Below are 144,179 nucleotides of genomic sequence, written 5' to 3'. Positions count from 1 at the left end.
CTGCGCCGACGAATTCCCTGGTCACTTCTTATGAAGGGTTTCTACATGCAAAGGGAAAAGCATTTTACCTTATGCCACCCAAGGATATCAAAGAGCTCTTTGGGCCCGACTGCACCATACTTTTCAGATCGCTAGGGACCTATACTAAATATCTAAACACTTGTTAGTTCATTTCTACTGCGCCGACAAATTCCCTGGGCACTTCTTATGAAGGATTTTTACATGCAAAGGGAAAAGCATTTTACCTTATGCCACCCAAGGGTATCAAAGAGTTCTTTGGGCCCGACTAAACCATATTTTTCAGATCCCTAGGGACCTATACTAAATATCGAAATACTTGGTAGTTCATTTCTACTGCGTCGACAGATTCCCTGGTCACTTTTTATGAACGATTTCTACATGTAAAGGGAAAAGCATTTTACCTTATGCCACCCAAGGGTATCAAAGAGCTCTTTGGGCCCGACTAAACTATACTTTTCAGATCCCTAGGGACCTATACTAACTATCAAAACACTTGGTAGCTCATTTCTACTGCGCTGACAGATTCCCTGGTCACTTCTTATGAACGATTTCTACATTCAATTGGAAAAGCATTTTACCTTACGCCACCCAAGGGTATCAAATATCCCTTTGGGCCCGACTACACCATACTTTTCAGATCCCTAGGGACCTATACTAAATATCTAAACACTTGGTATTTCATTTCTACTGCGCCGACAAATTCCCTGGTCACTTCTTATGAACGATTTCTACATGCAAAGGGAAAAGCATTTTACCTTATGCCACCCAAGGGTATCAAAGAGCTCTCTGGGCCCGACTAAACTATACTTTTAAGATCCCTAGGGACCTATACTAAATATCGAAACACTTGGTAGTTCATTTCTACTGCGCTGACAGATTCCCTGGTCACTTCTTATGAAGGATTTCTACATGCAAAGGGAAAAGCATTTTACCTTATGCCACCCAAGGGTATCAAAGAGCTCTTTGGGCCCGACTACAGTATACTTTTCAGATCCCTAGGAACCTATGCTAAATATCTAAACACTTGTGATTTCATTTCTACTGCGCCGACAAATTCTTTAGTCACTTTTTATGAACGATTTGTACATGTAAAGGGAAAAGCATTTTACCTTATGCCACCCAAGGGTATCAAAGAGCTCTTTGGGCCCGACTACACCATACTTTTCAGATCCCTAGGGACCTATACTAAATATCGAAACACTTGGTATTTCATTTCTACTGCGCCGACAAATTCCCTGGTCACTTCTTAGGAAGGGTTTCTACATGCACAAGGGAAAAGCATTTTGCCACCCAAGGATATCAAAGAGCTCTTTGGGCCCGACTACACCATACTTTTCAGATCCCTAGGGACCTATACTAAATATCTAAACACTTGTTAGTTCATTTCTACTGCGCCGACAAATTCCCTGGTCACTTCTTATGAACGATTTCTACATGTAAAGGGAAAAGCATTTTACCTTATGCCACCCAAGGGTATCAAAGAGCTCTTTGGGCCCGACTACACCATACTTTTCAGATCCCTAGGGACCTATGCTAAATATCTAAACACTTAGTAGTTCATTTCTACTGCACTGACAAATTCCCTGGTCACTTCTTATGAAGGATTTCTACATACAAAGGAAAAAGCATTTTACCTTATGCCACCCAAGGGTATCAAAGAGCTCTTTAGGCCCGACTACACCATACTTTTCAGATCCCTAGGGACCTATACTAAATATCTAAACACTTGGTATTTCATTTCTACTGCGCCGGCAAATTCCCTGGTCACTTCTTATGAACGATTTCTACATGCAAAGGGAAAAGCATTTTACCTTATGCCACCCAAGGGTATCAAAGAGCTCTTTGGGCCCGACTAAACTATACTTTTCAGATCCCTAGGGACCTATACTAAATATCTAAACACTTGATATTTCATTTCTACTGCGCCGACAAATTCCCTGGTCACTTCTTATGAAGGGTTTCTACATGCAAAGGGAAAAGCATTTTACCTTATGCCACCCAAGGATATCAAAGAGCTCTTTGGGCCCGACTACACCATACTTTTCAGATCCCTAGGAACCTATGCTCAATATCTAAGCACTTCTGATTTCATTTCTACTGCGCCGACAAATTCCCTGGTCACTTCTTATGAACGATTTCTACATGCAAAGGGAAAAGCATTTTACCTTATGCCACCCAAGGGTATCAAAGAGCTCTTTGGGCCCGACTACAGTATACTTTTCAGATACCTAGGAACCTATACTAAATATCTAAACACTTGGTAGTTCATTTCTACTGCGCCGACAAATTCCCTGGTCACTTCTTATGAACGATTTCTACATTAAATTGGAAAAGCATTTTACCTTATGCCACCCAAGGGTATCAAAGAGCTCTTTGGGCCCGACTACACCATACTTTTCAGATCCCTAGGGACCTATACTAAATATCTAAACACTTGTTAGTTCATTTCTACTGCGCCGACAAATTCCCTGGTCACTTCTTATGAACGATTTCTACATGTAAAGGGAAAAGCATTTTACCTTATGCCACCCAAGGGTATCAAAGAGCTCTTTGGGCCCGACTACACCATACTTTTCAGATCCCTAGGGACCTATGCTAAATATCTAAACACTTAGTAGTTCATTTCTACTGCGCCGACAGATTCCTTGGTCACTTCTTATGAAGGATTTCTACATACAAAGGAAAAAGCATTTTACCTTATGCCACCCAAGGATATCAAAGAGCTCTTTAGGCCCGACTACACCATACTTTTCAGATCTCTAGGGACCTATACTAAATATCTAAACACTTGGTATTTCATTTCTACTGCGCCGGCAAATTCCCTGGTCACTTCTTATGAACGATTTCTACATGCAAAGGGAAAAGCATTTTACCTTATGCCACCCAAGGGTATCAAAGAGCTCTTTGGGCCCGACTAAACTATACTTTTCAGATCCCTAGGGACCTATACTAAATATCTAAACACTTGATATTTCATTTCTACTGCGCCGACAAATTCCCTGGTCACTTCTTATGAAGGGTTTCTACATGCAAAGGGAAAAGCATTTTACCTTATGCCACCCAAGGATATCAAAGAGCTCTTTGGGCCCGACTACACCATACTTTTCAGATCCCTAGGAACCTATGCTAAATATCTAAACACTTCTGATTTCATTTCTACTGCGCCGACAAATTCCCTGGTCACTTCTTATGAACGATTTCTACATGCAAAGGGAAAAGCATTTTACCTTATGCCACCCAAGGGTATCAAAGAGCTCTTTGGGCCCGACTACAGTATACTTTTCAGATCCCTAGGAACCTATGCTAAATATCTAAACACTTGTGATTTCATTTCTACTGCGCCGACAAATTCCCTGGTCACTTTTTATGAACGATTTGTACATGTAAAGGGAAAAGCATTTTACCTTATGCCACCCAAGGGTATCAAAGAGCTCTTTGGGCCCGACTACACCATACTTTTCAGATCCCTAGGGACCTATACTAAATATCGAAACACTTGGTAGTTCATTTCTACTGCGCCGACAAATTCCCTGGTCACTTCTTATGAACGATTTCTACATGCAAAGGGAAAAGCATTTTACCTTATGCCACCCAAGGGTATCAAAGAGCTCTTTGGGCCCGACTACACCATACTTTTCAGATCCCTAGGGACCTATGCTAAATATCTAAATACTTTTGATTTCATTTCTACTGCGCCGACAAATTCCCTGGGCACTTCTTATGAAGGATTTCTACATGTAAAGGGAAAAGCATTTTACCTTATGCCACCCAAGGGTATCAAAGAGCTCTTTGGGCCCGACTACACCATACTTTTCAGATCCCTAGGGACCTATACTAAATATCGAAACACTTGGTAGTTCATTTCTACTGCGCCGACAAATTCCCTGGTCACTTCTTATGAACGATTTCTACATGCAAAGGGAAAAGCATTTTACCTTATGCCACCCAAGGGTATCAAAGAGCTCTTTGGGCCCGACTACACCATACTTTTCAGATCCCTAGGGACCTATGCTAAATATCTAAATACTTTTGATTTCATTTCTACTGCGCCGACAAATTCCCTGGGCACTTCTTATGAAGGATTTCTACATGCAAAGGGAAAAGCATTTTACCTTATGCCACCCACGGGTATCAAAGAGCTCTTTGGGCCCGACTACACCATACTTTTCAGATCCCTAGGGACCTATACTAAATATCGAAACACTTGGTAGTTCATTTCTACTGCGCCGACAAATTCCCTGGTCACTTCTTATGAACGATTTCTACATGCAAAGGGAAAAGCATTTTACCTTATGCCACCCAAGGGTATCAAAGAGCTCTTTGGGCCCGACTACACCATACTTTTCAGATCCCTAGGGACCTATACTAAATATCTAAACACTTGGTAGTTCATTTCTACTGCGCATACAGATTCCCTGGTCACTTCTTATGAACGATTTCTACATGCAAAGGGAAAAGCATTTTACCTTATGCCACCCAAGGATATCAAAGAGCTCTTTAGGCCCGACTACACCATACTTTTCAGATCCCTAGGGACCTATACTAAATATCTAAACACTTGGTATTTCATTTCTACTGCGCCGACAAATTCCCTGGTCACTTCTTATGAACGATTTCTACATGCAAAGGGAAAAGCATTTTACCTTATGCCACCCAAGGGTATCAAAGAGCTCTTTGGGCCCGACTACACTATACTTTTCAGATCCCTAGGGACCTATACTAAATATCTAAACACTTGGTATTTCATTTCTACTGCGCCGACAAATTCCCTGGTCACTTCTTATGAAGGATTTCTAGATGCAAAGGGAAAAGCATTTTACCTTATGCCACCCAAGGATATCAAAGAGCTCTTTGGGCCCGACTACACCATACTTTTCAGATCCCTAGGGACCTATACTAAATATCTAAACACTTGGTAGTTCATTTCTACTGCGCCGACAAATTCCCTGTACACTTCTTATGAACGATTTCTACATTCAATTGGAAAAGCATTTTACCTTATGCCACCCAAGGGTATCAAAGAGCTCTTTGGGCCCGACTACACCATACTTTTCAGATCCCTAGAGACCTATACTAAATATCTAAACACTTGGTATTTCATTTCTACTGCGCCGACAAATTCCCTGGTCACTTCTTATGAACGATTTCTACATGCAAAGGGAAAAGCATTTTACCTTATGCCACCCAAGGATATCAAAGAGCTCTTTGGGCCCGACTACACCATACTTTTCAGATGCCTAGGGACCTATACTAAATATCTAAACACTTGTTAGTTCATTTCTACTGCGCCGACAAATTCCCTGGTCACTTCCTATGAACGATTTCTACATGCAAAGGGAAAAGCATTTTACCTTATGCCACCCAAGGGTATCAAAGAGCTCTTTGGGCCCGACTAAACTATACTTTTCAGATCCCTAGTGACCTATACTAAATATCTAAATACTTGGTAGTTCATTTCTACTGCGCCGACAGATTCCCTGGTCACTTCTTATGAACGATTTCTACATGTAAAGGGAAAAGCATTTTACCTTATGCCACCCAAGGGTATCAAAGAGCTCTTTGGGCCCGACTATAACATACTTTTCAGATCCCTAGGGACCTATACTAAATATCTAAACACTTGTTAGTTCATTTCTACTGCGCCGACAAATTCCCTGTACACTTCTTATGAACGATTTCTACATTCAATTGGAAAAGCATTTTACCTTATGCCACCCAAGGGTATCAAAGAGCTCTTTGGGCCCGACTACACCATACTTTTCAGATCCCTAGGGACCTATACTAAATATCTAAACACTTGGTATTTCATTTCTACTGCGCCGACAAATTCCCTGGTCACTTCTTATGAACGATTTCTACATGCAAAGGGAAAAGCATTTTACCTTATGCCACCCAAGGGTATCAAAGAGCTCTTTGGGCCCGACTACACTATACTTTTCAGATCCCTAGGGACCTATACTAAATATCGAAACACTTCGTAGTTCATTTCTACTGCGCTGACAGATTCCCTGGTCACTTCTTATGAACGATTTCTACATGCAAAGGGAAAAGCATTTTACCTTATGCCACCCAAGGGTATCAAAGAGCTCTTTGGGCCCGACTACACTATACTTTTCAGATCCCTAGGAACCTATGCTAAATATCTAAACACTTCTGATTTCATTTCTACTGCGCCGACAAATTCCCTGGGCACTTCTTATGAAGGATTTCTACAAGCAAAGGGAAAAGCATTTTACCTTATGCCACCCAAGGGTATCAAAGAGTTCTTTGGGCCCGACTAAACCATATTTTTCAGATCCCTAGGGACCTATACTAAATATCGAAATACTTGGTAGTTCATTTCTACTGCGCCGACAGATTCCCTGGTCACTTTTTATGAACGATTTCTACATGTAAAGGGAAAAGCATTTTACCTTGTGCCACCCAAGGGTATCAAAGAGCTCTTTGGGCCCGACTACACCATACTTTTCAGATCCCTAGGGACCTATGCTAAATATCTAAACACTTGGTAGTTCATTTCTACTGCGCCGACAGATTCCCTGGTCACTTCTTATGAAGGATTTCTACATGCAAAGGGAAAAGCATTTTACCTTATGCCACCCAAGGATATCAAAGAGCTCTTTGAGCCCGACTACACCATACTTTTCAGATCCCTAGGGACCTATACTAAATATCTAAACACTTGGTATTTAATTTCTACTGCGCCGACAAATTCCCTGGTCACTTCTTATGAACGATTTCTACATGCAAAGGGAAAAGCATTTTACCTTATGCCACCCAAGGATATCAAAGAGCTCTTTGGGCCCGACTACACTATACTTTTCAGATCCCTAGGGACCTATACTAAATATCTAAACACTTGGTATTTCATTTCTACTGCGCCGACGAATTCCCTGGTCACTTCTTATGAAGGGTTTCTACATGCAAAGGGAAAAGCATTTTACCTTATGCCACCCAAGGATATCAAAGAGCTCTTTGGGCCCGACTACACCATACTTTTCAGATCCCTAGGGACCTATACTAAATATCTAAACACTTGTTAGTTCATTTCTACTGCGCCGACAAATTCCCTGGTCACTTCTTATGAACGATTTCTACATGCAAAGGGAAAAGCATTTTACCTTATGCCACCCAAGGGTATTAAAGAGCTCTTTGGGCCCGACTACACTATACTTTTCAGATCCCTAGAGACCTATACTAAATATCTAAACACTTGGTATTTCATTTCTACTGCGCCGACAAATTCCCTGGTCACTTCTTATGAACGATTTCTACATGCAAAGGGAAAAGCATTTTACCTTATGCCACCCAAGGGTATCAAAGAGCTCTTTGGGCCCGACTAAACTATACTTTTCAGATCCCTAGGAACCTATGCTAAATATCTAAACACTTGTGATTTCATTTCTACTGCGCCGACAAATTCTATAGTCACTTTTTATGAACGATTTCTACATGTAAAGGGAAAAACATTTTACCTCATGCCACCCAAGGGTATCAAAGAGCTCTTTGGGCCCGACTACACCATACTTTTCAGATCCCTAGAGACCTATACTAAATATCTAAACACTTGGTATTTCATTTCTACTGCGCCGACAAATTCCCTGGTCACTTCTTATGAACGATTTCTACATGCAAAGGGAAAAGCATTTTACCTTATGCCACCCAAGGGTATCAAAGAGCTCTTTGGGCCCGACTAAACTATACTTTTCAGATCCCTAGGGACCTATACTAAATATCTAAACACTTGGTAGTTCATTTCTACTGCGCCGACAAATTCCCTGGTCACTTCTTATGAACGATTTCTACATGCAAAGGGAAATGCATTTTACCTTATGCCACCCAAGGGTATCAAAGAGCTCTTTGGGCCCGACTACACTATACTTTTCAGATCCCTGGGGACCTGTACTAAATATCTAAATACTTGGTAGTTCATTTCTACTGCGCCGACAGATTCTCTGGTCACTTCTTATGAAGGATTTCTACATGCAAAGGGAAAAGCATTTTACCTTATGCCACCCAAGGGTATCAAAGAGCTCTTTGGGCCCGACTACACCATACTTTTCAGATCCCTAGGGACCTATGCTAAATATCTAAATACTTGGTAGTTCATTTCTACTGCGCTGACAAATTCCCTGGTCACTTCTTATGAATGATTTCTACATGCAAAGGGAAAAGCATTTTACCTTATGCCACCCAAGGGTATCAAAGAGCTCTTTGGGCCCGACTACACCATACTTTTCAGATCCCTAGAGACCTATACTAAATATCTAAACACTTGTGATTTCATTTCTACTGCGCCGACAAATTCCCTGGTCACTTCTTATGAACGATTTCTACATGTAAAGGGAAAAACATTTTACCTCATGCCACCCAAGGGTATCAAAGAGCTCTTTGGGCCCGACTACACCGTACTTTTCAGATCCCTAGGGACCTATACTAAATATCGAAACACTTGGTATTTCATTTCTACTGCGCCGACAAATTCCCTGGTCACTTCTTATGAACGATTTCTACATGCAAAGGGAAAAGCATTTTACCTTATGCCACCCAAGGGTATCAAAGAGCTCTTTGGGCCCGACTAAACTATACTTTTCAGATCCCTAGGGACCTATACTAAATATCTAAACACTTGGTATTTCATTTCTACTGCGCCGACAAATTCCCTGGTCACTTCTTATGAAGGGTTTCTACATGCAAAGGGAAAAGCATTTTACCTTATGCCACCCAAGGATATCAAAGAGCTCTTTGGGCCCGACTACACCATACTTTTCAGATCCCTAGGGACCTATACTAAATATCTAAACACTTGTTAGTTCATTTCTACTGCGCCGACAAATTCTCTGGTCACTTCTTATGAACGATTTCTACATGCAAAGGGAAAAGCATTTTACCTTATGCCACCCAAGGGTATCAAAGAGCTCTTTGGGCCCGACTACACCATACTTTTCAGATCCCTAGGGACCTATTCTAAATATATAAACACTTGGTATTTCATTTCTACTGCGCCGACAAATTCCCTGGTCACTTCTTATGAACGATTTCTACATGCAAAGGGAAAAGCATTTTACCTTATGCCACCCAAGGGTATCAAAGAGCTCTTTGGGCCCGACTACACTATACTTTTCAGATCCCTGGGGACCTGTACTAAATATCTAAACACTTGGTAGTTCATTTCTACTGCGCCGACAGATTCTCTGGTCACTTCTTATGAACGATTTCTACATGCAAAGGGAAAAGCATTTTACCTTATGCCACCCAAGGATATCAAAGAGCTCTTTAGGCCCGACTACACCATACTTTTCAGATCCCTAGGGACCTATACTAAATATCTAAACACTTGGTATTTCATTTCTACTGCGCCGACAAATTCCCTGGTCACTTCTTATGAACGATTTCTACATGCAAAGGGAAAAGCATTTTACCTTATGCCACCCAAGGGTATCAAAGAGCTCTTTGGGCCCGACTAAACTATACTTTTCAGATCCCTAGGGACCTATACTAAATATCTAAACACTTGGTATTTCATTTCTACTACGCCGACAAATTCCCTGGTCACTTCTTATGAAGGGTTTCTACATGCAAAGGGAAAAGCATTTTACCTTATGTCACCCAAGGATATCAAAGAGCTCTTTGGGCCCGACTACACCATACTTTTCAGATCCCTAGGGACCTATACTAAATATCTAAACACTTGTTAGTTCATTTCTACTGCGCCGACAAATTCCCTGGTCACTTCTTATGAACGATTTCTACATGCAAAGGGAAAAGCATTTTACCTTATGCCACCCAAGGGTATCAAAGAGCTCTTTGGGCCCGACTAAACTATACTTTTCAGATCCCTAGTGACCTATACTAAATATCTAAACACTTGGTATTTCATTTCTACTGCGCCGACAAATTCCCTGGTCACTTCTTATGAACGATTTCTACATGCAAAGGGAAAAGCATTTTACCTTATGCCACCCAAGGATATCAAAGAGCTCTTTGGGCCCGACTACACCATACTTTTCAGATCCCTAGGGACCTATACTAAATATCTAAACACTTGGTATTTCATTTCTACTGCGCCGACACATTCCCTGGTCACTTCTTATGAACGATTTCTACATGCAAAGGGAAAAGCATTTTACCTTATGCCACCCAAGGGTATCAAAGAGCTCTTTGGGCCCGACTAAACTATACTTTTCAGATCCCTAGGGACCTATACTAAATATATAAACACTTGGTATTTCATTTCTACTGCGCCGACAAATTCCCTGGTCACTTCTTATGAAGGGTTTCTACATGCAAAGGGAAAAGCATTTTACCTTATGCCACCCAAGGATATCAAAGAGCTCTTTGGGCCCGACTACACCATACTTTTCAGATCCCTAGGGACCTATACTAAATATCTAAACACTTGTTAGTTCATTTCTACTGCGCCGACAAATTCCCTGGTCACTTCTTATGAACGATTTCTACATGCAAAGGGAAAAGCATTTTACCTTATGCCACCCAAGGGTATCAAACTGTTCTTTGGGCCCGACTACACCATACTTTTCAGATCCCTAGGGACCTATACTAAATATCGAAACACTTGGTATTTCATTTCTACTGCGCCGACAAATTCCCTGGTCACTTCTTATGAACGATTTCTACATGCAAAGGGAAAAGCATTTTACCTTATGCCACCCAAGGGTATCAAAGAGCTCTTTGGGCCCGACTAAACTATACTTTTCAGATCCCTAGGGACCTATACTAACTATCGAAATACTTGGTAGTTCATTTCTACTGCGCTGACAGATTCCCTGGTCACTTTTTATGAACGATTTCTACATTCAATTGGAAAAGCATTTTACCTTATGCCACCCAAGGGTATCAAATAGCTCTTTGGGCCCGACTACACCATACTTTTCAGATCCCTAGGGACCTATACTAAATATCTAAACACTTGGTATTTCATTTCTACTGCGCCGACAAATTCCCTGGTCACTTCTTATGAACGATTTCTACATGCAAAGGGAAAAGCATTTTACTTTATGCCACCCAAGGGTATCAAAGAGCTCTCTGGGCCCGACTAAACTATACTTTTAAGATCCCTAGGGACCTATACTAAATATCGAAACACTTGGTAGTTCATTTCTACTGCGCCGACAAATTCCCTGGTCACTTCTTATGAACGATTTCTACATGCAAAGGGAAAAGCATTTTACCTTATGCCACCCAAGGGTATCAAAGAGCTCTTTGGGCCCGACTAAACTATACTTTTCAGATCCCTAGGGACCTATACTAACTATCGAAACACTTGGTAGTTCATTTCTACTGCGCTGACAGATTCCCTGGTCACTTTTTATGAACGATTTCTACATTCAATTGGAAAAGCATTTTACCTTATGCCACCCAAGGGTATCAAAGAGCTCTTTGGGCCCGACTACACCATACTTTTCAGATCCCTAGGAACCTATGCTAAATATCTAAACACTTCTGATTTCATTTCTACTGCGCCGGTAAATTCCCTGGTCACTTCTTATGAACGATTTCTACATGCAAAGGGAAAAGCATTTTACCTTATGCCACCCAAGGGTATCAAAGAGCTCTTTGGGCCCGACTAAACTATACTTTTCAGATCCCTAGGGACCTATACTAAATATCTAAACACTTGGTATTTCATTTCTACTGCGCCGACAAATTCCCTGGTCACTTCTTATGAACGATTTCTACATGTAAAGTGAAAAGCATTTTACCTTATGCCACCCAAGGGTATCAAAGAGCTCTTTGGGCCCGACTACACCATACTTTTCAGATCCCTAGGAACCTATGCTAAATATCTAAACACTTCTGATTTCATTTCTACTGCGCTGACAAATTCCCTGGTCACTTCTTATGAACGATTTCTACATGCAAAGGGAAAAGCATTTTACCTTATGCCACCCAAGGGTATCAAAGAGCTCTTTGGGCCCGACTAAACTATACTTTTCAGATACCTAGGAACTTTTACTAAATATCTAATCACTTGGTATTTCATTTCTACTGCGCCGACAAATTCCCTGGTCACTTCTAATGAACGATTTCTACATGCAAAGGGAAAAGCATTTTACCTTATGCCACCCAAGGGTATCATAGAGCTCTTTGGGCCCGACTACACCATACTTTTCAGATCCCTAGGGACCTATACTAAATATCTAAACACTTGTTAGTTCATTTCTACTGCGCCGACAAATTCCCTGGTCACTTCTTATGAACGATTTCTACATTCAATTGGAAAAGCATTTTACCTTATGCCACCCAAGGGTATCAAACTGTTCTTTGGGCCCGACTACACCATACTTTTCAGATCCCTAGGGACCTATACTAAATATCGAAACACTTGGTATTTCATTTCTACTGCGCCGACAAATTCCCTGGTCACTTCTTATGAACGATTTCTACATGCAAAGGGAAAAGCATTTTACCTTATGCCACCCAAGGGTATCAAAGAGCTCTTTGGGCCCGACTAAACTATACTTTTCAGATCACTAGGGACCTATACTAAATATCGAAACACTTGGTAGTTCATTTCTACTGCGCTGACAGATTCCCTGGTCACTTCTTATGAACGATTTCTACATGCAAAGGGAAAAGCATTTTACCTTATGCCACCCAAGGGTATCAAAGAGCTCTTTGGGCCCGACTACAGTATACTTTTCAGATCCCTAGGAACCTATGCTAAATATCTAAACACTTGTGATTTCATTTCTACTGCGCCGACAAATTCTTTAGTCACTTTTTATGAACGATTTGTACATGTAAAGGGAAAAGCATTTTACCTTATGCCACCCAAGGGTATCAAAGAGCTCTTTGGGCCCGACTACACCATACTTTTCAGATCCCTAGGGACCTATACTAAATATCGAAACACTTGGTAGTTCATTTCTACTGCGCCGACAAATTCCCTGGTCACTTCTTATGAACGATTTCTACATGCAAAGGGAAAAGCATTTTACCTTATGCCACCCAAGGGTATCAAAGAGCTCTTTGGGCCCGACTACACTATACTTTTCAGATCCCTGGGGACCTATACTAAATATCCAAACACTTGGTAGTTCATTTCTACTGCGCCGACAGATTCTCTGGTCACTTCTTATGAAGGATTTCTACATGCAAAGGGAAAAGCATTTTACCTTATACCACCCAAGGGTATCAAAGAGCTCTTTGGGCCCGACTAAACCATACTTTTCAGATCCCTAGGAACCTATGCTAAATATCTAAACACTTCTGACTTCATTTCTACTGCGCCGACAAATTCCCTGGGCACTTCTTATGAACGTTTTCTACATGCAAAGGGAAAAGCAGTTTACCTTATGTCACCCAAGGGTATCAAAGAGTTCTTTGGGCCCGACTACACCATACTTTTCAGATCCCTAGGGACCTATACTAAATATCGAAACACTTGGTAGTTCATTTCTACTGCGCCGACACATTCCCTGGTCACTTTTTATGAACGATGTCTACATGTAAAGGAAAAAGCATTTTACCTTATGCCACCCAAGGATATCAAAGAGCTCTTTGGGCCCGACTACACCATACTTTTCAGATCCCTAGGGACCTATACTAAATATCTAAACACTTGGTAGTTCATTTCTACTGCGCCGACAGATTCCCTGGTCACTTCTTATGAAGGATTTCTACATGCAAAGGGAAAAGCATTTTACCTTATGCCACCCAAGGGTATCAAAGAGCTCTTTGGGCCCGACTAAATTATACTTTTCAGATCCCTAGGGACCTATACTAAACATCTAAACGCTTGTTGTTTCATTTCTACTGCGCCGACAAATTCCTTGGTCACTTCTTATGAACGATTTCTACATGCAAAGAGAAAGCATTGTACCTTATGCAAACCAGCTACACCATATTTTTCAGATCCCCGGGGGCTTATGCTATGCTCTTACGGCCCGTCTTCTAGACATCTCAGTACATGTATTTTCATTTCTACTGTTCTGTTTACATATCTATGGTTTTATATATTTTGTAGGCCGCTGACAATAAAATTGTAATTTTGTGATATTTAAACTAGTTTCTCATTGGATTTAATAAAAAAAAAGTTGCCATTGCTTTATTAGTTTTATTAAAATTGAATTTTAAAAAAATTGGTGGTTAGATTTTTGTGGTTTAATTCACAAGCTTACATATCTGAAATACAGGTGGCGCTGTTTTAGTTTAGCTATTTACCGCTAGATGTCGCTACTAGTACCTCTAAAACATTTTGGCGGATGGATTTTTTGGTGGTTAGTTTCACCCAAGTCATAATTTTGACGTTCGGTTGTTTGGGAAAACAAATCAACAGAAGCGTGAAAACTTTTTTCCGATGCAAATAGTGGAGGGTTTCTGTTTGTAGCTAAAAATTTTCAGTAAAAATCCAAAATTTTCAGTGAAAAAATCGAAAAATGTTCAAAAACACTTTCCAGTCTGGTTTCCTGTCGATTCTTTACAGTATCGGCAGTAAACCACTACAGATTTGGGACAAAAAAGTACGCAACGGACACATCAAGCGCATCACCGATCAGGACATTCAGTCGCTGGTGTTGGAAATCATTGGAACCAATGTCAGCACAACATACATTACTTGCCCGGCAGACCCGAAAAAGACACTCGGAATCAAACTCCCGTTTCTAGTGATGATAATAAAGAACCTGAAAAAATATTTCACCTTCGAAGTACAGGTAAGTTATTGCTTGATGTTAGGTTGTTTTAGAAAACATTGCCCAGAAGAGCGTTAGAATGAGTCAGCTTGACACATATAAGCAGCGGAAAGTTTAAAATCGATTTTTAAACAGGAGGGCAATGTACCCCAACAGCGCGTACCATGTAGTACCCACCATAAGCGATTCCTAAACCAGTGGCATGTGCTATCCGGGGTTGTCATAACAAATCACGTATGTGGCATCATAATGCAAATTCAATTCCGTTAGACAGTGGGAAAAAATTCTAAAAGATGGACATAACGTGAAGACCTGACATTTAAGTATGTTACAGAAAATATTGTACCCTTCTTCATCAATTGGATAACGGTATTTTGTAATTTATTAGCAAAACGTAAACTTATCTATAACAGAAACTGTGGAAACATAATCGAAAGATTATTTTTTCAAACAAACTTAACAATACGGAGTAGTGTAACATTCGGCTCGAGAGGACATCTACAAGTTTTCTAATGTCCACACACTAATTATATAGTGCCTCATTAATCATTACTCAATATTTAAATAGACGAAACCTATTCACCATAAACAATTTGTATTGCGATTAAACATGAAGTTTGAAATGTTCCTAAAAATGGTTGAAAATTATATTGAAGCTGCTTTAATCTAAATGGTCATTTGCCACCCCTTGAATGGGTTCCCTACAGACTACAAACATTTTGAAGTATAAATTATTACCTTTTAAGTGTTATACAATCGACCATAGTGCATAGTTTCCTATAGGTCAAGTCAGTATTGACTTATTTTTGCGTTGCTGGGATAACGCCCTCCCTATCTGCTGGCGGTTTGAACTGAACGCAACATTACCCCTTTATCTCTCGACGTCTCCATGAACCATATACTACGCCCGTCATTTTTTGCAGCATTCTTTACATTGTTACTTTTATCTGTTCTATATTATCACAGGTTTTAGACGATAAAAACGTGAGACGGCGTTTCAGGGCCAGCAACTATCAATCGACTACGCGAGTCAAGCCATTCATCTGCACCATGCCCATGCGACTGGATGAAGGCTGGAATCAGATTCAGTTCAATCTGTCCGATTTTACCCGCCGAGCCTACGGAACCAACTACGTTGAGACGCTACGAGTTCAAATTCACGCCAACTGTAGGATACGACGCGTGTACTTTTCCGATCGACTCTACTCCGAGGATGAGCTGCCAGCGGAATTCAAACTGTTCCTACCCATTCAGAAGCCTCAGTCAAAGGCGATTGCACAGCAAGCATGTTAACCCTTGTGTTGTCGAAATCGGATGAGACGAGAAGATAAGACTTCTATCAAATTTCACGGAAAAAATTTCTAAATTTTAACTGCACCTTTACAATATCTACTCTTTTACTTACACCTGTGACTCTCATATAGATATCAACAAGCAGAATAAACAAGTGTCCTTAATAAAATGGAGCACACCGTGGCATTAACCCGGCGACAAGTCAAGCAATTGCAACCGAAGGGTATCGTTCACAAAAATGTACCATTTTTATCCACTCATCGACAAATCCACGCGCATTTGCATCTGACGTCGATATTTAATTGCTTCGGATCATACATCTTTTCAATAATAATAATTGTGGTAGAAAACGATTGAATGGGAAGATCGTTATCGTCCACTAATCAATATGATCGTTATTGGTAACTACCGTGATCACCCATATAACCATTAATAGGGTATATATGAGGAAATGAAATAAAAAGTGTGTAAATATCCAATTTCAATGTTTTTCTATATCTACCTATGCATTTCTTTTACCCTCTGGGTCTGATGGTTCTGTTCTAAGATCTGTTTTCAGACTAGGCATAAATCGGTACCCGAATTCTGGCTCCAAGACTCCTTACGAGTTATCTTGTTTTAGTATTAAATGTTTCCATAATAACCATTTAACCCTCCGGCATTCGTGCCGAATTTTGTACTGCCACGTTGTATTTTGTACAACAGAGATATTTTCATCACTTCTCTTCTAAATACCTCATGATTTCGATCATATAGAACAAAAGAGATTATATCTACTAGAGGGAAGAAAGCGCTACTGTCTCTATGTAGACAAAGACAGAAAAATGGGGTCTCGCTCTAGCATATTGTATCCCACTACTTTGCCATGTGCTTACCCGGGGCAATATGTGTCAAATCAATGGGCCTAGCATATGTAAGAGCGAGATAATAAACCATCAGTGTTAACAGCGGCATGCGGCCTCTAGTAGTTATAGTCTCTTTTTATAGAATTGAAACCTACGAAGCGGTTCATCGAATAGTTCGGGATCCTGTCACTATGCGGCGCTAGTGAGCATACCAATTGTTCAACCTACTCTAAATAAAGTTTCGGATATTTTAGTAGGTAGTTGTGTTCGATAAAGTTGCTTAGTAGATTAAAACCTACGAAGTGGTACGCCAAATACTACAGGATTCTGCCACCAGGCAGTGCAAGTAGGCAGCACATTTGTGATTTAACCCTTTATTGCACAACTTACATTTCACGCGCATCACAAATTGAATTTTCCGAAAAAATGGTGGGGTCATTCCAGTAAAATTATTTTTGTACTCAAAGTAGCTGATATAATAAGGAACAACCAGTGAAAATTTCAGATTGATCGATTAATTGGTTACTGAGATATCGTGATCGCCGCGAATGAACTTTTCAGCAAAATACAAGTCCAAGATGGCTGGGGGTCTGTAAAGAAAAATATATTTTCCGAGCGCAGATTGAAATTTCCTGTTTACTAACAAACTGAAAATAATATATTAATAGCATACAAAATCGATGTCTATCCGTGGGGGTCCGCGGTAACTCAAGGCGATTTCTAAGGGGTCCGTGGTACGAAAAAGGTTGGCCGCTGGTCTAGCGTATCGAACACTATGCACCGCCTACGGGTGTTCATTGGGTAGCGGTCTATGAATAGCTGAACTCAAGTTGTAGTATTATGTTCTAAATGCAATTTTGAGAAAAATTTCCTCAACGTACACACTCAAGTGTATTTTCCTAGCTCGGTAAATAATTTTGAGATTTTTCATTGAGATATGTCGGTAATACTAAAAATAGCTGACATTTCAGTATTTTCTGAACATTCCCGAAAATCGTTAATTGACTTTACCGATCGATCGTCATCTAAAGTGTTTTAAGGTTGGACAGAGAATGGGCAAAAATCGAAAACGAAAAAAGCAGTTTTTGTCCACACCGTGTGTTAGATCTTCATAAAAATCAATCAGCTTATGAAGGATGTGTTACAGTACTGCTGATTGATTTTTATGAATTTCTAACATACGGTATGGAAAAAAATGCTTTTTTCGTTTTCGATTTTTTCCCATTCTCTGTTTAACCTTAACAAAAATTCGGAAACTAAAATACCGAGAGCAACAGCAATTTTGTAAAGAACCGAGATCAGCATACACGGAAAAATAAAACAACCCACAGAATAAGTTCTTTTAACTTAAATTTAGGTAGTTTTGAGTTTTGCGTCGCTTTCGCACATATTAGTGTTGTCAAAAACAAAGAGAGAGATTCGACTCAGTCCGGGTCTTTCATGGAATAAGGGACTTTTGAGTTGTTTGAAGTTTACTCAAAATTATTGTAGATTCAGCTTAAATTTAAGTATATTTAACTGAAGGTTGAGTATAAAAAAACTTTCAATGAGTTGTGATTTTTGCCGTGGTTAAAGTACAGACTAACAGACATAGCACTCGAAAACGATGCTTCGCCCGCTTTAACGGTCATTTTAAATATGTTTGTAGTTGAGACTGTGGCCACATTTGAAATTATGGCGCTACTGACATATGAACAAGCATATGGGGGATAGACAACTAGTGAAAAATTGTTCCCAAACCTGAGGGGTAACCCATCAGCAAATGAGTGTTTGGGACTGTGAATAAAAGGTGGAGCTGGGAAAATTGCCGGATCGATGTTTTTTGTGGGAATTCCCTCATAGTGTTATGTCTGTTAGTCGGTGGTTAAAGGGAAACTAACTTCAATACGATTTACCTAATTTTACCTTATTCCACGATACCCCGAGATTGAGTCAAAAGAGCTCAACTTTTGGTAGTTTTTCGTATCCGTGTATCTCATTGCCGTAACACGGCATACTGGTTGTCATTCTGAACAACAACATGATTGGGATCCTCCATATTCATTTTTCGTTTCATGCGCGACGGAAGTGTTCTTGAAATTTTCTTAAAAATTAACAGTTCAAAGATGGACGGTGTTTTTACAGCACTTAGAAATCGAGGAGGAGTTAGTAAAGAGTCGTACACTCCAGTTATTGAGTAAGTTAACTCATCAGTACTTTCCTAATTTTTAGACATCCAGGGAATCTGACGGTTGCAAAGGTAGCGTAACCCCGTCGTTAAAGGAGGAGAGAGACTCGAAAACGGCGGAAAGTTCTTCATATCATAAGCCTTTCTATTCCCGTTAAAAAATTGGTGGCGAATTATTTCGCGAGGAAAACAAAATATTTTGCACTACACAACCCGGTTGAGGTTAGGTATTTCCTGTGGAAAACAAACCAAAATCTTTTAACGATACATTGCAACTGTGGTTGTAAATCAGCTGTCAGAAATCTTAATGGTCTTAGCTCAACGTCGATGTTGGTCATGATTTTATTGAGAACTTTTTCAAATATTAAGATTTCTGACAGCTCATTTTCGAAAAATAAAATATTTTTTAATAAAAAATAACTAACAGTGGATATTAAAACTGGTCGATGTTATTGCACAGACTAACAGACATAACACTAGAAAACGATGCTTCGTCCGCTTTAACGGTCATTTTAAATATGTTTGTAGTTGGGACTGTGGCCACATTTGAAATTATGGCGCCACTGACATATGAACAAGCATATGGGGGACAGACAACTAGTAAAAAATTGTTCCCAAACCTGAGGGGTAACCCATCAGCAAATGAGTGTTTGGGACTGTGAATAAAAGGTGGAGCTAGTGTTCTGGGAAAATTACTGGATCGATGTTTTTTGTGGGAATTCCCTCACAGTGTTATGTCTGTTAGTCTGTGGTTATTGTTTAAATTTCGAAACTCGGTATTAGTTTTAAAAGAAATACGATCAATAGACGAATGTTCGGCAAACATTTTCTTTTTAGATTTACCGTAAATATCAGTTGAAATTAAACTGAGCGTTCGGCAAAGTTTGATAGACAAAAGTTAATCCCGTAAGATATTAAGCCTATTCTAATGACCCTGCAATTTCCACACACTTAATTTAAAAAATTACTGGGTGCAGTAAACTTTTGAACAGCAAACCGTTCGGTAATCAAGTCAGTAAAACAATTTGGTACCGAACTCTCCGCAATCCGTTCTATCCAAACGTCAAAAACACTGGTCAGTCAGCAGTTTCCTCTGAAAATGGCGACTTGACAGATGATTTGCTGTACCCGCTTTGTAAGTTTTTGACGAGGTTCGGTAACGTTGGTACAATTTTGCCGAACAACCAGTCAGTATTTTACTGGATAATGTTTATGTACCGAAAAAAACAGAAGAGCTGATAAATTCAGTCAAAAATATTGCGGGTTTCAGTAAATTATTCGAAAAATTACTGAAAATCGCTAAAAAATGAAAACTATTCCGCAAATTTTTAAACAATTTGCTGACAGCTCCTTAAAAATATCACTTTACTGAGCAAGTCGTCAAAAGAAATTACTGAACAAGTTTGGGCAAGTTTTTCACTGAATTTATCAGCTCTTCTGTTTTTTTCGGTACATAAACATTATCCAGTAAAATACTGACTGGTTGTTCGGCAAAATTGTACCAACGTTACCGAATCTCGTCAAAAACTTACAAAACGGGTACAGCAAATCATCTGTCAAGTCGCCATTTTCAGAGGAAACTGCTGACTGACCAGTGTTTTTTGACGTTTGGATAGAACGGATTGCGGAGAGTTCGGTACCAAATTGTTTTACTGACTTGATTACCGAACGGTTTGCTGTTCAAAACCCCAGCAAAATTTTACTGTACCCAGTAATTTAAATTACGTGTGTACAACAACAATATTGCCATAAACGGAACTTTTTTGTTGCTAAAAACGGAGCATGCCAAAAATAGAATCTTATACTACGTTCACACTACAGAGCTAAACACGTTACAATAATTAGCAACAAGAAAAATGTCATCAAGATAACGTTAAAACACGTTTTAACTCGTAGTGTGAGCGTTGTATTCTTGTATTTTCAGTTTAAATAAAATATTCGAAAGAACACCTATGATCCACGCAACTATGACGAATCAAGAGATGACAATGGGTGGCAACTTGAAGTTGAACGACATGGTCTAAAAGATATCCCGGATAGAATTTTACAATATCATTTACCCTACAAACAATCATAAAACAATAAATATTATAGTTATTACTGTTTCAACATTGTTCGATGCAGAGTTCTCACAGTAGATTTACAATAAAATTTCATGTAACAATAAATTTCACTGTTCAGCAAAAAACTGATACAGTGCATTTACATTAAATTTGCTGTTTTTGAGAAAAAAATGTATGGAGAAAAATTGATTTTTTTTAATGTTAAGATACATAACCACCCCCCTTTTTCACTGTAAATGTCTATTTTACATTGAAATTTACTGTAAAAACGCTAAAGTTTATTGTTTTTGTATTGTAGCATAACACTAAAACTTGCTGTAAATTATTGTAAAATTACTGTACAGTCACAGTGAAAATCATGGTTTTGTTACTGTACATTTCTATTCGGGATGACATCCAAGTTTTTTAAACTTTTAGTTATAGCATTTTGTGACAATTTGTCACAAGCGGGGGAGGGAGAATCAAATTTGGACAATTTTTACGTTACGTAATTTATGAAAGGCCCCCTTAATAGGTTTTTTGTACTCAACCTTGGGTTAGGTATACTTATGTTTACCTAATTTTGAGTTTAACTCAAACAACTCAAAAGTACCTTATTCAACTGAAGAGCTGAACTGAGTCGAATCTCTCGTTTTGTTTTTGACAACACTAATAAGAGCGAAAGAGACGAAAACTTCAAAAGCACCTAAATTTACGGTAAAAGGACCTATTCATTGGGTTGTTATTTTATTTTTCAGTGTGACCGGATGTTTTCAAAGCGAATGCGGGACTTATTAACCCTTTCATGCCCAACTTTTTTCTAGTGCATGTATGGATTCAAAACTATTTTTCCTTGAGAACGGTTGGGTCAAGGAACGCGAAAAGTCTATTTTCATATAGATAGGTGCTTTCATGGCAGTGCTAGAAGCTGGTCAATTTTTACCTTCTAATACTCTATAAAATTCTCCTAGAATAATTACAATAGTCTAATTACGTGGAAAACCTAGCCAACGACAGTCTTAATTGATAAGTTTTATCAGTTTTCAATAATATTGCACCATAACGAAGATATATGAAAAAAATCATTTTCCATCGTCAACGTAAACTGTCCCTGGCAGCACTGCTTCATCGGAATCCAATCAGACTAATGGCAATAACTTCAGTTCTAGAGCTGATCTTTGTCACTGTTAATACTCAAATTAAAGGCAATAATCACATTAATGAGCCTTACTTGTTTTTGTGTGCAAATCTTGCCTCAATCAAAAGTTAAAGCTGTTTAAAAACGTTGTTGTCCACAAACAACATGGGCATGAATGGGTTAACGATGTACGTTTCCAGAATATTTGCCCAACTTGAGCAAGTCTAAGAAATTTTTTGTCAGAATTCAGGACTTGGCTCAAATTAGAAGTGGGAAAGGGTGTCGTTAAAATCAGAACAATTTGGCTGAATTTCCACATTCCCAACGTATAGTTCATATGAATGTACAATATGGGACCCATATTATGGGTATTTTGGAATAAACATGAGCCTTTCGGTGTATGGACACTTTTTGAGATATTGTACCATATGGGGCAAGATCTTGAAATCCAGGACTGTCCCACATAATCCGGGACGTCTGATCCCTTTATAATAACGAATTATAGCAAGAGAAAATATTAATTTATTGTTTCGATAAAAATATTGTTTTCATTCTTATGTGAGTATTGAAATTATTGAACTTTTAAAATTCAGGAGTGATTGGCTGTACGAAGCAACCCACCGCGTGATTTGTATGATCTGGGCGGAAGAGGAAATGCTATTGGACTGGTTGCATGGGCTCATATGCCCCAACTACAACAAGAGCAACTAATTCGAGTGTAATAACTATCGAGGCATAACGATCCCCTGTGCCGCCGCACTCTTCCGTGCTCTGTTCAGCAGACCACGCTCATTGGCTGAATCCTTTGTCAGCGAACGAATGCCTAAGCAGGTTTCCAGAAAAACTACGAATGGCGGACAAATCCTGGGGAAATTAAACTAATTTGTATTACACTGATGTGTGGCGAGAATTATTAGTTCACCAGCGTATTGTACTCATTGCCCTCAAAGCAGCATAATTTAATTGCAGAGCAACCGCAACTGACAAATTATCGGAAAACTTATATTAGTACTTTGGGTGCTTACTTTCGACCAACACACGTCGTGGATCGTTTCACTCCAGCAATTATAATAATCACACTCGCATGATGCCGAAACGTACCGGTGGAAGCTATTTTTCGTTTTGGAACTGTGGGATAGCCGACAGGTCCAATACTGGTAAATTCTAACCAGTTATTCTTACAATGAAATTAGGTCACCACCAACGGACGGTAGGCCGCCAAACCAGAAGAAGAAAACGGAAATGGAAATATGAGGAAAAACTGGAAATGTAAAATTCAGTCTTGATTTGTTGTGATCGTTTTCTTCGCACGCATCCATTATTGATCATAGCATGTGTGCTTTGAGTATTCCGGTTCAGATCCCTCAAGTGCCGTGTTGATGATCAATTGATCATCATCGTAGGAAAGTTACACGTTCGACGCGAAAATAGAGAGAGTGTTTACGAGTAATCAAGCGACAATAGTTCACTTTTTCCTTCTCCGCTGTTGTAGTCTGTCTGTCGGCCCTGATAAGGTAGTCTTGTTCACCTACATTTAATGGGGACTGGAAAATAGTATCGATATTTCCTTTCAGGGATAATTGGTAGGGTGATGAGCCTATTTTGGCACCATTAGGGAGAGGGTCGCACTTTTTTTTGAACAACTTTAAAAGAAGCCATATTATCTATAACCTTTCTCAGAATAAAGTATCAGTGTACTGTTTCTTAAACATATATATAATGCTTATTTAGCAGAATTGCCTCAATTTTCAGCATAAATAAAAATAAATGTTCCACTCTGTGCATCTATTCCCACCTCAACGATCCAAATATCACCTCATGGGTGTGCCAATTTCCACCTCATCGAAAAACAATCTAGTTGAAACGCAATGCCTCATATTCCATTTGCGTCGATTCTAACTAGGTATCCAGATCATGGACGCCAACGTGTGATTTGTAAAACGAATCATTCTGCTTTTTTCAGCCGATCAAAACAAACGTAAACATCACGCATACGAAAGAAACTCATCAGCTGTTAGTAGAAGAGCGCCCAGAATTGCGCACGCAGAAAAAAACCATTCGAAGGTTAGCAACTGGAATGACAAGTTTCATATCACACATTGCTTTTCCCGATCCGAATTTTATGTGCAGATGAAAATAAAATATCTGCAATCAACAATTAGTTGAATAACTTGAAATAATTGATTACTTATACCTGAAATTGCATTACATTATATTTACAAGTTCATGTTTTGGTTTGGCCGCACTGGTGATTCTTTTCTGTATGATGGATGCAAAAAGTTGATTTTGATTGTGGTAGTGTATCAGCAAAACATGCCAATAATAGGAACCCCCGTATTTAGTTTTATCCTATTATAACACTAGGCCTATTCTAGTGTTTGACGAGTGATTTTAAAGTGAAATTATCGTAAAAAGGTTCTCCAGCTAAAATAAAGGTATGTATCAGTGCAATGATTAGTATATTTGTGCTGGAATAACGAGATATGAGGCGGTAAATGCTGGCTCGTATATGTTTATTTTGCTAAGCGCCGATGCATCCAGTTTCGGTTCACTACGTGAGTGAGGCGGATTAGTAGATATTTCAATAAGGTGATTTTGTTTTAATTAAAAGTTGGATTTAGAGGATAGTTTTAGATACATATGTGCACAACAAATAAAGAATATAACTTGAGCTTATTTTTTCTCACCTGTTTTAGCCAAATCGATAGTGTCATTATCTCATATGCTTGGCTCGAAACCAAGGCGTACGAAATAGGGTCACAATAGGCTCTACTGCCATAATAGGCCCATCACCCTATATTGTCAATAAATACGACGGGATGTGATTGAAAATCTGGAAAGCAATAAAGGAAAAAAAAACACGGTACATTATAGGTACAGTCGTGATTCGCTTGTTTGGCCAATGCCTTGTCCAACTAACGAATTTGATTCGCTAATTGAACCGACTGACAAATGTAAAAACTCTCCAAGCGAGATGTTGGCAGTGTAAATGCATCTGTTCACATCTCTAAACATTGTCAGATTGATTGTCAAAGTAAATTTGACACGGGATTTTGACGTTCAGATGCTTTTTAGTTGGACGATGTATTTCAAATGGGAGATGAATTTTAATTTTCCGCGACGAAAAAAGTCTACACCAAGAAATCAAAATGCCTGAAGTGTGAACCTAATTCTGGAAAAAATGTCACGGATTTTTTATATTCTTCACAACAAAAATCCGTCCGAAAACAATTCACCATGAATTTACGGCCGGATTTTTACTGTGGAGAATTTAAAAAACTCGTGACATTTTCCAGAATTGGGTGCACACTTCGGAAATGTTGATTTTTCCGTGTAGACTTTCATTCCGTCACGGAAAACCGAAAATCCATCTCCCATTTGAAATGGCTGGGGAACAAAATCCCGTGATCAAATTCCCGAGGTGCACAGTAGCTTTTAAACGCATTGGCTCATATGACAAAGCAAAAAGTGGAGCACTCGATTTAACCCTGAAATAGGCAAGGGGTCTCAGAGGCCCGGCTAATTACAGTTCTCTAGTTTAAATGGACTTAATTTGAAATACAAATGATCGAGCGTTATCGGGGCTTCGATTCTCTCACTGATAAAACAACATAAAAGAGGTTTTTGATTTCATTGGGTCTTATGAGCGATGCTTTCTGAAGTGACAATTTTAGCTTACCTTTTTGAGGGTTAAGTTTTGCTTCTAATAAACGCTTCTTCCATTCCAGCATATTTTTCGGCAAATAGAACCGTTGTTAGTGAATTAAGTTTATTCCACTTAATATTTTGATTTGTGATTGTTGAAAATGAATGTAGTCGAGTTGATAACATTGCCAATATTTTAAACTTTTTTTATTTTCCTCAAAAAAGGGAGTGAGGAGGGGCTCCTGAATTTTTTTACTACGTAACAGGCCGACGTGGGTACCCGGGTACCCACAAAACTAAAATGCCCATACCTAAGGTAATATCCAACCGATTTCGATACTTTTGGCCGTTTTGGATTCAGGAACTCATCCACTTTTGGACTTGGTAAAAATGAATCGGGTTACTTCTTTCGGTTCCCGGGAATCCGGGTTTCCAGTGCTGGGGTACTATTTGCGAACTTCAATGGAATACTAGCAATATGGGTATCAAAATTCTTGGAATTACATCAGTAGGCTGTATCTCGTGGTTTTGGAAACATTTGGTGATTTGACCCCAGAACGGACATTCCGGAGCAGGTTCCTGTGGGGCCGTGAGTGGCCACTCCATTCCAATTCCATTTTTCAAATTGCCATAGGGTCCTGTAACAATAAAAAAACAGACTTCCGAGACAATTTGAAGAGTTTTGATACTCATATTGCTAGGACATTATTAAAATTTACAAATCATATCCTAGTACTGGAACATTACTCCGGAAAATCCGGATTGCCAAAAACCAGATCCATTATTCTGGTTCTATTGTACAGAATCAAAAAGTGAACGAGTTTCTGAATCCAAAACATCTAAAAATGTCCAAATCGGTTAAAGGAAGCCATAGTTATGAGCATTTCAATTTGTGGGTACCCGGGTACCCTCGTTGGCCTGTTAAAGGTGTTTTTTTGTTGGACACATAACTGTTATATAACAGCCGTTCATACTACGAAACCGTTATATATGTGCAATTCCAACTATCTACAAGAATAGTATCTGACACAAGATACACAAGACACACCTCTTGTATAAGATTCCGCATTTTATTCAAACGATCGCCGGGTAAAATCAGTACCGATACTATAGAAACCACTGAAAAATCGTCGCGTGATAGAAAAGTGAACGTTGCCGATTTATTAAAATATAAGCAATGCTTTTCATAGTCGGCTATCCGGAGATCAAGTTGCTTATTTGGCCAATCGTATTAATAGGACAAGTGATAGATTTCCCAAATTCTCGGTAGAAGGCTGCCCAGAGCAATTATTATCTGATAACACTATTGACACACTGCTAGCAACTCTTCCCTTCCCGTGATACATGTGGAGATGCAGAAGATTCCTTGGTATCTAGCAGTGACATGTATCGGACTAACATTTCTTCCTTTACCAGAAGATTGGCATTCGGACGTGGTCGGCGTCGGTATTGATCAGCATGCAGAGATCAATATAGATTGTACGATGTGGCTCATCGCGTTATTCCCAAGCATGTTGTTCCAATGAACATTTTGCAACATATTTTGTAGTAAAAGAATATTAACAACTAATAATGAAACCAAATCACGTGTAATAATCTAGCCGGGGTGAACATGATCTCAACTGTTTCATCACCAAAAAACCCAAGAAGGAGTCTATTTGTAACATGTCATGGAAACGTACGCTGTACTGCAAATCAATTTTGCACCTAGTTTCAAATCGAGTTCAATTATGTTTGGAAAATTTTCGGTGTTGGAATAATGCGATGTTATTTTGGAATATTTGAAAGCAAATATTTGGCTCTTCTATACTTAAATTTCACCGGCGCTTCTAGATTTACTGTGAATTTTTCAATTTTACACGGAAACGAAAAACTACCTAAAATTGAGTTCCTTTGACTCAATCTCGTGGTATCGTGGGGGAAGTTAAAATTAGGTAAACCGTGTTGAAGGTAGTTTCCATTTAACCACGGCAAAAATTAAAACTCATTGATAGGTTTTTTATACTCAAATTTAAGTTGAATTTACCTAATTTTGAGTATACCCCAAACAACTCAAAAGTACCTTCCTCCACGGAAGACCTCGTCTGAGTCGAATCTCTCGTTTTGTTTTTGACAACACTAATAAGTGCGAAAGCGACGCACAACTCAAAAGTAAGTTAAAAGAACTTATTCTGCAGGTTGTTTTATTTAACCGTGTACGTTTATATTTTCAATGCGCCTTCAAATAAAATCAGGAATGGATGAAAATATAACAATAAGATATAGCGCTCCAGGCAAATGACGCAGTTTGCGATTGAGCCCAACAATATGCAATTCGAATATGGTGCAAAAATTTTTAAAAGTATCATGGCCGCCTTCTCGTTGTGGCACATTCGAGTATTTCACAAGTTTGCAAGTATTTTGTTCTTTTTATGATACTTATTGCAAACAAACACTGATAGCTGCTATCCACTATACTGCCCATAAACGCATAAGAGTCCCATGTGGATTTTTGTCGAAATTGAGTTATCCGTTGGATTGTATTCTGTATCACCACTGAATCACACTGCACAAATAAGATTACCGGGTTTGTTCAGAAAATATAAAAAAAATACCAAAACATGGTTGTCCCATCCATTTGGCTCAATGGATGGGACAATCTTGAACAGCGTTTTTCTCGGCTTGCTGTTTTTCAACATGGGACTCTTATGCTGTTATAGGCAGTATAGCATTCAGTTGCTTTTAACTAACAGTTATCAAACATTATAGGCTCCACCTACTGAATATCGTTTAGAATCGGAGCGGTAAAATGGAAAATAATTCTTTTAGTCAACAAATCCACTGTTTACGGTTTGATTTGTAGCAACAAACTATTTTGTGGTCTATTAACAACAAACCACTATCTAAAAAAATGCTTTTATACTTTATTACAACTGATATTCAACCAAATAGGCTAAATTTTTTCGTAGACTTGTTACATATGTTGCTTGGGTAAGAATGTAGAAACTATATCCTAAAGGGGTTACACTACTAAAAAGTACGAAAAATGCCTCATATTTCAAAATTTAAAGTAAAAAGTTGAATCGAGATTCTGTAGAAAAGAATTTATAGTACTAATGGTGATATACATAAATAATATTTTTAACTTTATATATGTTTTTTTTAATGCTGAAGCCAGTAGGATTGGACTGGCCATCAACGTTTCGAATACAAAATATATGATAGCAAGAGGTTCTAGAGACGACAATGTATACCTCCCATCCCGAGTTCGGATTGACGGTGACGAAATCGAGATGGTCGACGATTTCGTGTATTTGGGCTCACTGGTAACCGCCGACAATGATACCAGCAGAGAAATTCAGAGACGGATCTTGGCGGGAAATCGTGACTACTTATCTACAAGACGCTGATTAGATCGATGGTCCACTTGGAAATTTTGAACGAAAGGTGTTGCGTACCATCTATGGTGGCGTGCAGATGGAAGACGGAACGTGGCGCAGGCGAATGATCCCACGAGTTGCATCAGCTGCTTGAAGAACCATTAAGTGCGCATACCGCAAAAATAGGACGTTTGCGGTGGGCTGGACACGTCGTAAGAATGCCGGATGACAACCCAGTGAAGATGGTTCTTGAGGGCGACCCTACAGAAACAGGAAGACGGGGCGCACAGCGTTGCACGGTTGATCGACCAGATAGAGGACGACCTGCGGACCCTTCGAAGACTGCGAGACTGGCGACAAGCAGCAATGGACCGAGTGGAGTGGAGACCGCTTCTGCATACAGTAAGAGACAACAAGGCTGTAGCCTGAACAGTAAGGTAAATACGTGGTCGGTAGGCACCTAGGTACGTGAAGCTGACCCATGACACTTCGTGCGTTATTCCTGCCAGCTATTCAGTCCTCGGCACGGAGAAATACTTTGGACTCCTGTTTTCAGACCCTTTTTACAACATGAGTATAGGAACATAGTGAATCGATTCGTAACTGAAACACTGCAACCCGGTGGATGCCTTAAGGTCACCTAATTTGAAATGAGACTTTTTCGTCCGGAAGGAACGTTGGATGCTCTGTTCGAAAGGTTCAGAACTTTTTGAACAGAGCTCGGTGACCATTATCTTGATCAGCGAAAAAATAGGATCAGTAGAGGAACCTATTTAGATGGTATTGAGAAATCTGTTGCAAGCCCAAGATCGTTCATAGGTTGTGTTCGAATCGAATGGATGCTATTTTTTCATATACAATATCAACAAATGAGTTGAAGCCTTGCTAATTCAGAAACATTTATGACAGTATTGTTTGTCTCACAAACACAATATTTTTTTTAAGAATTCCCATTATGTATCCGAAATGCCGATACTAATCAAACGTCTTGATTTCCCTTAAGGGGATCTTATAGTTCAAAATGTAGGAAAAATGATTTTTTATTTAATTTGAGTATAGAGGTTTTAACCTTTTATAGAGGTTTTTGAACCCAGGTAAGCTGCGTACAAGGAAATCGATTTACCAAATACGCTATGCTCGCCCCTATGAATATTTTTGTTTTTGCATATTTTGCATCCCTATGATAAGAAAAAAATGTCCAAGAAAGGATTTACTCGAATTGGACGTGGTTCGTTTGCTAAAGCCCATACAAAGTTTGATAAAAAATTACATAATTTAATGCAAATTTATTAATCACGTAATATTTTCTGTAAGGGAAGGACTTTTCATTCCAAACTTTTAAAATTTCCTTAAGGGATCGAAACAAGTATAAAAATATTTTTGAAAAAATTTTAGGCATCGAATAGAAGACACCATAGCCAAAAATAGAATTTTGTGCTTGGTCAAGTCTCCACATGTTCCCCTACCATGAACAATAATACGTTTGGTAAGCAGAATTTCGCACATATGAAACGAGTAGTAAGAAAAAGTTTATAGTATGATAATAGCAGAATTATTGAGGAAGGTCTAATGTTCAGGAGAGGCATTTCTGGAATGTGATTAATTGATCTCCAATCTGAAATAGATGTATTTCCCAATTTATCTCCAAGTTGTTTGGAAAGAATTAAATTACATTAAATTTCACCTTCATAATCCGGAAGGTTGCACAAAACGCAATAAAACTGGTTCATCCACTGACCTGGAAATTCAGAATCCCAATTTTAACTGTAGCTAATGGCCCAAGTGTGTGAAAACAACAACACCCATAAAGAACTACATTTAATTTGAAGCTGATCGCAGCCTACATAGAAGCTGGACGGCACAGCATAGCTTATACGTATCCACCTGTGCCAACCGATAACGGCTACCGATCTGAGGCGCATATACGAATTTTGGAGCATTCTTTGAGGAGCAGAATGATAGCTGATAATGACGGTAGCCTTCATTTGAATGCAATTTGCCAATCTACAGTTGTAATGCGCTGCTCATTGAATGCTAACCAATACCGTAACGCCCCGAAAAAAAAACTGTACCATCATTTCTTCTTCCCAGTTCCGCATATGTAGGTACGATCGTTGATTTCCCGCACTCGTGCTCAATCTACCGTATACGGATAGATGTTTGACTAATAGTTCGTACCAAACAGTAGCTAAACAGTTGAATGATGTACAACTATCGCTCTTACTAAGGGTGCTTGTTTGATGTGGTCAGAATTTGGAAATTCACATTACAGTTAAATTAATTTTCCAATCAAAATACTCCGACGGACTTTCCCTCCGCATTCCGGCAAAGGAGCGAAAAGCAAGTATTTTTGGAAATTGAGCGGTCACGGATACCAGCGTGTGTGTGTCGAAGCCATTCTCATCAAGTATGCATTCATGCATTCTTTTGCTCATCAACGATATCGACAATTAAACGCATTTCGGAAGTTTAATTTGTATCCCACTCTCCTTCACCCCGCTACATCCACCGTTTGGATGTATCGCCTTAGAAACGAGAGTAATAGTTTGTGTGTGTTTGTGTATGTGTGTAAACCAGTTAGAAATAGCTCACCTATTTTAAAGCATGGTGGGGCAAGCGGTAGGATAATTAAATTTGTTAGAGGTTTCAACCGTGAAACAGAAATGTACTATCCGGTATGTATGGCCAAATTAATAATCCTAGGCGTGAAAATTGGCGAGAAATACTTTCATGCTTTCGTGTTCTGCACATAGCCTAATCGATATGGATGTAATTAAGTTGTAAACGGGTTGCAGGTAATTTGACAGGGTCTCGTTATATTTAATGGATCATGTGCAGATCGATCTGCCATACCGTCATAGATTATAGACATGCTAGTCGAGTGATTAGTGGTGAGGAAATTACGAGCGATAAGCTTTAAGGGCAGTAGTTGTGCTTGTGATCTCAAACTCAATTCCTTTTTCGTTACAATCTACCCAAAAATTTAATATTATAAGTTTGGATTCTTCACCTCCCGTCGACACTATCTACCTTCACTACCCGGTCTTTGATAGATTGCTGCTATCAATATGTGAATTATGCCCACTTCTGAATATCTTGTCAAGCATAAACCACCGTTACAAAAGCAAACATGATTGTATATTCCTAGTTATCCCTTGGTTAGAAGCTGAACCACTAGTCTTAAAAAGTAGGGTATTGAGCCTATTTTGGCAGTATAAGGAGGATGGCCGCACTATTTTTGAACAACTTTCAAATGAATCCATGTTATCTACACCCTTTCGCGGAATAAAGTGCCAAAGTTCTGTTTCTTAAATATCTATATAATGCTGATTTAGCAGAAAGGTCTCTATTTTCAGCATAAATTAAAATAAAAGTTCTAGTTTGTGCATCTATTCTCCCTTCAACGATTTAATCATCGCCTCTGAATTGTGTTGAAACGCAATGCCCTGTAGTCCCTTTGCGTTGATTCTATCTAGGTATGGATTACGGACGCATGATTTGTAAAACGAATCCTTTCTTTTCAGCCGATCAAAGCAAACATAAACTTCACGCGTGTGCAAGAACCTCATCGGTGCCCAGTATTGTACTCGCTGGAAAGAATCATGCGAAGGCTAACAACTTATTATTTATGTCCAGAAGAAAATAAAATCCCTGCAATTAGCAATCGGTTGAATAACTTGAAATAATTGATTTTGCATATCAGAAATTACATTACAATATATCTTCAAGTTTATGTTTTACCGCACTGCTGCTTCTTTCATGTGTGCTGCATGCAAAAAGTTGAAAAAACTTGGCAATAATGTATACCACCGTATTTTTGAATAACCTATTATAACACTAGGCCTCTCCTTGCGTTTACCGAGTGTTTTTAAAGTGATTTAATCATAAATTGATTCTAAAGCTAAAATAATAGTAGGTTTCAGTGCAATGTTTAATATAGTTGAGAGGAATAACGAGATATGAGTCAGCACTTGTCGGTTCATGAATGAAGCGAATCAGTAGATATTTCAAGAGTTCATTTTTTGTATTAGATTTAAGGTATATTTAAACTTTTTATGTTGCAACGCCATTCTATTAGCAAGAGACTGCATGACATAAATTATTTTGTACAATATTAAGAGCCATAGTACTTAAGGAAGTATAGCGATCCTGACTCCTGCGGTAGAAGACAAAGGGTTAATTAGTCGGGAAAATGTAAGCTTGATCATATGGCCCTATTCAACGCTTTTCTAAACTGATGCTGGGTCATTGGCCGAATAACCAATAGGTTCAATAAGGCCCGTGCGCAGAAAATCCTCAAGGGAAGGGTTTTGATTTTTTAGTTCCTTTTAAAAGAAAGGTATATAAACCCTCAACATTTGATGATTTCCTTATAAGCCTGGAGAGTCGAGTCTTGTGTACCAATCAAGTTTTTGTTATCGAGAAGGAATCATTAACATACATTGCCGCCTGCTGACTCGTGGTAGCTTTGGATTGGTTTGTAGTAGTTAAGCCTACCGACTAAACCTAAACCTTTTGTATGTCGTAGCCCTCATCCATCCGGGGTAACCGTTAAGTACTACTTCAGTAGCGTTTGTGCTCTTGCTCCTTTTGTTTTATGTTAATAGTTCATATGATTATCCACAGCTGCTTTTCCTTACTTGCTGTCCAACCTTCGCGGTATATCCGACATGCTCAAGTGCTGCATGTCATCTCATGAGACACAAACCGATCCCCGGAGGTGTCAACCATAAAGATTAGATGTCTATTTACAACCTCCTTCGCAGGTTTTCTTATCATTCTTGGCGCTACTCGTTCTTATTGATCTGCTAGCTGGTGCTAAGAGTTCCTCGGCGGTGGTATTTCATCCGATACCGATGCCCATTTTCGCGATCCATTTTGCTGTCAGCCATTCCGACGGAGTGATCATCGGCAGTTAAATTTCTCCAGACAATTTTATCCCGATTTTCTCCAACTTCGCATTTTTCCTCTTCGCTCCCGTTGCTATCCCGTCGACTGACATCTGCTATGTAACTGTGCAACTTGTCGAAACGTGAACCGATCCATCAGAGAAGCCGACCAACTTGACATATACCCCTTTCCAGTCACCCTTGCAAGATTTCTTCCTTGGTTTCTTCATCGACTTGTTTCTAGAGTGACTGAACTCAAATGATATTTTATGTGTCAAAGCGGTTTGCAGTATATTTTTTTTCCTGAACAGGAAGTTAATATTTTTTTAAAAGTAACTTAAAAAACTAATGGAAGGGGTTTAAACCCACAAAACCCTTCCATTCCACACGGGCCTAGGCTCAGAGAGATTCAAATGGAATAGTTGAAAATGAACATAAGATTTAAAACAATGAGTAGCTATACATAATGGATGAATTCTAACGATTTTTTAATTTAAAAACTAGATGTTTAGCATACTGTACTAATTTATAACCCCTATGTTTGAGTAATCCGGGCAAACGCCTGGATCACACATATATTCAATAAATTGGTTTTCAAAACTTCGGTGCATTCCGAAACAATAATGCTGGTACTTATGTAATAGGATCAACTGAAATGTTCTAAATTATATATAATTCGAAAGAACAGCTCATGATAAAAAGAAGGATATAAGCAAATAATTGAGAAGCAAGCAAGTAACCGAGAATCCCCGAAAGTTCGGCAGGCTAAGTTTCGACTTCTTTTCCTCCTCGCTGTTCAACAATCGTCTTCTTGGCATTCGGCATTTGGAATAATGTGCATTCGAACTACTGTCTATTTGACAAAATGTCCATTCGGTGTGATGTTCATTCGGCCGAATGACCTTCGGCTTAGTGACCTTCGACCTTATGGCCGGACACGTTCTAAACTTTCTTCCTTCACCGTCTCGCTCGCATAATATAAAAAGAAAAAAATGACTCATCGACAAATGACTAGCCATTATTAAAATGGAAAAAAGATTTCAGCGAAGGTCTACCGGGTGTCATTAGCTTTTGGGCCAGTATTTGGAAGGCCTCCGTATAACTCGCGAAGGGCAGCCGTGGCCAAGACGCGAGAAAAAATTGGCAGGCGAAGAAATTGCCGAGATGTCAGTTGTCTCCGTCGAAACCATTATATCATTGGACTACACGGCAGTTTATAAATTGGGCGGCAACTGGACCAGATGGCGTTCGAAACTTTTGATACAATCAGCTGAGAGAAAATTGAGGAAGGCGTTTAGATAAGCAGGAATAGTCACGGGACAAGGAATAGTCGACATTCAGGCAATATGCGCAGGTGCGATAATGCTTTGTGAAAAATGCCAACCGACATGAAGTATATCAAACAGCTTGTGCTGCGGACCGCAACAATAGCGCACTTCACCAAGCGCAAGCGAACTACAACCTTATCTGCAATTCATAAGTTTACTCGTACTAGTAGTCGACATAGGAACCGTGAGAATCAGATTAAATTGACTCAATCTACACGTTGCCCACATTGTTCGGAGATTAAGTAGCAAATCTCTAAACTTTTATGAGTGTTTTGTTCAATATAGTTGGACAATATGATTATTTTGGATAAAAACCATCATATTGGAAACCGCGGGAAATTTTACGGGACGTGTGCCCTGGAAATCCGGGACTGTCCTGCCTAATCCGAAACGTCTGGTTACTTTATTTTTTGAGTAGTATCGAAACGCGTACATGGACCTGCAGCCCGCACTTCTGTATGGAATTGTAATCCAGTAGATATTCCGGAACAATTTAATTAAAATGGTTCTACCAGATTGCACCGAAATACGGAGACTCAATCTTTATTGAAAATATCACTATGATCATGTTTCTCTGAATTTTTCCGGATGCAAGATTAAAACAATTGCTATTAATATGTACAAAATACCCTTTTAATGTGCTTGCCTAAAATCACCCGCCACTATTGACATAGTTCCAAATGCCTGATCTCGTAACCCTGACCACACTTTGATTCATCCAGCATTCCGAACCGGATCGCATCGGACGCCGCGATTGTGCATGTTGGCACGTAAAGCAAAGTAGGTTTTCAAATAAATTTGAATACATCCAACTGTTATCACTGAAGCATAACAACCGAACAACCAGGAATGGGGAGTAGCGAAACCGGGCCGTAACAATTGCCGAGGTATCAATTCCCACTCAAAGCTGTGCTGCAGGCACAGTGAAATGGGTCCGCGGCCAATGCAATGCCTTTGAAATGGGAGTAACACGGAAACCGGCCACCAACAGAATCATCACTTTCGTCAATATGTTCAGAATGCATGAAAAGTAACTGCAATTGTTAATATTGGTAAACTAAACTGTTTGGCGGATGAAACCGTTAATTTTTTATATTAGGAAGTTTAATTGGAATTTTGCTTATACTTGTGGCTTCGGTTTTCCCCATGAGGATAGTCTTCTGCTGTAAAAAGGAGCACCGTGAAAGCAGAAGTAATGAACGTTGCCAAACATAGGATTTTTCGCGTGTTATTTTCTCCATCCTATGGTTTAGACCGCGTTTACTGATATGGGAAGCGATGGCATAGGTATCGGAATGAGTGAAGCGATTTGCTAATGAAAGCATATGAGCAGTACGAGTGTAGTTTCTGGATGTGGAAAATTAGGGAAAACCTTTTTTAATTAACCAGCTGAATGAACCTGTTACCTGACCGTAGTTGATTTGAGTTTACATATTTGGATTTTGGATTTGTATTTAAAATATGTGACACAAACGAATTGTTCGTATTTACAATTAAATTTGAATGATCGTACTGTATTATTCGTGAGTGGAAGCAGGGATGGGAATTATCATTCATTCGCATGATTCTTGGCGAATCCGTTCATTGCTTTGACAGCAGCCAGTCGTTCATTCACGATCCGATTAAAACTATCCAAAAGAACACAACTGAACGTAGGTAGAGATGAACTTCCGAAGATGTGAGACAAGTAAAAGAATGACACGTACTATGTTGAATGAAGAAGATCGTGTTCTTCATTCGCGGATTGAATCGGAAGATTGTACTGTAAACATTCACAAGTGAATCAACTTTTAGTTCACAAATGAATGTGACATTGTATTCTCTGGTTGGGTTAGGTCAACTTTATAGTGCAAATGTACACTATAATCAATGTTGAGAAGTAGATTGCACTACAATCCACTTGAAATTGACATTGTGATATGCACGGAATCGTTTTAAGAAGTTATTTTTTTTCACCAGCACATTGCAAACTACTCACTCAACAATAAGAGATCACCAAGTGAAAATTTCATAGGTCTATAAACAAGAACGACAAGTTTTTTTATTAGAACGATCCGGTGAATGTTTTGAAACGAATCTTTGTGAATGAAAGAATGCATTCATTTGCGATCCTTTCTGCTTTCATTCAAAACACTACGTATGCGATGGAGAATGAATCATAGCCAGGCGCTGTCACTTTTTTTTCAGTTTTGTGTTTTGCTTCTCGCTTTCGCATGAACGCGTAACTCTGCACAAGAAGGGTTGCCGAGATCGAGTTTCACAGTAAGAGCATGTTGGTGGATGATTTCAAATTGATCGTTTCGTGAAATGATTTTTCCCATGCCTGAGTGGAAGAGCAAAGAAAAATCTCAAAATTGGTTCTATCCGACCTCGTACTGGACCGGTAGCAGTTGAAAAAGTACACACTAACTTTTTTTCGCCGAAAGTCATCAAAATTTTGCTGAATTTTCATCTGCTAAAAGTGTTGGACCTTCTTGACAAAATGTATCTGATTCACAATTTGGAAAATGTTTTTTCAAAGTTTGGAAACATGTTCGCTGGCACGCGAGAAGAGTGGCGAAGAATTTGGCAAATCAACCACAGAAATTAGAAGTCACAAAGGACTACTTGTGTCTGTTTTATTCATCAATGTAATTGATTTAATACGCTACAATGTGTTAACAACTTAACAATTCATAATGTTTTACAAAAACATGTAATCACAACAGGGTTGTATATACACGTTTCTGCAAAAAATCTCTACAAAGTAACGTCTTCAGAATTTTGACCTTCTGCTTAGTTACTGAGATATAGCGAGAAATGTGCTGAGAAATTTTCATTTTTTTTTGCTTCAAATGACTGTGTCTGAGGAATGGCTCAAGTAATCTTGATGTATAAGATGTTTTTATGTGTAAAACTATCTGAGGAACATAATGGCATAATCATTTTCCAAACAAAAATACACTAATTGTGAGAAAAATGCAGTTTAAGTTATAAACTGGAAATATAGCATATTTGGCAATACTGTAACCAAATATGACTATTTTTCTAGATTCCCTGACTCATTTCCTTCAAAATGTCTGAAACGATTAGACCAAATGAAGCCAAAGATATAAATAAAAGTTAACAATTGATGATTTTTCCTATGGAAAATTTTCCATGCACGATTATGACAAGTCATACAAATTTTGTCATCAATACACACCTATGAAACGTGTGAATGCGACTTTATATTTATAATGAAAACTTGAAACATAGTCAACTGATCTTTATAATATTTGGGAGATTAATACAGAATAGATAAAAGCATCAATTGTCTTCTTTGAATTTTGTATACCATTTATAAGTTTCAAGGTATTCAATATCAAATTTTAAAAATCTATTTTCTCGAAATGTGCTAAATGGCGTTTGTCAGAAGATAGCACAACAGTGACGATTTGTGTTCGGTTTATGAATCTCCATGATTTGATCTGCCAATTGCAACATTTTGATACAAGAACAATTTGGAAAAAGGCGTAGACGTTTCTACGTGCATTAATTAAAAAAAAATTGTCTTCGATTACCGTAATTTATATAGCAACACTCACTGTGAACCAGTTACAAAGAATGAATAATTCTGTATAAACAATATGCACTGAAAAAAATGTTGTGTCATTTCTCAGTGTATATTTTTTCGAATAGAAGTATCGATTTCCTGTAACTAGTTCTCAGAGAGTTTTGCTATATAAAGTACACTAATCGAACATTATTTGTTCGAAAATGCTACACGTAGAAACTTTTACGCCTTCCTAAAAAAATGCTCTTGGGTCAAAATAAACTTCTTGACTGTGGAAAATGTTAAGTCTTTCATGTCGGTGTAACGTGTACATTTTCATCGGTATCTAAGAAGGTCGGTCACGATGTCAAAGATTTTCGGACGGATCTTCGTAGAATTCCTCAATACTTAAAAAACGTCAGCCAGGTAGCGAAGAATAGCCTAAACATCAAGAAAAATTAACGAAGAACAAAAATACTCATTCCTGGAATCGCCAAAACCAAACAAAAAATTAGATCTACACTTAGAAAAAAAAATGAAAATTACATTCGGCGAAAAACAGCACTGTCCATACTCGCATAACAGTCCCAGGTGCATTTGCATCATTTTTAGTTAGCTTCATGAACAACGTTTATTTTGGCAATACTTCAAGAAATCTGCATGAAAATCGCGAGCTTGTTCGGTGAAATATGAAAAAAAAAACTACCCAGTCATGTTTGTCCCATATGAAAAGTACCCGCATATAAGTCCTATATGTGATTTACAAAGCAAGAGCAAACTAGAACGGTTTTTCGGTCGGCCGTCAGAAACGAAATGATCGAGGCGATTCTTAACCGATATCTACTAAATAAATCATTTCGCGAATATAATAAATCTGTACTGTTTGTATAGATCCTAAGAAGTAAACCAGTAAGAGACGTCATATGCACATTTGCAGTTAACTTTAGCTGAGCTCGAGTAATAAACCTGCAATCGACAGTGACACAGATTGCGTTCACGCTTTCATTTCAGAAGAAGTGGTGTACTCCAGGTAGACGAGACAGGTTTCTTCTTGACAGGAACGTTTGGGTTTTAACCAATGAATGCAGGAACTCAAAGTCCAAATTGCCGTAGACACAGTTCCAATCAAGTTTAGACAAATTACCGATAAACTCTGCGAAGTTAATTTTCCGATAAATAAATAGCCTCTTATTCCCCATTGGTAGGGGCCTAGAGAAATCATCTTTGAATATCGCTTCAATATATTGATTGACAGGATGATGAGGGTTCCCCAACAACATAAAACCCAGCATGTTCGTCATCAGAAAAGAATACAGATTCGAAAGTGCAGCTTAAATTATTTTATCACATCTTCTGGAAATCCATTTCATCGATCAACGAAGCTCACGCCGAAGTCAAAGAACACTGTTTTGCTATAAGAATACATTGCCGACCAAGCAAGGCGAGGTTAACCTAAATATCCTCACGCTAGCACAATGCCACCCTGGAAAGCATTGTTGCAGGTTTCATAGATACTGATAATGATATATGTATTGCATGTATAGAGTAAAACAGCCGCAAAGTTTAAAAAATATTTAGTTGACATAGTTTTTTACAAATATGTATATATTTCAATTTGTCATATAATAAATATTTCATAATTGTAATAATGATACACTCTAAACATTTCCCTAATGCAAATAATGCATTATACTGGTTTGTCCTTATTTTGAATTACCATTGATACCTGTCTTGCATTACAGACCAAGTTTGATTACTGCATGATACCAATACAACTTAATCCACGACGACTCAAATCATAAAGTAAATATTATCATCATACTATGTTGCGTTTCGGCTTCGCCTCATCAGAAACCGACACTAACACATTGTCGGAATAGATTAGCGCCGGTTTGATGCAAATCCCTTAAAACTAAAACACACTATGTGTTTCAATCAAACGACTGATCAAACGTGATGTCCCGTTCGAGCAGAAGTTCTGTTTATGCCGATGAGACACAAGTGAAGCCGAAACTTGTCTTGGCTTAGCAGGCCTATGCATAGCATAGTGAAATATTATCATGCCGCAGACTCAGGTGATTCGCATTTCTAATGCCAGAAGACTCCTGCGGTAGTGAACAAAGGGTTAAGTCACCGGTAAACTTTAAGTTTGCCAATATGACCTTTTTCCACGCTTTTCTAAACCTTCTTCCTTCAACTCCTTGCTCTCCCTTGAGTACTATGGCTCTTAATATTGAAAAATTTGCATGCTTTACTTTCCAGTATCTTTCTAATTTTATGTCGTTGAAAACATAAAAAAGTATTAGTTGTGTTTACGGTCTGAGATGTATCTCATTGGAATTTGTACAAACACGGCATACGCTAAAATATAAGAAAATCGTCTGCACAAACACCTGTCACCTTAGGCAATGTATATGTATCATCTAGTGGTGTATAGTTTGGAAGCCACTCTACCCTTATAGGGTCTTCAAGACATATCCCCTTTATGGTCTATCCATGCAGCTGGTGTTAAAGATACGTAGTCGAACTGTCTTTTTACTTTTCTATACGTAAAATGACAAACAACTTTATATTTAATCATCTAGACCCCTATCATTTGGCTGGGTTACTTGTCAAAGATGCTAGTGTTTATGGATAAGTATTGTCAAGTAAGACCGATAGTGTCAAACAAGAAAGTGTTTCCATTTTCGTCGAACATTAATGAAAAATTGGTCTGACGTATTAAGAGTTACATTTAAAACGTCGAACTCTATCGATTTATGTAATAAAAGAAGATTTGCTCATTTAATAACCCAAATGATTTAAAAAATCATTTACACTCAGGTTTTTTTTACGCGGGGGATAGGAGCCGCGTAAATGAAAACCGCGTAAATGAAAACCGCGTAAATTTCAAAATCCGCGTAAATGAAAACCGCGTAAATTTCAAAATCCGCGTAAATGAAAACCGCGTAAATTTCAAAATCCGCGTAAAAAAAACTGCGTAAATTTCAAATACCGCGCAAAAAAAAAACCACGTAAAAAAAACTTGAGTGTATTTGAAATGAAGCAGAAATTTTGTTGCTTCAGAGAAGTTACTTCATATGATGTTTCTATTGATATTGCTATTGCAAGCTCCAAAACTATACCGTATTAAAAATAATTCTTAATTATTTTAACCCCGACATTCATATTCACGTTATTTGCAAAAAAATAGTAGCCCCTAATACATGTTTACAGTATTTAGAACAGTATGCGGACCAGATACATATTTTCTGCTTAGAATGAGCATCAAGCAATGCTGTACTCAATACTAACAAACGATGCGGCAAAATCTTATTCATCAAAAGAATACGGTGGCCGCTAAACAATTTTCCAGCTGACTGACCAGTCTATTTTGAATCGAAACTATAACACGCACCGAAAACCGGTATAATTTCTGAATCAACCAAAACTAGGCAGCAGCAGTCAAACCTAACACACATCCCCCCGCCCGACGGCCTGCGGTAAGAGTGGCTCCCACTGCACATAGTTAATGAACTGCTATGTTGCGATTTTCTTTTCCTCGTAGAAATCCTTCTAGCCAACCATTTCCACGGTTCGAACCAACCTGCGACGAATCTGGTCAACGGACTGTGAAATGTAATATGGACCAGAAACAAATAAATGCTTTTGGGCCTCGCTCCAGTTCGTGTTAAAGTTAGAATAAACAATATCGGCATCACGGAGTAATTCATGCTTGTCATGCGGTTTTTCTACTATTTGTGCTGTAATCTATGACGATGCGCAAGTAGCCTCTATACATTAATTTTCACATTTTAGTATTCTTTTTATCGTAGCTGGTATATGCTTGTTCTGGCTAGCATGTTGAATTAGATCAAACTACATTTTCAATATCAATTTATTAGACCAGTAACACTGCTGCAACCGCTAAAGCTTTAGTAAGATTCGTTGCAAATAAAAGGAGAAAATTTATGCAATCGAATACTTTAGCGCCATCCCATTTTGAACAATATCGGAGCGGAGGTGATATTCGATACATTATGATACGTGAAGCATGGAGCGCATTGCCATCAACATACGACTAAACAAAGTATTGCTGGTAGAAAGATCCAACAGGGAGAGTAAACATCTAACAATAAAATAGAGGATAATAACTATCTTCGGTTACTTATGTGCGGCCTTTGCAACAGCTGTGTCATGGTGGTTTGGCCGCTTAGTAGTAGCATGGCTTTAATACACTATAAAAATTTATTTTGTGAAAACAAATCGCATATAAGGAAAAAGGCCCACAGGAGGAGACGTATAAGCTAAAAAAGAAATATTTTGCTAGAAGTCTATGGTTTACATGTAGCACATTTCATATGAAACATCGTCGCTGTTGTGCTATCTTATGACAAGCGCCATTTAGCACATTTCGAGAAAAACGATTTTTAAAGTTTGAAATTGAATATCTTCAAACTTATAAATGATAGAAACACTTCATAGAAAACAATTGATGATTCTATCTACTCTGTATTAATCTTTCAAATATTACGAAGTGTGGCTTGATGAAAATCGTAGGTTTTTCGAACATGCTAAAATTTAATATAAGTTTGATAAATCAGTGGAAGTTCAGACACAAAATTAATCTAACAGATATCTTTTATAATTTCTTTTATAATATCGTCGCTGTTGTGCTATCTTATGACAAACGCCATTTTGGGGTAAACTGAGTTAGATTACTTGCCTGAAAAATCTCTACAAAGTGGCATTTACAGAATTTTGACAATCTGCTTGGTTACTGACATATAGCGAGAAACGTGCTGAGAAATTTTTAATTTTTTACTTCAAATGACTGTGTCTAGGGATTGGCTCAAATTATCTTAATGTAAAAGATGTTTTTATATGTAAAACTATCTGAGAAACACAATGGCATAATCATTTTCAAAACAAAAATGCACGAATTGTGAGAAAAATGCAATTTAAGTTTTAAACTGAAAATGTAGCATATTTGGCAACACTGTAACCAAAAATAATTATTTTTTCTAGATTCCCTGAATCATTTCCTTCAAAATGCATCTCCTCGATTGTTTACAGACCAAATGAAGCCAAAGATATGAATAAAAGTTAAAAATTGATGATATTTTTCTATGGAAAATTTTCCATGCACCATTATGACACGCCATACAAATTTTGTCATCAATACACACCTATGACACGTGTGAGTACGACTTTTGTTTACATTTATAGTGAAAACTCGCAACATAGTCAACCGATCTTCATGATATTTGAGAGATTAATGCAGAATAGATAGAAGCATCAATTGCCTTCTTTGAATTGTTTGTACAATTTCTAAGTTTCAAGATATTCAATCTCAAACTTTAAAAATCGTTTTTCTCGAAATGTGCTAAATGGCGCATGTCATAAGATAGCACAACAGCGACGATATGTCAATGAAGTCAAAGAATGCACTTTTTAAGTGGAATAAATGTTCAAAAACTTTTCTAACAATGAAGATCATATAATTTCGAAACTATCAACTTTAAAGGTTGAACAACCTCGAAAAAGCGTGGTTTAAAATGCGAAATCGACAAGATTTGGGAAGTCTTGTTTCACTATTATAACAAGGAAGAGCTGGTTTTTCATATGAGATATTTAATTCAACCGGAAAATCAACTTTTTCAATTTTAAGTGAACTTGAAAATTCTCATTCTTATATTTAATTCGTGTGTGCCTATGATGCTTGGTAAATATTAAATTAATTCAGCAGTTAGGTCCGAAACTGAGTTAGTTTCTGCCTCAAGCGAAAACGAAATACTCTACACATCCCCATTCTGTCCATAATCAGTACTTTGATAGTCAAGTCTTAAAAAATTCCACGATCTTATACTTCTAGCGGGCACATTTACATTAATCTGAGAAAGTATATTTGGGGCATCTATTTCACCAGTTAGAACTTTCCCTACAAACACGGCTCTCGATATATTTCGCCTTTTTGAAAAAGGGTCCATGTCGAGCAGACGACAGCGTTCAATGTAAGGTGGCAACTCTATCGGGTTGCACCATGGCAGGGTTTTAAGGGCATATCGGAGAAACCTAGCTTGTATAGATTCAATTCTGGTAATCCAGACATTTGTGTACGGGCACTAAATGATAGCTGAAGCTTCCAGGATGGAGCGTACAAGAGAGAAGTACAGTGCTCTCAGACAGTATGGGTCAGTAAACTCTTTGGCTATTCTAATGATAAAACCAAGGTTCCGGTTGGCTTTCGCAATGATGTGGGAATAGTGATCTCTGAACGTCAATTTAGAATCCAGCTGTACACCAAGGTCCCTGACAACTGACACTCTATCCAGTAGTTTACCTGAGATAGTATAACACCACAAAATTGGATTTTTTCTGCGCGTGAAAGAAATTACTGAGCATTTGGATACACTGATAGTCAACCGATTTCGAGTGCACCAGTTACAAAATTCATCTAGTTGTCGCTGTAGTTCAATGCAGTCCAATTCAGATCGTACAATAAGAAACAGTTTAAGGTCATCTGCATAGATAAGTTTGCATCCTGGTGGAAGGACATTACAAACGTCATTGAAGAACAAGGAGAACAGCAAGGGTCCAAGATTACTACCCTGGGGCACACCTGATAAATTTATAAAGTTATGTGACTCAACATTTCCTAGTTTGACAGATAAGGTACGATCTAGAAGGTATGATTTAAGCCACTTGGTGAAGTTGAGTGTGGCACCCAATCTTTCTATCTTCGCCAGTAGGAGCGAGTGATCAACACGATCGAACGCTGCTTTGAGATCTGTATAGATAGTATCCACTTGTGCTCCGCATTCAAAACTTTTAATACAATGTGAAGTGAATTGTGCTAAATTCGTGGATGTTGATCTACCTGGGAAGAACCCGTGTTGATCTGTTGATATATATGTTTTGGCTTCCCGGAACAATACATTGCTTACTAGAATCAAATAACTTGGACCCCGCACAGAGAGAGGTTATGCCCCGATAATTTGCTATGTTCTGTTTATCACCTTTTTTAAAAACCGATTTTTTCCAACAAAGAGGAAACGTCCCTTGCGACAAAGATAGATTAAAAATCAGCTTTAGGGGAGCGTAAAGGGCACTCGCACATCTTTTTAAAATAATGGCAGGAATCCCATCAGGACCAGCCGAAGTCGAAGACTTCAATTTATCAGTAGCAGCAACAATGTCTTCCTCCGTAAAATGGATGTTACCTAGGTCCATCACACCCCTGGGAACATCTCGTAGTCCGATTTCGACCTGTTCTGGAGTAGTCGGAACTGTTTCAAATGCACTCGAAAAATGTTTTGCAAACAGGTTACAGATACCGCAAGTCGTGCTAGAAGTTTCCTTTGCCAGAGTCATACTAGAAGGAAGTCCACTCTCTTTACGCTTTTCATTTACAAAAGACCAGAAACGTTTGGGATTTCGCTCAAGGTCAGATTGCGTTTGTAATACACATGCCGAGAGTATAGGAAGCGGTTATAAGCTTTGTAATTGTTGCTAGCATATATGAATTCCCGCTTTGTATTGGGATTTCGTCGGTTGGTGTAGTGCCGAAGCGCGGCTGCCCTCAGTCGTTTAAGTTCTCGGAGACGTTGATTGGACCAAAGTGGTTTTGGTTTAGGACGCGGGGCTGGGACATATATTTCAAACAGTTGGGTCAGGATCGATGAGAACTTTTCTACTGCGTCATTTACATCGGTTGCGTTATTGAGCAAAGTCACCCAGTCAATCGTTTGCAGTGAGTTGTTGAGTTTTTGATCAGGTATTGAATTAATTTAATCCTCTGTGGGTTGTTAAGCAAAAACGTTAGAAGAATTCTTCAGGTTGCGTCCCGAATATTTGACGACTGGTTGTAGTGCCAGATGCCCTACAAACATTTATCCCCAGTCGAGGCTAAGTATAAAAGAACTAAGGCTTGACCAAAAACAGACGCGACGCGTTAACGCGACTTCTTTTTTTATACCTGAATGCTCAAACGGCATTAGTGTCTGTCGACCACCAGAACACGGTATTTTACTGTACTAATGAATCTAGACGGACCAGGACTCTAATTTTAGAAAATGCCTCACCATTACGGTATCTCTTAATCTGCCCCCTAAACAATGAAAAATTTCCAGAAAAACGGAAATCGTCCTATTTAGCGTCAACTTCCAAATCTGGCTATAAATCGGACATACGAAATTATCGTTGAATTACCATTATCTATTGCATTCACAAACTATTCGAAAAAATTCTGAATGTAAAAAATCTCCAACAAGTAAAACACCAAATAATTAACGAGCAGCATGGCTTTTTAACGGCCGCTAAACAACTAATTTACTAGCTACACCCCTGTTGCAGTGACGGATCCTGGGGAAGGGTCCTGGAAGTCCGGACTCCACACGAAAATTTTCAACTTGTTGAGAAATTTAAAATTAGTGTGAAATTTATATTAGTTTCAAACTCAAAATCTTTTCAAACCAAATTTGACCATCAATACTGAGGTTTTTACATATTATCTATTGTACAATGTTCATTTTAAAATCGAAATTTCGAACCCTTTCCGTATTTTTTTTTCTGAATATGCCCCTGACCTGCTGGAAATTCAGCGAACCTATCGTTCAAAAAAAATTCTTTTCAAATTTCATCAAATCTCGACGTATCACGCAGTGTAAATAATTCGCCACTAAAATACAAACTCTGTTTCTGATTTTTGTTTACTCTTCCCTTAGAACATTTTTCTGTTTCTGCTAATATAGGAGTTTCTTATGTGGCTGCATTTCCAGAGCAATAAGTCCGATCCGTAGAAAATGCATTAGGAGTCAGTTGCAATACTATAGCGTCCATTTGAGACTTTGGTAGTGAAAAGCTATTTAATCATCAATGAAAATCGGTGTGGCCTATTCTGTAATATGTCCGGATCATGGGCCTTTCGAAGTTGTCGAATCTTTGATTGGTCCTCAGTGCACTAGACCTGCAAATTGAAGTCAAAATGGCAAGTCGATTTTAATAGATTTTTATACTTTGAAATATTACGATTGGACCGGTTTATATGTGTAATTCCAATGCGACCGCGGTAATCAACCTGTAACTCCGGAACCCAAATTCCAATCTCACTGAAACTTAAATTTAAACTTAAGTATTGTCTCGCTCAATTGAAACTATATTTGTAAAAATCGCTGAAAAATGTTAGTGACATTAACTTAGGATATTGGCATGTTCCCCGGTGGTATCAAGAATCATCAGATGTGGCCAATATGGTCAAAGCTAGTTTGATTGGTCATTAGTGATCTAGACCAGAAATTCGAAATAATGTTACACCCATTTTAATATGTATTGCATCAATTATAAGGGGATTTGCAGTGTGACCTGCTTCTTCAATCAACCCGTAACTCCGGAGCCAGAACTCCGATCTAAATGACCCAGTCAACCCATACAGATATTAACCGATCTAGACGTGACTATTCCGGTTATCTATTTTGAGTGCCCCTGTTTGCTATATATGCTACATATAGGTTCTATTGGCCGCTTCGCTATTCGGCCCCTAAATCCGCCTTTTTGTGATATTTTCAACGAAAAAGTTAATTTGATCTTCTTAAGGTTAATTAAAATGTAGTTAAATTACTTAAATATACTTTCAAGTTGCTTTCTTAAAAAAAAATAAGTTAACAAGAAGAGAGTGTGAAAAACAGATAGACAGTAATCTAAGACCTTTGAGCAGAAAGATGACGGAAATTGCCTGTAAAGGATTACCACTTAGTGGCAGACATTTGAATTGGTCATCTTAGTTGTGCATCCTGAGCTATAATGTAGCCTAGGGTAATACGGAGGTGCCGGAGTCGGGTTCTTAATGCCGACCCTTTTTGACGAGTCCCAGCACTACGGTAGCGAAGCTCTCAGTACCGGTAGAAACCGGTACTCAACTGACGATTATACTGATTAACGGATTTTACGCTTTCATGTTTTACAGTGATGCCATCGACGTTTGAACGTGTTGAAACTTCAAAAAACTACATAAAATATTACTAAAGGTAGGAGAATAGGAGTTCTATTGAAAGATGTTGCAAAGAAACAACTAAAACAAACGGATGATTCTATTTCTTAGCCTAAGTATAATAATATGGACAGGGCCTGTACATGAAATTTACACGAATTGTTTTCAATCATTCCAACTTATAAGTTATTCGACAATTTTCATGACGCTACTCGCGCTATAGTTTTGTAAGGCAAAACTGGTGTCAAAGGGTGACAATCAAGAATATTAGAATAGAACGTTCGCCTGGGAGATGGAATTTTTTTTTCACTTCAGATGCTACAGAATACGCAACAGCATCCTCGGAATCCTTAGAACTACTCCAAACCTCGATCAATCCGCTAGTGAGTGAATAGGATCTTAAAACAGCTCTTGAAACACATCGAAATCGGAATGTTTTCATAAAAGAACTGAATCATGTCATGTTATTCCAACCGGAACTACTGGCACCACAAGTTACATGCAAATATTGCCATTGGCACCCAAAAAATAATCAGCTCCAACAAAAAAAAATCAACTTTGCATTATCACTGTTGGTAATTTATAAAATAAATTAGTGTAAACCAAGAAATTACTCGATCAATACCCAAATAAAAAGAGTTGAATAATTTCTGCGTAAGAAAAACTACTATGCATATTTTGGTTATACAATTAGGTCACCATAGTGGACTTCAGCCTTTCTTACGGAAGTTTACTTTATTTTCTTCGTGGTTTTCTTTATCTACATTTAGATTAATTTAATTAATTAATTTTATGATTTTTTTACTAAAGCAAGTTAAAAAGTATCAAAAAGGGTTACATAAAATAGATTTTTTTCTAGAAATTACTATTTTTTGGGTGTACTAAGGATCCATTATTGAAGAAGTTTGACCTCCAATATGAACATTTATAAAGCATATCAATGGGTATCGATGTGATATTTATGGATGAAATGTTTTATCGAAATAAAATCCTGGTTGGAATTTTAATGATAGAAACAGATTGACTTTTTTGTTTTATCTCATATTTCGGCTAATTGTAGAATTTTCTCAACACCAGTCCATTGAGGATAGGGTATTACTAAGCTGACCAACTCTGACGAAAAAATCCGTACACCATTCGGCAACGAAGCACGATCATTCACCACAGTCACGCACACAGTCCGCATGGTGTACGGATTTTTTCGGCAGAGTTGGTCAGCTTAGGTATTACCAAGTTTTTAGGGGATCTTGTGTCAGATATAAAGAAGAATTCATCTACTGGGAAATTTTTAATTTTATGGCAAAGGCAACTTAACAATAGAAACTGATAACTCTACCAAAAATTAGAAGACAGTAACAGAAAATCCTCTTAATGGCAAATATACCTTCGGAAGATAGAGGTGATGTAAATTCTATCGCTTTTATTTTGTATGAGGCCTGATTAGGGATATCAGTCTGCTTGAAATGTGGACTATTCCGAATACTCATGAAATAACATCTGTGTCTCCAACACTCCTATTCTGTATTGTTACACAAATAATGCAGTATTATATGTAACACAAAACAATGCATCCAGCTTCGAAAATTTTACTTACAATTTTCCACCGTCCATATTTACAGTGCCAATCAGTTCTACTCATAAAAATAGAAGACAGCGCACGAGCAGCCAAAGCCACAATTGCCTACAGTGAGCGGGTAGGTAGCTTATCTCCCTCTGCTAGCGCTGCTACTGCGGCTGCTTCTCTGACGGGCCTGGTGCATAGTGGTAAATGGCTTATTTCTTTGCGCGCCTCGATTCCCCACAGTTATTCGCGAAACTGTGCACCGCGGCAAGTGCAGATCCCGTGGTCTACGGCACGGGTTTTCAAGTTCATTCCGTGTTTGGATCTCGCTCGAAACGGTCGTACCACATCGGGAAAGCAAGTCGCAGTCTTTCCCCAGGCGGATATATTTACGAAACTTCGACGAGCCGGTAATTTGAATTTTGTTCAGAAAAGTATAACTCGGTGTCGTTAGTGCTCATCTGGATCCATGAAGTCGCGTTGTACTTCGAGTGATGAAAACGCGCCGAATATGGAGCAAGATGTTGTTGAACTGTTTTCGCTGGATTAACAATGGAAAAGTGTAGCTTCAGTGCGGTTTTGTGGAAATGCAGAAAACTATTTTTGTTTTGTTCCGTGAGACGGTTGAAAGGGCTCAGTGACATGAATCAGTGGTGCATAATTTCGGTCTTTCGGGTGATGTTTTGTGTTTAATGGTGGTTCTGTGCGGAAATACGATCCATTGGCGAAAATTTTTATGTCGACCAGAAGTTGTTATAACAACCAATCATCGAAGGAAATCGGTCATGTTTGCTTGTAATTTAATTTGATGTAACGAGCCGCAAACTGTCGGATTTAAACTGGATTGATGTGCATTATGTCTGCTTATTGGTAATTGCGGGAAAAAATCGCTGGGATGCTGTCAGCAAAGTCGCATTCTTCGCCGATAGACTGGTTGTAGAAAGTAAAGCTTGCTCTATATGGAAACGAAATTAAGTCGAATGAGACGCAAAGTAGGTGTTTGGCGCAAGATTGTCAAGAAGAGCAGATAATTTGATATGCTTTCTGTTTTGTACTGCTTTCTGGTACTATTCCAATTCACTCATAGATTGTAAATCTTGAACCTTCGGTTCGTTTTTGAAGATTCAATATTTGCTGACATTTTGGGTATATTAGTAAACTTCACATTGAATTGCAAAAGTATGTTCCTGTTCTATCGCTAATGTTACCACTTATTAGTTTACCACAGAATTATTGGACGACAAACGCCTTCAATATTACATATTACGGTGCATGTATTTTGTGCACATATGTCCGACGCCTTTACGAATAAAAATGTATTGTGAAAAGGCTTTTTGACTGCAACAGTAAAGTAATACTAAAATAATTCACAGTCAATGTAACTGTTTATATCATAGACAGAAGATAGTGAATTGCCTTTTAGTAGTTTCAAATAGGCTATATCGTACTGAGCCGAACATGGGTTTCCATTCACATTTAACAGTGATTCATATGCCAATCACATTATATGCGGCAGCTCAGATATTTGAGAATCTAAGTCGAACAAAACAATATATCCTCAATGCAGGAAATCACTCAACAGTTATGATCTGTACATGATGTGGAAGGAAGAGGTGCTAGATATAACTCTCTGCACCGACAGTACAATGCATAAGCTGGCGATATCACTCGTGCCTATCGAAATAACAGACTTTCGTTATCTGATCATAGATTCTTTCATTTAAACATTTCGCTAGATTCAAAAAAATTTACAAAGAGGGCAGGGCTATTCGACTCTTGGAATATTTTCCAACATTTTATATTAAGTCGCGGATATGCAAATTCACTATTGTATCAAACACCGCACCTGACTTCGTTGCTCAAGAACCAATCCTACCATTAGGGGCCGTACAAAAATGACGTAGCTTTTTTCGGCGATTTTTGACCCCTTCCTCCCCCTCGTAGCATTTGGTCACAAAATTCTAACCTCCCCCTCACATGCAAAGCGGCCGGGGGATGAAAAAAAATTACAGATGTTTTTCAATTATTTTAAATACATGTCCTTCCAAAATGTTTCACGACTTTTATTAACGTTATCATTATAACAGCAAATTGCGTTCAAAATAAGCCCATTTCATGACAAATATAGTGTTGATAGTTTTGTTTTGAATTTTATATATCAAGGGGAGCATGAAGAGAAGTTCTCTCAGTTCACAATCCTGCAGCTGTCAATGATTCTAAGAAGCACACGTTCATCTAAATTACTAAATTTTGTTTGGTTTAATCCGAAGTGAAAATTTAACTCAGCTTTCAAACGAAGTCTACTAGTTAGCAACATTAGTTAACTAATAAACCCGCATACAAAATCTTTTCGTATTTTGCGAACTTGTAATTACGCGAATCGTAAAATTTACCTCATGAAAAACCGCATCAAAAGAAACTTGTTTGATTTTAAATTTATTTCGCTTTGGAATTGAGGATCATTAAATTGTTTTCTCTAAACAATAGGTTTTAAACTTAATGCTACGTCGCACCTCTTCTGACCCTACCCTCCCCCTCTTCTCATTTCGTCACAAATTTGGTATACCCTCCCTACCCCCCAAAATGCTAAGTCATTTATGCATGGCCCCTTATCGATCATTTGGAAGAAGCACTAGATTCGCTCATGTACTGCATTCGAACATGCCAACTATAGGTGATTCGTGCTAACTAAAACAAAAATATTGCATTTTCCAAGTACGTCAGTAACATTCTAGGCAGGACGCACACGGAGCGTTTCAAATTCAATTATCAAATCGTTGCTCTCGTTTTATTTTATGACAAATGCCATTTTTGGGTAAACTGATAGCATTTTCATTTTTACCTAATGTTACATCGGTGTAGTGAAAAAAAGACTGATTTCACCCAAGTTTTTAATGAGTGTTGATCCGACTACACCGCCGGCGCCAGTGGTTGAGTGGTAAGCGAGTTCGCCACTAACTCCGAGGGTCTGGGTTCAATCCCAGCCGAGGTCGTTGAGATTTTCTGAAGTAAAAAATTTGTGATCAATTCTCCTATCGGAAAGGCTGTAAAGCCGTTGGTTCCGGTCCATGTGTTGGTAGCCCGATATGTAGGATCCAGGTGGTGGAGCACCTCCACCATAAAAAAAATCAACCATGCTGTCAAACATGACAATGGCATGAGCTAGATTGACTTCATTTTTTATTTATTTATTAACAGATTAAGGCCGAAGTGGCCTGTGCCGTATACAAAAGATTCCTCCATTCCACTCGGTCCATGGCCGCGCGTCGCCAGCCACGCAGTCTGCGAAGGGTCCGCAAATCGTCTTCCACCTGGTCGATCCATCGTGCTCGCTGCGCGCCACGTCTTCTTGTACCGGTCGGATTGCAATTGAGAACCGTTTTCACCGGGCTATTGTCCGACATTCTGGCTACGTGCCCGGCCCACCGTACTCGTCCGATTTTCCGTCCGTCTCCATGTGCTGTCTTCCATCTGCACTCCACCGTAGATGGTGATAGGCTTCCTCCATCTTCTTAAAGTTTCGTGCAATAATATCAACGTCATCGGCGAAGCCAAGTAGCTGAACGGACTTTGTGAAAATCGTACCACTCGTGTCGATCCCTGCTCTTCTTATTACACCTTCCAGCGCGATGTTGAATAACAGACACGAGAGACCATCACCTTGCCGTAACCCTCTGCGTGATTCGAAGGGACTCGAGAGTGTCCCTGAGACACCTACTACGCACATCACCCGATCCATCGTCGCCTTCACTAATCGCGTCAGTTTGTCCGGGAATCCGTACTCGTGCATAAGATTGACTTCATTACTTGATCGAAATATCGCTACAAAGAGACGTATTTCAAATTTTTAAAATTCCGCTTGTTACGGAGATGTAGCGCAAAATGATCTAATAAATTGTGTTAATACAATTAACATTTTCAAAACTGAAATACTTTTGTGAGAAAAAATTGAAAAAAAAATTTGGTGAGAAAAATGCGATTTAGTTCTGAACTGCACACCAAAAAATTATGAATTTTATCATTGACGTAATTGCAAACATGACACAATTTAACAACCTGTAATTCTCGAAATGACGAAACATTACCGTGTTCCGTTTAATTTTACATGAAACATATACTTTACATGCGCAATGACACAAAATTACACTTACTGCCATTGAAAACAAACGCCATATGTTGAGTAAAATTACACGATTTACCAAAATCAACGTCATGTAAAATTAAAACCAAACGTAAAACTAAGTCATTTTTGATGCTCGTATATGTCAGGGTCAGGAGACGTAAATTTACACGACTTTTTCTAGGTGTGTGTATATATTACATATATAGCAATAGCAACACTGTCACCAAAAATTATTATTTTTTCTAGATGTCTTGACGAAATATACATGCTGGAAAAATGAATTTTCATGTTGTACCGATTTTCCAGTTTGTGGCATCTAAACACTTCTACAAACTTGGTTTTATCCATGGGGTTTAACACCAAGTTTGTAGAATTTAAGATCTGTTGGAATACAGTGGAACTATAGGATTTTTAGGATCTGTTGGAGTACAGTGGAACTATAGCAACTTCAAGTTAGCGTTCAAAAAGTATACGTATCTCAATCTTCTTCCTATCTTTTTTTCTGAAATCGCCTTATGCAATCGCTCCAAACATCGACTTTTTAACCAAAGCCCGGGGGCCGACTCTCGTATACCATTCTACTCAGTTCGACGAGATTGGAAAATGCATGTGTGTATGTGTGTATATTACAAATAATGTCACCTCTCCTATTGCAAATAATGTCACCATTCTCAGAGATGGCTGGGCAGATTTGCACAAGCGTTGTCTCAAATCGGCTGCTATTGAATTTTCACACAGCAAATTCCTATATAAACTGGTACCGCCATGATGGCCAAATTATGCAATACATTTTAAAATATATGCAGCATTGCTTATTGCGAGTCTAGATGACTAATGACCAATCGTAGTAACTTGGACCACATTTCCGCATGTGACGGTTTTTATGCCCCCGGGGAACTTGCCAAATTCCTATGTTGATGTCCTATCCATTTCTCAGCAAATTCTTTACCGATTTTTACATACTTGATTTCAAATAAAATAGATGATAATTCTATTAACTGCTATTGAATTTTATTTAGATTGGTTCCGGAGTTATAGGTATATAACAATTATATACACATATATAATTGAAATACAACAGAAGGTAAAAATCTGCTGAAACTGGACGTCAAATTACTTCGATTTGATCACTGATGGCCAATCAATTCTAGGCTTCTTTGAAGATATTTCCGACTATCAACAATTGCGGAAATCACGGGCTTCGAGGATATTCGAGAATTAAAGTCACATCGGTTATTCGGTGATGACTGAAACATGTTTCACAAACCAAGCATTTAATAAAAGGCATAAAATGCGGTTTGTTGCACCTCCCATCAACCCTCTCCTTTCGAAATCTCATTGGCCTCATTGACCACCATAAAAGGTTCCGGCAGTCCCGGGAAAAATGGCCATCCTTCTAAATTACCAAACTCACATCAGTTTCTCGGAGATGGTTTGGTCGATTTTCACAAAATCAGTTTGAAATGAGAGGGACATTATCCATATACAGTTTCGAACGAATCGGTTATATGGTTCCAGAAATATAAACTGAAACGTCCGATCTAATATAAAATTCCCACAGCAGCTGGAACAACATTTTTTTCAAAGAGGTGATCACATGAAATGTTAAAAAACGAATTTGTATTTTTGATGCCAAATGTCTTAAAATGCATGAAACGTCGAGTTTTGATGCAATATCCATTTTTTTTGACAATGGCTCAAAGATGGCTCAACAAATTTGCTCAAACTTTGTTGCAAGTAACAACGGAATAATGCTCCCATAAGCTGCTATTGAATTTTTAGTTGATACGACTTCCAGTTCTGAAGTTACGCGTTGAGGAGTGCGGTCATAAAGCAAATCCCCATATAAACTTGTAACACTATGATGTTTGAATGATGTAATAAATATTCAAATTGGTTCAACATAACTTGGATTTGCGGGTCTTGATTACTAATGACCAATGACTTGGTTATTGCGGTCACATAGGCTTTTTCATATAAACCGGTATAATCGTAATACCTCATAGGTTAAAATTCTATTGAAATGAACAGCAAATTGCTTCAATGTGCAGGCCTAGATCACTGATGGCGAATCAAAGGTTCTTGGAATATATTGTCCACTATCGATAATTCCGGAAGTACCGGATTTCAGGCATATTCCAGAACTAAAATCACTTCGGTGATGACTGAACCAATTTGCACTACCCTAGTCTCAAATGGAAGGTATAATATGTAGTTGGGTGTTCAACCCCCCATCCATCCCGTTCTCATTGTTCCTCTCAAACCCCCTCTCCACACTCTTTCACCTCCCTTAATTCTCTCAGACCAGCTTCACACGAGTATTTCCTTCATCGACCCCGTATATAAAAATAAATTAAAGCGCATCAAAATATATGGCGAAAAAACATAGTTATAGATTCCACCACCAGGTGAGATGATACATGCAAGATGATCATAATCCAAAAATTTATTGCCAAGCGACTCTGTCAAGCGCAGGATTCTCAAAAAATCAAAATTCCGGGCATGCTAAGGTAGAGCTACTAGTGATTAAAATGATCAAATATCATATCACATCACATATTTAGTGGTTTTCGTAAACTAAGTGCGAAGTTTCTTATGTCTCAACCCTCCGCTGTCCAATCCCATCGTATGGTGGGGCTAAGGAGAATCGTTGTAGAACACGATTTAATGTTCTGATCTCCTCTAAAACTGCCTAACAACATTCGCACTTATTATACAAATACATTTTTTGCTTATTGAAATTATATAAATGATCTTTGAATTGAAAGTTGGAAATTTGAGGAAAAGGACAGTGTTTCAAAAATCACTCCAATCAGCATGCGTTGAAAAAACCATAGTTTGACAAATCATTAAAATCCGTGATTTCATCACTCATGGTTTTTTTTTGGCTCCAGAGGAGTGAAAACCGCCAAGGAGTGAAAACAGGTTACTAGATTATAGGGTGATGAGCCTATTTGCGCCATGTTTCTATTATCACCCTACCCATTTGAAGTCGTTGGTTAGAGCAGTGTCTGCCATCTTTGTTCAACGCATTGAATCAAATGGTAGCGCAACAATAGGGGCACTCGATTCGAGTTTTCATTGTGCTCAAACACGAGAATTTTACTGTTTTCAACGCATTTGTGTTATTATATTGATTCTTAACAATGAAGCAAAGCAGTTGATGTCAATTTTGAAGCATTCCATTGATTGTAAGGCAAGAAATTACCGAATTAGTGAGGCACCTTGCTTAGTATGGTGAAAATAGGCTCATCACCCTATGCGCAAAAGCAAAACAGATCCTTGGTACAGTTCATGGCGAAAGCTTCTTTTCGATAGACCTCGAAGGTCAGCATTCAATGGCTAGGCTAGGCTTAGGCCATAACAGTAATAAATAGTACACCTGTTTTGCATCCTTCCACTATGCATTTGAACTTTTGGATTTCATCACTTAAGCAGAAAATTTTTTACACCGGATTTAAGATATGTTTGCCCGTGATTATTGTTAGAAATATATATCTGTTAAAAAAAATTAATTTGAAAACAAATGACTTGCTTCAATATATACGCGGCGCGCCATCTCGATGTATCTTATTTCAACATTGAACAACTCCGCCATTTTCCAGCCGATTTTAACAGATAAACAAAATTCTGAAACCATTTTGGGTATAAGTCGATTTACACCATGCTGAAATCGTAGCGCTTTACGTTGAAAACGATCGTTCAATAGTGAAAACTGCGTGCTTATCGTAAAAAATATGGCAGGCCCACTTCACCCTTTCCGGCGGAATAAATAAACAAAATTGTCGAATTTGGGTGACACAGAATCCACACGTTATACATCAAACACCACTGCACTACCAGAAAGTAACTGTTTGGGCCGGAGTGTGCTCCAAAACAATCATTGGTCCTTATTTTTTAAAGAGGGAGAGACCATCGACAACGTACGCTACCGCTGGATTTTGGTGCACTTTGTCTGTCCACAAATGCAGAAATCTTGTGGCATCTTGCCACACCGCAATCAAGTTCTTGCAGAGGAAATTCCCGGGATGCGTTGTCTCAAAAAATGGTGACTTGGAATGGCCTCCTCGTTCTCCGGATTTAACGGTGCCAGACTTTTTTCTGTAGGGTTACTTGAAAAGTAAAGTGTATTCCAGCAAACCTAAGTACCTTGACGCTGTCCAATGTAATGCAAAATGGCCGCGAAAGAGCTGCTTTTTGTGTATCAAATGGGGGTGGTGATTTAATCAACGTTGTTTTCTAAACCTGGTTTATAATAAATGGCATAAAATATCCTAAAAAGACTTGTTTACTTGTGAAAACTGCTAAAAAATGGCGGAGTTGTTCAATGTTGAAAAAGGATACATCCAGCTGGGTCACCTTGTACCTACTGCTGGGATAATTGAGAAATTAAACATACAAATTTTGAAGGCCTGTTATCAAAGTTTGTAATTAAATTCGATCTATAAGAGGCGACAGAACAAGAATCACAAACCGGAGTGGACAGGAGGATCCAAAACCAGGAGTGAAAACCTAAGAGTCAAAACCCACTTGGATTGCTTTGATTGTTATACTCACTCCCAGAAATGTGCATAACAATGATTGGTTTCCACCGCTCCTTTGGAAACAGGCTCCTTGGTGTGAAATGTGTGGTTTATTTGAAACACAAAAGGAGAAAAAAACTATTTTGCAGGTGGTAGTACATGGTAGTACAATCCAATTGGTAAATTATCACACTTTGTTAGGTTTTCAATGAAATTAAAATTGTTACATGTCTTAAGAACTTGTCGAAAATCAAAATGTCAATAGTAAATTCTTGATGTGATAAAATTTGGCAGAGTTGAAATCCCACTTCGGAAAAAACCATTATCTCTTCCGATGAAAATTCCACTTTGCCGAATATTGCCGCACTTGAAATCAGTCAATATAATGTTGATTCTAGGTGCGCATATCGACTTGAGGTTTACTCATGTTCCATCCTCACTGTAGGAATAGAAATAACGAATCTTCGCTATAGTTTCCATTTTTGTGCGAATTTCTGGTGGACGTAGATTTTTTTGTTGGAAAATTCACTAGACGTTTTGTACATTGGTATATTATAACCAAATCCGGAAGACGTAGAGAAAAAAATACAAATAGACACATTGCAGCGTTTGTACGCCTCATGCAAGTGTTAACAGGTCGACGTTAGAAAAATCCTTCGATGTTCGCTCAAAAAGCTTAATTGAACACTTTAAAAGTCCTAACACAACGTTAATGTTATGGGTTCGTTGTTTTTCAGGATGTCCTTTCAACCTACACTTGTATTTATCAAAAAACCTACTCTATCTCAAACTTTAGAGCATCCATTTGTTCTAGGAATTTGATCATCGATAGTCACAGAACAATACTGTACACTTAGTTTTTGAGTTTTCAAGAAATTTTTACATGGCCGATGCAAAGGTTACGTTATGAGACCACACCAAAATGAACACAAACGGTCGCACATGAAGTGTTGTCCCCTAACGCAACTAAAGTGTTTGTTTGAGAATTGAGACAACTAAACATGATTAATAACTAGAATAGTACTTTCGGAAAGTACAAGGAGATATTTGAAAATTGTGATTCCCGATTATCGATTATTTATGAACATTTGATTTTTGTCGTATTATTAATAATATGAATCAAATAGAACAAATCTTGCTACCGGAGCAATGTGTTCGAAGTTTGAATGTGATTTTTCGAGAATTTACATGAAGAAAGCCCACTAACCCACATTTTCATGGCTAAGTGGCACTGTATGCATCAGTTTATCACTGCAGGAGAAAATAAGAAACATAATTTTATTATCTACAACTTTGTCGAAAACTGCAAATCAATCCAACATCCTTGTGAGAAGTTTGTTAAACTTTTAATGAAGTGATATCTGAGTCATTTTGCGTGGGGCTAACAGAACATGCTAGTCACTAGTCGATTCCCACGAGCATTATTTTTCGCAAAATATTGGTTGGTTTGGCAGGATAGCATGTTTGAAAGAATTTTAGCACAACCTTAAGAGATAGACTATTGGTATCTTATACAAAGTTGTAGAACAACTCATTTTTGAGTAACTCTTGTGAACATGTATTTAATCTATCTCCACTTCTTTAGAAGTGAGTGTTGACACACTCTATGTGGTGTAATATGGAACTACTCTTTTTTAATCAAAATACAACTCATATAATGTACGAAAATCGTTCCAAATATACAATTCAGTTAAACCCAACCACTGATTCACCAGTATGTGCTGTTAGGTCACATGCAAAACTGACTCAAACAGCACTTCCTTAAAAGTTTAATAACTTCTCCAAAGGAAGTTGGATTGATTTGCAGTCTTCGACAAAGTTATTGACAATAAAATTATCTTTCTGATTTTCACTTGCAATAGTGCCACCTAGCCATGAAAATGCAAGGCTTTCTTCATGTAAATATGCCGAAAAATCACATACAAATTTCGAACACATTGGTCCGTTGGCATGTTCTATTTGATTCAAATTTGGAGCTCTGAGACTAGAAATCAACTCAGAAGTGGACTGATTGAGTTTTTCAAACTACGTTTATTTTCTGGGCAGTCGTCGCCGGTCTAAGGACCAAATGTCATCAAAGTCTATCTATAGACTCGCGTGGAGACATGAGATAGGAAACTTGCGAGAACCATGTTATCTCATTCATCATAAATAAAATTGAAGAAAAACCTCTGCTCCTGCTCTGACCCATCACTGCGGTCGGTAACTTGAAATTTTTTTTTTCTATGTGACCTTCTGAACGTGAAAATAGAGCTTGCACGGTAAAATATTAGTTCATAAATTTATGAACAAAAATCACGAATTCGTGAACTGAACGATTTACGGAAATCGTGACCAGGTTCCTAAAATTATGGGTAATGAACCTAGTATTCATGAAACTATGTATGTTTCCAAAAAACTAGTTCGCACTAAAAGTATACATGACGTTACATTCCAATGTTTGGTTGGATTGCTGTAGTTATTCCCTGGACATGTTTAGTTTTTATTATGATTCTTGTTCATAATTTGGAGCTAGACTAGTCTGTATAAAGTTGATAACTAAAAGAACCAAAATTTAAACAATTTCAGTAGCAGTACTCGTAATTTCTCATCGAATTTTTTCTGCAGAGTAGCGCGATTTTTGTTCATGAATTCAGGATCTTAGTCACAGTTTTCGAAAATTATTTGCACGTTATCGTGATATTTTACTCTTTCGATTATAAAGGTTTAAACCTTAAGGTCATTCGCCTCTTCGGGTTAGAAAAGTCTCTTATGAAAAATTTCTAACCCAATGTGCGGGGTTGGGACTCGAACCCAGGTGCGCTGCGTACAAGGCAATCGATTTACCAACTACGCTACGCCCGCCCCCTTCCGATTTTAACACGTAGAGCAATGTGACGCATGTTCATGTTTAATCTGATTTAATTACTCTTAGTACGTGACAATATAAACTGGATCATAAAAATGTGATTGATTGATTCGCGGTATCTTTTGTGAATTATATCACGATTTGAGACTCTATAATGTATTCTTGGTGCTCGGCGCAGTTTTCGTTTTCTATCCGAATATCACATTGAACCTTATCATATGAATAACGATGTTCGAAATCACCTAAAAGTTTTCTTATATCTGCTGCTCGCACCTATTTCTAGTCGCTATAAGCTGGTCATAACTATATATTTCATGAAGAGACCCACATTGAAATAGTTCTCGTGAAAATGTCATGATCATGTGCAGAGTTGTCCTAAATTGAAAACGAATAGGGATATCTTCTAAAAATTACAGGCAACCAAGAGTCATGAAGCAGATCGCGAATGTATGAATAATATTTTATGATTTTGTGAACCATTTCACGAGCACTAATGGTCACTAGTGACTAATTCGCTAGGAATTATGAATCAGTTCACGTAGACATGAATAGTATTTCTCGATTTTGTAAATTATTTCACGAGCACGAATAGGTAGTCGTGACTATTATACTAAGAACTAGTTCTCGAGTACATGAACATTATATTATGATTTTGTGAACTATTTTGCGCGCCCGAATGCTGCGTTGTGACCGATGTACTAGAAATCATGAACTAATTCACGAATACATTAATATTTTACGATTTTGAAAACTATTTCACGAGTACGAATTGTTAGTCGTGACTAATTCGCTAGGAACCATGAATCAGTTCACGTATACATGAATAATATTTTATGATTTTGTGAACTATTTCACTGGCACGGATAGTGAATCGTGACTAATATATTGAGAACCATGAACGAGTTCACGATGATTGTAAGATTTCATGAATAATATTCCCTTTCGTGAAATAGTTCTTAAGAAAACATGGTTTGATTTTATGAACTAATTCACAGCCATGAAAACCAGATCATATTCAAGATGTAATAAATCATGAATCAGTTCACGTTGTATTTTCGGATTCTGAATAATGTTCCTAAAACTTTAAATAAAATCACTAGTTAACTTAGGGTTTTACGGAATATGTTGATAAAATTGTGAACTAGTTCACGCCCAGAAAATTGATTTAGTAATGACATCGCGGCTACCGTGACCGAAATTAACAAAACTAAAACCAAATGTCTCTACTCAATAAAGCGTTATGCGGACGCTACTGAAGAGAAATTGAACAAGATTATAAAACACATGATTTTTGTTCATAGTCTTGTTTCTGTTTCGTAGCTTGAAAACGGGATTGTTCCAAAGTTCACGGGACTTAATTCACGATTTTAGGAACAATTCTTTTTCCATGTAGGCTTATGGAAGTCGCCTATCTTCAGTATCATCATCTTTGCAATGCAGTAGCGATATCATTTAACACGTTATCCCAATCCGAACGTTTCGTCTTGCAAAACATCTTAAAACACGTGGTTGAAAGTGACAGCGTTTGAATTGAGATTCCCGTGTATATTGAAAAGTGACCAATAGAGGTAAGGACACCCAAAACGGCGCGCTCTGATTTTCTGTTTTTGGGCTCACAATCTCATTCCCAAAAGCAATCCTTTTTGAACATTGAGCTGTTCGCGCACAATTCGAGATGAGCGCAACGCTCACGAAAAAAACGATGACACACACAAGGAAATTTTGATAGTATTTATTTGGTTTCGTATCTTTCTTCTACACCTTACATTCCCCCATCCAACCACCCACAAAGCAATCTCATCACCATTGCTGCTGCATTGTATTTTGGTTTGTTTCATTCTTTTCTCCGCTGCTATAAATAGCTCGTGTCCTAAAACTTCTAGTAAAAAAATCTGATATCAGATTCAAGATTAGAACCGACAAACTTCTAATCGGTAAAAACACCACTTTACTACCCGTGCCATGACGACACACTGGTGGAGAAGTATAATGGCTTATATAAGCTTCACACTAATGATGAGTAAGATAGATAGTATCGTTTGCTCCCCGCCGCCGCGTCGGTATTTCAGCATCGTCATTGACGCATTTTGCTTTGTACCATTTCCCCACTGTTATTAATATTTCGTTTGTATGTATGTGTTGGGAACTAAGCCTTACTAGAAAAAAAGATAAACGGGTAAGCATTAGTACTGGAACCGACAAACATCTACTCGCTAAAACGTCTACTTTACACCTTATGCCATAATGACACATAATGAGTCGTCGTTCGAATGGGCTATATAAACTTCGCGATCACAAATGGGACAGCATGGAGACGATGGTATGTGTTATTCAAGTTATCCCTGCACTGGATGAGCCAACAGTGAGTAGCTATGGGGTACGATATTGTATTGCACAAGTATGAGGTTGGTTCAACACTAATGCATCGTTTGGGAGCTTTTCGCTCACAGTTCGAGAGCGAAAAAAACAGAATCAATTCCGCTCTCAAAGATTCGTTTTGGGTGGATAAATGACTTATTACCGCATATCTCTCCTGAGCAAATTGAAAAATACATGTCGCAATATGGAGAATTAGAATTCTCATACCTTATTGGAGAAACTTCTTCCCGAGTGTTCCCAACGGTGTTCTTGTGGTGAGGATGCGGATCGAAAAACCTATTCCTCCTACTTGACCATAAAATCTCATAAATTGCGGAACTACTATTGAACAACCTACGTTCGGTACCCATGAGGGGAAAAATACTACGTGTTAGTACTGTAATCAGACAACATACCAAAGACAACCTTGTGCGAAAGGTGCAGAGGAGAATGTAGGAGTTTTCAATATTATTATTTGAAACATAAACGGTTGCCAAATCTGTTCAGGTCATAATGACAACCGCAAAATCAGCATCCAGCCGCGGCGTAAAGGTATTGACAGAAAAACAAATTTCTGTCTGTAAACTGCACAATAACTGAAAACTTCGGTTCATGATGCCTCTTATTACTTTGATAACGAGCTAAAGCCAATAACTCCCTGAATATAGAAGTAATCAATCAAAGTCAATGTTTTCTCTCATCAATACCCATTGTTCAAAGAGTCTCTGGTCAAATGTTTTGAGGTATGTACACATGCAAAAACTGCGTGTAATTTCGGTTTTGCCAATACAATGAATGAATGAATCTAATAGAAAATTAGTTTACCGTAATATTGGATATGCAGAGTTTCTATTGAACTGTAACCAATTAGGTTAAAAATGTAACACAGCTAAATTTCACCCATCAACCTGATTCTGTTAAGTATTGAAAAATCTCATACCTGATAAAACAATTTTGTACTGATTATACATATTGTCTTAAATAGTAAAAAGTTCATTTTTGAATTCAAATCTCCCATGGATCCCAAATCGTAAAAATATAACATTTCTGGAAATGTCCATTTGCTATATCTAGCGCAAACTCCATAGCAGTAGACACTCATGAGTTAATTGTGCCTCAGAGATATTCATCAAACAGTAGTTAAATATTTAGCCTTTTTTCTGTCGCCTCGTAACAGCAGTAATTTATTATCTCATTTCATTTCATACCAAGTATCCTCACTCTACCCATTTTCGCTATACAGGAGGCAGGGCAGTTTGCGGTCTCTGGCTCTCGCATTACTAACCTGGATTAGCTGCTTTTATTATATGCAACGCGTAAACTATACGTTTAATCACTTTGTAGTAATGATTTCACAGAGAGATTACCAGATTGGCGCACTGACACTAACCTTCGGGTTGAATGGGAAAAATGGCTTGAATAGTCCGTCACTGCAGGTACCTGATGGCGGAAAATCGAGAGCAAACTATCATTGGTGAAATGCCCATGGCTCAAGCCATTGAAACCAGTTTTCGCGCTGAGCGGAATAAATGTGTCAATCCATAGCCACTCCTGGTGAGACAAGCTGCGGGATTCTGGTGCGGTCCATGGGATTTGATTGTTTCCACTAATTCTCATTAATGTCTGCCTCTTGAGAGTTGATGGCTGTTTGGCTACCTTGGCGGTGAACGATCTGCAACAACTTCAGCGGGATATGTGATCAGTCTGATGAGATGAAAACGCTTTCATCTGTTGTTCGGTCATGAAACTATATGATCAAAGGATTGTTTAGAAAGTACTTTTTTTAAACTCAACAACACTGTCTCGGTTGATGATCAACACTTGTTTCGGCAGTTGTAATCAAGATCGCGATCAATGAATTCATTGCGGTGAAAACATTACTGCTGTCACTCAGCAGTGGGTCCGAAGGGAAAGTACCTTTATCTCGCGAGCAAACTATTGTCGAAAAATGATTGTTTGCTTCAGGTAGTGGTATCCATTCGAAGAGGCAAATGGCGCACCACAATAAGTATGTACTTCTATTTAAAGTGAGACCGAAAGTGAGAAACATGAATGTTGGATTTTTTGCTGCTGCTATTCGAGTATTGTTTGATCATCATTAGCAGTAACAAATGAAGCCGGCTCGAATACGATTACAAGCTTGAGAAATGAATTGAAGAGGTGCTATATTTTTTTCTTCAAAAGTTCACATGAACCTGCGCTTGGATGGAATTGTGTGAATATGATAGTACAAAGGTACTATGCAAATTCAGGGAATTAGCAAATGATTTATCGGGAAAAGGCTTTCATATAGGCGAAATTTTAAATGAATGAACTTGGAAAGGTAAACAAACTTGATGGTTCACTTAGGTGATGTTGTGTGTGGGATGAGTCGTTTATTTATGATTTATTTATTACTAAATTTCACCCACTTGCTGAATTACGCTTACTTTCTAATAACACGTCTACGTGAACTTCAATTATTGAGATATACACCTCCGCAGCACGTTCGATTTCATGTGGTGGCTAACGTTGGTGTTCTCGAATAAAATCGAAAGTATGCCTCGCAAGCTGTAAAAACTTCCCGCTACACGGGTCCGACATCAATTGATTTAGGTTAGGCCTGCAGCCGAACACCTTTCTCCGCGATGAATGCAACCAGCATCCGTACATAAAACCGAGTCCGAATTGCAACTCCACCGGTTATAGAGCTCAATAAGGAAAAAAAAGTTGCAATTCAAGTGGAGCTCCAACAGAACCGGCAATGAAAATACAGATCAAACAACTGGTAATAGTCCAGTTTTTCAAGGTAGAGGTGCACGCATGCATTCCCGGCTAGCTTCAAATGTATCGCCACCAGCCATTGCTGCAGCGGTAGCACAGTTTTCACCGCTAAACCACCTGGCAATCAGTTTTTTCCCTACCAATTCACGCAGGTAAAGTTGCTTGGGGTCGCGACAAACTACCCGTAGCATGCCAACTTTCTCGTTGCGCGTATTATTTGCATTATAGTCGCAGCAATTAAATCCGATGTGGGTATTTGGTGTGGCATATCGTTGCTGATGAGTTCCATTCGGCGGGCGCGCAGTTACGGTACGTGAAGCAAAATCGAAAAGAAATCATCTGGCCCATATCAAAACCATAAAAAACGCACTGGGCGAAATTATCTCGGTTCTATTCGATGTTCATTGATTTTTAATTAATTATGTTGTTTTTGAGACAACGCGTTACAACGGTTAGGAATTGGATATGTTTTAACGTCTTTTGCCACCGTTTGTTAGCTTTCTTATATACTACCAATTAAAGCGAAACACAACCAAAATCATGCTTGTCGAAAATGAGCTATCTATTAGAGTATAATGTGGGTTTACAATGCACAAACAAAACTAACTGCTTTGTTTATGAAAAAACCACATGGTCGTATAGTTGCACCATACACATATGCGGCTCCAGCTCGAGGGTAATTGGTGAGGACGAGGTTATGCTTTTTGACAAAATAAATCTCTTTTACCAATTGTGTAATGGAATTTCCACTTTTCCTGTATAGGAGAGTATCAAAGAGTATGGTTAATTAAGCAGTCCTCGAAATGAATCACTTTTCATTAACCATTTTATGCCCAATTTTTTTTCTAGCGTGTATGAAGTTGAAACCTTATTTTTCCACAAACTTTTGGGGTCTAGAAACACGAAAAACCTGTGTTGATCAAGATTGGTGCTTTTCTAGAAACTGCTCAATTTTTACCTTCGAATGCTCTATACAACTCTTCCACGATATTTACAATAGTCCAATTGCTTGTAAAATGCAATCGAAGACAATCTAAATTGGTAGATTTCAAAAATGATTCGATAATATATCAAAATTTCACGTTTCAACGTTAACTGAAACTATCTATGGCAGCACTGCTTCAATCTATTTAGATCAATTGCAATAACTGCACATCTGCGGATAATACTAATAGCTTGCAAATGAAAAGTGATAGTCACAGTTATCATCCTTACTTGTGTTTGTGTTCAAATCTTATTTAACCAGAAAATTGTAGCTATTTGAAAACGTGTTATAAACAACATGGGCATGAAGGGGTTGATCAGGACAGATATGCTTGTTGCTTGTGTTAGAGCAGTTGTTGTCCCTAACACTGATAAAATCAAGTACCCATTAATGCGTAGAAAACTACTCATTTTCAATAAAAGTCGAATAACAACCCATTAAAAGGGTAAAGCGTTTGTACCCATAAATGAGTACAGACCTTGTACGTCAACCTGGGTATGTTTCACCCATTATTTTTCGCAGAACTGTTACAACAAAATGCGTAAAAAATACCCATTCATGAAATTCGCGCTAGAATGAAAAATACTGTCAATAGAATTATTTCTGAATTAAAAAAAAAAAACATAAAATAACATTCATTTCACATTATTGTTTCCTTATAAAAGTATAGGAATCTGGATAGAAATCCTATTCTAAAACTACTTAACAAAATAAAACCGCCAACTGGATATATTTTTGATGGTTGGATCTTTTGGCTGCTCTAAAAATGCCGAGCTGGCGCATATTTTCTACATCTTCAGTAGTCTAAACAGACGTTGTTTTCGGAGCATTGCCGAAATGTTCCGTTTCCGCCACGGACTCCGATGCAGGGCGATAATTTGCAGGTTCCACTACGATCCTTAGTTTGCAGGTTAACTCGCTTGAAATAATGTTTAAGGATTTTTCACCCATTATCAAGATCAATATACTCATTGACATTTCCTCATCGAGTAGTTGTGAAATGGAAAAAAAGGTTTCATTGTTAGAAACAAAAAATACCCATTTTTTGACAGCTCGAATAACTTCCGAAAATGGGCAATTTGAATATATAAAATGGGTAAAGTTTTTTTTACCATGAAGAGTATTATTTCCAACAATCATCGTTCTTTTCATTTCGGTTGGAATCAGTTTAACACAGAGAGTACATGGAAGCGTAGAAGTTGAGGAAGAGTAGAATCATTGTCAAGTTGAGGAAGAGTAGAAGGTTGTCAATAACATCATTGATTGTTTTGCTACAAATATTGCCTCGTTCTAGTTAGTAGAGACGAATCTGGTCAGAATAGGATGCTGAGCTCGTTAACACGATAGCAAATATAATGGTCTTGCGTTATTGAGTTATATCGCGACACCAACTGACGAATATGTTCAGATGATCTTGCAGACGAAAATACTTGTCGATAGCGCTAACTACAAGGTAAAACATAAGAGCATAAACGGGAATCAATGCACAGCTAATACCAAGAAATTACTTCCTTGTTGGATCTTTTGTTGGATCTGTTTTGTCTTAAAGCTATGAAACGTGAGATCCATGCTTCTCATGCAGAACTGGTCGGTATTGAGTCAGACTGGACTAAGTGACAATATATTAATTTTGAGAAAAATGAGTTTAAAGTTTCAATAGCAGCATCCTTCATGTTATAATTGGCATTTAATTTTTGCTATAATTCTTGCTTAGTATTACATATTTCAAATCTGGTGAAAGTAACTGAAGAAATTCTCCAGTGCCATTAATATCTCATTTTTTGGCATTTTGCGATTTAGTTTGGTCTGACTGAACACCGACCAACTGTGCAACAGAAGTGGGAACTCAGTTAGTCAATAAACTATCGGAATGCAGAAAACCATAAAATTCCTATCCTTGCAAGCGATCCTTCTTCCTTAGAGTACGTGCAACATGCTCAATCTTATTAGAAATTACTTGAGGTGATTTTCAATGGAGTTACTAAGAATAGCTGATATTTATTTATCAATCTCAAAGGAATAACTAAATAAGCAATCGCAAAAGCATTGTATAAAGGGTGTCCCACATCAAATTGCATCACGGAAAAAACGCTGTAGAAAATAACCCATCGGGCATTTTCTCTTGAAAATTTGGGTAGAAGCAGTTTAGAGTGTATTATTTACACTGTATTTTATCACTGTCAGTTTGGTATTCCGCTGAGTGAATCACAGCAACCTTTGACGATGGTGGTCGATTTTTTCGCTCCCGTCAACATTTTTTCCGAAATTATCAAGCGATAATTTTGAAGAGTAGTGAAATTACGACACGGAAAACTGATCAACGGGTTTTGAAACCGTTTCCGGAGTTTGAAGAAACGCTTGGTCGTCCGAATCTGAAAACATTAGCTGGGTGAAGAAATTACAGATGCTGCCTGAAGCGACCTTCGCGGGCGGATCAATTGGAGGACTTGTTGGGGTACAGATGGGAATTCAAGCTATTTTAACACTGGTGAAGACTCCGAGAAACATGGATTAGCTTTAAGAAGAAGCACTCCTTAGTGCACAAACTACAAAGCGAAGATTTGCTTGCTACAGTTATGTTCGAGATGTGGTTCTGTCTTTGAATGCTCCAGGAGTGTTGCAACCATCAGTTGTAGATCATCAGACACACACCATGTCATGTGATGTCTTAGGTGACCGAGGATCTTGAATATCCTGCAACTATCATCAGTCAGAATCGGCATCAAGAACCTGTAAGCAGAGCAGGATGTTGGACATGATTTGCGTTCTGGACACCGGTGAGATCGTTTCTAATATTATTTTTTAAATATTGCTATATATGCTTTATGTTTGGAACAATATTGGATTTCCGGTCATATCTGGAAGTACGCATCTGATAGGCCGACTAAGCTACTTCTCTTTTTGGTTGATCGCAAGAATATCTATAATTGAATCCTTGCCTATTGATTAGTGAGTTTGTTCTACTGGCCGTATGAGGAAAATTTGAAAAAAAAGCGCAGTGGAATTATGAAGGTTCTTTGTTAATAGGTTTTTATTTTATTAATTGTGTAACTGTTACAATGCATGAATGAATACATGGAAACATCTCTTTTCTGTAATACGCTGCCACTTGGTGGGAGCTCGATGTTCGGATTCCTACCTTTAGTGCCTTTGACTCACCTTTACGAAATAAGTTGGTGTCCCTTAGAGGTAATGTTTTTATTTTCTTTTAACAATATTTTTACAGAAGGGCTGCGTTTGTAAGTATCAGTAATTAGTACTAGTAATACTGATTTATATAACTCCCAATTATTACATTATGTATATCTTTCGCCTTTTGTAATCTCCGTCACCTATGGAAACTGTTTCGGTTCCGAGCATTTTCATTAAGTAGATGATAGGACAATTATAAAATTAAAACGCTTGTAAGGACGTGGCCAGGTGTATGGAAATGAGCGGCTCTACGTTATTGCGGTTTGTAGCGAAAACTAATATGACAATGGATATGCTCATTTCTGCAACTCCATCTGCGATTTGTACAGATGTTCGTGCTATGCTATACTATGCTATGTATTTATATCGCTGTCAGTTTTTCGAAGATTGGTAAAAATGGCGTCAAAAGCAACGTCACGAATTGATTTTGCGCAAGCACCTGGAAAATCCTCAACTCTTCCATCGAGACATCGGAAAACAACTCGAAATCATGCAGTCAACGGTGAGTCGAGTGATTAAACGTTACTCTGAGCATCTAACGGAAGGAGAAATGCGGTCAGAATGGATGTTCTATTAGTGATTAGGATCACAAGCGTGTAATCAAAGCATCCCATCGGAATCCCAATGCTTCGGTCAGGGATATGGTCAAAACGAGGAATTCTGGTGCTTTCGTTCAGGGAACCAAGAACCGCGAGGGGCTCCATACGTACAAAGTGTAAAAGGCTCCAAATCGTGATGAACGGCAAAACACCATTGGAAAGACATGGGCCCGGAAACTGTACAGTGTACATCCAGATGCTGACGAAACGAAGCCTCATTGTCTTATCATGGACGATGAGACGTTAAGACGAACTTCCGGCAGCTTCCGAGGTTACTGTTCTTCACCGCCCAGCACAATTTTGATAGGGAGTAAATAAGCAGAAACTTTTAAAGTTTGCCAATAAATACATGATTTGGAAAACGATACTCTCATGTGGTAAAAGGAGTGCGCCGTTCGCGACTGCCAGGACTGTAAATGGGGAGATCTACTTCAAGGAGTGTCTACATAAGTGTCTGCTTCCTTTGTTAAAGCAACGCGAGGGTCCTACGATCTTCCAGCCGGATCTAGCTTCGTGCCACTGTTATCATGAAGTGTTACGAAGCCAACGGGGTCACTTTCGTACCCAAGGACGTGAACCCCTTCCCCAACGCACCGGAACTAAGGCCCATCGTAAAATACTGGGCAATTATGAAGCAGGCACTGCGGAAGCTTCCCATAGAGGTCAAATCTGAGGAAGGCATGAAGAAAAAGTGGGTTTCTGTACAGAAGAAGCTGCAGCCAGATAATATACAGAAACTAATGAGTGGAGTTTAGCGTAAGGTGCGAGCGTACAGTTATGGTATTGAAGTTAAATGAAATAAATATGCCAAAAGTTTTCCAATGGGTTATATTTTAATGTCTGAAAGTTTGAATAAGATCGGTCCACTCGGCAATATTCCACAGCATTTTTCCGTGATGTAATTTGATGTGGGACATTCTTTAAAAACACTTTTCTACTGAATAATTTTCTGTTGGAATAATGTTGGGGGAGGGAGGTTGGGGATAAACGTGCTTAATGAAATTCTAAATCTATATCAGAGTTTTTCGCGGCATGATATTTTTCAGTATTTTTTATATGCGCACATGGAAAAAATTGTTCCCAAAATCGTGAATGAAGTGCCATGGATTCTGGAACAATCACGTTTTGACGCTACGAAAGAAGGACCATGAACAAAAATCATGTGTTTTATGATTATGTCCAATTCTTGTGAACTAATTCATGATTCCTTATATATTAGACACAATTCAATATCTGTGCTCGTAAAATTGTTAGTAAAATCATAAGATATTACTTATGGATACGTGAACTGATTAATGATTCCTAGTGTATTCGTCACGATAAGGCGAAGTTACGAATATCATGATAAAACTGCTGATATTATGAACGTGCGTCACATTACTACATGTACCAAATTCCACTAACATATCATGGTAACAATCACATAAATCCAAAAATCGCGACTAAGATTCTGAAATCCTGAATATAAATCACACAACTCTGCCAGACACATCTAATACGAATCTCCTAACTAAAATATCACGGTTACGTGAATTGAAAAAATGTAAGTCATATGCAATGTCCTGAAATCATGAACATATTTTAATAATGTCGGTTTTTTTAGTTGATATATTTTATACAAACCAGTATACTCGTAAATTATGAACATGAATCATAACAAAAACTCAACATAAACAGGAAGCAACCACAGTAACCCAATCAACCAATCGAATGTAACATCGTGTATATTTTTGGCTTGAGCTATTTTTTTGGAAACACAAATAGTTTCATGAATACGAGAATTTGGACATGATTTTCGAAAAGCGTTCAGTTCACAAAATCGTGATTTTTTTAAACGGTTTTACGGTAAGTACGAACCACGAGTTCACATATAGGTACATGAAGATTTTATGATTTCGTGAAAGATTTGACAAGTACGAATGGTAAGACGTTGCTCTTGTACTAGGAATCATAAACCATTTCATGAACACATGAATAATATTTTATGATTTTGTGAACTATTTCACGAGTACATATTGTAAGTAGTGACTATTGTACTAGGATTCATGAACCAGGGCACGTATGATCAGTGGTGACTATTACATTTATTATTCTAGGAGCCGATCGGACGCACAATATTTGCAGCAGCAATTCGACACTTTCAGCAGATGGTGTGAAAACAACCGAATGATTCTGAATCCGGCGAAATGTTCTGTGATATCGTTCACCAGGAAAAAAGATCCCATTGAGTTTGAATATAACTTGTCTGGAGCTCTTGTTTCCCGGGTGAGCTGCGTTAAGGATCTTGGAGTGCTGTTAGATTCGAAACTTACATTTAAGAATCACATTTCGTATGTTGTTGGTAAAGCATCGCGAAGCCTGGGCTTCATTTTCCGTACGGCTAAATCCTTTACAGACATTTACTGTCTCAAAAGCCTATACTGCTCTTTAGTGCGCTCTACGCTGGAGTATTGTTCGGCGGTCTGGAACCCGAATTACATGAACAGCAGCGATCGAATTGAAGGCGTTCAACGAAAATTTATACGGTATGCTCTTCGACGCCTGCCTTGGCGCGATCCTGTTCGTCTACCAAGCTACGAGAGTCGGTGTCAACTCATCCAGCTCGATACTCTCCAGCGTCGTAGAGAAACTGCAAGAGCCTTATTCATCTCTGATCTTCTGTCAGGACGCATCGATTCTCCAGATTTACTAGAGCGAGTTAACATCCAAGCAAGGTCCAGAACGTTACGCGGAAACGTTCTTCTGAGAGTGCCGTTTCGACGAACTATTCAAACAGCTAATGCCGCTATCACGGGACTACAACGCCTCTTCAATCGTGTGTCGCACTTGTTCGACTTTCATTTGTCTCGAATATCATTGAGAAATCGATTCCTGCAGTTTTTTAGATGTAATTAGTTTAAGTTTCCATCATTGGGGCCGAGTACGGCCTGTTGATGTGCGTGATAAATAAATAAATAAATAAATAAATAGGAATCATGAACCAGTTCACGAATACATGAATAGTATTTGATGATTTTGTGAACTATTTCACAACTTTATTTACTAGGACTCAAGAACCAGTTCGCGTATACATGAATATATTATGATTTCGAGAACTATTTCATGAGCACGAATGGTAAGTCCTGACTATTATATTAGACGTTATGAACCAGTTCACGAATGTATGCATTATATTTTGATTTTGTGAAATATATCACGGACACGTGTGCTTATTCGTGACTATCACACCAGGAATCATGAACCAGTTCATGAATACATAAATAATATTTGATAATTTTGTGAGCTGTTTCATGAGCATGGATATTGAATCGTGACAGATATATTAGGAATCATGAATTAGCTCACGAGGATTGAATAGAATAAAGTTCCGAGTGTCGTGAAATAGTTCACGAGAAAATATCCATACTGTTTTGATTTTGTGAAATAATGTACCTAAATGTATGAATAAAACATGAGTCACTCTTCTGGTTTATGAATTATGCTCAGAAAGGTGTGAACTAGTTCACGTACCAAAAAACGATTGGGTACTAATATGGCGTAAACCGTGATTGAAGTTCACAAAACAAAAGCATTTATTTCCTCTAATAAAAGCGTTATGGTGGCGTTACTGAAGGGAGATTGACCACAATTATAAAACATGATTTTTGTTCATGGTGCTGTTTTTTTTAACATAAAAACGATATCCAGAATTCATTATTTTAATAGGTGGTTGTGGGCCAACCGTATTTTTGTTTGTGATGAACCCAGTGTTGAAAAATTAACCTGAAAATGCTTTCCAAAGCTTAGTGATTGATTTTTTCTTTAAATCTTCGTCGAAAAATGTATAGTAAAAGGCATAAACTAAATCTTAGACGTGTTATTTGCAAAGTGTTATCATCCCTGGTTATGGGCCACCTAAAAAATCACTTCCGAAGCAACAAGTCCATCTAATGTACATCCGAGCACGTCTCATAATACCAGCGCTACTCGGGATACCAGCTTTGCTTCGGTGTTGGTAAGATAATTGCAAGCTGGCAAATAGCAACCCTAAACTAAAGAAATATTCTAGATTAAAAAATCGTGTTTCACTGTTAGCATTTTGCATGTGAAATTTTAACATTTCGTAATATATGAATAGATATTGAAAGTTTGTTAAACATTTGATGTCTGTATGTAACACCTTTGGGAAAATATTCTGGTTAGCCACTGACCGGGCATTCAAGAGATAAGCGAATGTCACAACTATAGCTTCAAATTAAGTAAATCAAACCGGTCGTTCTATGACAAACAACATAATGAATTAATTCATCGTTCTCTGAAGCCACGCCTTGTGCAAAAGTTCAGATTGACTACGATGCTTATAATTGCTGTAATTTAGCAGCTCATTTCCAGCGACCCAATTTTTAGGAAAATTATCTTTTTTTTATCTACCAAGAGAAGAGTTTCCCGTTGACCATCGAAGAGGTAGTAATTATAACGTTTTCAAATCTGTTGCATGATTTTGACCGTGCCGCAAAACTAGTAGAGCGAAACAAATCGAGCTACAAACTTCAAGCGCAAAATAGTCAAAATGTTTCCGTAAAGTCCACCGACCTGGCGGCATTTGTTCATAGAACACAAAAGATGTAAGCGTGCACATTGCCGCATTAATCGATCTATCCACGCAAAACTTTGATTGACAGTATGCCGCACACCGCGTTGATTCTCCGCACGAGATCACGGAATCGCTAGCGGCTGCCAGGTTGAAATGAAAGAAAACTTCCGAAACCTCTGACAGCGAACCGAAAGACCGTCATTAAGTGCAATTTTCACCGCAACTGGAGCCTTTAATACGCGGAAAGAACTTTTGTGTTTGTAGTGAATTGTGCTTGCTGAGTGCCCCGTTGTTCAGTAAAGTAAAGAGAACAAACATGTTTTCACTTATTTACGTGTGAAAAAGGCAAACAATTTGTAACTTGCGAATATCTGCGCGTTCTGCCGTCCACCCACCCCACTTTAGCATTGTATTTTTAACAGCCGAAGAAAAAGTGAAAACAATTAACTTTTCTCTCTTTAGTGAATGAGCATCTGCCGGGAGCAGCAGTACTCATCCCAGCGTGAATGGTGATAACGAAACTGAAAATGAAGCTTTTCAGGTCCAGGTTGGCAAAAAGCAGATATGCCCAGCTGATTGCGGTTGCTTTTGTGATGGTAAGTACCTATACTTAACAACATATTGATGAACTTTGCTTGGTTTAGGCGCGCAGAAACATAATCCGCCGCGGAAAATTTCACGAGACTTGAATGCGTTTGAGCCGACGAACTTGTTATAATGTCAACGTAACGCGCTAGACGCAAAGTCAGTTGAAAATTCGATCATAAACTAAATGAAGTTTGCCAAAACTAGAAATATACTATGATTCACTAGGAAATCTTACCGATAGCCACTCTAGATATAATCAACCTATTAACGTACAAAATGATATCACCTGCTGCGATTGCCTTTTAACATTGTTTCTATCATTCTTGGCTACCTTTTCGTTATACGAGTGGTTCTTGTGGCTTCATCTGTAATGATAGCCCTTTTGTATTCCTCCGGTGCTCTGTTTTACTTCGTTTTAGTCCCACCATTTCCGTTAACTAAATTGGCAGTGTCTGACAGCAGGCACTCAGCAAGACGGGGCTAGCAGCGAATCATGTCACCACAAAGTGCATCATGTGCAATGGCATCTATCCCTTGAAGACATCTTTCAAGCGGAATTCCGCCCCAAGATGTACGGAACGGAACAAAAATTACCTAATGGCTTTGCGAAGGGTTCGATTTTCGTGCTTCAGGGGGATTTACATAACAGTACGACAATTTCACCTATATTTAATGTTCCGACCGCGGGCAGGATTGTGCTCCAGTAGCCGACTTTGAGCATATTTAGATTCGTTAGTAACACATCGTTTAACATCGGATTCAACAATCTGCGAAAACGCGTAATTTGATTAAGGGCCTGTATAGAAGCTAGACAGACTTTTTTTTCTCAACGAGTCGCTTATTCCCATTCAACAGATCGCTATAATTATGCAATTGAGCGGTAAATATCTAATACTCACTTGTGGGTAGAAATTGTATATTAATTAGTGAAAGACTCAATTCCATAATCGCGTTCGTTACAAAGGCAGTATGAAAACAATAAATGCATTTCAATTGTTTTAACAGATCAGGTAGGTAAACCGGCAAAGTAAAACTTATCCAATAGAATAAATGTTTTTTTTTCTTCCATAAATATGGTCTGCCTAATCGGCACATAAAATTCACTCTCACTCACTGTATGATGGCGTGTTTCTTTTCCTCTTCTTGATCTGGTTTTTTGTTTGCCCCTCTTTCAGAGTTCGTTTTTCCTTCTGGATGAAGCACCCACTTAGTCCAATAATTTTTCACTGCATTCAAAGTGTTGGGGCGAAGGAAAAAAAAGTGTGCAAATAGGTGGAACAGTTCTGTTGTGGAATCACCACCAGTCTGGCCGTTAATTTAAATGAACCAAAAGTGTGTTCTCAGCTGAAATCATAATCACAATACTACTCGACTCCGGCACACGGACTGAGGTTTACTTTCGCATTGCCGGGGCACTGCTAGTCGGCGATCGATACCTGTTCGGCATCTATACATAGCAATGAGGCGTCGGAATGTATTATTGGGCCAAATGCTTTCTTTTCCACAGCAAAATCAGCAAAGAGCGGATAATTTTAAATTTATGTTTATCATCTAGACAGTGCACGTAACAGGTTTCTTTTGCATGTAACAGCATTCGGAACTGTAATTAACGTTTGCAGAATGGCAAACATTTAGTTGGCGAGTGTGAGAAGCAAACAACTGTAGTCGATCTCGACCGTATAGAGCTTCCGTATCAGATATAAGTTTAGAGATAATTTACAATGTATATAATTACTTTGATATATGAGCCATTTTCAATGCATATCGACTTGGTATGGTGTCTGGATTTGCTGTTGCATGATATTCCGAAGCGGGCCTCAGAATAATGTTTTAAACAGTTTACATACACCCGTTCCGGGAAAGCGCTCTCAATCAAACCAGTGCCATCTTCATACATGGGCTCTAGACTGGTATCCGAAAATTTCAACATTGTATCTGATGAATGTTTCAGTGTCCAATAATTCTGCTCACTTGGTCCACAAGAAGTGGTTCCGCAGGCGGTTTATCGTTTGTATGGAGTAATATATGGTGACAAGCTTCCGTTTTACTGCTAGAGGGCACTGTCACTATTTCATTTAATCCGAGCGAAAAAATATTTTTTTTAATATTTTCTTGTAGGGAGAGGCGTACCGTGAAGTATGGAAGTCAATCTGTTTTTTATAAACAGAACTATAAGCGCTACTATAGTCAGTAGATTTTTGATTAATTTTGATTATTTGGCGCCATGTGCTGCTAAACTGAGTAACATACATATCAGTGTGGGAAACCCACGATCACTCCGCTTCACGATGGTGTTTACAACATTGAAAATGCTGGCTCAAGCAATTTAGCTAGATATTATATCCTTCCTGATTCCTGATTCCCAGTTATTGATGGCATTTTTTTCAATATGTCCTTCCGACGCGCTGTCATGTAGTATCTGCATGAATCGCGGGTTGGATAAAAGCAATACTTGTCACTGAGACAGGTAGAGATAAGGAAGTTGAGTATTTGTGGCTGTCCTCAGGGTGGCGTTATGTCACCTTTGCTATGGCATCTGGTTGCCGACGGCTTGTTGAGGAAACTCAATGAGCTTGGAGCAACAGGTTTGCTGACGATTACCACATACTAATTACTGGACTTTGCGTCAGAACAGTTTTTGACATAATGCAACAAGCATTAAGAGCTGTCGAACAGTGGTGTCGATAAGTTAAGGGAAGCGTCTGGTGTAGCAGGCAAAAAAATCTACTTCCTTTTTATCCGTTTAATTATTAGTATTGTACCTCTAGAATAGTCTCCCGCAATCTCGGTGGCCAGGACGAACTTCTTTTGTTTTAATCAGCCATGTATTTCTCGCGGGTATTTAATATAACACACGTAGATTTAATCTATCGGCAACAATTTTCGAAAAACTGACAGCGATAAAAACGCACTACTTCTACCCAAATTTTGAAGAGAAAATATTCAATGGGTTATTTGCTACAGCGTTTTTCCGTGATGCAATTTGGTGTGGGACACCCTTTAATAGCGTTTTTCTCGAAACCACGTTTTTGCCTTTCTCATATAGAAAGGTTATGCAATCACTCTAAAAATCGTCAACATATACCATTCGACTCAACTCGTCGAGATCGGAAAATGTCTGTGTGTATGTATGTATGTTTGTGTATGTATGTATGTATGTATGTGTGTGTATGTATGTATGTGGAAAAAATGTCACCTCTCTTTCTCAGAGATGGCTGGACCGATTTGCACAAACTTATTCTCAAATGAAAGGAAAAACGTTCCCATCGGCTGCTATTGAATTTTTTATTGATTGGACTTCTGGTTCCGGAGTTACGGGTTGAAGAGTGCGGCCATACAGCTAATTCCCATATTAACTGAACTGAAAAATGCTCAAAGGGGGGAGTAAAGGAAAATTTCAAAATCGAATTTGTATTTTTAATGCCAAATGTCTTTAAAATGCATGAAACGTCGAGATTTGATGTACTCTCTAAAAATTTTTTTGGCGATAGTTGACTTGTTTTGGATTTTGGAAGTCATAACATAGTTTTATAGTGAAATTTAGGAACAAATGAAATGACAGCTGCATAAAACCATATTAAAATAACCGGTTTCAAGGATTCCTTCATAAAACCAGGATAAAACAATGATAAATCCCCGAGGCAATTTAATTGTTACTTGGGATGACTTCATTCGGGTGAAATCTCGGGTCATGTACAATCATCATCGCTTGTGGAGGTTATCGCGATATTAAACTGTTGTCTGGTCATGTGCTAAGTGTTCTAGTACCAGATCTCTTTAAGAAATTGGATTCTGAGATGATTATGACTTTCATTGGTTTAGTTTTCGATAAAAATGCACTGAAAAAATCCATTTTAGACAAGGAAAAGTTTTTTTCAAATAACTTTTTTTCCTTGAAAGTGCCCAACTTGAATTTTTGACGGTGGGTAGAGAATATAATAAAATATCTTAGAACAAAATTTCATCTAAATCAAAGATGGAGTTTATTTTTAAATTGACTTTAAATTTTTCAAATCGATTTTTTCCAGTGTAGGAGTCGATGGAGAATTTTTTCAATATTTTTATTAAAAAAAATCACTCCTGCAACATTTTTTGTAGGATTTGTCATTTTTAGACTATTACAATTTGAAAAAAAAAATTGGTAAAAAAAGTTTGACCCTTTTTAAAAGACAGTCAAGATAATTTTTGGAAAAACAAAGTATGAAAAGTGTCTTTTTGTGACAAAGTTCTCATGTACAGAAAGTTTCTTTCTGTACATGAGATCTGAGAGGGTGCTGCCAACATTTGGTCGGTGTTAAGTCAGACCGGACTAAGTCGCAAAACATCAAAAAATGAGATAACGATAACACCGGATAAAGAATTTCTTCAGCTTCATTCGACTTTTGCCAGATTTGAAATACGTAACCATAAACAAAAAATATTTCAAAAAATAATTTCCAACTATAACGTAGAGGATGCTGCGACTCAAACTTTAAATCCGTTTTTCTCGAAATCAATATTTTGTCACTTAGTCCGGTCTGACTTAACACCGACCATTTGTTCGAATTAGCGTGAAATTCGTCGATATTCAATCTCAAACTTTAAAAATCGTTTCTCTCGATATGCGCTAAATGGCGTTTGTTACAATATAGCACAACAGCGACGAATTAATTTATTAAATTTCCTATTTCTCTTTGCAAACTAAATGATTTAAATGTTAACTGATAGGATAAAATTTCGTATGACAATTTTTAATATATGGATATTGAACGTTTCCTAAACATTTATGACGCTTGTATCAAAAACCATTAATACAAATTTCTGGTTAAAGCACTCAGAAGATTAGCGAATGTATACCAACTATAGCTCCAAAAAAAGTAAATCAAGCTAGTCGTTCTTGGACAAACAACACAATGATAGTTGACTTGTTTTGGATTTTGGCACCTTTTGCCTTTCTCATATAGAAAGGTTATGCAATCACTCTAAAAATCGTCAACCTAATTCCGGCCTTTTTTTACTTTTTTTGGGCGTAGGTAGGAGTATCCAGTGAGGGGTTGCTACTTTAAAATTGAAACTAGTTTAAGTATTTTCAAGAAGTTGAAAATTTTTGTGCCTATCAAATAAACGAAATGAATAAAAAAAAAAAAGAAGAAGTTGAAAATTTTCGGCAGGGTCGGCAGACCCCCCGGATCCTCTTCCTTGATCCGCCGCTGGTTTTAAGTGATGTTTCAGTGTAAACACATAGCATCTCAAGATCGTGGCTGTCGATCCATTGTATGTATGTGCAAATCGTACTGGATATGTAATATACATTTCCACCGTTGTATTGAACATAACCAGCCATGGAATCGTAGTTTAGACAAATGAAAAAGGTACAATTGCACCACTAGGTGGATTAAAACAGGTTGTCTAAATTGGCGAACATGATAACTCAATAATTAATCAACGAATTGACTAGAGCTTCCATCCCGGGAATTTATTTCCCGGGAATCCCGGGATTTTTGGATTTCCCGGGATTCCCGATTCCCGGGAAATTGCGTTTTCACATTCCCGGGATTCGGGAATCCCGGGAAAATTTTTTTTAAATTTATTTCAAAAGGCTTAGGTTCTGCGAATGAAATTCTGTAGGAAATATCTTTATCGGCAAACATTTGGAGTGAGCAGTGAATGCAGATTGTGCTTTTCCAACTGATTTTCAGATCTTTGGACTATATATCTTTAGGCTCGCTGATATGTTTTCATGATTTTTTAGGTATATAGTCCAAGCCTTACTCAAAATACTACTAAAAATGTTGATATTTTCATGCAAAAATGGATTAATTTGCCGGTCTTTGTACCGAAGCATTTCCTTACAGTAGCGTTAGTGTCGCGCACGATATCTCTGCAGCCGATGAGCCGATTGATCAGATTTTTTAACAGTTCTATTAATAGTTTATTTTAATAGTTAGATCTTGAATGAATGCAATCAAATTAGTAATTGAAATGGCGGTAATTTCTTAAAAAATCGATTAGTGTTTGTTTCAAAACTTGGGATGGTTTGTAGTGATATTATACTTAACGCAAACGCTATTTAAAATAAAGAATGTTTCTAGAACGTCTTAGTAATTAAGGAAATCTGTAGTCTACATTAGGGTTGTGGTACCGGTAATACCGGTACCGAAAATCCCGGGAATACCGACCCATTTTTGGTGTCGTAATACCGGTACTGAATAAAAGCCAGTACCGGTATTTTCGGTACCATACATTTTTTTTATGAAAATTTTGTAGATTCTCTAGGGGGACCTGTTTCAAAATATCGGTCTGCAAGATGACTTTTAATTATATTAATTACCTTCTAGATAAATCGTTGAGCTAACACCTTTGTGGGGGAATGAGGTGAGGCCATCATCATAATAATTCTAGAAGTTAAACATTACTAGCTCACGTTGTACTGAACGGTATGTTAAATTCCTGCTTTATTTTGTCGAAATTAAATTTTAACGATCTTGTACTCAATTTCAAAATATTCACATCTAGTGTAAGAGACATAAAAATTTGCTATGAATTTGTTATTAGCGATATTCTGAATGGTTTCCATTATTCACTGGGTGGCGCGGAATAAGATTATGTTCTAAGTCATGACTGTATTTGGTTTGCTCTTAAAACTTTATTTATAAAAGAACGAAAAGCGATTTAGTAGCTAACAAATTTAGACTTGGTGAACTACTTCAAATGGGGCGATTTGTAATTATTGGTGTTCGGAAAATTCAGCAAAACTCCATAGTTTACAGGAAAGCAAGGAGCCTTGGTATGCATTAGAGAATAGTAGGCAAACGACATAAAGATCGAAACCAATTTACGGAAAAGCAAGAGTGGAACTGCGAGCAACCTGCTCGGATTTATTGCCATTCTTGCTTTGATTTACTGTTGTTAATAGGGTTTCGTACATGTACCATCTCTTGAAGCCGACAAAAGTCGCACAGCTTAGCAGTTATTGTTTTCAAAGTGGCCTATATTTCGAAATTAAAGAAGGTGCCGCATACGAAAAATATCTTCTACTGAAATGAGTCATGCCATTCCGAAGCAATTAAAAACAATTAACATGTTTTTTTGATCAGCACAAATCAGTCATCTGAGAATAAGGTCATCAGTTTGAGCATTCAATTTCACTTCGAAGCTTTTTTCGAATTTTTTATTCGAGTACCGGTACTTTACCGGTACTACCGGTACTGAGGGCTTCAGTACCGTAGTACCGGTTCTCGCCAAAAAGGGCCGGTACTGCGAACCCTAGTCTACATCGATTGACGAAATAAATAAATAAAATTAAAAAAAAAATTGAAATATTTGATCGGTTCATCGAATGCACATTTCGTCTAATTTGTTATACCGTAACTGTAATATCTGTAAATTTTTGGATGTATGAAAAGAAAGACATGACGCTGTAGCTGTCCAATATCATGCGCATCCAACCTATTTGAATGTCGCTTTCAAGGATTCAGGCAGGATTGTTGAATACTCGCCCGTAACAGGAAATTGATGGTAGGCTTCATCCAGCGCTGCACAGTTCGTCCATTATCTGCTTGATTTTGATTCACACTTAATTCGGAATGATACTGATCCTACCGCGACAGAAATGGATTCCATATATCACATTTTCTAATTTGATCGGAAATAACTGCACAATACCCCGAATCAGCTTAATCTTTTCATTCAAGATACCAAAGAAGGTGCTTTGCATTAAATTGATCCATCGTATCAGAACAACGAATTCCAATTTTGGACAGTAACTTCAACAGCTAGGTTTAGTATATCGTCCCAATCGTACCCGTGATTACCAAAATTTATGTTAAACTTATTGACGAGTTATCAAATGATTGAATGATGTGTAGGACACCAAATCGCCTTTTTCTGACAACTGCGTTTAGGATATACATGCAATCAAACGGGCTTGAAAACTTTTCAATTTATTCTTTGTTTTTCTTAAGAAAATCATTCACCTTTTTAGTTTTCTTCTGTATTCCCGGGATCCCGGGTTTTCCCGGGAAATTTATTATTTATTTCCCGAATCCCGGGAAGCTGAAAACCGTCGGGAAATGGAAGCTCTAGAATTGACTTATTATTTTTTCTCCCTATTATTTTGAAGACAAGTGAAAAAATTTCACAGAAAGATATGAGATTTTTCCGTTTCCATGAGGTCATTTTCCGAAACTCGAACTTTTTTCTATTTTTTTTGGTTCATCGAGTAACTATAAGTCTAAGCTTCACAAATCTTATTGAATTTCCTATGTCAGATAATTTTATCAAGAGTTATCATGTTCGCCGCGGTGCTACTCGACGTGGAAATGGTTGGACGTCTACTCTTGGAACGCTCGTATGTGTGGCTCTGTGTGAGTGAAAATATTTTATTTCGTGTACAATGAATGTATAAATAGATCTTAACATTACACAAAAGATCCATTGTTGCTTTGCCTTCAAAATCGTAAAACAACATAACTTTCGGTTTGAGCATTTTACACCAGGCGCCCCCTTAAATTATCAGTTAATCCAAACAAAACATCAATGGTTTTTTTTTCTAGATGAAGCGAATAACAATCGGTTATCGTCCCTTATAGTTCTTCTTTTCCAAGCTCCTGTGTGCAGATCAAGTCAAATACGTTGAAGATATATTGGATTTCAAACCGAATTGGTCTGCTCACTGTGAGTTCCAAGTCAAGAACGCGTGCATGATCTTCCGACAGTGCAGACGAACTTTTGGAAAGACCTGGGGTCTCAAACCCAAAACATCTATTGGATTTAGACGACAATTGTACGTCCAATACTGTCATAAGGATGCCTTTTGTGGTGGCAGAGGGGAGAGGTGATTACGATCCAGTCATAGCTAAACCATCTGCAAAGAATGGCGCTCATGGCGTCGAATGGTGTTTTCAAGACAAATCCGACTGCTGCCTTTGAAGCCCTTCTAATCATTTAACCATTACACATACACTTTAAACAAGAAGCACTATAATGTGCATACAGACTGCAGATTACTGGTCTTTGAAACAGTCTTGCTATCAGTCATACACTACTCTGGTCACAAATGGTTACATGGGGTCAAGAAATTCTTGCTCTCAGACATATCACACTCACATGTAGTTTTCCTTACAGGACATTCCATGTGAAGATTTCCCCTCGAGAGTAGTGGTTGTCTGGCTGTATGGAGAAACAACAACAAACGCAAGTGACCTGTTACATTGACAGCTCTCTGATAGAGAGACATTCTGGTGCTGGTGTCTACAGTCGTGAAATGAGATTGGAGCAATCTCACGCGCTAGGTAGATACTGTACTGTATTTCATGCAGAAATCTTCGCGATTATGAGCGGAGTAATATCGGCCCTTCCACAAAGCTTGTTATTTACAATGTTATTTACTTCTGCTCCTATAAACAGGCTGCAAACAAGTTCATTATGAAGTAATACGACGCTTGTTAAAGTTTGAGACGATTTCGATTTATATTGAGAAAAATACGCCTACCTACTTGAAATTTGAACACGTAAGAGTCGAAGGGGTCTGGCAGTTCAAAGCAGTATATCAACCATTAGCGCCACGAAGTGGAAGTCAGACAAATAAACTTTGCGAAGGTTTTAAATCATTTTTGGCAATTATAATATCAAGGTGCTTCAATAAACGCTCAAATAATATATAACATAAAGCATACACAGATATTTATTTATTTGTTTTCGTGAATTTGATGGTCGATATTTCGAGATTGTCAATTAAACAAATTTCTCTTGGTACTACTTTGCCGATAAGACGAGATTCTAGTGTGCATGCCTTTATTACCTTGGACAAACCTTTTTAATTAATTATAACGTTAAATACCACAGAAAATGACTTGAGCCTTTTGGAATCACTTTCGCTGGAATGCGTTCTCCCAAAGCCCTACTATTCTCTTTGACGCTGATGTGGCGTTTCTTGTTTTTCGTGACGCGATAATCATCCGGATTATAGAATATAATCAAACGCACGATTTGGTGATTTTCAACATTTATCTACTTTTTTATACGTCAAAAACAAGACGGAATATTTACCTTGACAGAAATGTGGTCAAAAAGGTTTAAATTGCAGTTTTTGAATAATTCTCACAATACAACTATTGAAAATTTCGACTTGCTCTTCTCGCCGAAATGACGGCATCAGCTTAAAGTGTCAAAAATTAAATATATTAAAACGAATTTTAAAAAGTTGGCAGTTGTACGACTTTGAATATTCACCCTTCACTAGAATTTCGATGTTTTCCGAATATTGCATGTTGTTCTGCCTAATAAAGCTTTCTGGCTCGGTTTACCGTACATGATGAAACTGAATATGAGAAACTTTCGTAAGCGTAGGCTCCATATTTATCTTCAGTAAATGTACCACTTAATGAATTGTAACTCTAATGTGATTTTGGTTAAAGTCAATCACGATGGCAGTCTCCCGTATGTCCACATTCTTCATCGGTGTATCGCTCATTTTACTTTAGCGATATTTTGCTTTTCTGGTCTGGACAAGATGAGAATCACAGTTCAATGAAATTCATATCGTTCAAAGTTGGAATGAAATTTGAGTTTTAGGCGAGAGTTCTGTTTGTTTCAACTTGGCACGAAGGAGTTCTGTTCCGCGAACTATCGCATCACTTCAACTATATTTTTTTGGAAACCTGACGCATCTCTAGAGACTGAACAGCTACAAATAATGTCCAATCCTCATCATAACTTCAACCAACAATGACGGAATAAAATCCATCCTCGAGGCGCATGCCACTTTGTATAATAGAAATCTCTAATCCTCCCGAAACAGTCCTGTTATCTGCCGCTCAACATGTTGTAAATCTTCCTATTACTGATTTCGGTGAAGGAGTACGGATCTTCCATGATACTTTCTAAGGCAAGCACCGTTTCGTTGCCGAATCGACATGCTCTGATCAAACGTCGACCCAAAATAACGTTGATCTATCTGCTATTGAGGCACAATCATTACTCCACACAGATGCGAGGGCGTGGGCGAGAGCTGTAACGTCCCCATCACAGGTGAGGACATATCTTTTATTACATCTATACCTGTTACTCTCCCGACCTAATTTCAGTTACGTCCTGTATATGTGGCACTCGATAGTAAATTACGAATATACATATTACCAGTACGGTCGAGAACTGAAAACAAAGATTGGAGACATATATTTAGCTGCTGTTGACGGTGACTACGATGAATATTTTTTCACAGCAACCCGGTTGAATGCTAGAATCACATCGCTGCAGCATTTTGGTAATAGTTACACTGTTTATCGTGCTGATAGAAGCAGTGACAACAGCATCCATGGATCAGGCGGAGGAGTTTTGATTGCTATATTTACAGCACTTGCCTCCTTCTCGATTGCTATGGATAGTTGTTAAATTGTTGAGGCTGTTTGGACAAAGATCACTATTTCGACGAGAAGTTATTTCATTGTAGCTATTTAAATTCCAAAACACACTCGAATGTAGCAATATGCAGCTGCATTTGGGATGAATAGAACAAGCAAACGCGAATACTGTTATGCCAGTCCTTGGTACTTTAACCAATCAAGGCTTAGTTGGATCGCCTCAAGGCACGGATACGCATGGTTTCCTACCACTAATCTCATTTTCTCGACCTAGTCTTCGTGAATGAGAGTGCTCTATCTGAGTGTTCTGTTAAAGAAGCATCCAGTGTGGTCGTTTCTCTGCATAACTATCATCCCGCTTCAGAACTATTTATTTCTACCACAGCTTCACTGCAATACGAAGAGGCTCTTGCTGAGGATCGTCTTAATTTTCGAAAATCTGATCTAGCAATGTTATGCCGTTTCCTGTTGCTGGTTGACTGAAGTAGACTGCCGTAGATACTGCTATTGGCCTTCATGGACGATTACTGCTGAACTGTATTCAGACACCCGTTCCAAAATGGCAACCTTCTAAGAAGCCTCCCTCGTCACTCATCGGAATCTAAAGCGTACTCGTGGTAAAGTTCTGCGTGTATGCAAATCGACGAAATCCTCTTCCCAATGCCTTCTTCAAGCCTACAATGAGTAACGCATTCTCAATAAGCTTTAGTACAAACAATATGTGAACCGCATTCAACAAAACTTACGACGAAATCCGAAGGGCTTCAGTTCCTTCGTTAATACGAAGAGAAAGGAAACAGATCTCCCGCCTAGGATGTTTTATAATAATGAAGAAGCGACTACAACTATGGAAAAATGTTCATTATTTACAAGATACTTCTCGATCGTCTTCACGACAGATGGCATCTGTTACCGAGTTCGAAAAAGCCATTCGTGATGTTCGCTCTGACGCTTTTGATATGGATTTTTTCGCGGTTTCTGAGCAATCGGTTTTCTCTGCGTGGGTTTTCATTGAAATATAAATAAATCGGACAAAGAAATGCATTTGAAATTTTTCGAAAATTGACCAAGCGGTAAGTATCATATTTCGATGCATGGGTGGCTTATAAGCATAATACATAGAAAAAAGGAATTTCAAGTTGAACCATTATTAGTCAACCTGTTTTCAAAATACCAAATTAAAAGGTCCTCCAACAGATGTTTTAGGGAAAATCTTCGTTGAATCACTGAAGACTCGCATAAAGTAACGATTTTTTCTAATCCCATTATTTTCAGTTGAACAATCCGCGAGAAATCACGCTCATCGTAAGCGATGAAAACAGTAGTGCTTCAGGGTAAAATTCATATCATCGTTGATTGCAATAATGTTTTGGTTGGGATTGGATTTTTTTCTTGGGTACGCTACATATGCACAAACGACATGCAAATTAGTAGAGGAGTTCTAAAGTACATTCACATACACATACACACATCTTGTATCATAACTCTTGATGATACCTATAAACGACACTTTTGAGTAGCGAATAAAATTCTAATAATCATTTCAATGCACAAAATTTATTTTCCAATTTTTCCCATTATTTTCCGGGCATCAATTATGCTCCAGTTAGAGAGCTTTACAATGAAATTCCAATATAAATATCCCCCTCCAATCTGGCATGCTCGATTCTTCGTGTTTATTTACTAAACAAACAGATACAGGAGTAACAACCGCTCCATTTATCATGTATTGTTGTATGCAAACATGTGCATTGGCGTGGCATAATTGTGCCAAGCTAAGGTCTACAAACGTGACGAAGAAAACGAGAGAGAGAAATTATGACAGGAACATGAAGGAAGTCGCATAAATTCGAAGCATTTAAGTGGTTACAGTAATAAAGATGTTTAGTTTGTGTCACTAGCAGATACACAACGTCCCACGTTGGTACATTCGTATTATATATAGGTATGCAATGCAACAATTTATGGTCAGTTTAACTGACTGGGCCAATGTGGGGCACTGTTATTAGTCCATGACGATTTTTCAGATGGTAAAGATAATGGAAACAATTGTAGTGCATCAACCCAGGCTTGATATGTTAAATTTACATGTCTCGTACTGAAGCAAAAAGCTGTAATGAATAGACCTTCCTCGTGAGAGATTTGTCTTAGTTTGCCCGCGAAATAAAAACTTTTCTGCGAACAAGAATGCTGAAACTACTCATAAACACATAATAAATTTAACCTGTTTTCAAGTAATTACATATAACGCTAAATTGACGTTACTGCAAGTGGATATAAAAATAAAATAAAATAAATAAAAAATAAATATTTTTCGGACCTATTTTCACATCTGAAATCTTTCCAACCTTCAAATAGCTACCAGACGGTCCAATACTTTCTTTCTTTCAGTGTACTTTTCAAAATTGAAGTGTCTGTTCGTCGAATACCCACTTGTCCGTGAAATCACTTCCAGCTAACCAACTAAACTGGGTACGCAATTTTGCCTGGGATCGTATTTCAATGCCGCGTAAAGTCCTCTTCCAGCGTCTGTGCTGTAATTACCGCGCCGCACACCGCTGCCCCTGTGTTCGGGTAGGTCTAGATTTTCGCGATCGTATGTACATATCATCTCCCAAGATGCTTCCCCGATGTTACCGAAGAGGTTTATTTTTGAGTACAGATGGCGGTTCTTCATGTTTTTCCGGTGATGCAATCGACAGCAGGGTAGCATGCCTGCATGCGTTGTTTTATTGATCCAAAAAATGGGAAGTTCAATAAGCGCATTTTGAAATTGACCATACCTTTACAGCTTGAAGGAGCCAATTTTTGCATTTTACATTTTAAATTTCTTAAAACTAGGAGATTACAATAAGGGATTTTGGGGGCGGGCCTTGTACGCACCTCACCTGAGTTCGATTCCCAACCCCGCATAGGGTTAGAGATTTTTCCAAAAGAAATTTCTCTAGCCCGGAAAGAGGCGAATGACGCTAAGGTTACCTTTACTTCTATAATCCTCTATAATCAAAATAAAAAAGGGATTTTAAAAACTACATTTAAAGACTTAAGTACTTTCGGCCAAGCGAGCCACTTCTTCGCTCTCTTAAGTCTAACTTGTTACTGCTTCGGTGTGAGATAACGGATCTTTTGAAACTTGTAAGGCTTGACCTTGAGATCATTTTCAGATATGCATCGAATGCTGCAGTCGGATATTTTCAGTTCTTTGGACAGTCACCGCTTTACTACTGAACCTACGGTTGCCCACCTCCATGACGTTTCGCGATGCTACCAGTATTATTATAACGAATTCTGGTGCGATAAACTAAAACTTTATTACATTAAGTGTTTAAGCTCACGAACAATCGCTGGTTGAGATGTTCCTGCTAAATATAAAGCAACTACACTATTTTTTTCAATTCAATCGCTAATCTCTTTTTTGCGTTTAGTGTCGGCAAAATGCTTTTGTACACTTCATTATTAATCTGAGTGATTCCCAATTGCTGACTATAGGCGCTGTCCCATAAGGTAATATAGAACGTATAAGGTTTATTACCTTACTGGGTGCAGTCGTCCATAAGAGCGAGTAAAGGCGCTATAACCTAGGCTCATTAGCTAAGGCAAGGTGTAAATAGCTCTGTCGCTTCCCAAAGGACCAAAGGAGTGACATTAACCTTCTTAGCCTAGTCACTCCCAACGATTTATCATATCCCCTTTACACTGAAACGGTCGGTACGGTTGTCCTTGTTTCTTCCTCCTGCAAGATTCAAAATGATTCGTTAGTTGGATTATTCATTAAATGAATAATTTAGTTGCCGTATAATTTTGAAACATCTTTAAACCAAACTCTGCACAGTAGACCTGGCCGTTTTAACATTTGCGATATATTACACATAATATGCTTCAAATATTTATGTTGGCCACTAAAGAATATCTGCAGTGTTTTCCAGGATGCTTTTCAATACTGGCTGTGTAAGGGTTAGAATAGAATAGAATAGAATGGCAAAATGCTTTTGTACACTTGTAAACAATACTCCGAACTGCCATTCAGCCGGACGGTCTGAAGTTGGTTACACTTCGAGTGCCGCACCCTATATTGGCTGCAGAAATACATGTCAGGGAGGGGGTTTGATTTCAGCATCGGAGTAATACGGGAGAGGACAACGGTGCCAAAAAAAGTAGAACATCAACCTTACAGTTTGTGACAAATCGTCTACGGTAATGACAGCTTTAGATTGCCAAGTCGTCGGATGGTGCTCGTCAGACCCGTAGGGAATCCTCCTGGTGGGTCATAATTTCGGGTCGTTTTTGGCTCCAGTTATGCAAACCGATTGGTGAGTTAAAACGATCACGTAGTAGCATTCTGGTGCGAGTTGGTGCCACAAAAGTAGTACAGGGGACTTCTGAGAATGAAAAAAAAGAAAGAGAGTGGTTACATTCTTATATTGATTGATTTTAGGAAGAGATAGATCAGATCTTGAACTGGGTCGTTGAGTGGAATTCTTTGGGAACGAAGGGTATGCATCAGCTGAGATTAGGCGAAATTGTACTCACTGCGTGCACAGACAATGTGTTCGATGTCGTGATAGCGGTCACCACAAGTGCAGACACCACTATCCGCGAGCATAATACGCCGAAGATGTGCATCCAGCGTGTAATGGTTTACCATGAGTCAGGACTTCACACGAATGAAGTTACGAACTACATCTTGAACCAAGATCTCGTCCATACCTTCGGGACGATTGAATGTAGCTACCTTCCTAGATCACCCTTACCCCACGAAATTTCACAACTTTCAAGGGTTCTCTGTTGAGTAATACTGAAAAATTGCTTCGATTAGTCTCTCATACATGTCACCTTGGCACAGTTGGAACTATTAAAAGATGGGTCAATATTCTGCGCTATGTAGTCAAAATACAGGGGCATGAAACAGGTTTGAGCATTTAGGTCGACAAGCTTCTCGAATTTTTCAATCACCAATGGGTTCAAGATACCGCATCGAATGAGCAATCGATATGAGAGTTCCCAAAATCGATTTTCAGACTTCGAGACTTATCGTATGGGTCGACTGCATGTACTCCAAGGCGATACGCAAACAACGATACTGAATTCTTTCGAGTTTGATGAAATGTATGGTTGCAGCCGAGCGAAAGCAGAAGCATCCGTATCCCATTACCGACAGTATCGTTGTTTGGTAATAAGGTCTTCTGGATGACCACCCCACCATGTTCCGGTTATTGTACGGAGAAAATTGATGCTTTGTTGGCACTTCTGTTACAGATACGTAATGAGGCATCCCCAGATACCTTTGGAGTTGGCTTTGCGGAAGCCAAATTGTGTATCTGACAGTAAGCCATTTGCTTTGACACCATTGTCGATGCGGAATAGGATTATTATCTCGAACAACTTCCGAATGCAGGACAACATTGCAATCGATCGATACGAGTTATGGTCGGAGGCTGGTTTTCTTTGTTTTTGGATGACGAGGACTTTCACTTGCCTCCAGTTGAGGGACAATGCTACACTCAAAAAATGTATTAAATAAATTCAACGTCCCTTTGCAGAGTCTGGCAGATTTTTTAACAAGTTGCATTTGATTCTGTATGGCCTTGGGGCATTATTGATACATGATAAGAGTGCAAGTGAGAACTCCACCATCGAGAAAGGTGTTTCTTTCGCAGTATCGAAGGGAGACGCGACGCGATAGGTCTGCTGTGCCGGGGAGGAACCGGAAAAATCTTGGCGAAATCTAATATCCAACGGTTTGAATATTCCACGCTCTCGTTAGTACTGTTTCGGATTCGCATACATTGGGCCATGCCCCAACGAGTGCTCATCGATGTTTCTCTCGTTAGTCCATCAACGACCCGGTGCCAGTAACTACGCTTCTTGGCTTTCACGACCTTCTCCGCATACATGTCTGAGTACTCTTCGTCCAACCATGGGTTGACAGGACACCGGTATGCCTTATTGCTACAAGCCTTATTGCTACAATGGGAGGGACCCACGGGACAAATAGGCGAACAGGTAGACGAACCTTGTCATAGAGGAGGTAGTTAGCTAGAGCTGAGCAGGCGAAGGTCACGCGATAAGAAGCAGATTCGCGTAATTACAACTCGGATCTATTCCCCGGAACATTCAACCCTATTTCATGGCGCACTCTATACCCCTTCGTAAAATGCTCGTCGCCATCAATATCATTTGCCTGGTTGAAGCTATTTACCACCACCCGAAACATATCAGAGCGTATATTCTACATTCTTGTCACGGCCGACTATCGTTCTGCTAGAACTCGAGAAATCTTCAATAAATTCAAACACTTTTTGTCTTTTGCCCGGAAGAAGATCACCTAAGCCCGGTGGCCGAGCGCGGACAACCCTTGAGTCGGGGAGCCAATTTCGTTTTGAGATCTATCTCACCCTGTCAGGGGAAGTCATTTTGCTCGGGCCTATTGTCCAGTGTAAGCTGGTATTGTAGAAAATAATGGGAAGTGAAGTATTATAGCGTTACTTAACTTATGTATATAACGGTACACAGACGGCTTACTAGAAAAAAAACACTGCTTCACTGCTCACTGGCCGCATAATGGTAAACGCACAGAGACATAAAAGAAGGGAAAAAATACTGAAACCTCGACGAGGCGGAGAATGCGCAAGATAACCTTGGCAGCGGATTAGCACTATTCTTTCTAACGTTTCACTGCACGGACTGGAAAGCTCTGTCAATCGATTCGAGATTCACAGAACGAATGAGAGTGCCTTTTTGTTGTCGCACTATATGACCGCATATCGACACGCTTCTCGCTCGTAGCAAAAGTCGAATGAGATGTAAAAATAACATGTACAACTTTATATGGCGTTACACCAATGAGAACCAAATGCCATTTTAGATATGTTATTGTATCCAATCCAAATAGCACTAGAAACATCTACATAAATTTATTTATTTTTTTTATAATTATTAAATTTATTTAGGCCCAAATGCGGTAGCTCGACGAGGCCGATTGTTCGTTTTTTACAATAAATAAAAAAACAACTAAGTTACATTTTTTGTCTCGTTCGGACGCAGCTTTCTGCTGCGTGTTGAGATCCTTTTTCTAGGGGGCGAAATATTGCCAGTGTTGTCCACTGCAATTTGAGGTTCGATCCGTTTGTCTTCTTTCGCGTTGTCGTTCATGTCCATGTCCTCATCCGTACGACTTTCCTGCTGCTCGCGGTCAGATGTTCCAGTTTCTGTCTTACTCTTATCGGTCGTTATTGTATGTTCGTTCTTTCGGCATTCGTTTCGTTGTTGTTGTTGCTGGTTGTTGGTGCTTGATCTGGAGATGTTGGTTTTGCAGCTGTTAGTGGTTTAGTGTAAGATGGTTCTGGGCTGATTTCAGTTGGATTGGTTAAGTTTCCCTTAACAGTTTCTACGCAAGGTTTTCCGAGGTGCAGCTTCTTCGTGCAGAACTGACACGTAGGAATTTGTCCTTGGTACGTGACTAGTGATGTCTGTTGAATGAGAGCATCGTCCCTTCCTAACACTGTGAAGCTTATGTATGAGGGAATTGGCTTGGTCACACGCATTCTCACCACACGAACACCGTTAGGGATGCCCAGGAAAAAAATCCTCCATGTATCTTGTGTAACGGAGTCTACTTCTCCGTATTTTTGCAAGGATTTTTAATCACGCTGTCAGGGGTACGCGTAGCCAAATCATGGACACGAAATTCTACTGCGCCGTTCTCGATGTATACGGGAATGCTATATTTAACATTGCCGCATTCGGCGGTGTGCTGCATGTTGTTTCGCGAGGCGAATGACTCAGCTTGGTTAATGTTCTTGAACGAAATCAGCACGCAATTTTTGATATGATGCATTTGTAGGGTTTTCACTTCATCCAGATTGAGTTCCATCTGCACTTTTAATAACTGTTCCACTTCCCGAATGGCTGGTCTTACGGGGCATTTCGAAAAATCAACAGCAACACAGTTCGGCCGCATCTGGTTTGCTTTTTGCTGGGCACCGACACTCATCTCTAAATCGCACAGTAGGTATAGGCTATTGTTATATGGACTGCTTGTGCGATAGGAACCGATTGATTTTTAGGTAGAATTGACTGTTTCACTTGCGCGGGACGATTTTTGCTTCTGCTCAGGGCGAGATGTGAAGACAAACTGAACATAAATTTATTGAAATTTCCCTGTTAATGTTAAGTTGTCGAAAAATGAGTTCTGGTATAGAAAATGTGAAAAAATAGAAAAATTCTGGTTGCCTTCTTATCGCACCACCTAACCATGCTTGTCATTCGACTAGGTAACGTTGAATAAAGCACATAAATACATGCGCATAACTTTGCAATATTCCATTAGAGCTCTTAGATGGTCCACATTGATGGCTCTGTCTGAAATAGATAGGGAAAATACTTCGAAAAAATAGCAAAGATAGCCTAAAGTAGAACGAACACAAATTTATCATTCAAGATTAACAGCATATTTGACAGAAACAATGTTTATTGCAGAAGGAAACTACCCAGAATTCGTAACTAGAGAACGTTATTCGAGCTTGTCGCAAAAATGTTACGTTGTTTTATGATCAAAGTCCCAAAGATTGAACCAACGAATGATTTGCTTTAATTATAAAAAAACAACAATAAAACTTGAACTACAAGATCGAATATTGTTTCCTAATTTTGGAGTAAAGTAGCCCCCGATAACGGTATGTAGAAATTAAAAGACAGAATTGTGTTCGTCAATATCTTTGGAAATAGCGAAGTATTAAAATTTCAAAATATTAACCTTTTATTTGGCAAGGTTTTAACGAACCAATAATGTTTAAGAAAAAATATGTTGTAACTTTGCGTTTCACTTTATTAGGAAAATTTAAAAACAACAGTTATTAGTTTTTGTTGGTTTCAGTTTTCCGAGTGATTACTGATATCTAGTAATATCTCGAATCTATAAATATGGGCACACACAATCATTTCAGCACCATTCGCTTCCGACAAATGGAAGATATCACACCGTGTCATAGTGACATTTGCTTCTCATTTGCCGAGAAAATTTGCTTTTAGATTTTTAAGGTTTTAAAATGATTGGAATTCATCCGACTCTTGTGATATATTGGCAATACTTTTGTCACGTATCGTTTGTGTGGACAAGTTTCAAGATCTCTTTGGCTGTTATCATATGGTTTTTAGTCTTATCAAGCTCGCGGCTATGTTTCTGACACTACCCAATTATAGTTGTTGCTTTTGTTAGTAAAGCTAACAGACGGGATGCATTGCATAACGAAATAAAATCATAAATATAGACATATTTCGTTCCTAAAGCGTTTTTTAATTCGGGCGGTTGAATTCGTTTTTTGACAATCCTGAACTGATTCGATGCTATTGGCGATTTGACGTCGATAACAAATGAGTCAGAATTTTCTCCCAAACGCAAAGTTCGCTGACTTTTACTGATTACTGACGTTAGATCGCTAATTGAGATATAAAATTATTAGATTTCTTCGATGCTAATGAGTTCCGAAAGGATCAATACACTTTCTAAATTAATTCGATTTGCTAAACAAATGCTAAAAAATTCTTTCTGATTAAAAATAATTAGCACTTTTTTCACACTCCCCATCGAGAAAGAAATTTTCGGTTTCTTGATAAAAAGATTGCGGAGTTCGGATCGTTTTACTATACTATGGGAGTTTTTTCCCTTAACGATTCAGAGTTTAAGGAATAACGAAGACGTAAAGTGCTTTCGGAAATGCCCCTTTCTTAGAACCAGAATAAGAGGAGCAGAGTGCGCTTAGTTCGATTCCCAATGATTGGCTCTTTTTCCTACTTTCATTTCACGATTTCTGAATATTTTTCTAACTCTTTTTTCATAACGACAAAAAAGAACGAGAGGCACTCAATAATCAATCGAATCGCTGCTCTTTTGGGCCCGTTTTCACATGTAACATAAACAGGTGTGTTGGCAAGCCAACTGCCACATACTAAAACAATGAAATCGAAACGTTAATCCTTACTTACTAACTTAACAATGAAACCAGCCGCAACATTTTAGTTCCACTCCTGAAATGCCTAGTGATTTCTCTCTGCTGGTTTATCGCGTTGTGTGTACCCTTCTTTGAACATCAATTGGCAATCATAGAGAGCGATAAAAATGTTGTTGTTAACATTAAGTTCCTCGTGTGAACATATACTAAGATAAGTGGCGGGTATAGCGTATTGGTAAATCAATTGGCTTGCACGCAGCTCATCTGGGTTCAATTCCCAACCCCCGCACATTGCGTTAGAGATTTTTCTGAAGAGATTTCTCTAACCCGACAAAGAGGCGAATGACCCCAAGGATAAAACCTCTATAATAAAAAAAATACTAAGGGTAAGAATTGATAAATACCGATTTGACTGTTCGACAATCTATGATTCAACAGCAAAGGGCCCTTTTGCTACTGTATCTTCCTTCCTGCGCAGATGAATAAAGTTGCATATCAGTAAAACCGATTTCGGATCAGTTTTTACCCTGATTGATTTTACAAGTGATTTTTTTTTCATTTCTCAGTTTTGTGTACACGATTCTTTTGTACATCCGTCGCTAAAAAATGCAATAAGGTGTCAATAAAAATGGTATTGCGCCAAAACCTGACTCCTCGTAAAATAGAAATGTCACTTTGCCGAGCACGCTTAAGTGTGATTTTGTGGTGTAAGATGTGAAATGACAGGACTGACAACAGACATTCAAATTATGTACATTCCAAAAACTTGTTATTTAAACAATTCCGACCAATTTAAAAATATCGAAGCAATTATTATTTTGTTAAAATTTCACGAAACACAACACACCGAATGTTTTTCAATGATTCTTTTTCTCCAAATTTTTGGAGAGGGACTGACAACTGCCTACCTATTTTCGTCCGCGTCCCTTATCACTTATTTTTGTAAAGTGATTCATCAACAGTGCTATCTTTGAAATTGAACCACCTCGGTATGACAACTATTTTTTCCAATTTTATTTTAATGCAAATAATTAAGAACTCTTTATTTCGTTGTAATCTGAAATGCACATATTTTGTCACATGTAGTTTTAAATGTTCATTGATTTGATGGCATTGTACGGGAACACGTATCCGCCCGTTGATGCCAATCGAGCTGACATTTCTTTAGACTGAGTAAACTAGTTTCTTTATTTGTATAGTGTTTATTTGATCAACTAGGAAACTAATCCATCAACTGGGTATTTAATGCGCGTGAGGAATAAGCATGATCTTGTTTGAGTGAATGATGACTATTGAATTATGTATGAGAGTTGAGAATTGTCAAATCGCAAAAACCGGTTACTAATTTCCGGCAGGCATATCAGCACGAATAGGAAATGTTTTATTATCATTATCATTGGTTTACTTTTAGTCCATTAAATCATAAATAAATTCTATTAATTGTTCTTATTGTATTGAATACTTGCATGTGCTTTGGAGTAGTACATGCACTATATTACTGTCACATTAACCATAATTTTTCATGAGAATAAAAATATTGTAGCTTAATTATTGACACAAGAAGTGACAAGTTGACGTGACATTCTTATTGTTTTCAATCTTGTTCTAGTAATTAGCGCAAAAAACCTCGCATATGTCATCGGTTGTATTTTCGACTAACAAAGTTATTCGTTTCCAGTATTTCGGTAGGGCTTATTTTATACCGTTTTAAATGTGCCATAGATAGCATAGCAACGTACGCGAATAATTATAACCTAAAAAGAGAACGTGCAGAAAGAACCCAACTCATAATTGTCATTAATAACAATACCAAAATTTATACACGTATTACCAAACCTTTAAATCGACAAAAGTCTCGAGACATCAAAAGTAATCGCTCTTCATCATATTGTATTGTTTTTGGATTGCCGTGTTTCACCGGAATGAAGGAACGAGGAATAATAAAACCGTTCACCTGCCGTTTGATTCAATTAAACATGAGTAACATTCCTGACTGTCGGCTGTCCGGAGTTAAAGTTTTTTTTACAAACTGAACATTTCAGAATTACTTCAATAAATCTACCACAAATTCTCGGCAACCGGCTGCCCAGAGCAATAAACACATCATAACACTACTGAGAGTGGCATAGATCGTATCACTCATCAAGGTTGATCCAGATTATTGTAACTCTTTACCCCATCCTACTAACAAAAACTCCTTCCCGTGGCAAACGTGGAGATGCAGAGGAATACACGGTCTCCATAACAACGTTTGTTACGCTAACATTCCTCCTCATCCCCGATAAATGTATGGGCGTGGCCGGCTCGATTATTGGCATTTCAAAGTGTGGAACTCTCAAAACGTGGACATTGAGGATAGATAGCTTGGGGGTGGGATCTGGTGGGCTAAAGTCTCTCTCTCTCTCTCTCTCTCTCTCATGTTCATACTCTAAATTTTAGAGAGAGAGAGAGAGAGAGAGAGAGAGAGAGAGAGACTTTAGCCCACCAGATCCCAAGCAATCCCAATCTTGTTACGGGTCTGCTAAATGATATTAAAAAATGATGTCATAATTCGAAAAACTCAAACGAAGATCAAAATAAGATTTCTATATTATGCAGCCATCAAAATCTGCTTGCAGTTATTTCGATGTTTGACTTTGCTAGGGTAGCTCACACCATCAGTACTCTAACCAATACTATGTTGCTCATTGCGCTCATTGCTCGAAATCATCTCTATAATTTTCGACAGTAACGGGTGATGATGCGTGAAATTGTTTCCATTCAGCTTCCTTCCCTCTGCCCGTCTTCGAGCTACGATAACGCACCTTGATCACCTTCATCAGTTTTGTAGTCAGGTGAAAGTGTGTCAATCGGTAGCATACCGAATGCTCCAGAAAATAGGCAAGTTTTTTTTATTATTCCACTTCAACACCAACAATTCCTTTCGACGACCTACACCACTGAACATCGATGTATGTAATGGCGTAGCATAACGCATAAATATCTAATGTAAAAATGTCGACAAACAGTCAGAATAATTATCTTCGTCAAAGGCAGTGAAAGGTGCGAAGCAATCAAAAACAAATCTTCCACAATGGAAAACTGTTCCCATGCAATTGAGGCGCGGATAGATTCTAAAACTGGTGTTTCATAAGCTATAGGTTTTATGTCTGTCATTGCATAATCTTATGATGCTTTATGATTTGAAAATTACAAAACATATTGGTTGTATTACCTACAGATTACTATATGGTAATTTATTGTTCTGCATACTTCTAATGTTTAGTGTCTTGCATTCAATAAATGTGCATTGAGTGAGTGCGAAAGGTAGTGACACAACTGAAACGCGAATTTCTGTAAACGTATTAGACGTTGATCATAAAAATATACTCGTCGCGTCGCTATCAAATTAGATTTTCCGAACATCTTTACCGGAAAAGTGTGCCAATGTGCTGACCCAAACATACCGTCCGTTATCTAAAATCATCGCACACTGACTCGTGCGAACAAGTGATCTCTGTTCCATACCACGCCATCAATGTACCGACCGGACAACCGCCGCGCGCCGGGGAGCAAACGATATACCTCACTTTTCGTGAGATTAATGATTATGCAATTATGATATCAACAAATCCGTTGTGTCTCTACTTCCGCTATTTGTGTGTTGTTGCCCGGTCTGGCCTTGATCTCCAGTCTGAAGAGGTTATGATAATTGAAGAAAAACCGATACGGCGAGGTGATACAGATCAACAAGCACTTGAGTCGGTCGGCGTGAAAACACGGTGTTTTGTGTTTCGCTGGCTTTCGCCGCTTGTCTGGTTCGCTGGTATCTACAGTCGGGACTCATGCAGCCAAGCGAGTTGAACAAAGCATATCTGCAATGGTACGTTAGGTCGACTGATTACTTCCAACATAGGATTTTACAGAAAAAAAAATGTCTTCAAGATGAGAGGCAAGCCTGCCGTTGACTTACGTAGGATGGATGATATTCGGGGTTTCACAATGCATACCGTATACAATAATAGCCTACTGTCTACCGAACTGGAATGATGAACGCGACAGCACCGACCTTGGTCGGACAATGTTGGATGGTCCAGTTGCTAGTGCTTGGAAGACGTAGATGTTGGTCGTACCTTTCTAGTGAAAAATTTACACTGAGTGCAACGGAACGAAAGTATCTTTAAGCCTAAATTTGTATGTGATGATATCTGGATAATCAAGAATTCATCTTCAGATAAATTAGTTATGGAATTTTCGTTTCGACAGGATCTGACACTAACTTAATGCCAGGTTTAAGCTAGCGCCGGGTTGACGCTACCTTCAAAACGGAGACACTAGCGGATGTCCCGCAAAAGAACAAGTTCATTTTAAGCTGATAAGAGCTAAATCGAAACATTGGTTCTGGTTAGCAAGCCAATGTAATGCGCACTTTGCTATATTTCTCCCTAAGGATAACTTGTTCCTGTCTGCCGCTTGCCTGTTAGATTCCAAAATCCTAACGTCGCGTGTCGTTGGCTTTTCAACATGGCTGTTCGGCCATCTATAGAAGTTGTCCTTCAATGTCAGCTTCCTTTTCCGAACAGCCTATATAGTAGTGTCGGTAGTGGTTGTTTCAACCGGCTAAGAATTACACTTTGGACTTCCTGTCCCGGTGGTAAAAACCGATCATACAGGGAACCCCAATTCCATAGTGTCATGCGACCCGTGCTACGGGTAAAATTATTGAGGGGGTTTAAAATATTCTCAATTGCGAACGGCATTTCCATAATAGAAACTTCCATATTGGAAAGTTACTTAACATTGCCTTCTTTTCTTACAACAAGCCAGGCATGACTAACCCACGTGAAATGCCTCGCGCTTGCATTCTTGCAAATAAGCCTTATTTGACGCGCCTCATATCGGAGCTCTCAACTCGCGGTATCTGTGTTGTTACAGTTACACTGGCTGTCTGTAACGTAGACAAAAAAATATATATCTATGTTGTTCAGCAAATCTACCGCATAACTAGTCATCTCCTTCTGATGATCTCAAACGCGTTGTATCATATTGTAGCTGAAATGGGCTTTCGCTCATTACAGGCTGTGATGCAAATGCTCACCACATCATTCGAGGAAGTTCAGACATCAATCTGAGAGCTGAACAATGTTCACATGTCTCATTCTGGTGAATCGATCATCGCATCAGGAATGTTAATGTAGCTGAATATTCACTGCACAAAAAGCAAAACATGTATATCAGTGTTGGAAATTCACAATCACTCTGCTTCACGATGTTGTTTACAACATTGAGAATGCCTTCTCGCTCAAGCAATCTAGCTTGGATGTATTCCTAGATATTGAGGGGGCTTTTGACAATGTGTCCTTCCTGTCTATTCTGGAAGCGACGCGCGGTCATGGGGTATCTACATGTATCTCGGGTTGGATAAACGCAATGCTTACTAATCGCATTCTTTGCTCGTCACTAAAACAAGTAGAGATACGGAAGTTGAGTATTTGCTGATGTCTTCAGAATGGCGTTCTATCACATTTGTTATGGAACCTGGTTTCCGATGGCTTGATGTGGAAACTCAATGAGCTTGGATTTCCAACCTATGGGTTGGCTAACGTTTACCAAATACTAATTACTAGACTTTGCATCGGAACAATCTTTGACTTAATGCAATAAGCATTAAGAGCTGTCGAACAGTGGTGTCGATAAGATAAATTACCAATTAACCCAAACGAAACTTCAATGGTTCTTTTCGCGAAGAAGCGAACAAACAACCGGGGTTCGTCCCTTGTAGTTCCTTGATTCTGTGTGTAGATCAAGTCAAATACGGATTCCAAACTGAATTGGTCTGCTCACATCGAGTTCAGAGTCAAGAAAGCGTGCATGGTCTTCGGGTAGTGCAGACGAACTTTTGGAAAGACCTGGGGGTCTCAAACCTAAATATATCTATTGGATTTACACGGGAAATTGTACGTCCAATACTGTCATGCGAATGCCTTGTGTGGTGGCAGAGGGGAAAGGTGACGGCCCAGTCAAAGCTAAACAATCTGTAAAGAATGGCGCTCATGGCGCCAACTGGTGCTCAAACAGACACAGTTTTCATTACAGGACATTCCTTGTGAAGATTGCCTCTCGAGAGAAGTGCTTGTCTGGCTATATGGAGAGACAACAACGAACACAAGTGGTCTGTTACACTGACGGTTCTCTGATGAAGAGATGGTGCTGTTGTATACTGTCGTGAAATGAGATTGGAACAATCTCACTCGCTAGGTAGATACTGTGCTGTATTCCAAGCAGAAATCTTCACGATTATGTGCGGGGTACAATCGGCCCTTCAACAGAGCTTGTCCAGCAAAGTTATAAACTTCTGCTCCGATAGTCAGGCTGCAGTCAAGACTCTTATAGCGGTAAGCTTGAAGCTAGTTGCTACCGCCGCACGGTACTATCTTTGATTTTAGGCCTGAGTTTAGTCCGGTCTAACACGTTAGTACCTGTCATTGCAGAAATGGCTGCATCCTAAAGCCAAATGAAAACAGTGTAAAGGGGCGCCATATTCCTCTTGCATACATCTCAATAATTTGAATCAACTTTTCAGACCTTTATGTGCAATATTATGGCCCATGTTGCACACAAACCATATGAGGGCAAGTAAGCAAGTTTTATCCCGTACGAAAAACAGGTATAATCGAGTTTTAAATGTCATTTTTTGATATTATTTATCGTCCTATACATAAGGTGCTGCACGCTCATTTGAAAATGCCATGTCGAAGAGTTATATTTCAGGTTAGCAGAAGACGAATCATTTTGAAACTAACCATAGAACGAAATTTTATAATTGGATGCAGAGCTGCATTAAATAAAAATTGTTTTCGTTTGTTAGTTTACTTATGGCTATCAAAATTAGTGAAGCTTTTTAATTTACCCACAATTTTTTAGTTAGTTTAACTAGAGGAAAAGAAAAGAATATATAATCACAATGTGTACCCTACTTCTACTTCTTCTACTCTTCTCACAAAAAACACAATAAGCAAGTGGATGTTTTCTTATATTTTTACTGCTTTCGAAAGAATCCAAACTAAGATCAAATAAAAGATTGTAAATAAAGCCATGCCATACAACCTAAGTAACACTATGACGGCAAACAATCTGCTAAAAATATTCTCATTTTGATCGTTATTTAAATAATATTGAAGCTTGCTTATATTGTTTCACTATTTATAATTTTCCATCAGATCTTAGACGATTAGCATTTCCACTGTAGAACAAATTGTCGTTTAATTCTTAGTGATAGAACAGAAATGCACAGGGTTTGAAAGAAGTTGTGAAAGTTGAGACTGGACAAATGACTTGGAAAAATGACACAAAAAGTTGAATGCGGAAGAATCGCCTAAATCGTGTCGGAACTTAAGGGGGTTGTATAAAGTATTATCGCAAAAAATTGGATTCCTTGATTTTTTTCCGATGCAAAGATTGTCTATTCAGTCAGGTGCCACGTCGAAAACTGGTTTTGCGGTGTACACCATAACTCAAAATCTGCTAGACCAATCGATGATACATTTGCATAGTTGTTTTTAACATCACTCCACAAGTAACTAATGGAGCTTTTATTTCTTGGCCGATGGTCGAACTTTTCGTAGCACTTTAAAGCCAAAGTCCGATTATTGCTAAAAAACGATGAATATGCTATTGAAAAAATAATAATATCAAGCATTTTGCAAAAAGCTTTTGTAGTTATCTGGGCAATGATGTGAAGAAGAAAAACTGTGCAAAATTCAGTACGATTGGTCCAGGAAATTTTGAGTTACGGTTTACACCGCATTTTGTCGAGGTGTCTCCTGAAGATTCACTGTCTGCATCAAGTGTCAGGTTCAATTTGTTAAGTTATATCTGTCAATTGATTGTCAGACAGATTGCAGACTATAGGAAGTAATTAATTGTAATTTATTATTTTGTAACCGGGAATTGAAGCTTTCTCAATTTTCGCACGACGTCGCAAAATTTCGTTGAATTGAACGTTTTAGCAATCCAAGATGTTGAAAGCTCAGCAATTTGGATTTAACCCATTTGACAGATTTACTTCGTTGAAAATCAGCTTTTGAAGTTGTCAAATTCTCAGCTCAATTACTGAACTTTTGGTATTTCAGGATTGATTAGGTAATCGTGCTGATAATTTGAATTACTTTATTTTCAGCAAAGTAGGTCTGCCAAATTCTATACTCATGGTTAGTGGAGTAGGTGGGTAGGATGGTATAATAAGCCCCACCAGTCTAAAATATCAGATTTCTTTTCTAATGACCACATAATTATCTGAAGCAAATAAATAATTGTTTTTGGCTTTTTCATATGCTGCAGAACAGCAACTAATACAAACGTTTCCAAAAAAGGTAAGCTTCCATTATTGTTTTTAAGCATTTGATTTAATTTGAAATAGTAAGATTTGGCCGAACTGTCTGACTACTAAATATAATGTTAGAGTTAAGCCTTTTCAATCCTTGGAGTGGCTAGAGACTAACAATACAACTTTATAACGTTCACGATAGTATGCACCATTATTAGCAAAATAGTGAAATAATGTTGTAAACCATGTTCACACTACAGAGTTAAAACATGTTATAATAATTAGCAACAAGAAAAATGTCATCGAGATAGCGTTAAGCTAAATCGTGGATTCCAAAATTATTTTAACAAAATTTAAATACGTCAGACTATTAAATGGCATAAACAGTGAATTGTCTATTAACCTCATTGTACGGTTTTTAACATTGCCGTGTACTACCGATCAGAACGCAGTAATGCAAATAGCAGCATCATGTTACCGGAAAAAGACCTCTCTTCGGCTTTCTTCTGGATCAATATGGCTCTCTTTACACGCAATATAGATGGCAATAAATAAGCCAGTTTTAACAGGTAGGAAAGACAAGCACCGTCGAACTATATTTACCTGTATTTTGATTTCTCTGTTCTTTCCTTCTCTCTACACGCTTGATTCCAATTGCTCATCGAAGAGAAGCACAGGAGAGCATTTGGATAAATCGAATCGACTATCTCATATTCAGATCAAAGTTGTTTTTGCGAATTCGAATTTAAACTGCGATAAGAATTGTTTTGATTATTTTCTTTTACATATCGCTGTGAGAATAAGTGGGATCATTTTATTCCTTAATATAAATCAATAACATGTTATCACGAATTATTGCACATATATCTGTCGTATCTCACATCAAAGAAAGTGAATAACGAAAAAATAGTTTTTTTTTCATTGGATAGATCCAAATAAATAACATTCGGATGTAGATCGTAAAATGCACTATTTTATAAATTTTCTTATTTTCACTACCAGTTCACAAATTGAATCAGAATGTTAACTGCTTACAAAGTAACTCTATAAGTACCCTAAGCAAATATTAAATAAAAGATTTTAAATATACGCATTTTTCCTATATGAATAAACTCACATAAAACATCCAAATAAAAATATTTTATAATTGATTGCGAACGCAACGGCGATCAATATATTTGTTCGTGAAAATATATTACTAGGATGCTTAAAACTTTCATTTCTGTTTATTTATAAAATCGTAGAAATTTTCTTAGCAAATAAAATCGTTCCAATCTGCATTGATTCATTACATAAATATGCAATCAACAATATGAAATATAACACTTGTGATCATTCTGTCAAAGTTTAATTTATTGTTTGACCTTTGTTTACTTTTTATTTAAGCTTCACTGAAAAAACGTGTACAATTCTAATTCTCAGAGTGTGATCTAACCTTTATTTATAATTGATATTTATTCCAAACTTGTGAAAATTAGCTTGAAACGAATATAAATATTCTCCCACCGTGTCGACAGGTATCGTGTTCAATTAGAATGATATTCACAGTTCATTTTGAATTCAAATTGAAATATTGCAACCAATTTTTTAATCAAAGTTTAAAATAACTATCATGGCACCAGTTACAAACGATGGTTCAACCAAAAGAGATTATAACTATTAGAGGTCGCATGTCGCTGTTAACACTGAAAATTTATCATCTCGCTCTTACATATGCTAGGCCCATTAGTTTGACACATATTGTCCGGGTTTAAACGTGTCAAAGTAATGGAATACAATATGCTAGAGCGAGACCCCATGTTTCAGTCCGTGAATACATGGAGACAGTAGCGCTTTGCTCCCTCCAGTAGTTATAATCTCTTTTGTTCAACCCCTTCAAACTTATTTTCTGTTGTGCATTAAATATTATGTCACTACAAAAAGCTGTACATCATCGGCCAACTATAAACTATCCACCAAGTTAAAGTTCTAAGTTCAGAAACATATCAGTTACATGGTGACAAAATTGTTCTCACACGCTATGGAACGAGACATATGACGAAGAAAAGCTATTTTACTGCAAGAAAATATCGGAATGTAAAACAATTCTCCATGTTGTCTAATTTACTCATTTTCTTTAACATGAATTTGTTGTTTTTTTAACATTGTCGTGTATCGCAGATCAGAACGCAGCCATATAAATGACAGCATCTTTGGGTTAAAGCTTACAAAATAGTTTAGGCCGGTTTAAAGGTTAGTCCGGTTTAAATATAGTTAGTACGCGTTTAAGCTTACGGCTATTAGTTAGCTAGTGATCACAGGCCGAACTCAAATTTTAGAACTAAGCACTATCAACACTATCTACCTTCTCTGGATGCCCGGACATTCCAGTAAACTGGAAATGAATGGGCTGACAAATTGGCCAGGGCAAGTGCAGCGTTTGACTTCGTTGGTCCTGACCTCGTTCTATCAATTTTGACAAGTTGGATAAGAGAAAAAAATACGGCCAATAGTTGCGTCCGAGCACCGCAATTATTGGAGAAATCTCCACAAACATATGATTAGGGCTCAAAAGCCAAATGACAGAATCATTTTGAGGAGAAATTCTGGAGAATCCGCTATTACCCAAGTACGGTGCATAGCAGTCAACGAAAGAGAAAAATATTTTCTCTTTTGTTTTCTATCAACGGCTGTGTTGAGACAGTTGGCTTTTGAGCTTAATCATAAGTTTTTCGAGAAATCTACAAACGTGTCGCCAAACGGAGGCATTTCTAGAACAATCGTGCCCAGTGATTTTGGAAAATCTACATTTTTTCAAAACTCCACTGCGCGCATGCTGACTAGGGTTGGGAGTACCGGTTTTACCGTTACCGAAAACCGGTAAAACCGTCCAAATATCCTATACCGAAATACCGGTTTTATAAGAATGAAAAACCGGTATTTTCGGTAATTTGTTAGGAAGGACTATTTAACAAAAGGGTTTTATTGTTGCACAGGTTTGAAACGCTTTAAAAAGCTTTTCACTTGCTAGTGTTTTCAAATCAGGTGCCATGCATAGTAAGTTTGCCTGTTTTAGGACTTTTTAATAATGATATAAGCGGGGGAATAGTGCTTATGTAAGCAGCGATAACAATCCGAAAAAATCCCACATGTCAAATAAAACTCATCAAAATATGGAGGAACAAGAAAATCTGCAAGACAAAATCAATCAACTCCATATTCCCATACTCCATTTTGTATTCAATTTATTCACACTACTGGCAAATCTATAACGCATAGACCTATCATAGAACTCTGACAATAGATTCTGCAGTTTTCATCAGCAATACTGCCTCAGGGTACGTTGAAATGAAAGTAAAAGAAGATTGTTACAAAGCACTGGTTTTCAAGACAAGGCTGAATTTATGTTCAAGCGGTTTCATAAATTGAGTATGAGTGTTCGAATGACACTTTTGGATACCAGTGACAAATTTGACCTTGATCAACCTGTGCTATAGCATTTTCGTTTTCGATAGGCTGAAACCCGTTCCAATTTATGGCAAACGTCCGAGCATTTGGGTAACCAGAAAACAATAACTTCAGGTCTGATTTTCTATGTATTTGTTTTTAAAATCTCGGAACGCTTACTGCATCTAGCTAACCAATGTGCTTTTTGGAGCGACAACACTTTGCATACTACGATACACAAACCAGATGCTGAATCACATCCCATTTTTTATTTTGATTATAGAGGGTCATATGGCTCTCTTTTTGAGTTAGAAAAATTTCTAACCCTTTTTGCGGGATTGAGAATCGAACCCAGATGAGCTGCGCATAAGGCAATCGATTTACCAACTACGCCATTCCCGCCCTTTAACGTGGACTTAAAAAAAGATCATAATACCTTAAGAGTAATCAAATCAACATTCATAAAGCTTATTCGATATTGGAGTACTGTAAGAACCAATCATGTTCTCTGTTAAACGTTCAAATGCCCAATTGGCTTTGTACGTTGAGCGATTATTTTGTTAACACAGTTTGTATTTTTTTTAAATACCGGTTTTTACCGGTTTTGTCATTTTTAATACCGAAAATACCGGTTTTTTTTAAAATCCTCCGGTTTTACCAACCCTAATGCTGACCAGGGCTTCAACCGTCCACTGCAAACTCAATTATCACATGGCAACTATTCAGCGCACTGAGTCGTTTTCAAATGTGATCCTTGTGAATCCAACTAAGGAACCTCATGTCGTCTGATACGCAACTGTCCAGCAGTAGCGCAATCGCGATTGTGAGCTTTTGGCCGCCCTAACATAGACGACACCGCATTTGGGCGACTGAAACTTAGCCACATACTAAAGTTCCTTACCCAATGTGGTATAGAGCTTTGGGCTTACTCGCAGGCGATTTGAGCTACTTGTGAATAAACGAGACTGAAATGAAAAAGGTAAACTCTGCATTTTACTAATTTGAAGTTCAACTAAACGGTTTGTGGTTACAAGCAGGCCATATTTTTCTGCGTGCACCAAAAATGCGGGCCAAAGACTTTTACTAGAGAGACTTTCGATAGCTTGACAGATATATACCGAAAGCAAAACAAACATGTTCCGAGACGAAAACAATGGGAACACCAGCGACAATCCTAATCTAGTGTTCTGTATCTACTCTGGTATCCCTGCACAAAATATTAATTTTAATTCTGTAACTTCCTTCGTTACCGCCCGCTCAGTCGCAGGGAACTCTACCCTAACCCCAGGGTCGGCACAATCCTCGCCGTGTGGTTTCTCAAGGGGGAAAATCACTTTTAATCCTAACCGTCGTTTTATTTGGCACTCTAACCTCAAGTTCCTAACGTCCCTAAAGCCCTACTTTGAAACACTGGTGGTTACTTACAGGTATTGTGTGGGTGTGAAGTGTGTGGGCCCGTTGCGCACCTGCCGCTGCCGTCGTCCTCACTGGTTTCTGGTTCCGATGACCTCAATTCGGACCAAGGCGAAGCTTTTCCGGAGCCTTGATGACCTTCTGGGTGGAAATAGGCTGGATCGGGAACTCGAGCGCTTCTCACTCGATCGTGCCGTATGTTGAAACGATGAAGCACGCGGATCGGTTGCTTTACCTCCGGAAAACCGCAATCCGAAACGCGACCCGTGGTTTATAGTGCTACGGTCGTTACGATGAAAGCTCCTTAAAGATGCAGGCTTCCACAATTTTACGGTTGATAATTTTAAACTTTTATAAGATTCCCACTTTTTTCGTACTAATTGCTTCGATCCGGTTTACCAAAAGTCGTGTGGATGGTTTGCTGTTCCAGGTCCAAGTGACGATCGAGTCGGTTGCCGAGTTTCCCGGAACCTTGCCTCCGATTTCCCATTGGTCAGCCGCGGTTACCGAATCAACTTCAGTTCTCTGGAGTATGGGTGTTAGTGGGTGTTTGTAGTGTGTAGTGTTGTATGAGCTGAATATAAACCCTAGTTTGTGTAGAGTTTTTCAATTTGATCGTTGTGCCGTCTATCTAGCTAAAGCAATTTTAATATTTGAATTTTATGCATGTTATTTTTAATTTATTTTATAAGTATTGATTTTAAGTTTGACATATATATCTAGCAGTTCGTTTTAATATTTATTTTAATCCTATCTAGCTAAATAATATTAAGATATTTTACCCCATATATATATTTAAATTAATCCGTAGGGTCATGATAAGTACAGTGAACCTGCGAAAAGTGAACGAAAGGTCATAATTCAGTCTAGAGATGGGCAAACCGATTCAGTTTGGAGAGCGAATCGTGCCCGATTCACTCACTAAACTGAATCGACTCTTTTGATCGATTCAGTGATTCATTTCAGTACTTTGAAAAATGTTTGAGAAAAAATGGAAAAAATATATTTATTAGGCGTTAAGGCGAGATGGGTACGGGGGTGTGTTTTTCAGCGTGAAAAAAACACACTTTTTGCAATTTTTTTAGAAATTTGGGTGAAGCGATTAGATCAAAACTTTGGTACATTATATTGTATCATTTCAATAACATAAATATCGACAAGGGGGTGGGCGTAGCGTATTGGTAAATCGATTGCCTTGTACGCAGCGCACCTGGGTTCGAGTCCCGACCCCGCACATAGGGTTAGAAATTTTTCATAAGAGATTTTTCTAACCCGAAGAGGCGAATGACCTTAAGGTTAAAACCTCTATAATCGAAATTAAAAAAAAAAAAAAATATCGACAAGCGGCTCGGCTACGAAACTTTTTGTAGAATGTCTCTGGAAAAACACGATTTGCGGTATTACTGTCATTCAAAAACTACTTCTCGACAAACATATGATTACGGCCTAAAAGCCAACTGTCAAAATCCACTTTGAATGGAAATCCCGGACAAACCGTTACACGCCAATCACACATGTTGGTAGTAAACGAAAGAGAAAAGTTTTCTCTTTCATAAACTGTTGAGAACTGTGTTCGACTAGCAACGGTTTGTCTGGAATTTCCATTCAAAGTGGATTTTGACAGTTGGCTTTTAGGCCGTAATCATATGTTTGTCGAGACTTAACCGATTTATTTCAAATTTTGCATGCATTTTCTATGTATAAGATACCTTACCCCTACGTTGAATTTTCGAGATAATTTTTCAATTTAGACAGTTTTGTACTCATTTGAAATAAAAATTGGCATTTGTCACAAAAAATTCTGCCATTTTCAAGATTGGTTTCTCCCTTGAAAGTACAACTATTATTAAATTTAAATTAGTTATGAGTTGATATTCTATTCCATTTACGACAAACAGAGCTCATGTGTTCATCGTGTTCGGTAATTTTAGAGTGATTCATAATCATGGCAAACTCATACGGTTCTTTTTGGTTCTCGTTGAGTTTATAATAAATTGTCACTCCTTCAGTGAATCGCAGTTCTTTAAAAAAGAATCGCGGTTCATCCACTCTTTTAGAAGAGTCCAGAGATGCCAGATTTGCAGACAAGTCTGCAAATTCGCAGACTTTTAATTTTAGCTGCAGATTTTTTCGATGACGCAGATATTTGCAGATTTTTTAGTTTGGTTGCAGATATTTGCAGATTTTTTAGTTTGGTTGCAGATATTTGCAGATTTTTGAATATAAAGGCTTTTGGTTACACTAGCTTTCCTGCCATTTTTTGTTCTTCCCAGACTTTTAAAATTATTATCGCAGACATTTGAAAAAAGTACCTGGCATCTCTGGAAGAGTCGATTCAATTTTGATCAATTCGCGATTCACTCGCCCATCTCTAATTCAGTCACTGTTTTTCTTCTCTTACATCTCTAAACACGCATTTTGGGAGTATGACCGCTCTTGCACTGAGCCCGAAACCTGCTGAATTTTGAACAGTTTGTGAAAAATGCCCAGACTCAGGGAAGCATTAACGAAACCGTATTATTGCCATCAAAATCTTTATATTCATAGGTATCATCCGAATAAATTATTTATTGCTAGCACGTAATTACGTGTAAAAAGTAAAAGTAAAATGTACCTACGCATCAATATTGATCTCGATTCGATAAAAGCGAGCGTTAATTCAAAACTGTATGTAAAACTAGCACAATAAGATGAAATAAACAACCGCTCCTGTGTAACAGCTTGATAGGTAGTCTTATTATAAAGAACGATTTATCGTCAGTAATTACGCATCATTATACTATTACTTAAGCAAATTAATTTGATTTTTACCTCCCTTCTCATCTTTCATTGTTTGTGCCTTCTCTTTTCTTCCCGTAGCTTCAACCACCGGTCAGGGCGCAAGATTACGACGGTAAGCCACAATGGATGTTTATAATTGAGCGGCAAATATTTCAACTATCCATCAAAAAAAATAATAGCGCGTGAAATTTACAACCTGTTTATTTAGATTATATAATGAGTTAATAACCACACCTCTTCTGGATGTATCTATGAATTCCCTAATTTTATTTCTTCTGCGCTCTGTTCCAGTGACTGATATTCAGTGCTCGTTTGCATCGCAGGGTTCCAACCTGGGTGACATCATAACGGCCAAGCTGAAGAAACCCATCAGTTTCAAGGGGGCACCGCTGTTTGCCGACGACCGTGCCGTCAACCCGGAGGCCGACTTCGCATGCTCAATCAAGCAGGACCGGAAAGACCCCAGCGATCTTAGCTACGACCTCAAGATCACGGACTTCTCACGCTGCGGTGTGCTGAAAAGGAATGTAAGAACTTACCGGATTTAGCGGTCGTTTACTGTGGCCTATATTTTTAAAGGGCTACAAGCGACAATTTGGTTTAACGATTTTCGGCATGAAAGGCACATGGAAGAAGATCGCGTTGTATATGGAACAGTAATTTAATACGTTCCGTCGCTTACATTGCCTTAAGTCCCTTAAATGAACCATTGCTCATTCATAACTATCTTAGAAGAAAAGGAATATAATCGTTATACATTTATTTTTGATCAACTTTCTCGCAGGGTTTCGTCCACGTGCGAATCTGGTTCCCGCAGTTCCCATCGGTGGTAATGCAATCCGACCAGGAACTGATAATCATGTGCAAGCCGCCGGAGCCCACAGTTATTCAGAACAAGGCAGCAGGATTTGCCGGCAGTTTGTAAGTAGTGTTCGAGTAAAAGCTTTTCGTTAAGATGTCCACAGATAAATTCTATTATTGCAGCCCTCACGGAGCACGCGTTTCTGGTGTGGTGGAAGAAACACCCGGTCGCCTGGAGTACGAAGTTGCCCTATATAAGGAGGCACCTCCAATCGCAAGGATTGCTGGAATGAAGAATCATTCGGCTTCGAATACCCTACCGGCGGTAACGAACAATGAAGTTCCGGTAGATCAGGCCGTTCCGATTGGGACGAAGCTGCAGCTGAGAGCTCGAATCAGCGCTCAAAGCGTATGGAAGTATGTCAAACTACTGGAGGTCACTGTTTCACCGGACCCAGATGATCCGCATGCTGCTGGATCGGTTTCCCTGGTTCGTGAAGGCTGCCGCAATCGGGATTTTGCATCGATCATCCCTCATCAACCGGCTCGTTACCGTGACAAACCGAATGAAGTTTTCCTGGATTTTGAAGCCTTCTTGTTGAGCTCAATGAAAGAGCGCAGTACCCTGTGGATCCATTCGCAAATAAAGGCCTGCATGGATGCGATGGATTGCCAACCGGACTTCTGTCTTGATCTATACGAGCCAACGAAGCGAAAGGGTGCGATTTTCTAAACCGGAACCTTTGAATTTTGAAAATTATCTTTTAACATCGTTTTTCTAGGGTTAGGACGACGTCGAAGATCTGTCGGGGATGTTGCATATGGTAATCTCTTGTCGATGATAGGACATGATCGATTCCGAAGGTCATCCGGTACACTCAATACAACGGAGTTCACGAAGTTCAACGAGAACATCGAGTACACCGTTCTGATGCCCGGCCAGTATGATGATTTAAGGTATCAGGAGGTTCCGGATCAGTGCAAAAACTTCGTCATGATATCTGGACTGCTAGCTGGACTTCTCGCGTTATCAACCATTATTGTAAGTGTAGCATATGTAACCTTTCAAGGATTCATTTTCATGTTTCTTCATCGTTTTAGACTTGCGGATTGGCGTCGAGGATGCAAGGGAATGGGAAAAAATCATCACTCGATGAGCTGAACGTGAAGGGCTACTCCGGTCGTGCAATCGTTCAGTAACGCAAGTCTGAATCAATTTGTGTTCTAATCGACGTAAATAACCCGTTGGGTATAGCATCGATCAACTGTCGCATACCGTAACTGGATCGAGAATTTTAAATCAAAGATAAAATGACAATTTAAGTTTGCAATCTACTAGAATGAATGATACAGAATCTGTAAATTTAAGAAGCTAGACAAAACAAATATTTAGAGCGTAAGGTAGAGTTTAGCCGAGATTATCGAGAACAATCACCACATCGCGAACTAAGCCCAATTTTTAAGTTGCTAGTAAAGTTCGAGTTTGCCTTTAAAAATTGGGCTTACCGGTTAAAGTGTGAGCCAAACCGGTTTACGAAGCTTAGGGAAGCACTTTTGTAGACACAAGCTAGACTGCATTTTCACTAGATTATATACTAACGCGAAAAACGAAACATCGAAAAGGGTAATGTTGTTGGGAGACCGTACTTTGGAAGCATTTAATGTAAACTCTATTAAAAACAACGCAATTTGTAAGATTATTTTAACTGAATGATTTTGTAATTAATTTACATGTGCTTGCTCCACGTGTGGAGACACAGCGTCTATGTACAGTGATTTTAAATAAATAGTTAATGAAAAATAAGATGGCCCTATTCTTCGTTGTAAAATGTGTTACTATATACAGTTGTGTTTGTGACCTTTCTTGTAGATAGACCATATGACTCTGCCATCCAGTCAGTCCAATCAAATTATTGTTCCATTTGGACCCCCACAAATGGATTTTTTTCGTAATGAATCAAGATTGGACACTTTTAAGTCCGAAACCACCCGTAGGTTTGCTTCGATAGGGGGCTTTTATGCTTTTGTAAAGATTAGTACGAAAGATTTTAAGCCTGTTTGTTTTTTATAGTTTTCCGATCTGTATATTTCACAGGCTTGCTCTCACATGAGCGCTATAGCTCTACATTTCAATAAGTATTGCATCATTTTGGACATCATGGTAGTACCAGTTTATATGGAAATTTATTGTGTGTCCGAACTCTTAAACTCGTAACACCAGAACCGGAATTTCAATCTACTAAAAATTCCATTACACAGTTCCCGGAGTTGAAGGAAAAAAGTTCAGAAAAGCGTGGATTAGGGTCATATAAGCAAGCTTAGAGTTTTCCGGCGACTTAACCTTTTGTCTTCTACCGCAGGAGTCAGGATATTTTGGCATTTGAAATGCGAATAACCTGAGTCTGCGGCATGTCCGGACGAGCGAAAAGTAACTTTGTACCTTATTCTATTCCACGCTTTTCAAAACTGTTTTCCTTCAACTCCTTGCTCTTTCTTGAGTACAATGGCTCTTAATAATTAAAAATATATAAAAATACTTCACCTTCCAGTCCCATGATATTTAAATGTCGTTACAACAGTTAAAAAAATGACTCAATAGTTGTTATTAAAAAAGGGAAAAAAAGAATACACCGTTCAATCTAAACTAAGTTTGTGAAAATCATTCCCGCCATCTCTCAGAACATCGAGTGACATTATTCGACACATACATAAATATACAGGTCGGTAAAAGGCAGCGAAACAGCCGACAATTGTAGAGTGAATGGAGAGCCATAGAAACCGTAGCAAAGAGGAGGAAAAAACAAAGAGAAAAGGTATAAAAAAGAAGAAAGAAGACCTTCGGCTGCGCCAGGAGAAGTATAGGGGATACGCTCTAGCCCTTAAAGCAACGACGGCGTAACGTACGCTGCGATTCTCAAAAGGGTGAAAGAGGATCCCAAGCTGTAGGAACTAGGAGAACGTTATAAGAACCAGGCGAACTCAAAAAGGCGAAATGCTGATGGAGCTGAAGAAAGATCCATTGATCAAGGGCTCGGCCTATCGGGAACTCGTGGCAGAAGCGGTTTAGTTCAGGAAGCAGCGGCCGAGTGCAGGAATCTGGACGAGAACACAACGGAAGACGAAGTGAGGAACGCGCTAATAGAACAATTTAACCTGGAGAAAGAAGATATCAATCTGGTTAAGGAAGGCGTACAGTGGCACAGAGACAGCAGTGGTACGCCTATCGCCAACCGCAGCCAACAAGCTTATGTCGACCAGTAAGAATAAAATCGGATGGTCGGTGTGCTCGTTACGATTGATCCCTAGAGCCACTAAGCAAACGGAGAGGTATTTCGGGTGCCTGAGTTCCGGCCATCAGGCAAGAAACTGTAGAGGCTGACCTATGCAGACTACATGCCGGGAGGCTGCTTATGCACAGAATACAAAAAGCTGAAGGCAGGCCAATGATGATGGAGATAACCCGGCTTATTCTCAATCATTAACATTTCTGACAGCTGAGTCACAACCACAGGTGCAATGTATCGCCAAAGGATTTTGGTTTGTTTGCCTCACGAAATACCTAACCTCAACCGGTTTTTACAAAATGTTTTGTTTTCCTCACGAAATAATTCGGCACCGCTTCTTTTTTTAATGGGAATAGAAAGGCTTATTGTGACATTGCACAGAAATTGTTGTGGCAGTCAATAACAGAAACGAAGTGCGACGTTGCAAATGGGTCATTAAGCCATATGCTGTTTTCTATTTTTCCGATGCAGCCATCTTTAAAGATACGCAATCGAACTTTTTTTTCACTTTTTTGTGCGCAAAATAAAATGTAAAAATAATTTGTCAAAATTTAATTATTACAACCACATTGAACTACCTTGATCCCTATCATTTTGCTGGGATAACTGTCAAAAATGCTTAAACGTGTGGCCAAATGCACTGTCAAGGAAGAGCAATAGTGTCAAACGAGGACGTGTGTACATTTTTTAGAAAATCAAACATCCTTCTGAAGTTTTAAAGATAGGGGTAGCAGACTAACCAACGCTAGAGGTTACAGCCTGTTGGAAACTCTGGCGGAGCTGGATGTAAGGGTGTGCAACGAATGGAAGGGTCGCTGATGGATAACATGAATTGGTGAGTTAGTGAGCAGTACACACATAGCGACCACCAGGCGATCCACTACACCGTTGTTCGGTGGAATTGCATTGTGACGTTGAGAGTGAGGATTGGCGAGCGGAATTGCAAAATAAAGTACTTAAACAAGAACCATTTGTGGAAGCACGTCGTGCTGACAGCCTCGCTCTGATTTCGAATACCGAAGTGAAGGCGTGTGACGTATCAATGCCGAGGAAAATGGAGCCGAAAAACTACCGGAGTATTGGTGGAACGAAAGCTTCTGCATCCTCCGTGCTGTCTGCTTGAAAGTCAGAAGACGCGTTCAGAAAGCAAGATCTGAAACAGTCAGAGAAGAGTGTAAGGTCGTTTAATAGCGCCTAGGGCCGCTTTTAAAAGCGAGATAGTGCTTAGTAAGTTCACCTGCTACTAGGAGCTGTGCAGAGAAATAGACCCTGGGGCAACGCTTATCGTGTCGTGATGCCTAAGATCAAAGGTTCAACGACGCCAGCTGAAAAGTGTGCTGATAAATTTAAAATTATCGTGGTGGGTCTTTTCCGAAGTACGACCCAACCGCATGGCCGCCTAAACCGTACTTTGATGCAAACAGTGGAAATGCTGGTGACAATCGAGTCTTCAACGACGAGCTCCTTATAATGGCAAATCGGTATTCCCAACGTGGTGCTGAAGACCACGATCCTGGCGTTTCCAGACATGTTCAGGGTAGTTCTACAGAAATGCTTGGACGAAGGCTACTTTCCGGAGAGATGGAAGATCCAGAAGCTTGTGTTGCTGCAAAAACCAGGGAAACCACCAGGAGATCCAACATCGAATACTCTTGGTAAATTTCTGGAAAAGTTCATCCTCAATAGTCTGACGAACTACGCTGAAAGTGAGAACGGATTATCGCAAAGGCAGTTCGGATTCCGGAAAGGGATAACGACAGTGGACGCCATCCGCACAGTCATCGCGAGCACGGAGAAAGCGTTAAATAGTACCAGCTGGGTGGCGATCGCCATAGCGCTGCACAGAATTCGGGTTCCGGACTATCTGTGCAAGGTTCTGAAAAGTTATTTTCAGAACCGAGTACTGGTCTACGAAACGAGCATGGGGCAGAGGTCGATAAGGGTCATAACTTTGACCACATGGCCGAAGGCTTCATATGCCCAGCGTACAACAAGACGATGGAGAGCCAGAAGTGATGGAGGTTATCCAGTTAATCCTCAATCATTTCGACACTACACAGCAACTGTTGTGGCAATTGACAACAGAAACGAAATGCGATGTTGCAGTTATTGTATGGGGTATCGACCATACAGAAAGTGGTCTCAATCTCATATGAAGGCGTCGAGATTGCCAAAATTAATGGGATCCTTATATGTAGCTGCTACGCATCCCCTAGATGGACAGTAGAGCAATTCTATCGGATGCTAGACAAGCCTTCTGGAAAGCAGGCCAGCCGAAGATTTGAATGCTTGGGCAGTGGAGTGGGAAGCAGATATACCAACACAACCCTGTATAGCCTGTTGGAAGCTTTGGCCATACTAGATGTTATGCTACGCACTAGCACAACTTTCTGCAGAAATGCACGAGAATCCATCATCAACGTTACTCTTTGCAGCCCGTTGTTAGTGGCAAACATGAACTGGAGAGTTTGCGAAGACTACGCGAATATTGATCACCTAGCAATCCGATACAGTTTTGTTCAATGATACCAAGCGTCAATACAGAGGGCGAGAGCTCACGAGCGAAAGTGGAAGGTGAAGTGATTTGACAACGATCTCTTTATGGAAGCACTTCAGGCGGCAAGCGACTCCTCTGACATGAACGCGGAAGAGTTAACAGAAACGCTAGGAAGAGCAAGGAACAGACAGCGTCCAGCGTACTGGTGGAGCGAGGAGGTCGGAGCTCTCCGCGAAAGCTGCCTTAGAGCCAGAAGATACGCCCAGAGAGCCAGCGCCGAAGCGGACAGAGTGGAGCGTAATATAGTGTTCCGCGAACCACTTTGAGTTTCCGGAAGGTCAAGTCTACGGTGGACGCCATTCGGACAGTGATCGAGAGACACGATAAGACGCGCAAACAGAAAAGAAGAGGACATCGATACTGTGCCGTATTACCGATGGGCTTCAAAAACGCATTCAATAGTGCCAGCTGGGAATCCATTGCGGAGTCACTCCAGCGTTGCCAACATTTTTTTCAAGAAAACTGGAACCTTCCTAGAAAAAAAAACTAGAAAAAAACTGGATGCTCGGAAAAAAACCTACTTTACCCTTGTAATGTTTAAGTGAACGATTCAATGAACGTAATTTTAAGTAAACACGTATGTTCCAAACCTTTTATTGAAAATTTGAGTCGGTTTTTTGATATTGTTTTCCAAATTAAAAAAAAATATTAAAACATTTGAATTTGAATTCAAATAGTTACAGTCGAGTTTTACTGTTTTGAAGGTTTTCAATCTACACATCCACAAAATCCTAACTTTAAGACCATTTGCTAAACTTGAGGATGCGCTTAATCCTTTCTTGCGATATTATAGCAACTAGCTGAGAATTCAACAAATGCTCATCAAAACATTTGACACAATGTACTGCCACCTTTATGCTTGAGTAAAATTCATCACAAGTGGTATAAAAAGAGTTCAGGTCACGGTGGATTAAAATCTTATTCTGCGGCACTCTGCATCATCCCATCGCTTGCTTGAAAATTCTGTGAATGAAGTTACAATTTGTGAGAAAGAGAACTAAATAAATGAATATTAAAAAAAACTGGATAAAACTGGCTAAAATTTCAAAAAACTGGAAGATTTTTCCGATTGTCGGTTTGACTGGATGTTGTAAAAAAAAGGCAGAATCCAGTTTAAACTGGAAGGTTGGCATCGCTGGTTGTGACTATCACGTTAACTCACTTCACATTAAATATATTAGATATGGAAAATAAAATTTATGCTGCTCATTGCTATAAACCTTGCAAAAAATAATTGACGAACAACATGTCAACACGCCTAATAATGTCATTGTTCTATCCCGGGCAATGAAAAGGCCGACTCATTAGCAAAGGCGGGCGCATTAAATGGTGACATATACGAAAGACCAATCTGCTTCAACGAATTTTTTAGTATTTGTCGTCAGAGGACGCTCAACAGTTGGCAAACCTCGTGGAGGTAAAGGTATCAACGAAGCCTTGGTTCGGGGGGATGGATGTGGGTCGGGATTTTATTCGCGTAATGTCCCGACTTATGTCCAATCACTACACCATGGATGCGCATTTGCGGCGTATTGGGCTTGCGGAGAGTAGTCTATGCGCTTGTGACGAGGGCTATCACGACATCGAACACGTTGTCTGGGTATGCGCCGGGTATTGTGACGCCAGGTCTCAGTTAAAGGAAGCCCTTCGGGCCCGAGGTAGACCGCCCAATGTACCAGTCCGAGATATGCTGGCAACTCGTGATTTCCCCTATATGTCCCTTATTTATACCTTCATAAAAACGATAAATATCCCAATTTAGCCCCTCTCTTTTATTTCTCGTTTTTAGAGTTTCCTCCTGCCTTGTGGAACCGATCAGCTCCAGAGTGCCACTATGTAACCGCCGTCGCCCTTACCACTACGCCTGCATAGAAGGAAACTGAAGCGAGAGCGACTCGAGGTCCGATGACTTTTGAAGGATTCCCCGCGGGTCCGAAGAATACCATCCGCCAATCCGGTACTCGACGACTTACTAGACTGAGGCGCAAATTTATTTCGCTGATCCCCCTCCCCCCCCCCCCCCCTTCGAGCGAAAGTTGCAAGTTTTGCTCTTCTTTCCCTGTCTCTCCCCTGTCCTTGATACAACTGCTGCTACACTGATGCGGAAATAAGCCACCCTCTGAATATCTTGACCAAGCATAAGTTTTAGTTAAAAAATTCAAATTAGTATTCTGTATTCCTAGTTTTAAGATAGCTATAATTTTTACTCTTTATTGAAACTCTTGTCCTCCATTTTGTAAATAGAATTGAATCTCTAGTTTTAAAATTTCTGTGAAACTTCTCATAAATATTTGTTCCCCCTTTTGTGGACTAAACTATATTGTTAGTTTTAAGATAACCGTAAAATATTTCGTAAAATACTATTACTCCCTCTCTTGTATATCAAAGTGAATCCCTTGTTTTAAATTTTTTCATAAAAAAATCTTTTGGCCCTCTCTTGTATATTGAATCTTATTTCTAGTCTTAAGATAGCTGTAAACTTTTTTTTTCCTTTGTAAAAAAATATTTCAACATTGTAACCTCCTAGTTTTAAGATATCCAAAATGTAAAAACATAAACATTTGGCACCGCCAAGCTAACGCATTTGTGCCTATCAAATAAACGAAATGAATAAAAAAAACACGCCTAATACTGCGCACCTCAGAGAGATGATTCCGAATACCGTGCAAAATAACTCCTAGTACCATAAAATGAACTAAATACTGGTGTAAATAATGGAATTTGAGTGAAAACTTACAAAATTTATTGCAGAATTGATTTCTTATCATACTTTTTGTTCAGTTTTAGACGCTTAGGTTTCAGCTGAACCTTTTGTCAGCTTGGAGTTTTCTCTTGATTTGTCGTTCAGTTTTCTTTTTTTCCTTTTTCCTGCCACTCACTCATTTTAATGTTCTCGATATTTTCCAGGTACTCATCGTAAGCAACACTAGTTGCGACAGAGGGTGGATGTGGCTTTGATCTTGGTTTTGATTTAGCTTCCTGTAACATTTTAGGAGGGCCAAAAGCCTCACCTAATACGTTGAGATGCTCGGTTGGACGATGAGACAGATCTAATGGAGTCCTTTCAACAAATGATTCTGGAAAAAAGATCTTATTAGTTTATAAAAATGTTATCATCTAGGTTTTTCTAAGCGGAGGGCTACGTTTAACAGTTCGGAGCTTTTGTTTTATTTTCATTGCGCAAGGTACACCAACTGTCCAAAGTTGTGTATAACGCCTTGAATCTTTCAAAATAATAATGCCAAAAAACAAATTTTAGAAGAAAAAACGCAGTATAAGGCGCTGTGCGACATTGGAGCAGGTCCTGGTATGTCACGATTCTGACCACCCCCTTTCTCAATGTTGAAAATCCACTCCGCAATATTTTACATATTTAGAAATTGTCCCTGAAATTGCTCCGTACGCTAAAATTTCGTTAATTCCCGAAACGGCATTGCTTATGTTGGCCACTCGAACTTTAGAAAAACGATTGAAAATCAGACTTTCCATGAACATCGACAAGTTTGTTCAAAATTTCGTGTACGCGTTCAATCACAAACATGCTTCGTCTCGAAGTACATGTTCGCCTCGAACGACGAACCCAAACGAACGATATTCAAACTCTAGTTCAAACATCCGTGTGTGTACACGAGTACGGTTTACACAAGGCAAAGAGTCAACGCTAGTGATGATGAAAGTGAGAAGGAGAAAACTGGTGCCACGAACCTGTATGTACGAGAGATGTACACACACCGTGTACGTACATAGAGTTCTGTTGTGTAGGCGAACATGTGCACGTGTTTTGGTACGAAATAGCGTATTTGAGTGCATACATAAAATGTGGGTTTAATATGAGCACAGAACCAGAGCGAACATTGTGTACGATGTTCATTTGGGAAGACAGTTCAAAATTAAAAAAAAGCTTCGACCTCTATGCCATGCTTCTTGGTTTTAATGTTTATTCAAGACTTTCCTTGTTTGGAAATCCAAAAGAGCCCACACCTCCTAAAGATGTCGCGATATATCTGAAAAACCACATTAATGTTCGATTATTTTGCACAATTAACACATCATTCGACTGAATCAACAACCCTTGGACGTTTGGGTTGCAGTTGTTCTAGCTTTGGGACGTCGGTAGCCCAGATTTGCTCTCCGGAAGCTTCCAGCGCATCTAGTTCCAGTGGGTGGGCAATCTTTTTGTGTTGACGACAGTTCGGACCGGTGGCAAATGTCTTTTCACAGAAGGGGCATTTATACGGCCGGTGGCCCGTGTGAAGCATGAGATGATTCTTCAACGTTTTGGATCGTTTGAACTCGTTGCCACAATATTGGCATTTGAAATTTTTCTGATCCGAATGAACGACCATGTGCCGCCGTAGGGTTCGTTTTGTGTTCAGTTTAAGCCCGCAATGGGTGCAAACGTAATTTGTGTCCGAATGTGTATCGATATGGTTCTAAAATAATGTAAAATAGTGGTATCAATACAGAGAATGTGCCTACTATTACACCAAAACAGCAAACCTTCAGCGCTGGCAAGTTCTTGAATCCTTTCGGGCACTGCGTACACATGAACTGTCGCTCGTTACTGTGAGTTGTCTGATGTTCCTTAAGTGATCCATTTGTTGTGAAATCCTTACCGCACTCCTCGCAAACGTACGGCCGTTCACCGATGTGGATTGCTTTTATGTGCAAAACCACACTCGCCAACTTACTGAATCTGTGTAAAAATATTGATAAAAGAATGGTGGTTGATACAATACAATAACTGTCCACATACTTTTTATCACAAAAACGGCAAGGGTGAATATTTTTAACTTCACTCGGGAGATGGATTTCCCCATGTGACTTTGCTCGTTTGTCCGATGCAAATCGTTTAGGGCATGCAGAGCAAGGAAATAAAAGTTCCTCAGAATGGGAATGTTTTGATTCGAGATGGGTCATGTAAGCGGATTTATGCCGGAACTCTAAGCTACAAGGTTCACACTTCCACGGTTGCTTAACAGCTTTTTCCTTTTCCGGCGAGCTTGTTCCTGTAATTTTCTTCTGCGATTTCCGTTTCACAACACGTTTGAACTTCGTTTTCTCTATGTTGCAGTCAAAACCAGTTGCTGATGGATGCTCTGATTCCGAAGCATCGGAAATGTTGAGTTCATCTGATACCTCGTTATCCGAGTAATCATCATTACGTGGGTTTACAGCTTCGCCCCACTGTTCGCTGATTTGAGACTTCTCTACAAGTTATAACTATTCTTTTACTTGATCGAATAAAATAACCAACAATTTACCCTTATTCGATGTCTTTCGACTCTTCTTCCAAAAACGTTCATCTGTATTTTGACATATTTCAGGCATGTCCAAATAGTTATCGGAGCACCAGTTAATAGTTTGAACGAAAATTTCTTCCTTGACAGGTGTAATCGTGGGATCATCTAAAAGCCTAAATCGAATTTCTTGTAATTTTGTTTCTAATAGTTCATCTTCGTTCAAAGAATATAACTCTACGAGCATTTTATGTGTTTGCTGGTAGCGTTCCTTAAAACTGTCCAATCTGTGCACAAAATCGTAACATGCCTTGCAGATCCAACTATCTGAATTCGTTATTTCTTGTAGCTGCAACAATGTACTCATCAGTATAATAACATCTATATAATTATTCAAAGGAATTACCGAAAAGTTCAGATGCCTTAAAATGATCTTATTTAGCTCATCGAGTGATTCTAAGTGTCTGCCAGGTTGCTCGTCGGCACATAGTCTGCACCATTTTTTCCATAAACTATTCATTTCGTAGAGTGTCGCCTAGAAGGCGAACGTTAGCTTCTAAGAGCACCTATTAGTAAAAAATATTTAAATAATAAACTTTCAAGCTTAATAATTTCTAGGACTAGCTTAACAAATTTAAAAACTATTTTTAGAAATAAACAAAGCGATTGTCAAGATTCGAAATAACAACAGAGCTAAGTTCAACCACCGCACATTGGGAAAATGTAGCATATCCCATTGACTATCCCATAGAAAATCCTCCCGATTTTCCCACCGAAATCGGCTTGCGTCGGTGGAATCGGCCGACTATGCAACCAATTAATCGATCGATTGTTGCACCGACTGAGCATGTTCAGGAGTGTTTCAGCTTTAGATTCATAATTTTGACAGTTGTATAATATAAAACTGAAAATTTTTAAAACTGGAACTTGCTGTCCCCAGCAGCAGTTTTAGCGGATGCTCTATTCAGTTCAAAATTCATGTCTCGCCATGCCTTCAGCGTTACTGCATTCTAATTTATTTTTCCCCGGTCTATCGGGTCTAAGTGTCTGTGATGAATACTTTCAGTCTATAGAGTCTATAGAGAACAGTTGCGCAAAGAGTGAAGTCAAAAAAGGCTACCTATCGAGCACAATTGGAATCCATCTCTGATACCTCTGCAGCACAGCTGGATTCTAATTTTGCTCAATAGGTAGACTTTTTTCGGCTTCACTTTTTGCACACTCTTTGCGTACCTTTATACTAAGGCCTTTGCTTTCCATGTGTTTAAAACACAGTTCTAAACGTGTTTCAAAATCAGCAACAAATAGGACGGCGTCGTATAACAATTTTAAATTTTAAAACAAAACTCTTCGAAATTATAAAATAAAACGCTCTGCTGGGGATGTGAATGCTTCAGTTTCAATTCGAATTTGAAACTCCTATACAAAATAAAACACTTTTGAACATGCCCTTATATGGGAGCTTAACTGAGGTGTCTGCCGACGCGACAACCAATTAAATATGACCGACGAAATCTTTTGAAATCGGTCTATTTTAACCTATTAAATCGGTCGATTAGTTGGTAGTTTAAAACTGGAACAAGATTTACACAGATTAAATCTGGCGATTAGTATACTGATGGAAATTGATTACCGACGAAACCCAATGTAGTCGGGTAATTAATCGGTCGACCTCGAAGCACCCGATTTAGTCGGTCGACTGGGAAATTTCACAACTGTCAAATTTTCTATGGGGTATTGTATGAAATGCCTTAACCTCACAAAATGACAAGTGCTGATCCTTTTGTATACAGTTTGGACATAAATTTGGATTCCATTAAAATAAACTTACCCCATAGAAAATTTGACAATTCCCAAATTTCCCAGTCGACCGACGAAATCGGGTGCTTCGAGGTCGACAGATTAATTAACCGACTATGTTGGGTTTCGTCGGTGAACAATTTTCGTCACCACATTAATGGTCAAATTTAATCTGTGTGAAACTGGTTCCAGTTTTAAACTACCAACTAATCGATCAATTTAATTGGTTGAAATTCAACATTTCATCAGATTTATTTAATCGGTTGTCGCGTCAGCAGACGTCCATGTTAAACCCCCATAATAGTCGGTGCAACAATCGACCGATCAATTGGTGGCATAGTCGGTCGATTGTACCGACGCAAGCCGATTTAGTCGGTGGTAAAATCGAGAGGAACTTCTATGGGGCTTACGCCATAAAAAATTGACAGTTGATAAATTTCCCAGTCGACTGACGAAATCGGGTGCTCCGTAGTCAATCGACTAATTAACTGGCTAATGTCGTTTTCGTTTTTGACAGTGCACTATACCCGTGCAGTCGGTGCTACACTTATTTTATGCTTGGGAGTAAACAGTCTGTCTCTTTTTTGCACTACACCACGTAAAATCACAGAGAACAGACATATAAGCTAGAACAAACTTTCCCGAAAAACCTGTGTAAACATTTAAATGAAAATACGTTGAATATCACCATCGCATACAGGTTTGCATGCGTGAGTCACCATTGTATCCAAGTTTGCTTACAAGTCCCGTATAGTGATTGCTGGCCGATCGAAGCGCCGACCAGTGGCAAGTGTCTACTTGCTGTTGTCATTCCAAAGCGACAGTTATTTTTCTTACACAAGTTGAAAAGTTTACTTGTATGTCAGTTCTCAGTGGTAAAATCGAAAACGTTATAAATTGGGTTTACCAACTTTAATAATTTTGATGTACGCCCTAGGGGCAGATCACTCTAGAAATGTATAACAAATTTGCATCAAATTAGAAAAGATGCATTTAATTTCCATTTTTGCATCAATTTTGCACTCCCTCGCAGAAAGGTTTGTTTAACAAACGTCCTACGCTGATTCACTTTGTTCGACGTTTTGTTGAATGTAGGGCTAATTTTTTGTAGGGTTTTGACATCTTACACGCAACGTAAAATATATTGCAAGCAACGCAAAATACATTATGAATTTCTATTTTGATGTAAGGAAATGCATTTAATTTATTTGATTTTTAAAAATGTATCACAAGTGATCTGCCCCTAGTGTACGCCACATGAATTTCAATAGTTTTCACACGATATTTATGCTCCCCATAAAAGCATATCAGTCTCATATTGACAAACAGAAATCTGAGAAAAACGCTGTTAAAATTTAACATTTTCCAAATTCAGCCTTATGGTTGGTTTGGTATTTTTTTTCTAAATTTTCTGAGCATTTTTTGTGCATTGTGATTCAGTGGTGATACAGAATACAATCCAACGGATAACTTATTTTCGACGAAAATCAATATGGGACTCTTATGCTTTTATGGGCAGTATGTGTGCCAGACAATTTTAATGCACTGCTACAAATTGCAAAAAATCATGCGTGAATTCAATGGATTTAATATACCAGTGTACACAGACTAGCGAAGTGTCAAAAAATGTAGCCAAACGGACTGTCAAAAATTGCAATCAAACGAGCATGTTTAACATGGACGTCTGCCAACGGGACAACTAATTAAATATGACGTACGAAATCTGTTGAAATCGATCTATTTCAACCAATCAAATTGATCGATTTGTTGGTAGTTTAAAACTAAAACCAGATTTACAAAGATTAAATCTGGCGATTAATATGTGTCGTGTCCCGGCTTAGATTTGGTGCGAAAATCCATTTTACGTCCGTTCTTCTATACGCTACTCCGAAAACTGACTGTTTGTCGCGAAGAAAGTTCTTGTTTTTTAACTACCCACCGTAACCAAAGTAACAGAATCCTGAGGATTTTTTGAGAAATACGTTTCCAAAAAAACTAACTGTTTGTCGCTTAGCACGTTCTACAGTAACCAACGTAACGGATCGTGGAATCACGCTTCAACAAGAGATTTGCTTTCTGGTTCAAGCGTCTAGTTTCTAGGGAGACGAAATTTTCCAAGCAACGGTGTTTGTGGAATCGCGCTTTGTCGAGTGTGTCATGTCGATCTCCTTGTTGTTTTATGCGGGTGTATATTATATCATATTCACATTTTCTATGTTGCAATGAAGCATAAAAACTAACCGTTAGCGCATCTTTTATGCACATAGTTTAGGTACATTGAAACAATTATTACACTTTCTTTATCTTTCTTTTTTTTATTTTGCCTTATCTATCATATATACTACAATTCATCCCTCCCCTACTCTAGATGATGTTTTTTTAAACATTAAAGATACATAGTCAATGGACGGGATCATTCAGTATATTTACTAGTGTATGTTAACAATGTATTATGTGTTTCAATTTGCATTAAACAGTAAGAACAATTGGTTTCAAAAATCTATCTATTGGTACACGTGATATATAAAGTTATCATTAAACCTAGCTGGTTTGCGAATATCTCTCTTTGGTCTCTTTGGACAGGCGTTGGATACATCTGTCGAATGATCGTTTGGTTCATCCAAAGGCACAGTTGGAAACGAATCGAAATCGAATTTTTTTTTTATTTTGCCTTATCTATCATATATACTACAATATGGTGACAAAAATTGTTCACCGACGAAACCCAACTTAGTCGGATAATTAATCTGTCGACCCCAAAGCAACTGATTTCCTCGGTCGACTGGGAAATTTATGAACTGTCAAATTTTCTATGGGGTACCAACACTTCTAGTCAAAAAGGGCAATTTGCTGGCTAACGGGAAACCATTTGCCAATTCGGATGCGCTACTTGCCCTACAATTTGCCGGCAAGTTGAGCGCAAATAGAGGGCGATTTCAATTGCAACATTTGGGTGATTTGCCGCCGTAATTTTTTTCCGCCCTACCCGCTCTTAAATCACCGCCAAATCGCTCACGGAACCCGCCATTTAATCGCCCCTAATTGCCTAATATGAAAATTGTTACTGTTTTTTAGTTGATATTTTTCGGTGATAATTGATCAAAACCACAGTTTATCGTTTACGTTTCAGCTTACTTCCTTATTTAATTTCAGCCTTCCTCAGAATTATTCACACAAGCGCGTCTTGCCGTCGAAGGGGGGAAATCGATTTCCTCCCAGCGACGGCAAGGCTCGCCTTGGTGAATAAGCTGAAACGTAAACGGTAAACTGCGGTTTTGATTAATTATCAACATTAATAACATTCATGAACGGTGACTAAAACCTGGAAACACAATATGAAAATAATAAATAATTCTTATTTTCGGATTCATTTTCTACTCACATAAATTTATCAGTAAACTAGGTAATCACCACCAAACTATAGGAATAATCAATGGTGAAATTGGTATTGCACACCAAAACTTACCACTATGTGACGCTCGCGAAGACTTTAGGTTAGGGATCTTGTTCTACTATACGTACTCACGATTTCATAATTTCCCACATTCGTTGGCCAAATGAAGTGCACTAGACATACAAAATTCAATCGATAACACGCGAATTGTTTAAAAAAAGAATTTTAAGCTTAAGTCAAACTTAAACCGCCATGTCAGAAAAATATGAAAAATAACCAAGTCCACCCAGTGAGCAAATTTTCTGGCAGAGACCGCTCTGTTAGATTTCTGTAAGTCTTGGTTTGGCAGCCTTGTCTGATTTCTACGCGTATCCTGTCGGGTTAGTTGAGCTAGGGCGAACTCGGCTTCGCTCGCGTTTTCTGGCAAATTTTGACAGGAACCTAGCAAAACCCTGGCATAACTCGGACATAAACTGTGCAAAGATCCTGGCAATTCCTACCTGGTAGAATTTAGCACGAATCGAGCAAAACATCTGACAAATATGTGGCAGGAAGCGTGCAGAGATCTTGGCCGTACATTTCTGATTGGATTCTGGATAAAAGTGAGCAGCATCGGTTGGTTTAACCGCTTCTGTCAGAAACGGTTGTTGCATTTGAGCGAATTCGTTGCCAGGATTCTCGCACAAATCGCGCAAAATGCTCGCAGAAACTCTGCCAGCATCAATTTCGCTTTGCTCAAGTTTTTCTAACTTTCTGCTTGCCTCGCTGACCGAGCATTTCAGCCGCCAGAAAATTTGTAAGTATTGAAATTGTGTTTAAATCGCATCCAGAAATTGCATTTTTTCCTAGGGGCAATCAGCACAGGCGAGTTCAGTCAAGCGTTTTTTTTTTCAGTTTTTGGACTGGGATGCTTATTGAATCCAAAAATGATGTTTTAAATTTTAAGACACACGGAGAGAAAAACAGTGAATTTGGCTGCACGGTTTACCAAGTTATTTTGTCTGCTAGTTTTGGCAACCAGAAGTTTTGTATAAACAGTGACTTTTTATTTTAATGAATGCTTGAGGAATTTCTTTTGAGAAATATTCAATAAAAATGCTCAATCATGCAACTCGAAAACGCATCGAATCACGTAACTGAGCCTGTGCAAATATATTTTATAGCACTAGAGAGTATATCAAAAATGCAGTTGGTACAATTGCTGATGCCATTGAACATTAATAATTATGATAAACGTCACGATAATAGGAGAAAACTAGTCGATAAGTTTATAATGTTCAGATTTTGCATCTACCAGTTATAGAAAATAAGGGACTAGACAATCGATCAAAGAGTTTGTAATGTTTAAAATGTGTGAAAATTTACTCGTACTTTATTTGTATCATAAAAGTTATTTAGAATGTATATATGTAAAGTTGACACTCTTCGTATGTAAGCAAATTCACATGTATTTCTTTTTATTTCAATCTCAATACTCCCCAGGAGATATTTCCTAAATACGCTATATTTGTTCACATTGCTCGTTTGAAACCGCTATTTTGGGTTCGAATGGAACGTTTGGTTTCGCAGTCTGCGCATCTCTATAATACCACAGATAACAGACGTTTAGGCTAGAACAAAATTTCTTCAAAAACCTGTGTAAACTTTCAAATTGATAAACGTTGGAAATCCGTGTTTCACTATTGCCATCTGCGCAACTGTTTGCTACACGTGTTTGACAGCTGCACTCTAACTGCATTGTATCGATCACTGCGACATCTACAAACGTTTGCCAAACGTGTTTCAGACGCCTGATTTATTCGGAATTTCAGTAGCGGGTATTTACACACGATTCAAATCGAGCCTAAACGTCTGTTATCTGTGATAATACAATCATCTCTGAGTGACCCTTTTCAAATCACACGCCACCCATTTTTTCACATCTGGCATCGCTGATGCTGAATGTGATTTGCATTTCAATTTCAACCCTGCTTAAGTTTGGGAGCGAACTTAGCCCGTTTTGTTTTTATTGTTTTTTCGATGCAGGATGTTATTGAACTTTTTAATCTATCTGAATATTATTATCGTAATATAGTGAGAAGTGGTGAACAGTAGTTTATAAACCAAGCGCTTTTCGGAACCTTAACAAATCGTTCACAATGCTGGGTAGCTGGAGAAGCTGGTGCCGCCTGTGTGCCAGCGAATGTGCTGTCTTCAATCTGGAGTCACTCGACGAACTTAACGAGATTATTATGAGGCACTTTAACTTTTCGGTAATACAAAGTTACTTTTTGATCAGAAACCCAATTTACCGTTTTCTTAATAACATTTCCAGCTACAAGAAATAGTCGATGTAAGCAATTGCATTTGCGAGGAGTGCTACAATTTCGTGAATAAACTGGAACGATTCAAGGAGCGTTGTTCACAGACTAACAAGATGTTGGCAGAGTTATGTGGGGCCAATGGCGAAGAGTTGCTGGAAAGTGATCTTCAGGATTTAAGGTTCCGTTTCCTGAGTGATTCTATTGTCCTCTTGGATGACGAAAAGGATGAGAAGAATTTTATCCAGACGGTTGCTTCTTCTGACATGGGTTCGATGAACGCGGGTACGTTAGACCAGGGTGTTGACACAAGTGATCTGGTTGAGCAGGAATTAGTTGGATTAAAAATCGAAAAGATGTCCTCGGGTAAGTAAGAATGAGTGCTTCTTTAAACCGTGTTATAAATATTAATATTTAACCCTAGAAACATCGGAAGATTGCCGAATGTCATCGGTGAATCAATTAACGGAAAAATCAAAATCGAAGGAAGAAAAAGTTTTAACAAAACTGGAATCCGAGGAATGTGATGACTACGATGCAGACCATGTCCAGTATGATGATGATATTGAAGATGACAGTAAATCGGAAGAGGAAGCTTCAAAAAAATTTACAAAAGGCAATAGACGGAAAGTTAGGAAAAATAATTGTGCATCGTTGCCAGACGATACCGATAAAATTAAAGAATGTTTGGTAGGCTGTGAATCGTGTGATGAAACATTTCGCACACGTTCATTGTACATTTACCATCTGCAATCGAAACATCCCGATTCCGCAGAACTTTCACATGGTTGCTCGATGTGTCCAAAGCGATTTCCCTCCGAAAAGAAGGCCAAACTCCACGAGTGCGTGCACTTACCGAGCGACCAAAAAATGCTTCATCCTTGCAGTTATTGTGATAAAAAGTATGGCGCTTTCAAGGGATTATTTATGAAAAAGGACATGCCATTTTGAATACTTTTCAATTCGATTTTGTCGGTGTCATGAAGTTTTACGCGCGATATATTTCTGTTGATTAGCAAAATTCGAATCTATGATACTAAAAGATCAGTTGCTGAGAAAAAATCGGTTGAAAAAATATTCCAAATGGCATGTGCTCTTTTCCTATGGTTTTCCTTATTGATGCTATTCTCATTTTTGATACCTTTCAGATTTAGCAAATTGGTGAATGTGCAAGCTCACATAAAGACAGTCCACATCGGGGAGCGTCCATACATTTGTGAGGAATGTGGGAAGGCTTTTGGAACAAAAGGTGCATTGAAAGAACACCAAATAACCCATAGCGACGAAAAGCCTTTTCAATGTGCTCATTGTCCTAAGAGATTTAAAAACTTACCACGGTTGAAGGTATGTTATTTCTGAATCTGAAGTTATTTCACCTAACAGAATAAATGATTTTAGACTCATGAAGATATTCATAACGACACGTTGTACGTCTGCCCTCACTGCGGGCTACAGTTGAACACGAAACGAACACTAAAAATGCACTTGGTGGTACATTCGGACCAGAAGAAGTTCAAATGTCAGTATTGCGGCAACGAGTACAAACGTTCGAAAGCATTGAAGACCCACTTGATTTTGCATACTGGCATGCGGCCGTATCACTGTCCGTTTTGCGAGAAAACATTTGCCAATGGGTCAAATTGCAGAAGTCATAAGAAGAAGGCTCACCCGAAAGAACTGGCTGCGTTAGAAGCCTCGGGAGAGCAATCGCGTGCCACTAATATCCCTAAACTGAACCAACTGCAGCCAAAGTGAGTAGAAAACAATTTGCGTAGATCGAAATTGTTCAAACTGTTAGTTGTTCCACAGACCACTGCAGACGAGTCCCGCTCCGGATGATTCCGCAAACAGCACATCTACTATGTCGCAACCCCTCGGGACCACTGTGCCACCAGTTGACACCGAATCGACGGATGAACTGTTACTTACTCGTAATGTTCGTTTAGTTACAGCATTTTATCACTCCCAAAGCGAACCACCGCCGTTGAACATTATAAGAACAACCGTTAAAAGCGAGCAAAGAAAGGTCGAACCATCGATACTGGTGACACAGCAACATGCACATGAAACATCAGTTGGACCAATACCATTCGGTGAGATGGTAACTCTTCCACCGCTGCAGCTCATTTCGACTAATAAGCCGTGAGTGGTTTGTTGCTGAAATCGTGTTTAGTTTTAGATGGAATTTTATAATATATATACTACCACATCTAGTAAGACTGTTTACAAATCTGTAGCAAAGAATTTCACGTCCAAATATGTTTAAACATTAAAACAAACATGCTTATTGTACAATTGTTGCTTTAAACACGACACGGTCGCTTATGCGCATCGTAAAGCAATTGAAAATGGCCAGAACCACAATAGTAGTGCTGAAACTATCCAATGAATGTTTATCTGCTTTTTTTCCAGAAGGCGCCATCGATGCGTACCCAAGATTTTCGGACGTAGATTTGGCAGATCAATTGGAAATATACAATTTCGATCAAGTTTCTTCAATTATCGGGCTATTAGCTAACTGAACCGCACCATAAAGCAAAACTTTGCGTCCAGAACACGGACCTGAAATCTGGACAATATGAACAGACAGTTGTACTTCAGAGAAGGCCCGAAAAAAGTGTATTGCCGTTTATTACGTACTGTTTGCGAGTTATCGCTAGGGTTAGAATGCGCAAAAGTATGATCGCGATAATGACGTAGACATCATTGAGAAAAGGCTGAACCCCTTAAACTGTACAGTACTCCGCGCATTCGAATAGATATGGATCCAATCCCAATGCCTCGAATACAGGAAAAGCAGTCGGTGGTGTTTACCAGCAGCTTGTGCAGAAGTTCATGGCGCCTATCAAGCCAAAGGGCTTGAACTTTCATTCGAGAGGTATAGAATAAACCAGGAACAGGAACCAATATAGTATCTAAACTACAATAAATTCGCAAGACTTTCTTCAAACCAAATGCATTCTGAGATACTTCCGAATACTAATGTATTCCGATTCTAAATTTTCAGGGGCTTAGCTATATGAGATTAGAGTATTTCCACCACGAGTGACTATCAGAATAATTCACAGTATTCAGAAAAACCTGATTTAATTCACCTAGGGGTGCAATTGTGCTTTTCTCATTTCTCCAAACAGTGACTCCATGGTTGGTTGTTTTCAAATTGTAGAAATGTATCGATTTTGTTGGCTATTTTCGGCCAAATTGAAACTAAGAGAAATGAAAGCAATGAAATTGAAAGACGGATAGGTATTCTAGAGTGAATCAGTTATAAACTTATAACGGAAAACTAGGACTTTTTTTTTACAATGGAGAAGACTTTTACGTCCTAGCCCAGTACACGTGCTATTGGTAGGGTCCAATCTACCACACGGGGTGCACTGGGGGCGTGTCGGGCTCGAATGGTGACGCTGCCATTAATACCGACTAAACTCCATTGGGCTCCGCCATCATTCCTCCCAGGAACTACCTCTCGGTATTACTTCTGGGGGGATGGCTGTACTAAATGTACTCATTCACTCTCACTCACGCGTTCATACGTCCTGTATGAGGCTTACTTGGGTGCTCTCTCAATCGCACTTTGATTCACTCTCAAACACTCCCACATGAGGCTGACATTTGTGCTCACCTTTTTCGTTCCTTGCGAGGCTGACTTGTGTGCTCACCTTACTCATTCCTTGCTAGGCTTACTTTTGTGCTCGCCCCACCCATACCATGTGAGGCTGACTTGGGTGCTCACCCTATCACCTGATTCACTCTCAATCGTGCCACTCTATTGTACCTTTGTCACTCCCCCTGGCATCCCATGTGAGACATTTTTCTTAGGCCCCACTTCTGACATAACATGCGAGGCTGACTTGTGTGCTCACCTTTTTCATTCCTTGCTAGGCTGACTTTTGTGCTAGCCTCTACCATACCATGTGAGGCTGACTTTTGTGCTCACCCTTAACATGCCGTGTGAGACTGACTTGGATGCTCACCTTTTCACTCCTCTGCCACGCCATGAGGTATCGATAGCTAAGTCCCAACATACTACGCTACGACCCTCCCGTCTTGGCATGAGGCAGTCCACTTATACGCCTATACACTCACTCTTCTGTCTTGCTTCGGGGTGGATGGGTTTACCCCTTACGCGGTTGCCAGTCGCTGCGCCAAACCTGCCTCGGCATGAACAGACCATTCACTCCCTTTTTTGCGCTTGGCCTTTTTCGCTCCAGCTAACCAATCACTAGTTAGCCGTGCCCGTCGTCTGTTGCTCGGTTCGCCAGATTACCTGTAGCCTACTGGCAATCTGGATGGTAGCAGCCGAGACTGCGTTCCACTTCTCCACCGATTGACACATCCGCTGAATAAGGGTATCAGGGGTTGTGTCCCAGCCACAGACGTCAAGCATTGCTTTTCTTTCGACGTCGAACCGATGACATACGAACAGTATGTGTTCGGCAGTTTCGTCTACACCTGGGCAGTCCGGGCAGACTGGGACCTCCGCGTGCCCGAACCTGTGGAGGTACTGTCGGAAACAGCCATGGCCTGACAGGAATTGTGTCAGGTGGAAGTGAACTTCCCCATGGGGTCTTCCCACCCAGCTCGATATGCTAGGTATCAGCCGGTGGGTCCACCTACCTTTCGAGGAGTTGTCCCACTCACGCTGCCATCTGGCGACCGAGGTCACCCTGGTGCGCTCGCGGGCTCCCCTATTTCCACGTAGCTCAAAGCACTCCTCATTTTCCCGAATGACCAGCCCGACTGGCATCATGCTCGCTATCACGCAGGATGCATCGTGTGATACCGTGCGGTAGGCAGATATCACTCTAAGGCACATCACGCGGTAGGTGCTCTCCAGTTTCTGTAGGTAACTGGTTACCCTCAGTGCTCTTGACCATGACGGGCCGCCGTACCTGAGGATAGATACGGCAACGCCTGCCAGTAACCTACGTCTACTGGCGCACACCTTTGAGCTGTTGGACATCATTCTCGATAGAGCCGCAACAGCAGTCGACGCTCTCTTGCATGTATAGTCGACATGGCTGCCGAAGGTCAGCTTGTCGTCTATAATGACTGCGAGAGACTTCAGACTTCGCTGTGAAGTGATCGCGACTTCTCCCACATGGATAACTGCATGTTGTGCCGACTTGCGGTTGTTGACGATAACTACCTCCGTCTTATGATGAGCGAGCTCTAGGCCTCTCGCGCTCATCCATTCCTCCACCGTGCTGATCGCGTGTTCTACCTCAGGAATTGACTCCCCGTAGACCTCCAAGGTTACGTCGTCAGCAAAGCCGACGATCTTGACTCCAGGAGGGAACTTCAGTCTCAGAACCCCGTCATACATGAGGTTCCATAGCACCGGGTCTAGGATCGAGCCCTGCGGGACTCCGGCGGTAATCGGAACCCTTTTCTGACCGGCATCGGTCTCGTATAGCAGTACGCGGTTCTGGAAGTAACTTTCCAAGATCCGGTACAGACCCACCGGTAGGCTAAGCCGGTGTAACGAGAGCGCGATGGCATCCCAGCTTGCGCTGTTGAATGCGTTCTTCACGTCGAGTGTCACTAACGCACAGTATCGAATACCTCGCCTTTTTCGTTGGATCGCTATCTCGGCAGTATTTATCACTGAGTTGAGAGCGTCCACTGTGGACTTACCCTTCCGAAAGCCAAACTGGTTGCTTGACAGACCGTCCGTACCTTCCGCGTACGGGGTTAGCCTGTTGAGGATGATCCTCTCAAGCAGTTTGCCAGTCGTGTTGATCAGACAGATTGGCCGATGGGTCGCCTGGCGGCTTCCCGGGCTTCGGCAACAGCACCAATTTCTGCCTTTTCCATCTATCGGGGAAACGGCACTCGTCAAAGCATCTCTGCATAGCTAGCCTGAACATGTTCGGGTTCGCTATGATCGCTGCCTTGAGAGCGTTGTTTGGAACTCCATCCGGCCCTGGAGCTTTGTTCGTTGCTAGGGATTTAGCCACTGCGAGTAGTTCTTCATTCGTCACTGGAGCCACTATTTCGGCCGTGCCCGCACTGTTTCGTAGTGCAGGTGGCCAGGGGCTTGTGGCTCGAGACGGGAAGAGTACTTCGATAATCGTTGCCAACCGGTCCGGAGACCGTTCTGGGGGTGAGGAGCCCCCTTTGGTCTTGGCCATCACAATCCGGTAGGCGTCACCCCACGGATTCGCGTTGGCACTCTCACACAGGTTGTCGAAACACGCTCTCTTGCTGCTTTTAATAGCCTTGTTAAGGGCCAATTTCGCAGCTCGAAACACTTCACGGCGGTTCTCTCTTGCATCCTCGGTGCGAGCTCTTTGCATCCTACGTCTAGCTCTGAGGCAGGCTGACCGTAGAGCTGCAATCTCGGCACTCCACCAGTATACCGGGCATCTACCGTTTCTTGGCAGTGTTTTTCTCGGTATAGTGGCGTCGCACGCGCGTGATAGAACAGCTACCAGCGCATCCCCGCTTAGACTGTCGGTGTTGGCCTCCAGTCCCAGGGCCGCGGTGAAAGCTTCGCTGTCGAAGTGATTGGACTTCCACCCGCGTACCTGACAGGGATCTCCCGCCCTCGGATGCTGCACACCATAGTTGATCTTAAAGCGGATTGCTAAATGATCGCTCTGGGTGTAGCCTTCGTCTACCCTCCATTCCATGCCTGGAGCCAGACTCGGGCTGGCAAATGTTAGGTCAATCCACGCCTCCACTCCGTTTCTACGGAATGTACTAGCGCAGCCATTATTAGCTAGCACAGTATCGAGTTTCGCAAGCGCCTCCATTAGCGCTTGACCGCTGCTATTTGTACAGCGGCTGCCCCACTCCACTGCCCAAGCGTTAAAGTCTCCCGCTATGACTACCGGTTTCCGGCCCACTAGGTCCGACGAGAGCCTGTCGATCATCTGGTTGAACTGTTCTATTGGCCACCTTGGTGGGGTGTAGCAGCTGCAATAGAACACACCATTGATCTTGGCAATCGCCACACCCTCGGCGGAGGGGTGTATTACCTTTTGAACCGGGAACCGTCCCGTTGTACAGATTGCCACTATTCCAGACCCGTTCGACACCCAATTGCCGTTGCCGGCAGGGATGCGGTACGGGTCTGATAAGAGGGCGACATCTGTCCTCGACTCCGAGACCGACTGCCACAGCAGCTGTTGGGCTGCTGCACAATGGTTAAGATTTAGCTGTGTGACGTTCACGGCTTCTTCTTATTTAACTCACCGAAGGGACACGAAGGTCCGCCCATAGCATGTTTATGGGCTTGCTTCTTAGCGGTGCAGATAAGGCACTTGTGTGCCTTAGTGCAACCCCGCTCTTTATGTCCCTCCTCGCCGCAGCGACGACATAGTTTGCTCCTATCTATGCCCTTGCACTCGTAGGCTTTGTGGCCGGACTCAAGGCACCGATAGCACCTATCCACTGAAGGCGGCTGGGGTATGCTAATAGGGCATATCGACCAGCCGATCTTCAGCTTCCCTTTCTCGGTTACCTTTTTGGCATCCGCCTTCAGTAGCCTGAGGTAGGCTACTTGGGTGCCAGAGGGTCCATCTCTAAATCGCACAGAGGCCCGCTCGATTGTGACGTCGCATTGTTCCTTAACGGCTGCGACGACATCTTCTGCGGTCTTGAACTCGTCCAGATGCTTGCACTGGAGAGTCATTTCCGCCCCTAGCGACCTGACTTGGGCGCCTTCTCCAAGGACCTCTTGGGCCAAGGCCTTGTATACCGCACTAGATTGTGCGCCTCGCTTCAGCACCAGAAGCATTTCTCCCGTGTTGGTGCGTCTCACGCTACGCACATCTTGCCCAAGGGCCGAAAGGCTTTCGGCCGCCTTCATCGACTTTAGGACATCGGCGTATTTGTCCTTGTCGGTTTTCAACCACAAGGCCTCGCCTCTGTCCTTGGCCTTCTTCGCGGGCCGCGGTACCTCCGGTGTCGGTGCCGGCTTCTTCTTGGTGACCAGCGTCCAGGGGTTTGGGTCCCCCTGCCCCGGTCGCGCTGGGTTGCTGGTACCAACGCTCTGCTCAGCGAGGTCACTCTCGCCCTCGCTTACCTCAGCCAGACGGCGTTTGGCCTTAACGGTTGCACGCCGTGTGGTGTCGGTTTTTGCACGCTCGCCTGGCGACTTCCTAGGGCGCTTCGCGTTCGAAGACGTCTTGCGATTGCCCTTACCCTTGCCTTTTCCCTTCGAGGGGAACTCGGCCGCCGCTTCGAGAGACGTGGCTGCTCCATAGAAGGTGAAGGCCACTGTCTGGGTTTCTCTGTCGGACTTCTCCCGACATTCCGCCCTCTTGGTATAAGCCTGCTGTTTCTGTCTTGCGACACGAACAGTTTTTCGGAGTTCCAGGAGACTCTGTTTTAACTCCTTGCTTATATTTTGCTTTGCGCTAGTGTACTCGATTATTGCATCGAGCTGCTCCACCACTTTGCGCATCGCCGATGATGGCCCGTCCGGTGCTGGGGGGTCACTGGTGCTTTCAGATGCAGCACTCATCGCTCCACTACTCTCCCCACGGGGGGGGGGGGGAGACCTCGCCAAACCACCTCTAGCGAAGGGGTTTGGAACCTCCGTTTGTTTACTATTTTTATTTTTGTTCTCCATATCAAATCCCACGAGTCGCGCGAGAATAAATGTCCGCCACGGCAGAGCTCCGCATTAGCGTGGTAAGGGAAGCTTACTGTGGGGGTTGCCCAGGTACCCCACAGGCTCCGTTAACGATCGAGCATCTTTTTCACCCCCTCGATCACTCATCTCTCGGCACGGGTCGCTTCACGCCTTGGAATTGGGGTTATGACCTACCTTGCTTTACGTGGTGACCTCGGCCCAGATCATCACAACCATCCTCCTTTACCAGGGCTTTGGACCTGTTGCTCTGGTTCTCAATAGTTCCATGTACGTATATTATTACAGACATGCCACTATTGAGATCCGTCATTCGCTAGTAGTAGTAGTTCAATCCCAATAGGATCGGTGCGACACCGATAGCTTGGTGTCGATTGAATGCATACGTCACGGCTTGATGCTAGCAGAAAGGGAGAAGAATGATCGCATGGTCGTTCTAGGCGAGGATTTGTGAAGAATTTTTTGCCGGCGTCGACGGTAAAACATGATGATGAGTTATGTTCTACTATAGATCATGCAGTAGACTTGGGTGCACCGCCCAACTCCTACCTAGCAGAAGGCAAAGAATTATTCACATTTTCTTTCGATCATGTCCATATGAGCCTGCCTAGTCCTAGTTTTCCGTTCTAAGTTTATAACAGATTCGCTCTAGAATACCTATCCGTCTTTCAATTTCATTGCTTTCATTTCTCTTAGTCTCAAATTTGCCGAAAATAGCCAACAAAATCGATACAGTAGAACCTTGCGGCAATTAAAACATAGTAACAAATTTTAGAAATGTTTATTACATTGTTAGAACTCTTCGCACCTACACACAATGGCTCGCTAACTACGAACTTGATGAGCTACGTGTCCGCTGTAAAACGCTTTTGATATGTGAGGGGGCTGAACAACCCGACCATTTCCAGCTAATTTTGGTAAATTAGGTTTACGATTTTCAGAGTGATTTCATATGAGAAAGGCAAATATATGCTAAAATCCAAAAAATGCATCAAATCTTGACGTTTCATGGTTTATAAAGACATTTGGCATCCAAAATACAAATCTACGTTATAAATTTACATCTACTCCCCCCTTTGAACATTATTCAGTTGCTGCTTCTATGGACTCAGGAACCGTCATAGGTGGCCAAAGCGACTTTGGTTTGGAATCAAAATTTCCTAAGTGGGCCACCTATATTAGCGGATATCGCAATTTCGATGGAAGATCCAATTTTTTGGCAGTATTTAGCATTACAAAACCAAATCCAGATGGGATCCGCCAAAAAAACATTTATTTAAAAAAAATGACTACGGCTAAATAAAATTCCTTAAGGACATGCTGAATAGAGTCACAAGGTGGCAGCTAAAATGGCTGGCGTCGTTTCTGCTTCTTCTTTTTATTTCATCGTCAAAATCAAAACATTGCATTGGCGCGGAAGACAAAATCGTTTGTAACTTAAATTTCTTATCTCACATTGCTTAGAAAATATATCACTGTATGTAAGCATGTTAGCACATGCAGATTAATAGATTCTCTTCGCGGAATTTTGATTCGTTTGAGAAATTTGTGCCTTTTTATTTTTCATAACAAATGAAGCACGTGGTGCAAAAATCAGTCAGCTGATTGCTGAGCGATACGCTTGTGTGCTCCTATCGGTATAGTACTTTCTAGCAGCACACAGCTACTGAACGTAACCCGAACATAACCGAACCTTTGTTGTGATTTTGGCATCGCTTCACCTTAATATCGGTGAAGTCCAGCCACCTGCTAGGCAGCCATTTTGTCCTAGCCAACATCTGCCTTTTTTAAAATCAAAACAACCCAATGCTATTGCACGGGTGACATGGGCCTAGAGGCGGCTAGGCCCATCATATGTTGACTACTGTCAAAGTCTGTATATCTCCACATCGGATGACAGGAGTGACACCCCCCCCCCATGGTGAAGTCACTAAAAGCAAAGAGAATAGGGAAAGAGACGAAGAGTGAAAATCTGTCAAAATGGCAATACTCCCTTTATGATG

General features: G+C 39.2%; 4 protein-coding genes across 5 annotated transcripts; 3 read left to right on the top strand and 1 right to left on the bottom strand.

Moving 5' to 3' along the window:
* Window positions 1-14,316: 14,316 nt before the first annotated feature.
* LOC131678446 (cilia- and flagella-associated protein 20) lies at window positions 14,317-16,450 on the top strand. Its single transcript, XM_058958610.1, has 2 exons — window positions 14,317-14,699; window positions 15,645-16,450. Exons 1-2 carry the CDS (start codon window positions 14,424-14,426, stop codon window positions 15,969-15,971), a joined length of 603 nt encoding a protein of 200 aa, XP_058814593.1. The 5' UTR covers window positions 14,317-14,423; the 3' UTR covers window positions 15,972-16,450.
* Window positions 16,451-50,750: 34,300 nt separating this feature from the next.
* On the top strand, window positions 50,751-116,676 carry LOC131678435 (uncharacterized). 2 transcript variants are annotated; one of them, XM_058958591.1, is made up of 8 exons: window positions 50,751-50,836; window positions 76,813-76,986; window positions 114,274-114,307; window positions 114,487-114,722; window positions 114,980-115,116; window positions 115,180-115,715; window positions 115,779-116,038; window positions 116,098-116,676. In XM_058958591.1, the coding sequence occupies exons 2-8, from the start codon at window positions 76,897-76,899 to the stop codon at window positions 116,194-116,196; spliced, it is 1,392 nt and encodes a 463-aa protein (XP_058814574.1). In that variant the 5' UTR covers window positions 50,751-50,836; window positions 76,813-76,896; the 3' UTR covers window positions 116,197-116,676. The 2 variants fall into 2 exon arrangements, with proteins under 2 accessions (XP_058814574.1, XP_058814573.1); XM_058958590.1 differs by lacking the exon at window positions 50,751-50,836 and having other exon boundaries at window positions 76,761-76,986.
* Window positions 116,677-124,739: 8,063 nt separating this feature from the next.
* LOC131678434 (putative zinc finger protein 735) lies at window positions 124,740-126,751 on the bottom strand. Its single transcript, XM_058958588.1, has 5 exons — window positions 126,484-126,751; window positions 126,102-126,426; window positions 125,594-126,047; window positions 125,338-125,533; window positions 124,740-125,270 (listed from the first exon to the last, which is right to left on the bottom strand). Exons 1-5 carry the CDS (start codon window positions 126,595-126,597, stop codon window positions 124,887-124,889), a joined length of 1,473 nt encoding a protein of 490 aa, XP_058814571.1. The 5' UTR covers window positions 126,598-126,751; the 3' UTR covers window positions 124,740-124,886.
* A 6,522-nt stretch (window positions 126,752-133,273) lies between these two features.
* LOC131678433 (zinc finger protein weckle-like) lies at window positions 133,274-135,770 on the top strand. Its single transcript, XM_058958587.1, has 6 exons — window positions 133,274-133,523; window positions 133,586-133,937; window positions 133,996-134,473; window positions 134,720-134,915; window positions 134,970-135,322; window positions 135,381-135,770. The coding sequence occupies exons 1-6, from the start codon at window positions 133,410-133,412 to the stop codon at window positions 135,715-135,717; spliced, it is 1,830 nt and encodes a 609-aa protein (XP_058814570.1). The 5' UTR covers window positions 133,274-133,409; the 3' UTR covers window positions 135,718-135,770.
* Window positions 135,771-144,179: the final 8,409 nt, after the last annotated feature.

Source organism: Topomyia yanbarensis, chromosome 2 (genome assembly GCF_030247195.1).
Source record: "Topomyia yanbarensis strain Yona2022 chromosome 2, ASM3024719v1, whole genome shotgun sequence".
In the NCBI taxonomy this organism is placed as follows: domain Eukaryota; kingdom Metazoa; phylum Arthropoda; class Insecta; order Diptera; family Culicidae; genus Topomyia; species Topomyia yanbarensis.
The sequence above is the reverse complement of the archived record's forward strand: the minus strand, read 5'-3'. Positions and strand labels throughout refer to the sequence as shown.

Coding starts and splice junctions, on each gene's coding strand:
- LOC131678446 (XM_058958610.1), top strand. CDS start 14,424: ATGTTCAAAAACACTTTCCAGTCTGGTTTCCTGTCGATTCTTTACAGT. Junction 14,700..15,644: donor ATTTCACCTTCGAAGTACAG/GTAAGTTATTGC, acceptor ATATTATCACAG/GTTTTAGACGATAAAAACGT.
- LOC131678435 (XM_058958591.1), top strand. CDS start 76,897: ATGGTGATAACGAAACTGAAAATGAAGCTTTTCAGGTCCAGGTTGGCA. Junction 76,987..114,273: donor TTGCGGTTGCTTTTGTGATG/GTAAGTACCTAT, acceptor TTCTTCCCGTAG/CTTCAACCACCGGTCAGGGC. Junction 115,716..115,778: donor CGAGCCAACGAAGCGAAAGG/GTGCGATTTTCT, acceptor TCGTTTTTCTAG/GGTTAGGACGACGTCGAAGA.
- LOC131678434 (XM_058958588.1), bottom strand. CDS start 126,597: ATGAATAGTTTATGGAAAAAATGGTGCAGACTATGTGCCGACGAGCAA. Junction 126,427..126,483: donor TAAGGCATCTGAACTTTTCG/GTAATTCCTTTG, acceptor ACATTGTTGCAG/CTACAAGAAATAACGAATTC. Junction 126,048..126,101: donor TCGAAAGACATCGAATAAGG/GTAAATTGTTGG, acceptor TATAACTTGTAG/AGAAGTCTCAAATCAGCGAA.
- LOC131678433 (XM_058958587.1), top strand. CDS start 133,410: ATGCTGGGTAGCTGGAGAAGCTGGTGCCGCCTGTGTGCCAGCGAATGT. Junction 133,938..133,995: donor AATCGAAAAGATGTCCTCGG/GTAAGTAAGAAT, acceptor ATTTAACCCTAG/AAACATCGGAAGATTGCCGA. Junction 135,323..135,380: donor CTGAACCAACTGCAGCCAAA/GTGAGTAGAAAA, acceptor GTTGTTCCACAG/ACCACTGCAGACGAGTCCCG.